The following is a 139,274-nucleotide window of genomic DNA, read 5'->3' as shown; positions in this document are numbered from 1 at the left end:
AATGGGAAAAATGCCACAGTTACAGCTCTTCCCTGAAACACCCTGACTCTGACAAGACTTGGTTTGCCTGGCTGGTATAAGGCAGCAGATGGGAATAACCAGGGATATGTGTGTTTGTGGAACAGCCATAAGTCTGGAACAGGAACTGGAGCTCTCCCAGTGATAATAAAAAAGCACCCATAGCTTTTCGGAGGGGGGAGGGTATTTTGCTGCTGTTCAGGTGTTTGTGGCATGCTTCAGGTTAGAATTCCTCAGCTCTGCTCTAGCTCCCTGTGTGCTGATGGGAGAAGGCTGGTGGCTGCAGTAAGCAGTGACTCAGATCCCAGAAATTCCCACTCTGCCTTACAGTAATCTATCAAATCGCTCCCCAGGGATCGGTTTTGTGGGGAATAAAGCTGAGCTCCTCACACCTGCATGGCATGTCTGAAAGCTGTGGTGGGGTGGGCTTCTCTGCTTGCTCTGAACCTGGGGGTTGACCTTTTAAAACAAAGGCTAAGGAATGGATGATTTACTTGAGGTTTTTAAAAGATTCCAAGATGCTATTTAATGTAACTTAAACCACAGTAAAGTTGGGAACGAAGATTTTAACCCAGAATTTGAAGGGTTGATTTGAATTGTGACAGTGGCTCACAGCAGCTCGAGGAGAGCCACCTGCCCCATGTGCTTACTGGTTCTGCTCTTGGCGTGAGTTACTCCTGCCATGGTTTGCCTGGGACAGCCAATTGAGGGTTTGTGATGAAACTGCAGCATCCTGTTCGTCCTACGGCTGCTCTTTGGCACCTCAGCAAACACATTTGGGCTTTTGAAGGGATTCCAGAAGTCATTTTTCCCTATGGGGACGTCCATGGATGCCACTGACAGCGTGTTGTGGTGATGTGCCTGCTGTGCAGAGCTGGGCAGGGGGACATGGGGTGTCTGGCTGAGAACAGCAGTTTGGGGGGGGATAGAGCACAGATATTCCCCATAGCAGTAGTGCTGTGTTCATACCCATCTGCCTGGCTACCCCTGGAGGAGGTGTCACTCTCTGGTCATGAATGTAAGACCATCAGTGGCTCACATCTGTGTGTGCTGGGGTCCTTGTACACTGAGAACCCTTCTGCATGTAGGACTTACATACCCATACTCAACTACTCCGGAGCCGAGGTGAGGAGGTCACGGCCGGGGTCAGAGTTGGTAGGATAAAACCCTTCCCAGGGTTGCAGCAGGGGTAGGAAGTTGCTCCTTAGGTCTGCAAAAACCTTTCCACGTGTCCTACGGTCGTTCTGTCACGGTGGAGTGAAGGTTTGGCTGGTAGGCTGGCAGCAGAGGGAGCTGGTACTCCGTGCAGCTGCGGGGGAGCATCCCCTGGCCTGCCTTCCCTCGGGATCCGGCAGCCTGCAAACCAGATCCGTCCCTTTCACAGTGAAAAAATAAGGGGGTTTCTTGGGAAGGGTGAAGAGGGTCCAGAAACACCTCACAGCTTCACAGTCTGTGGGGATGCTGAGTGTTTAGAGCCGTCCTCTTCAGTGTCTTTGGCACTGTGCTGCTCTTTGAGGTGCGAGTCTTCCTCAGCATTTGGAGGAAGGAGCTGCTTTGGTCTTGTGTCTGCTGGAGCGAGCAGCTCGTAGCACGTACTTTGGGCCCCTCGCTCCAAGAAGGACCTGGAGGTCTTGGAGCATGTCCAGAGAAGGGCAACCAGGCTGGGGAAGGGGCTGGAGGGCAGATCCTCTGAGGAGCAGCTGAGGGAGCTGGGGGTGTTGAGCCTGGAGAAGAGGAGGCTGAGGGAAGACCTTCTCCCCACCTCCCCTGCCCTGCCAGGAGGGTGCAGAGAGGTGGGCGATGGTCTCCTCAGCCCGGGGACAGGAGATGGGACGAGGGGGAATGGGCTGAAGCTGCCCCAGGGCAGGGTCAGCTCAGCTGGGAGGGAAAAGTTCTTCCCTGGCAGAGTTGTGGGGCTGTGGCACAGGCTGCCCAGGGAGGGGGCTGAGTCCCCAGCCCTGGGTGTGTTTAACAGCCGGGGAGATGAGGTCCTGAGAGATCTGGGTCAGCACAGGACAGGGATGGTTGGACTCGATGATGTTAAAGGTCCTTAGCAGCATTGTAAACAGGGAAGGTCCCCCTTTGTCTGAAGGACTGGAGCCATGTCCATTGATGCCCAAGTGGTGCCATGCACAGAGAAGCACCAGCTTCCCTCTGTGGTGCCTGTGCAGCCCCTGGGTTTTATTTTAGCTACTGCATAAGTGCTCACTCCAGAGAGGGTAGTTCTCTTTGATTTTACAAAGTAAACAACCCCAGGTGAGTTGGAGAATAAAAGCTTTGCTATGCTTGCATTTTTCCACTTTAAAAGGCTGACAGAAAAGCTTTGTTTGGAGATATTTAGAGCAATAAACATTTATTGCAGCATCCCTGTGGTCCCTTCCAACCCAGAGCATTCAGTGACTCCACACTGCCTCCTTAGTCCTGCAGGTACTTCACCTTGGTTTCTCTTTTCTGCAGCACAGCGATGCCAGGAGCCCAGCAGAAGGTAGCAGATGGACCGTGAGAGCTCGGAGCTGTGGTGTGGGTACTTCCCAGTGCAGCCACAGCCCCTAAGGAATGGACCTGAAATGAGAACAGTCCAGCCAGGAGTAAGTCCATCCATATGGTGGTGTTTGCTGTCAGGGGCTGTTTGCTCTGGTGACAGTTCAGAGCTTGGATTGAGGATCTCTCTGGAGAATGAGGGTTACATCTGGGGGGTGTCGAGATGCATGAGTGGGGACTTGGCCACAATACAGTCTGTGATACATCCTAAAGGTACAGAAAACTAGTTCTGATGCCCTGGGCAAGTGAAATTTGTAGTTCTCATGTTCTGTGAGGCGGGAGGATGTTCCTATGCTGTTACATAATGCAAAGCCCCAATGTGTGGTGCAGAGCTGCACGAAGGAGCTGCTGCCTTCCTGTGCTGGCATTCTAACAGGTGTCAGTGTCACTGGCTTCTGGTGGCTTCTGATGGCTTCTGACCTTCCTTGTTTCTTTTGGGCTGAGCATCGCTGTGACCTGCAATGGGTCTGCAGTCCAGCAGCGTTTGCTGGTCCCTGTTGTGAAGGTGGTGTTGTCCCTTCTCAGAAAACTCTGCTGTTTTATTGTTGTTTCTGACTATTCCCTCACTTTCTGACCTGAAAAGGGGCGTCAGATCCCCCAGACGAGGGGTGAGTTGCTGTGTGCCCTTTGATACAGGACGTGTAGGCTGCAAGAGATGGGACATGAGCTAAACGTTTCATTTGCAATGAGAGCAGACAGTGAAGTGAAGGTGCATTAGACCTCACTGCAGCCTTCCCATCCCTGAAGGGAGCAGAGGAACAGGAGGGGAATCAGCTTGTTCAAGGGCAGAGACTGGCAGGACAAGGGGGATGGAGTGAAGCTGGAGGAGGGAAGGGTTAGAGGAGATCTTAGGGGGAAGTTCTTTGCAGAGAGAGTGGTGAGGGGCTGGAAGGGGCTGCCCAGAGAGGGGGTGGGTGCCCCGTCCCTGGGGGTGTTGAAGGCCAGGTTGGCTGGGGCCCTGGGCAACCTTGTGTATCTCCAGGCCTGGAGGTTGGTGTCCCTGCCTGTGGCAGGGGGTTGGAGCTCAGTGATCCTTGGGGTCCCTTCCAACCCAGACCAGTCTGGGATTCTGTGATTCTATGATAGTTTTTCTATAGAAGCCTTCAAATGGGCTGCACACACTCTGTCCTTTCAACCCTCCAGTTATTTGGCTGTACATAACATAGCCACATAACCCTTTCTCACACCCGTAAGGTACATTTTTAAGTGAATGAAAACAAAGCTCCCAGGAATTGGCTTTTTCATATAGCAGTGAAAAGCCCATGGCCAGATTCTGCTGCCATAAAAGCTTTGTGCAGGGGCTTGTACGCAGATCTCATTAAGGACCTTTGAAATGCAAGTGTCCTGTACGGGGTTTGTGCTCCTTCACACCGTGAGGACGGGTGTAGGGGAATGTCACAGGCGTCTGCTGAGCCCTGGAGACAGAATCTAACTCCAAAGAGCCGTTTGCTTAAGTACAGCAGACAGTTTTGCTCTAAGGAATTTACTCAGCTTCATTACTGATATAGGTGACCTGAATTCACCTCCTGAGACATTAACTGTCACCCTAGACTGGCACATCTGTACCATTGCAAAATGATTTATAACATATTAAGGCATATCACTTAATCTTGCTAGAGGAGGTAGGGGAAGTGGCAGGAGCAGGATTTCGTGCCAGTGACCTGTTCACTGGACTGAAGCAGACACTTAAACTCACATCATTCAGATCACCACTGATGTGATGCTTCTCTTCTCTGTCCCATCCCACTCAAATACCCTTTCAGCCTGGGTGTACTTGTGTGGAAATCACAGACCGTCGGGAGCTGGAAGGGGCCTCCAGAGCCCATGGGGTCCAACCCCCTGCCAGAGCAGGGTCCCTAGGACAGGGCAGGGCTGGAATCTCTCCAGAGAAGGAGACTCCACACCCCCTGGGCAGCCTGTCCCAGGGCTCCCTCACCAGGAAGAAGTTCTTTCCCACATTGGGGCGGAACTTCCCGGGCTCCAACTTGAGGCCATCGGCCCTTGTCCAGCTTCAGCCGCTTCCTACGCAGCGCTCGTCCTTGAGATTTGGGCACCAGCTTGAGGAGTTGGTGGCATTTGCGTGTGGACAAAGCAGGAGGCAGAAGGACCCAGGTGTCCCCACGGTTTGCTGGGCAGCTGGGTGACAGCACCAGAGGAGGCAGGGCACATATTCCAGCTCTGTTGTCCAGGTGCTGGCAGCTGCCCCCAGCAGGTTTACTGGGCCCAGTTAGACCCAAACAGGGGAGGCTGACTTACCATTCCTGGTCTTGGGAGTTGTCTTTGTGCCGCAGAGAGAAAAACCTGATGCGCTGGGCTCGGCGTTGGATTTGCTGTGGGAATTTGCTTTGGCTAATGCAGTTTTTAAGACCTGTTGGTTCATTCAGAGGTCAAGGAACATTTATGTAAGAGAAGTCTTCAGTAACATTCCTTTAACTTGGCAAGTTGGAAGAGCTGAGTGCCAGCTTTTCTCCTCTTTTGGCCTTTTCATGACCAGAGTGTCCATACTCTATAATAAAGTAGGTTAAAATGATGACATTAGGGTGCACTGGGCAGCAGACAGTGTGATCAGAAGCTCCCAGGCAGCCTGGAAAAGAAGTCGCCTTTCCTTTCCCTAGGGAGCAGTGTGCTGCTTTTGTTTAGTGTTGTGGCCAGTCCAAGTCCCATCAGGATTTCCATCGGCAGGTGGAACTTTACCTGACTGCCCTGTCCCTTGCTGTTGCTTTCCCAAACCAGTGCAGAGAAAGAGGTCAGGAGGGAGGACGGTGGGTTGGTACCTGAGGCAGAAGATGCCTCTAAGGACAACAACTCCTGAAAGAGGCTGGAGCAGCCACAGCCATCTGTGCTCCGCAGCACAGGATTGCTGTGGGACCTCCAGCTGGCATGTCTCATCAAGTCCATGTTGAGTTTTCACTCCTCTGGGCCAGTGCTGACGCTTCCCAAGCTGGCAGTGAGTCTGCTGTCAAATCTCTTCTGACAAGCTCGCTAGGACTCCGTGCTTCGTTATCCCTGGTGGTTACCGTGCTGGTGCTGGGCAGCCCTGCATCCTGGCTGCATTCCCTCTTTTTACTTGGCTGTCGTTTTCTTCTGTGTGTTGTTCCTCTTACCTGGAGGAGTTCTAACAACTGGGGTTGTCTGAGGAAAAAAAAAAACCAAGAAATAGAGAGAGGGAAGACAGGTGTTGTGTTTCTGTGTGAGAGAAGCCCTGGGTGGTGGGAAAAGTTGTAAAGCTCTGAAAAAAATCTGCATTGACCTTGAAACATGTTGGGCCTTTTTTATGGTGTTACAGCTCTTGCAGCTATACCTGTGGTGAATTAATCTCCTCGTTAGCTATGCCTGACTGCTCAGGAGGACGCATCATCCAGTTGGGTGAACATTCAGACCTTCTTTTTATGCAGAGAGATGTCACCAGTTTTAATAGCGCATCCCAGGGGGTGGCTAAACCGTCTGGCTGCTGAGCAAGATGCGGTTTGGCCTAAGGTTTGGAAGCTGTAGTGTGCAAAGCAGATCCTGGCACCTGTAACTGTGCTGTCCTGTGCTCTCAGCTCCTTTTGCAGGTCTGAGGAGCCTTCCCAGTCCCTTGGTCCCAGACCTGCTGGCGGCTGCTTGTGCCTGCTGGTTCTGACCCTGATGCACAGACACGGCAGCGGATCTTCTCCCATCTCTGGACTGGGCACTGGGGAGGCTGCACCTCAAGTGCTGGGCCCAGTTCTGGGCCCCTCACTCCAAGAAGGACCTGGAGGTGCTGGAGCGTGTCCAGAGAAGGGCAACCAGGCTGGGGAAGGGGCTGGAGGGCAAATCCTCTGAGGAGCAGCTGAGGGAGCTGGGGGTGTTCAGCCTGGAGAAGGGGAGGCTGAGGGGAGACCTTCTCCCCACCTCCACTGCCCTGCCAGGAGGGTGCAGAGAGGTGGGTGATGGTCTCTTCAGCCAGGGGACAGGAGATGGGACGAGGGGGAATGGGCTCAAGCTGCCCCAGGGCAGGGTCAGCTCAGCTGGGAGGGCAAAGTTCTTCCCTGGCAGAGTTGTGGGGCTGTGGCACAGGCTGCCCAGGAAGGGGGCTGATTCCCCAGCCCTGGGTGTGTTTAACAGCCAGGGAGATGAGGTACTGAGAGATCTGGGTCAGCACAGGACAGGGATGGTTGGACTCCATGGGCTTAAAGGGCTTTTCCAGCCTGGTGATCTGTGATTCTGTCAGTAGCTGTGAAACACAATAAACCCAGAAACGAGACCCTGGGTTTTAAGTTTTGTCTCTGTGCTTGTCAAACAGCAGTGTGGAGTGGTGTACTGAAAGCTTGGGAGCTTTTGGGAAGGTTCTAGTTTGTCAAATGCTGCTCAGAGGACTTATTTGGGAGGACAGTGTAGAGTCGCATCCTGCAGTAATTCCTGCCCTGGCTCAGAGTCCTTGAACCTCCCATCTGAGGTTTGAGGGAACCAAAGGTGATGAACAGCTGAGTGGCTGCAGTGGAAGTGGGTGATATGATAGCCAAAGAGCTAACTGGGTATCTGAAACAACCTGGGATGCAGATCAGAGGGAGGATTATTCTCCCCACTCTGGGGACCTGGTGTGATTGCTGGAGCTGCTTCTCGCTGCTCGTGCCAAAGGCAGCAGATGATTTTTAATGGCCACATCTACTTAAGATTGTTATTTTATGTCTAATCCAATAAAGGATGGGATGAACGCTGCTCTGCTTCAGAAAAACACAACAGGCATGGTAAATGCTTCCAAAACTAACAAGTTTTTCCAAAAAAATCTGTGTTCTGGGGAGTAGTGGACTCAAGCTCCTCAAAACTTGCATAACGTGACCGTTACTGGTTTCACTAGTGTTTCTTGTGCTGGCTCTAGTTGTAAAACACAGATCATGGCCTCAAGTTGGAGCCCAGGAAGTTCCACCACAATCTGGGGAAGAATTTCTTCCTGGTGAGGGTGAGGGAGCCCTGGGCCAGGCTGCCCAGGGGGTGTGGAGTCTCCTTCTCTGGAGAGATTCCAGCCCTGACCTGTCCTAGGGACCCTGCTTTGGCAGGGGGTTGGACCCCATGGGCTCTGGAGGGCACTTCCCACCCCTACAAGTCTGTGATTTTGTGAAACCAGAAAGTTTCACTTGTGGACAACTGTAAGTAAAGCCAATGCAGCAAAGAGTGTGAGACCTGAGAAAGGTGGTGTAGGTGCTACTTCCACTTTTCATCCATGTAGGCAATAGCTAGGCTGCTGCTTTGGAGCTGCTCTTGGCTTCCTGTTGGTACTGGGTCTTTCCTGGTTTTCTGAACTCTGCAGAGCTTAGCCAACAGACTGCCCAAAGCCCTGGGATGCTCTCCAGAAGCCCAGAGCTGTTCAGAAAGCATCACGTTGTGAAGGGGTTTACGGGCTTTGGTCTGAAGAACCCGTATTAATGACGTCATCATGTGTAAGCAGTGTTGTGACAGTTTATGTGACTGGGCTGAATGTGATGAATTCACAGAGCTGGAATTCACTTCCAAGAGGGATGCTCCTGGAGTGGTTTTTACTACAGAATTGCACTAGTGTTCCCAGTCCTAGAGAGAGCCTGGGTTCTGCCTGGCACACGTGGTGTTAATGAAAGCATTTGTGTTTCCCAGAATCTGTGGGTGTGAAGGAGTCTCTGCTCTGCAATGCCATCTGGGTTTGCCAGGCACGCGTGGGCAGAGGCTTCTCCATGTCCTCAGGGCTGGCCAGCTTGCTGATTGAGAGCCCAGGGTATCATTCCCATCCCCAGCTGACAGCCAGCGTCCTCAAACCACAAGAATCAAACAAACAATGGGATTTGTTTGGTAAGAAAGATCTTTCCTAACCCTGAGAGATGTCATTTGTTTTCTTCAGGGATTCTTGGGGAGGGAGGAGGGTTCCACCGCTTCGAGTGTGGTCTCAAGGGAACACAGGAGCATTTGTCTTTTGTCTGGGAAGCAGGAGGGCTGGCGAGTTCTGTTGGTTGGGACAGCTTTATGGACTCCAATGGGTGGCTTTCACAAGTTGGTAGGTGAGATGTTCCTGCCTAGCTGAGGGTCACTGTGTCCATACTGTCCATAAGGTGTGAGACTAGCAGGCAGCACCCGTCGGGAAGGTGCACCAAGGCCATCGGTCTTCAGCTGGTGCCTAGAGACACTGACTAGTGCTGGGGTGTAGGAACCTGGTGTGACTTCATCTCTGCATCTTCTGGAATGACGTTCTGCTTGTCCTGTGCTCACCTAGCACATGGGCTAAAAGTTAATGTGGTGCCTTTCCCACCACTCCATATGTTTCTGTGACCCAGAGCTGCTGGGACGCTTCCCAGACTGCCAGGGTATCAGGGAAGTTTGGGGTTATGTGACAGGTTTGGAGTATTTCCCAAGAATTTTTATGGAAACACATTTTCCAAACCCTGGCAGGGCTCAAGGCTGGGTCAGATGGGGCTGTGGGCACCCTGGGCTAGTGGAGGGTGTCCCTGCCCATGGCAGGGGTGGCACTGGGGGAGCCTGGAGGTCCCTTCCCACCCACACCAGTCTGGGGTTCTAGGAAATACAATAGAAGTAAGCAGATGTCTCTTGTGGTAAGTAAAAGAAAACAGCTTTCCCAGGAGCAAATGTAGTTGGAAAGCCTGTGTCTCATTTTGTACAACATTAAAGGCCAACGTTATTAGGCCAGAGTGGAACCAGAGTGCTGCTGAGCTGTTGCTGTAGCACAGTTCACAGAACACCTCGTGTGGAACTCTCATTTCAGGTGGACAGCCACAAAGAACCTCAGCAGCTGAGAGCAAACTGAAAGTGTTAGTGTTTGACTTCAGTTTTATCCTTTAAAACCTTCTAATCGCTCCTTCCAGTTGTCTAAAAGTCATGGAGCGTAAAGGAAACAGGTAAAACCTAGCAATCACTTCAGTGATGTGATGCCCAAAAGAGTCAACCTTACAGGAGCTTTTCCTGTCTTAAAAGTGTGGAATTGGAAGTTTAAAGCCATTTGTGTTACCTGTTAGGGAACCAGGGCTGGGGGTGATTGATTCCCTTAGCAGCCAGCACAGAGGAGCGCTCCTGAGGCTGTCACAGACTCACAGACTTGTAGGTGTTGGAAGGGCCCTCCAGAGCCCATGGGGTCCAACCCCCTGCCAAAGCAGGGTCCCTAGGACAGGTCAGGGCTGGAATCTCTCCAGAGAAGGAGACTCCACACCCCCTGGGCAGCCTGGCCCAGGGCTCCCTCACCCTCACCAGGAAGAAGTTCTTCCCCACATTGGGGTGGAACTTCCTGGGCTCCAACTTGAGGCCATCGGCCCTTGTCCTGTCCCCACAGACCATACTGTTGGGTGGATGGTTTTGGTTTCTACCAGGGGAACTCATCCCATCCAGTCTCATTGTAGACAGTTAAGCTGTTAACATTTCCACTGCTGTAGCAGGCAGTTAGTAGAGTGTTAGGACTGAGAAGTTGTGCAGAGTCTGAAGATCTTCCAATCTCAAGTCCTTTAAAGCGATGGTAAAACACGGCAAACAGACCTTCAGGAGGTATAGAGAACTCTTTGATGAGGCATGCTCTCTGTCTGATAAAGAAATTCAAAATTTAGAGGTAGCCATAAAACCTTTAGAAAATAAAAAGGAAGAAAAGACTGTCACTGGTGCCTGCTGTGGACCCAGTGGGTTTTGGCTGTGTACAAGTTCTTTCAAAGAAACATTTGGAAAAGGTCTCTGCAACATTTTTATTGTGTTTTTCTCCATCAGTTTCACTGCCAGAATAATTGACTGCGGGCTGAATGCTGGCACTCTCGTTCCCTTCAAGCTTTGACATGAGCATCTCCTTGGAGAAAAAAACAGGCAACTTTTATCTGTGAGACGATCCAGGCTCTTTATTTGGAGCAGAATGGCAGCGACAGCCACGTGCTGCAACCCCAGGATGTTTCCAAAGGCTTCGGGCCATGGCCTCCAGAATCCTCCAGCTTCGCCATGGCAGGCAGAGATGGCCATTCCCTGGTTAAGTGGTGGTGATCAGGGAGGGTGGCAGAGGACATCCACACTCAGAGGTGCCCCAGAAGCTACTCAGTGTAGTAACCCCACTCTAGTACCCGTGGTTCCAGCAGCTGGCAATTTGGATGCTCCAAACCCAGGCACAAGTTGGGATTTCTCTTGGGCTTTGGTGGGGTTTTTAAGGACAGAAGGGTTGCATTAGTAGAACACATGATTGTCCATCTGGCCTAATATCCCAGTTCAGGATGCTTTAAAGCAAGGTGTTAATCATCCTTTCCTCAATATACTGTTAATTATCTCACACTGCAGCCACGGTGGGGCCGGTGCAGAGGGATTTCATTCTCATCCCAGCTGGTGATGAGCTTATACCTTGATGGTAGGGCTTGATAGCCCCAGCAGGGCTTATACAGGCTAACAGCAGTTGGTAGTTATTCCTTTGCATAATGGCAATTGTATTTATGCTTTGCAGGCAGCGACCAGACGAGGTGGAATGTCACAACTACTCCAGCAGCTTTTTTTAATTCACTAACTAATTGGTCTCAGTAGTCTTACTCAGTCCTCTGCAAGTCCTGTAAATTTGCTTAAACCACCCTGAAGTGATCCTCTCGCCTACCGGTACGATCTGGATCTCTTCATCCATTATGCCTAACGAGATTGACCCCAATCCCCCCACACATGACATGCAGGCCTCCATCTGTACAAATTTCAGTTCTTAGAAGCCTGTGGTCTTCAGACTCTGCCCAGCTCTCAGGTGTTTGTGGGTAATGTGAGCAGGCACCAGGGGCACCAGCCCTTCTGCTGCTTGTGGGCTCAGTTCAGGCAGGGCAAAGAAAAGTGGTGATGGCCCTTTGTTGGTCGACAAGGAGTCTGGGTGGGGTTTTGGGAGGTGCCTTCCATTGGTCCAGGAGAGTTGTTTGTAGCTGGGATTAAATATTTTGGATGTCACAGCTGGGAGTTCTTTACCAAGGTCTGAATCTCCCCTCTCATTTCCTCCTGTCTCTCAGGCTCCTTCCAAGCTGGTTGCAGCAGCAGCTATGACCAGATTTGTACCTTAATTAGCCTAATTTTGTGTGCCCTATCCCTTCTTGAATACTGAAATGACGTTCTGCTCCCAGTTGTCTGTTCAGATCAGTAGCAGGATGCTTGGGGATGGAGTTTCCTTGTGCTAGGATGTGACCAGTCAGAGTTTGGGCCTGGACAAGGCCTGCTGTTGGGTGCTAGCATTGCCCTGAGTATGTGAGAGACAAACGAGGTGAATACATTGTTCCATACCACTAGCAGCTCCCACTTTGGGCTCACCTTAGGTCTTGGGGACCAAAAGAAAGGGCTGTGGGTGCTGGCTGCATCTTGTGTGTCACAGGAAGGCTGCATAAAGGAGGTTGGAGATGTGAGAGGGAAACCTGGCTGCCCACGCCCAGGAAACACGGGCCAGCAGAGATGTGTGGCTGCTAGCCAGCCCTGTGCCCTCCTGCCTTGGGAGTAGGTCAGTGTGACAGCTGCACGCCTGCCCTGAAGGGACTTCATTGTGTGGCACACGGGGCCCTGACTTTTCCTTCCAGCAAGGAAGCTGGCTGTGGGAGTGCTGGGAAAGCAGAGACAGGGCAGCTGCTGAGAAGAATGAGATGCCAGAGTCATGGCACGCACCCTCCAGGCTCATGGGAAGTGCAAGGCAAAAGGTGTTTGCTTAAACCACACTGAGATGATGAAGAGACTGAAACTGTGCATGGTTCTTAGTTTACTTTAGGGGTTTTTTAAGTTGGCATTGGTAAGGACGTGTGAATATCGGTGTTGACAGTTGTCATGTCTGACCTGCGGTCAGTGGCTTCTTCAGGTGTCCGCGTTGAGTTCCTTCTACATACACAGTAACCCCTCCAGTCTTGCCTGTCTGATTCTGCATCATGTGTTCCTTTCTGACCTGGAAATGGTTGCAAGGGGACCTGGCTGGAATTACTGTCAACATTGACAGACTCTTCTGGCAGGCCTTGGTTGGCTTTCTGATAGAAAAAACCCATCACCATTTCTCAGCCTGCTCATTCCTCGCGTTAGCTTTCACGTAGGGCGAGCTTGGCCCCAGGAAGCTGATCCACACCATAACAGGATCTCCCATGGGGCCTGAGTCCCTGTGATCTTCTTTTCTTCCTGTGCTTCTGGGGAAAGGAGTGTTCAGCAGGAGCTGCCAGGTCCCTTGTCATTTGTCCCATGGCTGTATGGAGACACCTCTAACACCGCATGCAGCCGCCCGGGTAGGAGGCGATGGGCACGTTGGCCTTGGGTATTCCACCTGCTCTGCTGCACGTGGGTAACAAGCTCCATGGCTGCTGCTGTCCTTGCCAGCATGATGCCAGTGAAATCACATAACCTTAAGTGTTGGGCACTCTGAAAATGTGAAATGCCCCATTTCTAAATCCATTAAACTCAAAACAGGGCCCAGTGTTGTTTGTACCCAGTTTGTACCTGTCTGTTTCAGTCCTTTCACTTCTGTCTTTTCAAACAACATGGGAGGCCTTCAATTTTCAGTGTCAGAACCAGAGATGGGATGAAATGTAAACTCTTTGCCTTTTTCCAGCCTGAGTCGCACTCTCAGACTGTGAAGAAGTCTCTGTTCTACCAGGGCCCTGGTAACAGTTGCCAAAGTTTGACTGGATGGACCAAATTTCATTTTTGCAGCTATTATCAGACTGAAAAACAATCCTGCTGTATGCCAAGCCTGGCCCTCGCTCCCATTGCTACTAGGATTGGCAAACATGCCAGGAATCTCATGTTCTGACTCCATTCCAGCGTTCCCTGGTGACTGGGTTAGTTCTTAGAAAAGTATGTTCCGTCTGCAGCGAGCCGCTGGCCATGGCCACTTCCACCCTGAGAGGTCCCCACTTACATTCCCAACCCTGTGTACCCGATCGCATCCCCATGGTGGGGGAGGGAGGAGGTGACATGGGGTGTTTCCCCCTGTGCCACCGCTTCTGCAGAGGTGACACCACGCAGCACTGCCATAGGGGAAGTAGAACTGTGGCAGGTGAAGGTGGAGGAGGCTGAGGATGAGCTCTCCCTCCCCTCCCTCTTTGAGAAGCGTGAGATGTTCTTTGGCAGGTAAAGGTGATGAAGACTGCTGTTTCATCTCATGGGATGAGGTCCTAGGGCCCCTGCTTTGACAGGGGTTTGGACTCGATGGGCTCTGGAGGTCCCTTCCAACCCCTACGATTCTGTGAGTCTGTGATCTCCATGTCGCATTCAGGGAGTGCTTGCAGCCCGCTGCCGTGTGCTGCTGACAAGGACCCACTCAGGAACATGAGAAGCTGTTTCCAGCCAGGGGCATTTTAACACGTGTTTAATGGTTTCCATTAATCCATCAGTATTTGGGCTCTTTTGCTGCTGGGGAGTTTTTGCTCTATGCACCTTGGGCAGAACAGAACTGGGGTGCACGGACACTAAACCATACCCAGAAGACATGAGATGTTTAGGTGACTTCATGAAGAGCCAGGTTTGTCAGGCTGGGTTTTAGTTCCATTACAGGCACCTGCCTCCTCCCCAGCAGTGACACAGAGCATCCCTCTACGTTAAGAGGCAGAGTCACCTGCCTGGAGCATTACAGTCAGCCCAGACATCTCTGGGAGAAAAGCAGGGCTGCTCTGCAGTTTCTGTTCTTCTTAATCCAAGTGCTCTGGGTTTGTGGGGTCAAAAGCGTTTGGGCTGCCTGCAATGAGCAGGTAACTTGTAATTAAGGAGAGAGATGGATGCAGATACCAGTGGAATGAAAGCACTGCCCCAACAGTTCTGATGTGGGTGGTGAGAACCCTTCACAGCCCCAGTGAAACTGGTGAAATGCTGCAGGGAAAATCCTTTCCCTTGTGCTCTTGGGCTGTGTCAGCAATCAGAGGGGTCACTATGATATAATACCCTAACATAATAAACTGACTTATTAAACCAGGATTAAAGATACCCTGGCTTGAAGACAAAAGCATCCTGCCCTGGTTTCTGATCATCAGACAGTTGCAGGACTTGAGGATTAATCCTCAATGTCATATTTTGCTGCTGTTCTTTGATGGCTGCAAATATCTCTGTGTTTTTAAAAAAAAAGCAGGAACAAAAGAGATGTCAGATATCCCAGCCTGTTCCAGGGAGGGCTGCCAAGTCTCCAGAAGACTCAACTTAGTAACTGAAACTGTTGAAATCATAAAGTTTTATAGAATTTTCGTCGCATCGTGCTTTGATCCTGAGGTGCTTCACAGGAGACGTTGCACACAGGATGTCCTACGCTTTCCAGGCTTTGTCCGCCAGGTTTGCATGAGTAATGGTGACTTTTGGGGCAGCGGCCGCTCTCGGGGCCCAGAGGCTCACCCCAGCCCTTCGCTCTGCGGCTCGGGCCTCTGCTGGAGCCCTTGTGCCTTCCCCCGCGGCCGTGCCTTCCCCCGCACCCAGCACCAGGGAGATCACACAGACTCACAGAGTCGTAGGGGTGGGAAGGGCCCTCCAGAGCCCATTGGGTCCAACCCCCTGCCAAAGCAGGGTCCCTAGGACAGGTCAGGGCTGGAATCTCTCCAGACAAGGAGACTCCACACCCCCTGGGCAGCCTGTCCCAGGGCTCCCTCACCCTCACCAGGAAGAAGTTCTTCCCCACATTGGGGTGGAACTTCCCGGGCTCCAACTTGAGGCCATCGGCCCTTGTCCTGTCCCCACAGACCCTGAGAAGAGGCTGCCCATGTCCCCCTGTGTGCCACCCTTCAGCTATTGATCCCCATTGATCAGATCCCCTCTCAGGCTGCTTCTCTCCAGGCTGAACAGCCCCAGCTCACTCAGCCTTTCCTCGCAGGGGAGATGCTCCAGGCCCTTCATCCCCTTCGTAGCCTTCGCTGGACTCTCTCCAGGAGACCCCTGGCTGTTTTGTCCCAGGGAGCCCAGCACTGGACACAACACTCCAGGTGGGGCCTGAGCAGGGCAGAGCAGAGGGGGAAGATCCCCTCCTTCGGCCTGCTGGCAGTGCAGTGACTCAGATCTGAGGAGTGTTACTGGGATCCACTTAGTCCAGCATACCTGAAGCTGGAAGCAGAGCCACCGGTCAGGCTGTACCACACTCTGCTGCGCCGCGTCCAACCTGCACACACGCTGCTCTCGGTCCAGGCCGTGGTGTCATTCCTGTGCCGCTGTCGGTGCAGTCAGGTGGGCTCTGCAGCCATGGCACACCATAGGCCGAGCACCTGGAGCAAGGGGGGCTCGTGTACTCCTGTCTGTCCTGGAAGTGTGGGCCGCCTTCCCTCTGGAGTCAGGAAAAGTGGACAGACTCCTCTTGGGTTTTTTTACAGTGGAAAAGCATGAAATCACAGCCCCACTGGCCGGAGCTGTTATTCCTCTAACAGTTAAACCTCCATTATGTTTTACTGTTTGCTCCATGCCATTTTTATGTGCTCCAGCTTTATGTGTTTTGCAGTTAACTGTTTGAAAGGAGAAGTGATTTACCAGGACTGTGCCTTCCTCCCCTCTCCCTCGGTGCTGCTCTGGTTGCTGTGCTGACATTGGGTTCATATTGCACGTGGGCATGCTGGAAAACCTGTCTGAAGCTTTACTGCCTCAGGGGTTAGGAGAAACCCCTGAAGAACCCCAGCCCCCTGTATGTTGTGCTCACTCCTCCATACCAGCGGGTAGAGCCATAGTTGGAAGTACTGAATCACAGCATCATAGGGGTTGGAAAGGACCTTAAGAGATCTTTGGGTCCAACCCCCTCCCAAAACAGGTTCCTGGTTGGATTCAGAGACTGGTTACTGAAAGCAGTGTCTCATCACTCTGTTACCATTCAGGAACGCCCCAGGCATGGTGTTTGCTTTTTCAATTAGTCATTTTTATGTGTTCCTTGGAAAAACTAAAGCAAAAGAGAAGAGCTGATAGTTGTCACTCTTTGAAATGAACGGCAGCCTTTCTGCTAACTTAATTAGCCTTGGCCTGTGCCCCCTGTCTTCTTCCTCAGAAGGAGTTGCCTTAATCACATTTGCTGTGGTGTAACTGGAAGCTGAGTCTGGTTTAGTCCTGAGCTGAGGGGGCAGTTGTTCCCAGAGAAACCCTGGGAGCAGGTGGGTGCGATCTGGGTGCTGTGGACATGGGCTCTGATAACCCATGGGAAGGTGATTCCACGCAGAGGGAAGACTTTCCTTGTGAGGGTGTCCGTCAAGGTCTTCAGGAGAGCTTGGGGGAGGGACGTGGGCTGAGTAACACACTGGTGCCAGACCAGAAATCATGACTAGACACATGCCACCACAGTCAATCCAGTGACTGACCCCTTCTTACCTAACAAGTACTCCACAGGGGGTATTTTGTGTATCTAAAAGGGTTCTGAAAACCATGGTGGAAACTTGCCTTGACTTGGTTCTCCCTGCAAAGCTTGTTTTACTTGCACAGAGCCTGGCTCTGGGCTCTCCAAGTGAAGTCGTACCGGCATCACACAGACAGGCCCAGCAGTTGGGGATTAGATCTGTGCTATTGAGATTCTAGTTTGGGATTGCCCTGAAGCCTGTGTTCTCAGGGGTTTCATAGTGTTCCCTGGTTGAAAGGGGGATGTGGTGCCCCTCACGTGCAGACTGATAGTCCCATGAGAAGGTAAACAGAAGGTGTTTGATTAGAGCCTGCTCCATACCTTCCAATAATCACGATAGGGAGTCCTGGAGATCCAGGGGCTGTCGATGAGCAGCACACCCTGAGCAGCAGCGACTCGGGCTGCGTTGGGAGAAGCATCGGCAGCGGGATGTGGTGGGTGACCCTCCCCAGCCTAGGTTGAAATGTCAGGTTGTTTTGAAGCATCGCCTGTGCAGTATGTAGGTCAGCGCTGCAGGGACGCGCTGGCTCCGCAGAGGTGCTGGGAATGATGAATTTCCCTGGACAGGGTGCTTGGGGTGGTTGGTTTCAGCATGCTCCAGTAAAGCTGCATATTCTCACTCCCCTTGGGCTCAGGTTTCAGAGTGTCTGCCCAGAGGGGAAATTTACCCTGGCAGCTGCTGAAAGGGAACTCTTACAGGTTGGCACCGCTTTGTGCCTTCAGAAAATGAAATTGGTTTTCGCTGCGTTTCGCATGGCTTTTCAAGGATGGTTTATTTACAGTTCCTTCCATGCTCCTGACCAGCTCCATCAGCTGGAGCTGGTATATGTGAGCAGCTGAGTGGGTGCCAGGCACCCTGTAAGACCTGCATCAGCCAGAAGCAAGCAATAGCAGTGTGCTGTCTTATGAGCTGAGGGCTCACATCTCTCCAGGCAGCCAGCCTGACCCCTGGCCTCCAGCGCCCTGTCACTTAAGAGACACTTCTGGAATTATTAGTCCAATTAACACTGTGGAATTTGTTACTTGTAGCTGTACCTGTTCAGGTAGATTTTATCACCGCCTCCACTGACTTGACAGGAGGGTGCAGAGAGGTGGGCGATGGTCTCTTCAGCCAGGGGACAGGAGATGGGATGAGGGGGAATGGGCTCAAGCTGCCCCAGGGCAGGGTCAGCTCAGCTGGGAGGGAAAAGTTCTTCCCTGGCAGAGTTGTGGGGCTGTGGCCCAGGCTGCCCAGGGAGGGGGCTGAGTCCCCACCCCAGGTGTGTTTAACAGACGGGGAGATAGGGTGCTCAGGGACATGGGTTAGTAGAGGACAGGGACGGTTGGACTCCATGGGCTTAAAGGGCTTTTCCAACCTTAGGATTCTGTGACTCTGTGCAGTCCATGGGAATGGGGTTGGGAAGCTCGGCTCAGGACTCTGCAGCCAGAGGATGTGTCATGTTAAATCTGACCAGAGAAGCACTGCTTAGCTGTGTCAGGGCTTGAAGAGTTTTTCAGTCATTAGCTCTTCATACGATGCCCATCCGAGCCCAAGGCTGTATTGCCAAGCGAGATGTCCTTCTTATGGTGAGGGGTCCAGAACTGGGCCCAGCACTCGAGGTGCAGCCTCCCCAGTGTCCAGTCCAGGAGCACAATCCCCTCCCTATTGGCCACGCTGGCTCTGACACAAGCCAGGATGCCCTTGGCCTTCTTGGCCACCCGGGCACACTGCTGGCTCGGGTTCAGTTCCTTGGGAAACGCTCTTCCTCTGCTGCCTGCGCCCTCTCCAGCCTGCCTGGGCAGCCCAGCACAGCCCAGCACAGCACAGCCATCCTGCTCTCTGCTCAGGCAAAGGCCATCTGACGCTCCCAAACCCCACTGAAATGTTCTGCCTCATCTCCCCTCCCTGGGCAGAGCCGGCTGCTCACCGGGGCACAGTTAAACTCTGGGGGAGGTACTCCTGTGCAGCACAGTGTCCTGAACCACATCACGTCCTGGACTGCTGGCAGCAAGACACTCCCACTCCTCACCCCATGTATCCTCCTCGGCTCTCCCCACCTGCAGGCATGGGAATGATTTCATTGCCAGGCGCCACAGGGCCACAGCGGGAGGGCCACTGGTTTGATGGGCAATGGTTATGCTGCAGCTTCCCAACAGGATGGCTAATCAGGCTCGCAGGCTCCAGCAGTGACCCCATGTAAGGCACCTGCCTTGTTTGTCTGGTATAATTCCGTCCGTGCGAAGGCATCCACACAGCCAGTCCCATACACCAAGGGATTGGCTGGTTCTGACGAGCCCCCCAAAACAAACCACGGGCAAACACCCACACCCGAGCTCTGTCCTGCACAGTTCTGCACAGGCAGGTCCCAGACTGTGCTTTTTTCCATGACTCCTGCAAAAGAGGTCAACATGACAACGCAGCTGTTCTTGAGCATACAGACAGGAGGGGAATCAACTTTTTAAAAGGGTAGACACTGGCAGGACAAGGGGGATGGAGTGAAGCTGGAGGAGGGAAGGGTTAGAGGAGATCTTAGGGGGAAGTTGTTTGCAGAGAGAGTGGTGAGGGGCTGGAAGGGGCTGCCCAGAATGGGGACTGGGTGCCCCGTCCCTGGGGGTGTTCAAGGCCAGGTTGGCTGGGGCCCTGGGCAACCTTGTGTAGCTCCAGGCCTGGAGGTTGGTGTCCCTGCCTGTGGCAGGGGGTTGGAGCTCTGTGCTCCTTGGGGTCCCTCCCAACCCAGACCAGTCTGGGATTCTGGGATTCTATGATCTGGGCTCCTCCAAAACCCAGCAGCAACCACAGAAGTCCTGCAACAAAGACTCCAAGAATTCTTTTTGCTGTGAAAATATGAATTAGTCCTCTTTGCTGGCCGGGCAGGACAGTGCATTTCAACACAGCAGCTAGAACTGTACTGTACCTTCGGAAAAAACTCGCAGTTCCACAGAGCGACTGGCCAGCTCCTTTCATCTCTGACCCAGAAGGCACAACTCCACGCCGGGGCAGCTTCCAGAAGAAACTGCAGAAGTGATAAATCAGTCCATCAGGATTCCAGGAAAACACATTTTACCCAGTAAACAGCACCTTCAGCGAGCTGTCTTCTCAATTCCAAAGCTGTACTCAGAAGATACGTAACACATACAAGCTACGCCTGCACGTACTGGGAGAAGCACTTGGGGAACTGGCAAAATCATGCTAGAAAATAAGGTTGATGTAAAGATTGAGCAATGTTAAACTATCTTCACAGGGAATGCATGCAGTGTCTCCTCTGTGTGTAACCCCTCCACCTGCACCCCCCTTGGGAGCTTGATACCTTTGATGGTGTAAGGAGGAATAGAGGGAATCCAGTCCTAGTGTTCAGGTGTCTTGGGAGTGCAACAGGAACACATCCCCTTGGAATGTTGTCAGGCAGAGAAGGACCTGGGGGTGTTGGGTGACTGAACATGAGCCAGCAGTGTGCCAGGGCATCCTGGCTTGTGTTAGAGCCAGCGTGGCCAGCAGGTCAGGGGAGGGGATTGTGCCCCTGGGCTGGGCACTGGGGAGGCTGCACCTCAAGTGCTGGGTCCAGTTCTGGGCCCCTCAATCCAAGAAGGACCTGGAGGTCTTGGAGCATGTCCAGAGAAGGGCAACCAGGTTGGGGAAGGGGCTGGAGGGCAAATCTGATGTGATTCTGTAATTCGAAGGGAGGGTCAAGTGCTGGGGGGACGGTTGCAGGTACGAACCCCAAACCACAGACCAATGTGTGCAAAAGGGATGGAGCAGCAGCATCTCTGCAGCAGCACTTTTTGAATACAGAATCCCAGACTCACCAGGTTGGAAAAGCCCTTTAAGCCCATGGAGTCCAACCGTCCCTGTCCTGTGCTGACCCAGATCTCGCAGTACCTCATCTCCCCGGCTGTTAAACACACCCAGGGCTGGGGACTCAGCCCCCTCCCTGGGCAGCCTGTGCCACAGCCCCACAGCTCTGCCAGGGAAGAACTTTTCCCTCCCAGCTGAGCTGACCCTGCCCTGGGGCAGCTTGAGGCCATTCCCCCTCATCCTATCAGATACAGTCCTGCCATCCCCACAGAGCACTAACAGTTAACTCCTGGGCTCTGGGACGGTGCGTTGCTGCTTTCTGCCAAGCGTTCTTGTCACTAAAGAACCTCTCCTGGCCCAGCCAGTAACATTTTTCCAACATATAAATATCTCTACTTTCATAAAAGCAAAGCACCCCTTAAACACATCAGCTGCACATTGGAGCTGCTGGAAAATACAAATTCCTCTTTCAAAGGCCCATAGTTTCTTTAATAATTAGCATTTTAGTCCAGGTACTTTATTCAGTGACACAAACAGTCTTTGCCGTGGAGTTTTCGTCCCGTGAGCGTACTGTTAATTGGTTTAATTGCAGGTCCTGAGGCCTGTCTGAGTGTGTGCCCATCTAGGAGGGCTGTGCAGTGGTTCGGCAGCACAGCATGGCTCCCTGCTTTCCCCAGCGCTCTAATCCCACCCTGGATGCCTTGTTCTCCTCTCCTCCTCTCTGGTTAGCTGCAGAAGATCTAGGTCTTAAATGTTATCCCTTCAGCTTCCAGATTAAAAACCATCTCACAGCCAAATCCTGTGCAACAACCCTTCATCTAACCAGGTGACCATCCCAATCCCAATGTTCTTCCTACACAGGCAGCAGGACAGCAGCCAAGGAAGCTTTGCTTCCGCAGGGAAAGGAAGAGCCCAGCACAGGGAAGAGGTTATAAGCTGAAGAGGTTATAAGCTGTGTGTAAAGAGCTCCCTCAGCTCACCCTGTTTCTCGCTTCGCTTTGTAGATGATCCAACTTCTGCTGACCAGCCATCGCTTCATCTGAGCGTGAGGAGGGGGATGGAGGGCGTTTGGTGCGGCCAGTTGATACTCTGCAGAGCACATACAGTATGTGTAGGACTGGAATTCAGTGTAGAGTTCCCAAATGATTGCTTCTGACCCGGTAGAATCCTATTTTATGGGGGAACGAGGTAATATTTGCTGTTAAGTAGGGTTTTATCAGCCCTGCCTTCAAAGGATTGGCATTCTGCTGATAGGTCTCTGATTTATTTTCAGCTTGTCCAGTGTGTTTCTGGCAGAAGCAGCTTTTCAGGGCTGAGATAAACGCTGGGGTCCTGAAGCATGGCTTGGAAGCCAAGGGATGGCAACGGGAAACAGTGCTGGTAAATAGTTGAGTTGTGTGTGGGTTTTGTCACCGCTCAGATCACACCCAAATCCAGGCACAGTGTGATTTCAGAGCCCAACTTTGAAAAGTCTGCATATGCTTTTAAAATTCCAGATTTCAGCTGAAACTCAAACTATTAAAGCAGTTATAAAATAACCCGTGCTGGAGAGCTTTCCAGCCAGGCTGAAATGCAACCAGGACTGGAATTTTCATTTGAAAACTGTGATCTTGCAGAACTGCTTTCTGTATTTCCAGGCTGGGAAAGTCTGGATGCTCGGAGATGAGGAACTCGGGTCCGTGTCTTCCTTGCAGCACTTGTGGGGACTCACAAATTGGACTTGTGGGGACTCACTCAGGCTGCAGATGAGTCTCCTTTGTTGAGGGGCAGGTACAGAGGTGGAGTTTGTGGTGTTAGATAGTGATTTGATGGGTAAGGAATTGGCTGGATGGTCGCAACCAGAGGGTTGCTGGATGGTCACAGAATCACAGATTCATAGGGGTTGGAAGGGACCTCCAGAGCCCATAGGGTCCCACACCCTGCCAAAACAGGGTCCCTAGGACAGGTCACACAGGTCAGAATTATCAGGAGACCAAGCACGGCCATGAGCACAGTGACACTATCCCAGGAGGAACATGGGGATGAAAACCCCATTTACGAATGTGGGTCAGAGACACTCAGAGAGCTGGAGCAGCTCCCCTACGGAGAGAGGCTGAGGGAGCTGGGCTGGTTCAGCCTGGAGAAGAGAAGGCTGTGGGGGGACCTCATTGCAGCCTTCCCATCCCTGAAGGGAGCAGAGGAACAGGAGGGGAATCAGCTTGTTCAAGGGCAGAGACTGGCAGCATAAGGGGGATGGAGTGAAGCTGAAGGAGGGAAGGGTTAGAGGAGATCTTAGGGGGAAGTTGTTTGCAGAGAGAGTGGTGAGGGGCTGGAAGGGGCTGCCCAGAGAGGGGGTGGGTGCCCCATGTCTGGGGGTGTTTAAGGCCAGGTTGGCTGGGGCCCTGGGCAACCTTGTGTAGCTCCAGGCCTGGAGGTTGTTGTCCCTGGCTGTGGCAGGGGGTTGGAGCTCTGTGCTCCTTGGGGTCCCTCCCAACCCAGACCATTCTGTGATTCTGTATGCAAATTCAGTACCCTACTGCAGATGTTAATGCCGGTTTAGATGTACCACTAGTGTGTACACACATTTTGAGAGTGTCTCCGTGCCTGTTTCTGGAATGGCAAAGGAGAGGAGACCTGGAGAATCTTCCCTTGGCAATGTCTGTCTCTGTCTGTTAGTAACTGGTGTTTGAGAGGCTTCGGCCAGGTAGGTGTTGGGGACCACGGCAGAGCCTACCCTAAAAGTGTGAGAGCAGCAGGTCCGGTCTCTGGTGCTCTGGCCGGGGCAAGTGGATGAGCTGTAAGGCTGAGAACTGCAGGTATTGCTCCTTAGGAACGTTTGCTCAGCTAATTGACTTAATTTGCCGATGGTTATCTTTCAATTAGAGCTGCAGCCCTTTGCATGATTGCTTCAAGCTGTATTTTTTTTTCCTGCACAGACTCTTAAATCCCAGGAGAATCCCTTTAAACATCTGTTCTGGCTGTGATGGGTGGCTGCTTGCTTAGCCATGGTTCCTGTACTGGGCACTGGGGAGGCTGCACCTCAAGTGCTGGGCCCAATTCTGGGCCCTTGACTCCAAGAAGGACCTGGAGGTGCTGGAGCGTGTCCAGAGAAGGGCAACCAGACTGGGGAAGGGGCTGGAGGGCAAATCCTCTGAGGAGCAGCTGAGGGAGCTGGGGGTGTTGAGCCTGGAGAAGAGGAGGCTGAGGGGAGACCTTCTCCCCACCTCCACTGCCCTGCCAGGAGGGTGCAGAGAGGTGGGCGATGGTCTCTTCAGCCAGGGGACAGGAGATGGGATGAGGGGGAATGGGCTCAAGCTGCCCCAGGGCAGGGTCAGCTCAGCTGGGAGGGAAAAATTCTTCCCTGAAAAAGTGTGGCACAGGCTGCCCAAGGAGGGGGCTGAGTCCCCAGCCCTGGGTGTGTTTAACAGCCGGGGAGATGAGGTACTGAGAGATCTGGGTCAGCACAGGACAGGGATGGTTGGACTCCATGGGCTTAAAGGGCTTTTCCACCCTGGTGACTCTGGGATTCTGAGATTCCTGTATCCACTCAGTGCCCTGTTCCAAACACGAGCAGTTACCTGCAGCCCATAAGCACAGCAGTGCAGCCATTCCAGGTTCCGACCTGGGATTCGGGGCTTGTTTTCCCAGGAGATTTTATAATCCATCAAAGTCTCAATTGGAAAAGTTCAGAATGCACATACCAGTACTGAACTTCCCAGAACAGTCGTGTTCCAGGTGTGACAGTAGCCTGCAAGACGGAGCATATTGAATATGTCCTGTCCATGTGGGATACCCGGTAAGTTAAGAAACTAATAGGTAAGCAAAGGGCATGGTGCTGGTCTGGCCAGGTTCACAGCTGTAAGTGCACAGTGCTCCTGGAAATTCCTACTGGTGGTTCCAGCAGATGTAACTAAGGGAGGGAGTTTCACAGAGTCAGAGTTGTAGGGGTGGGAAGGGACCTCCCAGAGCCCATGGGGTCCAACCCCCTGCCAAAGCAGGGTCCCTAGGACAGGTCAGGGATGGAATCTCTCCAGAGAAGGAGACTCCACACACCCCTTTGCAGCCTAGGGAAGGAGCCTGCTTGGTCCTGTGGAGCCATGGGCTCATCCTCTGCAGAGCCACAGCGACGTCCTGGAGACCTGTGTCGCTGCAGGGACAGCTCCAGGAGTTTGTCACCCTCTTCTCTGCAGCAGGGAGTTTGAGAAAGGAGGGAACCCACCATGCAGGAGAGCTCGGTTTGAAGATGAACATCCTGGTTTATCCTCAGACCCTCTCAGTAGGGCATTAAACATGAAGGAGGGGCCATGACATATGGGCCCCGTTTCCCTTTGCAGAGCGTATTTCAGAATTAATTGTGCTGACAGAGTTTTATGAAGAGCAGCTCCAGACTTCTCTTCTTGGCACGTGTGTCAGCGCTGGCTGCTGTCTCCCACATGAACATGTTTTTCTGGTTTCAGTATTTGGGGCTTGGCTCACAAGCTTACTGTACCCATGCTGGGGAGAGAGGGTGCAGAATTACCTATGTTCCTTAACTAGGCTTAAAACACTTGTGGAAATCAAGAGCTTCTTACTGTGCTGTGCCTGGGAGCTGGGAGGGGGGAATGGCAGCAGGATGAGATAAGGAGAGAATCACACAACCACAGACTGGTCTGGGTTGGGAGTGACCCCAAGGAGCACAGAGCTCCAACCCCCTGCCACAGCCAGGGACAACAACCTCCAGGCCTGGAGCTACACAAGGCTGCCCAGGGCCCCAGCCAACCTGGCCTTGAACACCCCCAGACACAGGGCACCCACCCCCTCTCTGGGCAGCCCCTTCCAGCCCCTCACCACTCTCTCTGCAAACAACTTCCCCCTAAGATCTCCTCTAACCCTTCCCTCCTCCAGCTTCACTCCATCCCCCTTATGCTGCCAGTCTCTGCCCTTGAACAAGCTGATTCCCCTCCTGTTCCTCTGCTCCCTTCAGGGATGGGAAGGCTGCAATGAGGTCCCCCCACAGCCTTCTCTTCTCCAGGCTGAACCAGCCCAGCTCCCTCAGCCTCTCTCCGTAGGGGAGGGAGAGGTGGGAGCAGAGCCTGGAGCAGCCGGCCGAGGAGGCTGTCGGGGATCCAGCGGGCTGAGGTCTCGTCTGTGGAGAATTCCAGCGTGGTTTAGTCTAGACTAAACATTTTTGGATGCACTGAGTCTATCCCTCTTGCTCCTCTGCCAGGGACTAATTGGAGCTGATGATCACCTACCCATGCGAACTGTGAATTCCATTTGGAAGGGGCTTTTTTTTTTTTTCTTCTCTTTTTCTCTTTTTTTTTTTTTTTTCTTTTTTAGAAGCTTTTTACAGGTTTTGGCAGGGGGACGTTTTTGGCTCTGAAATGACAGAAATTTTTTCAGCCCAGAGCCAGGTAGCAATGTTAATATTCTCCAGATTCCTTCGTTGGGAAGCGATGCCAACTACAAACAAACAAGAACCCACCCCTCTTTCCAATCTGGTTAACCAGATTTACTTTCTATTCCTTTCTTTTCCGACTTAAACCAGCTCTTCCCTCCAGGCTGTGGAATAGGGAACACATTCTTTCACTCTGGCTTGGATAGGCATTCCTTAGCTGTGTCTCCCACAGGATCTGCATGTGGTGGTAGAACGATACGGGTGGGATGCCCAGGGCGCTCTGGGCACGTTTGACATCTCACTGTTGCTGAGTCTGTGTTTCTCCTTCCTTTTTTGCTTTATGTTGAGGGATCCTGACTGCTTTTGCTTCCTCCTGGAGCTCTCAGCATCTGTTCTTGGCAGCTTGAGCAAAAGGAAGGGGATAACATCACGTAATATAAGGACTTTTAAGAATTACTGTGGGTTTTTCTTTCAGATTTGAGGAGGAGGCTGGAAGCATTGTCTTTTTTCCTCACTCCATCTTCAGCCTTGTCAGGGGAGGGGTAGGGAGACAGAAGGGCGGTAGGGAGACTGAGAGGAGAGGGATAGGGAGACTGGAGAGGTGTAGGGAGACACCTTAAGGGCAGGTATTTTATTGGTCCAAAGGGTCTTTTGGAGAAGAGGTATCAAGAGGCATTGGAGGTTTTGGGGTGGTTCTGTGGCCGTTTACATAATGCCAGGTCAGAAAGGGTGTGGTTTTGTGGCAGCCATGAGGATTTCTGCCCTGCAGTCTTATACCATGGTGTGCACTTCCAAATGGTTTCTCAATGGAAACCAGCTCCAGCAGTGGCAGTGAGGGAGCTGAGGAGCTGGTGGAACGTGAGGAAGGCTACTTACTGCACAGCGACCTTCAGGCTGCTGCCTCCAGAGATGGCATTTGCATACCATACAAACCCATAGTTACATGTCCATGACTATTCACAGCTCTCTGGGTAAGGGAGCCTTGCTCTGACCCAGATGAGATGAAAAGTTGCTGGGAAATGTTCTATTCTTGGCATGTTTGGGCTTTTTTGTCCATTTACCTTCTCTTCCCTGCTGTGGGACCTGCAGAGTGGTCCTCTAATGCCACCAGACACGTGCAGAGGAAGCTGCTCGCTGCTTTTCAGGGAGTTTCCATATGCTTTGTCTTAACTGGGAACGAGCTTTCAGGAGCAGTTGTAGCAAGACTCCAAATCACAGGGAGCTGCAACTCCCAACACCTTGTATTCCTCTGGCTGCAGGAGGAGCCTCCAGAAACCTTGACATCTTCCAAGCTTCCTTCTTCAAGAATTCCAAGGGAAACTTTTGGAGCCATCCAGCTCTTGGAGGGAAATCTTCTCCTGGAGGGTAGAGTAACAAGTTAACAGAGAGGATCCTTCAAGTATACTTGGCACTGGGGATGCCATCCTAACAGCTGGTGTCTCTTGAAGGGACTGAATCAAATGATGTATGGAAACCTGAGAAGGAGCAAAGGTGCAGATGAACATCACAGTGTCCCATGGTTGCTGTGTTTCGCTGCTGCCATGTAGCTGAAATACCATCATCTTCAGTGACAGAGCTCTCCGAGGCTGGCAATGGTGGCGCCTTTGGGAAAGACAAGTCTGTTTGTGATGGAGTACATACTTGATGAACTATAAATCTCTCTACCTCATGCCCAACCATTTTAGATCCAATCTCTTTCCAGCTTATATTGTTCAAATCATTATAATAGGCTGGGGTCAGAGTTTGGACAATGCGTTCCCAGCCCTCGGGTTGATTCGCTGGCTCTGGGACCAGAGCACAGCATCAGACTACCCAAAGAGGTTCCCCATCGACTCTCTGCTTTGGCTGGTTTTGGCTGTGCTGCTCCTTCCTACTGCAGCCTCATCCCTGTAGCCCTGTGTTTCTCCTTTATCCAACTCACCTTGTTTGCTGACGCTTTGCTTTCCAAGCCAAAACATCCATGTAAAACGCAGAGTCCTCATCTTGGGCTGTGTTCCTCAGAGTGAACCTCTGCCCAGCTCCAAGCAGCAATCCACAGTTAAAGCAGGAACAGAGAGGCAGTGTGCACAGCAAGGGAGGAACCCAGCCTTTGTTAGGATAGGCAGTGAAAGTGTGCTCAAGTGTGGCTTTTAGTGAGAGTTTTGTGTTTGAGTGTTGTGTCCAGTGCTGGGCTCCCTGGGATAAAAAAAGCCAGGGATCTCCTGGAGATCCTCCAGCAGAGGCTACAAAGGGGATGAGGTGCGCTCGTACCCGGCCCTGTCTGCCAGCTCACTCCCTTTCCTTCCTCCCTCCTCTTCAGTGCACGGGATTGGCACCTGCTGCTGCTTCTGCTTTGGCTAAAAGCTGCCTACAAGCTGAGCCGAGATTTTGGCTTCTGAGCCTGGCAGCATGCTTCACCCTGAGCTACGGGCCGGCACTGCCATCGTCTGAGCATGACACACTCCAGGGAGCGGGGCTTCCTGCGCCTGGGCTTTGGAGATGCTGCAGCACAGAGCAAAGGCTCTTCCCAGGTCACTGCCTGTTTTCCTGCTGCCTGGCAGCTGGGAGGGCATTCTCCATAGGTGCTCACCCTGGTTTTCAGTCGTCCCTGGCTGGTGGCTGCTGGCAGAGGTGAGGGACTGGTTGTCCGGACGTGTGGCCTGATGTGCTCGTCTGTTCTTGTGTTGCTGAAGGTTTACCTGACATCTCTGTGTCTGTGTGTTGAATCGTATCGCTGTCCCCTTGTCAGGGGATGGGATTTTGTGTTTCTTTTCCATGAGGCCTCTCAGCAGGCGTGAAGGAGGGTAAGAAGAGACAGCTTTGCAGAGAGCTCTGCTCTGCCTAGGAGCCTGCAGCAGATCTCGCTCTCCATGAGCCTCGTACCTGCCCCAAGCCCCCAGGGTGACAGAAGTTGTGTTTGATGGAGGTATGAAAGCAGAAGGGCAGTGATGAAGGAAGAGGTTGATCTTCTAAAAAGCTGCTTCCCCATTTCCTTGGTTGAAATGCTGTAGGAACAGCGAAGTCCTGGGCTTTAAACCCATCCAGTCCTTGCTTATGACACACCTCAGTACTGCTCGGTCCTTGTTCCATTTAGTCTCTTTAGTCTGTGGTAGCTTCCCCTCTTAAGAAGTACCCAAGTTAGTGTTTCCTCTTGCAGAACCCTCCTTCTGCTTGTCTCAGTAGCAGCAGCCAGCAGCTCTGCTGAATGGATTTCCCCCCAGGGTTTGTATGGGTCAGGAGGTTAGCTTACTCCTGCCTGTTGATTCAGAGTGCTCCCAAAGAAATCCTCTGTGTTCTGACTTGGGAAGGATGGTACAGGCAGGAAGCCCGAGTCACCCATTAATCCCCAGGCAGAGTCCTCTGGGGGCAGCTGCAGTGAAAGCTCCCACACGCTGCTCTGGAGATAACCCAGCTGTGACGTGGTGAGGCGACCCTAGGGAAGGTCAGAAGCTCACCTCTCGTTTTCATCTAAGCTTCTGGATTTTCAGGAGGGTTTGGAGCCATCCCTCATGGCTGTGTGGCTGGAGCCTCACCGTGAGAGTGGAGAAGTGGAGTCCAGAGAGGCAAGGCTCTGTCTGCTCAGCGGTGCTGCGCTCTCATCTCATGTTAGCCTTGTTTTGGTGTAAATATTTAAGGGCCATGACCCCACAGGAGAGCAGCAAGTGGCATCGGGCTTTTCACTTAAGCTGCTTTGCAGAGACAAAGCACCAGGTTTAGTTCTGCTGGAAATGGAAGTGATTTGGAGGCATCCCAGCAAATTCAAAGCCGGGAGGCAGTGCTTGTTTTGGCAGTACTTGGAACGATGTGTGTACAGGGTGTAAGAGGTGGGAGCTCGTGGCTGGGGTTTTCAGGATGCCAGACGAGGAGCGGCTGAGGGAGCTGGGGGTGTTGAGCCTGGAGAAGAGGAGGCTGAGGGGAGACCTTCTCCCCACCTCCACTGCCCTGCCAGGAGAGTGCAGAGAGGTGGGTGATGGTCTCTTCAGCCAGGGGACAGGAAATGGGACGAGGAGGAATGGGCTCAAGCTGTGGCCATTCAGGAACCTCCAGAAACACGGCGACAGTTGATTTCTGTCCCAGCACCGCATGCCAGTTACAGTTTGCTTATAATGGAGCTTATTTTTAGGATGGTTTATGGGTATTTGTGTGTTCATTCCTTCTGAGGAGTCAGGGTGGTTTTAATGACGTTTGAGCTGGCATCGTTTTGCAATTAACCAGCTTAGAATAGGAGCGGTTTTATGGGATGGATCCGTGATGTGAGGCTGTCACAAGCCTCTTCCCATCACTTCTTATTTTTCAGAACCCATTTTACAGCTGTAATTTCCATGTCTCTCATTTTTCTCTCCAGTCCCCTATGTCCCATGGTCAAATCTTGACCATAAATCTTATGCTGCTTCGTTAAAAATAATGCCTCTGCTATATTTCTTCATTTAATGACCTGCTAGATTAATAGCATCTTTAAAACAATTAAACATGGTTGTGTGGTTTAATAGTCCCAGTTTTAAGGCACGTTGAAGGAGAAGCTACAGCCGTTTCCATTTATAGAGTGCTTGTGTTTCACATGCTGCCTTGGCAGCTCTTGTCCGACACCTGGGTGCTGCAGTCCCTGTCTTACACCGCTGCCGGACGCGCACCGGAAAGGTAACATCCCAAAAATGGGATGAGGCATTACTACAGGAGGCATTGGGTGGTAAATGAGGCTTGAAGTGTTAAAACGTGGCATCTCGGCAAAGCAAAGGCTTTGGCAGCCTTGAGCTGGTGTGAGAGGGGAGCTGGTCTTTCAGGTTGTCACAGCGATGCGTGATGCCTGCGTGAGGGCAGCGACAAGGTCTGGGGCCACTGGTGTCACTCTGGTGCCCTGCGATGCCATGGAAGAGATGCTTGGCCACAGCATTGGGTCCCCAGTCACCCCCAACGTTGGGCTCTCCCATGTCCAGGCTCTGGGTGCTTTGGCAGAAGTGTCACCTCAGACATAGGGAGGGTCTTTGCATGTCACCGCCTTCTGGTGTGTGCCCGTGGTGGCTGCTACAGTGGAGCTCTGCTCTGCAAACTGGCCTTGGTGTTACAAGATGGGGGCAGGGTGAGTTTTAGGAGGTGTGGGTGCCCTTTGCAGCTGTACCCCGTGCCAAGGAACGGGTTCAGATTGCCTCAGGTCTAATGATCACGCATCTCTAATGACGCAGAGGAAAAAAAACCCAAGAAATTCTCCTTTTCATTCAGCTGGGGGTTGGGAGGCTGAAACTTGAGCGCATCAGGTAGGTGTACTCTGGTTTCAGGGGAACAGGACCTGGCTCTGCAGTGTCCTTGCCCCGCCGAGCATCCTGCCCCTGGGTTACCTTTAGCTCAGAGCTCGCTTCGTGGAGGAGATCCATCTGTCTGTCCTTAGAGGACGTCAGGCTTGGGTACCAAGGCCAGATATCAGCAGAGCCAGTGCCTGGAGTAAATAACAATATGTGGTTTTAAAGGTAAAGATTAAAAAGGGTGGGATGGGGGGTGGAAAAGAAGGAAAAAGCCAAAATAAGCCCAAGCATTGAATCACAGCCATGCTCTTCAGTCTGTGGGGTGGCAAAGGAGGTGGATTACTCTGTGCCTACCTTATCCAGAGAGCCTTATGCCTCGTCCCACGCCAGCCTGCATTGCGCTCTCCTGAATCCGTGCTCCGTGTCCCGCTGCTGCAGCGCTGCCCTTGAGAACAGGGCAGCATCTGCAGGATGCTGGCAGGATAGTCTTCAGTTTCTCCCATGGGTGTCCCTGCCATCTCACCTAGCCCACACCTTCCTCCCCGCTCACTGGGATACGGCCGATTCGGGAAGGACAAGGTTCATGCTTGCCAAGCTGGGCATCAGATGGATCGCAGGCTGGGAAGGGACGTGGAGTAGATCTGAAACTCAGTAAATTACAATGGGGGAGAAAAACTTGGCTCCTAAAGAGCAGGAAATAGCACTGTGGAACTGAATCAGAATCTATCATTGAATCGGTTATGTCAGACCCAGCATGGCCAGAAGGTCCAGGGCAGGGATTGTGCCCCTGGACTGGGCACTGGGGAGGCTGCACCTCGAGTGCTGGGCCCAGTTCTGGGCCCCTCACTCCAAGAAGGACCTGGAGGTGCTGGAGCGTGTCCAGAGAAGGGCAACCAGGCTGGGGAAGGGGCTGGAGGGCAAATCCTCTGAGGAGCGGCTGAGGGAGCTGGGGGTGTTGAGCCTGGAGAAGAGGAGGCTGAGGGGAGACCTTCTCCCCACCTCCACTGCCCTGCCAGGAGGGTGCAGAGAGGTGGGCGATGGTCTCTTCAGCCAGGGGACAGGAGATGGGACGAGGGGGAATGGGCTCAAGCTGCCCCAGGGCAGGGTCAGCTCAGCTGGGAGGGAAAAGTTCTTGCCTGGCAGAGTTGTGGGGCTGTGGCACAGGCTGGCCAGGGAGGGGGCTGAGTCCCCAGCCCTGGGTGTGTTTAACAGCTGGGGAGATGAGATGCTGAGAGATCTGGGTCAGCACAGGACAGGGACGGTTGGACTCCATGGGCTTAAAGGGCTTTTCCAACCTGGTGACTCTGTGATGCTGTGAAGGTGGCTCCTTCCCACATCCGAATGGGGTGCAATAAGTAAGGTCTGTGGTCATGTACTGGATGTCAGGGAGGGAAGCAGAGCGTGGAGCAGCTGTCCCTCAAGGGGCTGGTACCAGTTTCTGGAGCAGCGCTGCCTTATCATGTACTGCCACTCGCTCTCTTAGTTAACGTGCTGACCCAAGGAAGCTGAGGCTGGTGTCCTGTGTTTGAACAGCTCCAGCTCTGTGGCTTTGCAGACTTCCTGTCCTCACCTTACAGCTAACGGCAACTCCAGAGCCAGCGTCTCATGGGACCTCATCCCCGCTGGCTCTGGCCTTCCCAAGGAGTGGCCCTCGTGGTGTGCTGAGTGGGACAGGCTGCTGCACGCCTTGTAGCAACAGTCACGTACCCAGGTGTTCCCACCTTCAGGAAAAGGTTTGTTTGGTTTGCTGTGTGAGGGGATGTAACGCCGCTCAGGACCCACAGTCTCGGGAACAGCGTGGCTGCTGCGTGGCTTAGAGCCAAGGTTCTGCTGGAAACCAAGGCTGGGGGGCTCATTCTCTTAAACGTTGCTATGAGGCACCTCAGAGACAGGACAAGGGGCGATGGCCTCAAGTTGGAGCCCAGGAAGTTCTGCCCCAATGTGGGGAAGAACTTCTTCCCGGTGAGGGAGCCCTGGGCCAGGCTGCCCAGGGGGTGTGGAGTCTAGGGACCTAGGGACCCTGCTTTGGCAGGGGGTTGGACTCAATGGGCTCTGGAGGGCCCTTCCCACCCCTATGACTCTGTGATTAGGGTTTCATAGAGCCAGTATTTCCTCTTTCACATAGACATGAAGGTTTCTGGCAGAGGTCACCTCCCCAAGCAGCTGGCACAGGTGAGCTGAGTTATCCCAGGTGAACTGAGTTATCCTAGGGGAGCTGAGTTAGCCTGAGCTGTTTTCCACCCCACCTGACATCACTTCCCCATAAAAGGGGCTGTTGGGGAGAGGTAGGGGGCCTCTAGCATAGTCTTAGTGTTGCTGGTGTATCTGGTCAGTTGGTCTTTGTATTGTGCAGCACTCTGTAGTCATGAGGTCAGTAAGGTACTCTGTGTTATCACTAGGTGGGAGTGTAATTGGCTGTTATTGTTCTATGTTCATGGTGCTTTTGTCAGTAACTGTTCTTATCCCAACCCATGGAGGCTCCTTCTCCTCCAGGAGGGACTGAGCGAGCAGCATGTGGTGCTGGTTGTGGCTGAACCATCCCTGGCAGGCAGTTCAGCTTGGTTCTTATAATCTCTTCTAGAAACCTTGGAGTAGCACTGATCCACTTGCTTGTGCTAGACACAGGTGAGTGGGAGCTTGCTTGGGTTGGTGGTGTCACCCCATGTGAGCCCTACACCAGGACAGCATCCTTTTAAATGGGGACCCAGAGTAAGGGGTAATTCTGACTCTGCCAGCATTTGGTCCTCCCTCCGAATGCTGTCCACATGCCAGGATGGAGGAGTGATTTGTGTCACGCTCCTAAACAGTATCTGCCCAGCTGCCTGTTAGCCCCCTGGGGACATCCCTGGTGGTGTCTGTCACCCACTGTGGCTCCACAGCCCAACCGTGCAACATCTTCCAGGCATAGGGAAGGGGCCGAGGAGGCACAGGGCGTGTTCTTGGAGGGTTTGCCCATGGAAGGCCCCACCTGGGTGGGTTTTGGTTTCTGCCCAGGCTTTGGCAGCAGGGGCGTGGTTGTGTGCCGAGCTCCCAACTGGGGGGAGAGAAGTGGCTTCATGACCCGTCTCTGGTACGGTGGGAGCCTGGGGGGCTCTGGTGCTTTTGCTGTGGTGCCTTGGCCTGGTAGGCAACATGGACACTTCGGGGTGCTGGTACAGGCTGGGGAGCTCCTCTCTGGGTCACTGTTGGGGTCCAAAGTGGGTGTCCCTGTGCTGATGGCTGGTGGGAGGAACGCCTGGGGTTTTGTTTGCAGCCAGCATGTGGCTTTTGGGGATTGGGACTGAGCCCCGAGCATCCAGCCGGGGGGTAGGTGATATGACTGCACCTTGCAGTGAAGGCGGGAGGCTTCCCTGCATGCCCCGGTGCTCCGCCCGCCCAGGGGTCAGCTCTCTCCCCCATGGATTAGTCCCCCCCATCCCTGTGAGTCAGCCCCCTCCATTGGGTCATCACACCCCTGCTGGGTCTAGCTCCACCCCCCTTCCCTATGGGTCAGACCCTCCCATCCCGTGGGTCAGCCCCCTCTCTCCCCGCCTCCACCCACCCCCACACCCCCCCCCCCCCCCCCCCCAGCCCCTGGGTCAGTCCCCTCCCCCGGTGGGTCCAGTTCCCCCACCATGGGTCGGCCAGCCCCCCGCCCCTTCCCGGGCCAGCCCCCTCCTCCGGCAGCAGCAGCCTGGGGCCGGGCCGGGCCGTGCCGGGGGTGGCGGCCCCTGACGTCGCCGTGCCGGGCCGAGCCGAAGGCGGAGCCGCGGCCGGGGGCCGGTGCGGCTTTATTAGCGGCGCAGGTCGCGATGCGCGGCGCAGGCAGGGCGCAGCGAGCAACAGGAGGCGGCGAGTCACCGCCCCGCCGCCGCCCGCGCCCAGCCCGCCCGGCTGCCGCCGGCCCCGGGGCGCCGGAGCTAGCGGGGGACGGCCCCGGGGGTGGAGGGGAGCAGCCGCCGGCGGAGGCAGGAGCCGAAGGCGCGGAGGCGGGCGGAGCGCGGCCGGGGCCGGGAGCGTGCGGTGTGGCCGGGCGGCGGTGGCCGGGCGGCCGGCTCGGGATGGTGCTCCTGCCCCTCTGGGTAGCGGCAGCCGCGCTCCTGGGGGTCCGCGCTGCGGCCAGCCGGCAGGTGAGCACCGGCGGGGTGGTCTCTGCCCCTGGGGCCGGAAGCCCGTTCCCCTCCTGCCCCCTGCCCTGCTTCCTGTGGGGAGGCAGCCCGGGGTCCTCCTGCCCCAGGATCCCTCTGCCCCGGGGTTCCCCTGCGCTCCCCCCGGGGTCCCTCTGCTCGCGGGGTTCCCTTGCCCTGCCCCTCCGGGCTCCCCCTGCCCCTGGAGTGCCCCTGCCTGACTCCGGGATCCCTCTGGTCCCGGGGTCCCTCTGCCCCGGCATCACCCTGCCCTGCTCCGGGGTCCCTCTGCCCTGCCCCGGGAAGCAGCCGGAGCTGTGCCCCCCGCCCCCCTAGCTCTCCCCGGGCGCTCGGCCGGAGGGCAGCCTGCGGGGCTGCGGATGGGCTTTGACAGCTGCTCGGGAGCGCAGCCCTTAGCCCCGGTCCCGCACTCCGAGCAGCCTTTTCCGGGCGCGGAGCCCGACACCGCGGCAGCCGGAGCGGTCTGTCCCGGTGCCGCTGAGCTGGTGCTGCCTCGGGCCGGCCCCGCTTGTCCCCGGGATGCCCGGTGTCCCTATTCCCAGGATGCCCAGCCCGCTCCCTCGGCACGCCATACCTCCCACCCACCCTGACCCCCTGCTCAGCCCTTCTGCAAACCTTATGGCCTCCCTTTGGCCATGGAACTTATTCCTTGGCACCACGTCACCCTGCACAGAACAAGCCATTGAGGATTTCTTAGCAGCTCTGTTTGTGTTGAGCTCGCTGCGGACTCGGTTGTTGGGAAGAGCCTTGTGTTCTGCTCGGGAAAGGTGCCATCCCTGGAAGTCCAGTCGTAAAACCTGGTGCATTACAGCCCCAGGGATGTCTCAGCCTCCTCCAAGCGCTCGGCTGTCATGCCTTGAATAGTAATCACACTAACAACTTTGTGCATGTGTTTCTGTTCTCCTCCACAGGCTGGTAAAGAACGGCAGATCCAAATAGGTAAGTCCTTTGAACTGCTGTTGGAGTGGGAATACAAGGAGTAAGCTCAGTGAACTGGCTGATTTTCAGGGATAATGATCCGTGTGCTGGCAAGCGTTCCCCCTGTGCCCCTTGCTGTGGTGTGGCATGACTAGAATTTGCATGCCCTCTTGTTACATGGCTGTGCATCCTGCTCCGGGCTGTGCTTCCCTCCTTTAATCCAAGAAAAGTTAAAGATCACCGTGTGCATGGCAAATCTGCCCTGGGCTGGCTGTGTTGTTCTTGGATGCATGTTTCTGAGTTAATGCCTTACTCCCTCAAGCTCAGGCAAGGGGGCCTTCCCACATCCTCCTTCTGTGTGGAAGTGCTCACATGTTTTAGTCAGACATAAACTGGCTGGATGCTAAGGCCTCTTGGGATTCGGTCAGTGGCACGGCATACGGTGGTACGCTTGCGCTGCAGCAAGGCTGGCGTGTGCGATGAACGAGGGTGGGAGGAGCTTGTTGATGCCCCCAGGATGCTTCACCTTGGGCCCAAACCAGCCCTGACCCTTTCCCAAGAAGCTTTGTGTATTTAAGTGCCCAAAGATCTGTGTTTGCTGTAATGGGTAACTTAGTGCGTGGTAACTTAGTAAGGGATGGAAGAGGTTGTGCAAAGTTGCAGCCGGAAGCTGGTGCTGCCTCTCCTGTGGTGTTGGTGGGAAGGTTTGGCACCTCACTCACCCCTGAGCTTGTGCAACGGGGGACAGAGCCCTTTGGTGCTGAGTGTGGGTGCCTGCACTCTGGAGGGTGATCCAGAGCTTTCCAGTGAGGGGGATGGCAGCAGTGGGATCTGACCCCGGGGAAATTCTGTTCCCAGTTGCCAGTAGACCTCCAGTTCTGAGGTTTCGGTAAAGGTTTTGATCTGAGGGGTTTGTTTGGGAAAGAATTCCAAGTATTTCTGTAAATTTTGGAGTTCTTGTCACAGTTTCAGTTCTGGCACTGTGTTCTCCTGTGCTTAGCTTGATTTTCACCATGATCATGGGAAGTGGGACAGCGAGGTACATTTAAACTGGCAGGCAGCCTTTCTTTCCAGCGGTATGCTGAGCCTGTGTCTTATTTCTAGCTGTTTCCATAAGAAATGGGTTCTGCTTGAATTTCGGAAACCATAAGCTGTACAGGAATGCGTCCTTTAAATTACACAGTACATCAGACAAAATTCCTTCCTCTGGAAAATAACTCTTTGCTCTTTTTCCCCCCTTTAACTTTTCCCTTCCTCTCCCAGTCCCAGCATCGATGCCATCGGGAATGCTGGAGGTGCACGAGAGGGAGGTGGAGGGTGACTCGTGTCCCTGGGAGTAGAGGGTGTCTTGAAAGCAGGAATAGCCAGATGACCCTTGCGGCCCTCAGGGTTTGTCCTGCGCTTTGGGTTTTGCAGCTGTTGATATTTAAAGTAACGTTTGATCCCATGTAAATTCTGATTGGGAGTTACGGGTTCCTCAGCTCAGAGCCTCAGTGAGGACATAAAACCCCCCGCGTTAGGATCGCATCCCGATGGGCGGGCTACTTGTAAGTCCCTGGTCAGCATCCCCTTGCACCAGGGTTTGTTCTGGCTTGGCCCTGGGCTGGCTGCTCTCAGGAGCTGGTCTCTCCTTGCAGCCTGGAGAGTCACTTAGGACACATTAAACTGTGTAGGATCTGATTTTTTTTTTTTTTTAAAGCATCAGCGTGGGATGTGTGGCAGAGATAGGGAGGAGCTCAGGGCTAATGAACTGCGTTAATGAACGATGTGCTGCAGATGCCTGGGAGACATCATCCCTCCCGAAACTGCGAGTCTGGAGGCGCCAGCACACGGGTGATGCTGTGTGTCCTCTCCTTCTCTGGAGAGATTCCAGCCCCATCTGGATGCCGACCTGTGCACCCTGTCCCAGGGACCCTGCTTTGGCAGGGGGTTGGACTCCATGGGCTCTGGAGGTCCCTTCCAACCCCTGTGATTCTGTGATTCCTCCCACCCAGCAGAGCTCATTGCTGCTCAGCGATTCCTCCAGAGGAAACCCTCGAGTTTTCTTCTTTCAAAAGAAAATTCAGATGTTTGTCCTGCAAATCAGCTGTGCTGAGCTGCCCCTCAACCTGGGAAAAACATCTTCACCCCCAGTTCCGTGCAAGAAGCTCTCGAGTCATCTGCGTTCCTGGGACAAGTGAGAAATGAAGGAATGAGGATGCTTGAGAGGTGTTGCCCTCTGTCCCTGCAGCCCCTGGCTTTGCTTGTTCAAGCACAGAACCTGGCACTGGGTCGGACTGCACAGCTCCATCCCTGGTGGGGTGTGGACCCTTTTCTTGTTTCTCTGGGTGTTTCTGCCACCTAAAGGCAGCTGAATCCAGAGCGAGTGGTGGCTCTGAAGAGGTCAGGGATGCTGAGGGAGAGGGACCAAAGCTGCTGCTTCACTTCTGGAATCTGCTGACTGCAGGAAATGGTGACAGTGAAGCCCCTTCTTGGGTTGTCTGGTCGGCAGTGCAGCATCTCCTTCCTGTGTGACAGGACTGGGAATGCTCTGTGCTCCTCTGTGGCTCCTGGGGGACAGGAATCTCCCATAACATGGGACAGCCATTCGATGGAAAAGCCATCCCCTTTATTCCTGCAGCAGTGGGTAATTGCTGTTTTCTCCAGCACTTCCCCTGCAGAGCTGGGTGTGTGACATCCAGCAACCTGATTGTGTCCCAGCTCAGGATCCCAGTCAGAAGGTGCAGATGCAGTGATGCCTTAGCTTCATCCTTCTGCCAGGATAACTGAGCTCTCCCACCCTGCAAGCCACAGTCAGATGCATTCCTTGAGAGAGGGGGGGATGCTCTGGGAGCTGTCGGCAGCTCACCTGTCATCCCATTGCAGCAGGATGTGACTTATTGTGCAGCCTGATGCTGTGGCAGCTTGGATGGGGTGTTGTCAGGAGTTCCCATGCATTGTCTCCTTGTGTGGTGCCCAGCATCATCCCTGCTGAAGAGGTTTGCTCTTCCTAAATGAAATATGAGTTATCATTGTGCTGAGGCAGGTGTGGTTCCTGCACGGAGCAATCCATCTGCATCTCGTGGCTGTGGCTTTGAAAACCTTGGGGAAGGAACAGATGCTGCCAGTGCTTTCTCTCAGCAAGGTCTCAGGTCACGGGCATTGTTGGAGGAGCTGCCATCATGGAAAAAGGAATTTGGTCTCAAAGTGGGTCCTCTGGCTGCAGCGCAGAGGGCTGGGATCAGGAGAGCCCTGCTGCCAGCAGCCATGTAACACCACGTGAGGTTCACATCATCTTTAAAAGCAGAAAAACAAGTAATATCTTCAAACATGGGTTGGTTTCAACATAGAAATGATTTAAACTTTCAGAAAAGCCTCCTTTTCCACTGGCTGCACTGATCTCAGTTGAGGCCATGCTTTGGAAAGCTTCTTCCCTGAGTGGGTGGAGTAGCCCTGGGACAGGCAGCCCAGGGGTTGTGGAGTCTCCTTGTCTGGAGAGATTTCAGCCCTGACTTGTCCTAGGGACCCTGCTTTGGCAAGGGGTTGGACCCCATGGGCTCTGGAGGGCCCTTCCAACCCCTACAGCTCTGATTCCATGAGATGTGGAGGTATTTGGAATCCTGCTGCGGACAACCGCAGGAACAGGTTTTGTTCATCACATTTCATATAGCCTCACGCCTAAAAAAACTAATAATAACTCTTCCAGATTGGGGGGGATGGAGGGGAAAAAACAAACCAACTTGAGGACCATTGAACCTCTGTTGGCCCCAGTCGTTGGGCGGTGTGAAGCCATCTGCTGCAAGCTGGCAGTGTTAATTCTTCAGGTCCCTCTGTTTCAGGGGAGAAAAGGACCAGCCCTCTCCAAAAGCATTCTCCAGCTGGGTACATTTTGGCATGCAATGAAAGAAAGTTCATTCTCAAGTGCTTCCTTTCAGCTTCTGCATCGTGCAGCCGGGGCAGCAGCTTCGAGCTGGACTGAGGGGGGGAAAGGAAAGAAAATCAAAGACAATTTAAGTGCTTTATTTTTTTTTCCTGGGTCCAGGATTCTTCTCTGCCTGCTGCTGTAAGCTTTGAATCAGCACAATGGGTCAGCTCTGAAATTTCAGCGTCGGAAAGGGAACGCTGGCGGCTGGAATAGCATTTCCACAGCCCTCATGGGTTATGGAAGAAGGGTAACATGAGTCAGTGGAGGAGTTCGGATGTCTCAGCGCTCGGTCACGTCACATTTAATTTTAATTGCCTTTGAACAAAAGGCATTTCCTCTTCTAGCTCAGCATTTGGAGTCTCTGGAAAAAGCTTTTTGCTGACTCAAAAGCTTGAGAGTTCTTCTTTTCCGCCCTTGGTTGCTCCCTTCTGTGGCTAGCTGGCCGTCCTGGTTATTAGCAAAACCACTTTCCCCCCTCCCTGTGAGTAGAGGTCTGGGAGTACTGCAGCAAGGTGTGCCAAGCGCTGTCTCGGCTGTGTGGTGAGCACAGGATTTATCCCCAGACTGTGGTCTCTGGCACTGGAGCAGCAAAGAAAAACCCCACGGAGCATCCTGGGGATGTAGGAGGTGAAATGTCTGCCTGTGGGTGGAATCTCAACACTGGGGAGCGTGGGGATCGCTGTTCCTACTTTGACCCACTTTGGATGTGCAGCCCGGCAGCTCAGCTTCCTCTGCCTCTAATAATGAAGATGAGTTTAGAGTTTTAACTCGGTCCCTGCGCTACGGAGAGAGATGAGCAGCCACCACTCAGAATTCCCAGTGTTTTAGGTGGGAATTGTCCTAAGGTTAATGGCCTAATTAGGATGCCAGATTTAGAATCGGATCCCGGAGGCATGTGGTAAAGTAGGTTGGGTTGGCAGCTATGGAAAAGCGTGGGGCAAGTGCTGGGAGGGGGGTGCAGGTGCATCTCCCATCCATGGTCCTGGCAGTGCAGAGTAACCTGCCCCTTGCCTGGGGTGGGATGCTGGTCAGCTGGGAATGACAGTTATAGCACAAGTGTTTAGATGTCCGTGTACATCCTACTAGTGCCACATGTGGGTTTGTGCCCAACCCCTCGGTAACTGGTGTAAAACTGAAGAAAACCCAGTTGCAGGAAGCCACGTGGAAGGTTTTCCTGCTGAAGGGATTCCTTGGAATGCGTGGGTGTCCTACAGCAGCAGCACCCGGTACCAGGAGAGAGGAGCCAGCTCCTGAGCTGTTCTCTGTGAGCTCTCTGTTAAGTGGGATTCTCCCTGGGAATGGGCAAGACTGAGCTCATTTAATTAAGTCCATTTCTCTGAGGAATTATCAGAGAACCTTTGGAGCTGCACAATCAGAGAGTTTTAAATGGAAAGTGTTGGTAATACACCATTGCTGTGACTTCAGCCAGGAAGAGAAGAGCTAGGGAATAACTATTTCTCTGCTAGCTGTCTTTTAACTCTGGTGTGGTATCACCCGTGGTAAGACTTAACCCAGTTCTTAGTGGTGGTTTGACCCATGGCTTGACCTGGCCTGGGAATGCGTCTCCTTTTCCTCTGACCGGATGCAAATGGGACGTGGAATATCCTGATTACTTCCAGATTACAAAGGTCTCACAGAACAGATAAACTTGGGTGATTTACTTGTTTCCTGGTGGCGAGAAGCGCCTTCCAGGCAAGGGGAACCAGTGTGTCCTGGTGCAGGGCCGGGGCTGTGGCACGGGGCAGCAGGAAGAGCACTCTCTGAGCCAAGGAGAGAGGGAGAAATGACTCCCCAGGGCCCTTGGTGGTATTTTTCAGGATACAGAGAGGGGCTTTTTGGGGAATGTTGAGTCAAGTTGAGCTTTGGCAAGTTCAGACCCAGTTGGCAGGTTTCATCAGATAATGGTGCTGGTAATTAGACAGGAATCCTGAGCTGGCTGCTGGGAACCACACAAAACCACGATCAGCAGATGGGGTTTTCTTTGCCCTTCCCTTTTTTCTACTGTGGCTTTGCTTGGCCAGCGTCTCTTGCTAGAGCCAGTTACCCTTGGGTAACTTCTGCCTTCAGCCTCATCTGGCTGCACTGTGATGAATGGGTATGCAGGGATGCTGGGGCACCGGTTAGGAATGCTCGGGCACCAGTTAGGGATGCTGCAGCCATGGCATGGCCTTGGGAGCACAGTTCATGTTTTGGACACATGCCATTGAACTGCTGCAGCTTGACCTGAGGAGCTCTGCAGAGTGTGTGTGTTGCTGTGAAGCATGGGATTCAAGTACAAGAGCATGAAGCTCTGTGCTGGGTTGTTTGGTAGTCATCTTCTCTGTTGGTTTTGAGCTCTGTTACTCAAGTTACACGAAGAGGAAGGGCAGGAACAAGGTGCTGTGTAGGGGGATTTGCTAGAGGAGATCCAGAGAAGAAGTTACCCCTTTCCCCGCTGCTGATATCGATTAATTTATCAGTGGTCAGTGATACCTCCAGATTCTCCTCTGTTCCCATTTCCTAAGACAGCAGAATTGTGGTTATACCCCAGCACAGCACTTTGTTTGCCCAGCCTTAATGGAGGTCTCAACACGGGAGCAAGCGATGCAGTTCCAGGGGCACTGAGGAGATGAGTTGAGTCCCCTTGTATGCCAAGGCATCACTGCCTCTTCTGTAGCTGCTGTGCAAACCTAAGCCCCAGGAAGCTCCCTGGATGGATGTAAATGAGCATGTTGGGGGTTTCTCTGAGAGCTTTATTAAAATAGAGCCATGCCAGACCTGCTTCCTGGAAACTCTGGCATGTGGAGGGTATTTTACGTGCACTTAACATGTATCCCAGCACCTGTGGGGTGTGTTGACCTGAGGTGTGTGACTGGGCACGGCTTCTTGTGTTTGTCTGCCTTGGCATGATTCCTGCATGCCACCCTCAGGCTGCAGCAGCCTTCGCCTCGTGTTGTCCCTGATAGGTCCTACCTTGCTCGGCGCAATGGCGTGGCAAATGCTTTTCCTCTCCTTTCCCACATGTCCTAACCGTGTCCGTGTCACAACAGCCTGAAGCATTTTTATAAGAACACTTACAAGAGGAGCATTAGGAGAATAAAGGGCACCCAAGTGAGGATTTATAAGCCAGGAGACGGGCCCTGTGTTTGCCTGTGTCAGGCTGGTGTGCTCATACCCCGACCCACGGCCTAGCAGACAAGGGGAGCAGCGTTGGTGTGGGAAGTGGCACTGTCCCTGGGGTGGCTTCGCAGGGAGGGGTTTAGAGCAGCTCTGCTGGGAATCCCAGATGAGGTGCTTGGGGCAGGGAGAGGGGAGGCTGAGGGCTCTTGACACAAAAATGGCGTCCGGCCTGCACGGGCAGGAGTGTCCCAAGCCAGTGGCAGCTGGGGAGCTCCGACTGAACGCAGGCCAGGGCTTGTTACCGCCTCCCCCCATTGGGAAGCAGGCTCCTGCTTGGCTCTTGTTCTAATCTGGGTTTGGTTTTGGGTATTTTCTCTTGGCAGAATTAGGCAAAAGCAGACCGAGACCGTATGGGTTGGTGATCCCCATTAGTACCGATGCAGACGGAAGCTACATCTCCAACATCCTCTCTGCAAGCCACCAGAGGCGATCCACACGGGAGGTCTCCCAAAGCCCCAGACAGCTCTACTTTAACGTCACAGCCTTTGGAAGGGAATTCCACCTCCGGCTGAAACCCAACGCTCGCTTGGTGGCTCCTGAGGCCGTGGTGGAGTGGTACGAAGACTCTGAGGAAACTGGGAACAATGCCAGTAACGCCAGTCAGCCTCCACCTACTCTGGAGAGACTATGGAAAAGAGAGCCACTATGGACCAACTGCGCCTACGTGGGGGACGTAACGGACATCCCTGGAGCTTCTGTGGCTATTAGCAATTGCGACGGTCTGGTAAGGCTTATTTACCGGCGTTAAGGCCTGGTGGTGTACCGCTCGGCATGCGGCTCTTGGTGCTTGTAATTCCACGTAGCTAACCATGCCATTTGAAGAACTTTGTCTCTTAAGTCCTGTTGGAAGTGCCTCTGTGCGTATGGGTGTGTGCAGCCCTCCTGCTTTAAGCTGGGGTAACTGCTCTGGGTGTGCAGCCCTCCTGCTTTAAGCTGGGGTAACTGCTCTGAGTGTGCAGCCCTCCTGCTTTAACCTGGGAGGACTGCTCTGGGTGTGGTGAGCCTGGTCCCTAACAGCACTGGTGTGGGGGAGGAATCCGACCTGTGCTTGGGTGCTTGTCCTTTTGTGCTGTTATAAATGGGAAAAGGAACGATAAGAGACATTTTGAGGCTTAAAAACTGATATTTTGGGGAGTGAATGTAGAATTTGGCGTCCAAATCATCGCTGTGTACTTCTGGAATAGCAAAATCACTGTTAGCCCTGTGGCCTGAGAATAGCAGCAGATTTAAGCTTTAAAGGGTTTATTTCTAAAACAAGCGTGCTTTCTGTTTCCCTACACACAGTTCTGCTCCATCAGAAGGTATCACCCGTGAGCGGAGTGGTTCACAGCTGTGAATGGTTCGTTCCCAAAAGGGGCCTGTTGCTAGGTTAGTTGAAAGCATGTGGTATTTCTCCGTGGCTTCCACAGACACGGGCCTGGCTTGGCACACAGATCCTGTATTGAAGGGCCAGGAATATGTTGAGTATGGGTGTGCCATTCATTAATCCAGTCGTGCACTGACAAGAGCTAACAATCCTTCCCTTGTGCTCTCGAAGGAGCAGGAGCGGTGGTAGAACACGACTGTGACATCCAGGAGGATTAATGTCCTGGTTTCTCTGCTGCCATTCAGGAGAGGAATCGTAGGAATGAGGCAGTGACAAGCCTTCTGCTTGGCGAGAGGGTCCCTCTTCCCATCACGTGCTGCGTGTTGATGGTGTGAATCCATTTATGCTAGGAACCCCCTGACTCTGTGGGGTGCCCTGTGAGGGATGGCACTGACATCCCAAACTCCTGGCTCAGAGCATAGGGCTGCACACAGTTGAAATCCCTTGAGAAAAGAAGCCCGAGAGGGGATCTGATAAATGGTTATCAATAGCTGAAGGGTGGCACACAGGGGGACATGGGCAGCCTCTTCTCAGGGTCTGTGGGGACAGGACAAGGGCCGATGGCTTCAAGTTGGAGCCCGGGAAGTTCCCCCCCAGTCTGGGGAAGAACTTCTTCCCGGTGAGGGAGCCCTGGGACAGGCTGCCCAGGAGGTGTGAAGTCTCCTTGTCTGGAGAGATTCCAGCCCTGACCCTGCTTTGGCAGGGATTTGGACCCCATGGGCTCTGAGGGTCCCTTCTCACCCCTACGACTCTGTGATTCCGTGACTTTCCACGTGGAAAGGGAGGAAATGCTGCTGGGGTTTCCCTCTGGCCAGCTGCAGTCGGTCGGATGTGTTTTGGAGGCTTGCTGGGGTTCAGGAGAATCCTTTGGCAGCATCCTGCCTTTGCAGCTGCCTGGACAGAGGCAGCTTTGGCTGTAGCTCTGAGGATGAGCGAGACCCTCGGGTTGAGAGCTGTGCTTCAGCAGTAATCCTGAGGGAAGGTCTTGTGTGGAGTGGGACAGCGCTCAAAGGCAATAAATTGGATTAAATGGAATTAGATGGAGTGTGGCAGCTTCAGTGGAGATTGCCATGTGGCTGGCAAGCTGCTCAGGCTGCGTGCTCAGTGAACCGAAGTGACGTCATCGTTGGATTCACAGCCCTCCCCACGTGTGAGACAGCAGCAGATGCTCAAGGGGTGAATAAGGGGCGATTCCTTGGTTGTGGGGCTTGTCACCACTCTTCTCCCATAGCACCCTCGGGGCTTGCCATGGTTTTAGGGCCCTGAGTAGGAGAAGATGAGCCTTTTGTTGGAGGAGCGGGTTGGTGTGCCTGAATTGCTCCCCTTGGTTCATCTCCAACCAAGCTCCTTGTGCCCACCATTGGCAGGGTGGGGAGGTGGCAGTGAACCTAAGAACAGCTCCCATCTTGAAAAAAACCCCCTCCTTGATCTCTTCTCCTTGCTCCCTTCACCTACCCGTTGTAAGTTTTGTGGAGCTCGAAGCACGTGAGTGTGAAATAAACAATCCTGAGGATGGATGGGATTTCAGGGGTGGTTCTTCTTCCCTCCCACCAGCTCCCAGGTAAGCAACAGGAACTTGGAGCTGGCATTTCTGGCTCCTCTGTTGCTGTAGTACACCTCTCACAACCAAGTTGGAGTATCTGATCCTATGTGTATCCTAAAGGTGTGAGGAGTGAGATAATAGTGCTGAACAGAAACCAGAACAAGAGTAAGAAGTCCTATGGCTGGGTGTGCATTGGAAAGACTTATTTTCAACTTCAGAGGAATTTGGCTGCTCTCCCAGCTTGGTTCTTACCTTTGGGGACACCATGCTGGGCATCACTGTGGCAGACATTCACTCAATGTATAGTGAGTGAATGTATATTTTATGTATTTACATATTTTATAGCTTATAGGAGAAGTTTGATATTGTAAGTACCAGAAAAAGAGGAACTGGCTTGGTGTGAGGGAGTGAAATACATCCCAGGTTTGATTTTGGAGGTTGTTAATTGTGGCTTGTAAGAGCTCTTTGATAGCAAGGTGAAGCTGTGCTTGGTGCTGGTGCATCTTTCCTGGGTGCTACAGAGTTCTGTGCTGTTTGGGGTTTGCTCCCAGTGCTGGGTGTGTGGCAACAAGGGATATAAGGGCACTAAATTTTGATTCCTTAATTGTAAATATACAGAATAATTGGTATTTGCACCAGTAAAGTGAGATTTTCCCTGTGGTCTGGCCATGAGTCTGAACTTCCATTTCAAACCCATAATAAGCCAACACCCTTGAACCAGCTTATGTATCCACTCTTGCAGTGGAAGTCACCTGTGTGCCCTCAGTTTTGCCAGTTCCTCCCTTCAGACCTGCTCAGCATCCCTGGAAAGCAGCCCTGGCTGCTGGAAACCCAAGGCACGTGTGTGCACTGCCCGTAGCCAGGGAAGGCGCTGCGGGTGGGAACTGCCCCTTGGCTCCCTGCCCCTGGGCTCCACGCCTGGTTTCGGACAGCTGGTCCTTCCACAGGTTTGGGTTGGGTGTTCCTGCTCTTGTTTGGTCAGCGTAGGAGTGTTCATTGTCAGGGTATTCGGAGGGTTTACCAGATGTTTGCTGGACTCGGGGTGGAAGTTGTACCTGAGTTCTGGCTGTGGATCAGAACCACCCCATGGAGCTCAGGGAGCAGGTGGAGAGGTCCTGCCCTGGCTCACGTGGCAGAATTTAACCTCTTGGCTGCTGGTCCCCTCTGCCTGCTCCAGGGCTGGCCTTAGGAGAGCTGGCTCTGCAGGGATGGTTCAGACGGTGCTGTCCTGCTGTGGAAACGTTGATCCAGCACTGGGAAGGAAGAGTGATCTGTGACTCTGTGATTCTGGGGGCTGATGAACAGCACTAGTTTGTCCTAGTGCAGTGCCGATGTTCATCAGGGGAACATAGCACCATCCTGGGGCTCCAGAAGCTGAAGCCTGGGATCTGCCACCTGAAAAGCTCTCGGTAGCTTTGATCTGCAGCTGGCAGCATCGCAGTTTCCCAGGGAGCAGCCTAGATTTCAGTCCTTGGTTTTCCTTTATTCAGCTGTGGTTTGTGCTGGGAGTTCCACATGTGGGCATGACAGGGTGGGCTGGAGTATTACGGATGCATCTGTGTGTTGGTAGTGACGGGACTTCCTCAATGGATGGGACTTACTCAGTGGAGTAAGCTCTCTAGGAGCTGGTGATGTTTCCCTCAGAGTATTGGAGTAGCATTTTGAAAACAAACACTTGAACTGCTGCTGAGCATCTGGTGATGGCATGTGGGCAACTCTTAATTTGGTTAATTCTGGTGTCCTAAAGAAGAATGCTACTGGGGACCTGCTGTTGAGCAGGGCTGCTGTGGGATGCTGATTGGGGCATCTCAGCCTCGAGGTGCAATGGCAGCGAGCATGTTGTGCTTGCATATCTCAGTACCTCATCTCCCCTGCTGTTAAACACACCCAGGGCTGGGGACTCAGCCCCCTCCCTGGGCAGCCTGTGCCACAGCCCCACAACTCTGCCAGGGAAGAACTTTTCCCTCCCAGCTGAGCTGCCCCTGCCCTGGGGAAGCTTGAGCCCATTCCCCCTCGTCCCATCTCCTGTCCCCTGGCTGAAGAGACCATCGCCCACCTCTCTGCACCCTCCTGGCAGGGCAGTGGAGGTGGGGAGAAGGTCTCCCCTCAGCCTCCTCTTCTCCAGGCTCAACAGCCCCAGCTCCCTCAGCTGCTTCTCAGAGGATTTGCCCTCCAGCCCCTTCCCCAGCCTGGTTGCCCTTCTCTGGACATGCTCCAGGACCTCCAGGTCCTTCTTGGAGTGAGGGGCCCAGAACTGGACCCAGCAGTCAAGGTGCAGCCTCACCAGTGCCAGTACAGGGGCACTCCTTCGTACTTGCATCTCCTCCTCCCCTCCTGCCCTGTGCAGACAACTTGCACCTTCCCCCAGAAAACCTCCCTTTTCTCCCAGAGCTCATCAGAACACAGCTCTGCCACAGCCACACCTGCTGTGGGTCGATGCATGGATCGCTCAGAGAGCCTTACTGGAAGCTGATGTGAGCGGGGAGAAGGGCTGAGGCCGTGCCAAGTCCCAGCTCAGCTCTTGCCTCTCTCTGCCCAGTCCCTGGGGTGCCTCAGCCCATTGCCAAAGTACAATTAAACCCAAGTGATGAAATTCAATATTAGGGGGAAGTTCTTTGCAGAGAAAGTGGTGAGGGGCTGGAAGGGGCTGCCCAGAGATGGGGTGGGTGCCCCGTGTCTGGGGGTGTTCAGGGCCAGGTTGGATGGGGCCCTGGGCAACCTGGAGATTGGTGTCCCTGCCTGTGGCAGGGAGTTGGAGCTCTGTGATCCTCGGTGTTCCTCCCAACCCAGATCATTCTATGATTCTGTGAGAAATCTCTCTTCTAGAGGTGCAGAGAGAATCTCTTAGCCTTAGCAGATTGCTGGGGAAACCTGGGCTTTATACCAACTTCTGGCCACCTCCTGAAGGATTGGGGAGCGGGGACACTTCCATGCTGTGCACTTACTTCATGTGCAAAGTAGGTAGTAGTAAAAAGGCTTGTGCTCAGAGTTTCCACTTGGTTGTTGTGTGCTTGACGTTTTCAAAGCCGATCAAACGGCTCAGTCCTCCTCTGAAATGATGATTTTCCGATGGCTGCAGCTCCCTCCTGCCCCGTTCCAGGGACTGCGTGGTCCTAGGAAAAACTGAATCCATGTACAGTAGCGCTGCGATGGCCTGAACGTAGAGTGGCCCAAGCCAGGAGGAGCCACACAAATCTCTCTCCTAGCACGGAAATATGCCATCAGGTTGGGGAATAGGTTTTCCAAATGGAAAAAGATGTCGTGTGTTTTTGAAGTGGAGCGCAGTGGAGAGAGGCCTGATGGTCCTGCTGACCTGATGAAATCCCTCCTGTGAGAGCTGCGGGGAGGGGATGGGACAGCCCCGAGTGCTGCTCCTTCCCTCTGCCCACGCTGCCCAGAGCTCTGCATGGGGAAGAACTCAAAGTGTGGCCCAATCTGGTTAAATAAATAACAGAGGTGAAGCACATTGTGCATCCCCTGCACCACGTGTGGTCCCCATCTGCCTGATGGAGGGTACCAAGGAGCAGCTCCTGCCATGGCAGCAACTGAGGGGCCAGCGGCAGCATCAGCAGAGGCATCACATGTCTCCTGGCCCTTGGTCTGCAGATTGGGACTGGGGAAAATCCCTTCTGCGAAAAGGGATCCTGCACAAGCTTGGGAGATTTGTTTCCTCCTCTTCCTCCTCTCTGGCAGCCTTAACCAGGCATGATGCTCAGGAGAAGACAAGAGCAAGAGCCAGATCTGTCAGCGGGCTCGAGATGGGTATTTGAAGCCTGTCATTGGAGTGACTCAGTTTCCCCCTTGTTGCTTTGCTGACAGTGATTCCCTGTGTAAACCTTGGGCTTGTGACTCAGACTCGCAGAGTCGTAGGGGTGGGAAGGGACCCCCAGAGCCCATGGGCTACAATCCCCTGCCAAAGCAGGGTCCCTAGGACAGGTCAGGGCTGGAATCTCTCCAGACAAGGAGACTCCACACCCCCTGGGCAGCCTGGCCCAGGGCTCCCTCACCCTCACCGGGAAGAAGTTCTTCCCCAGACGGGGGGGAAACTTCCTGGGCTCCAACTTGAGGCCATCGGCCCTTGTCCTGTCCCCACAGACCCTGACAAGAGGCTGCCCATGTCCCCCTGTGTGCCACCCTTCAGCTATTGATCCCCAATGATCAGATCCCCTCTCAGGCTGCTTCTCTCCAGGCTGAACAGCCCCAGCTCACTCAGCCTTTCCTCGCAGGGGAGATGCTCCAGGCCCTTCATCCCCTTCGTAGCCTCCGCTGGACTCTCTCCAGGAGACCCCTGGCTGTTTTGTCCCAGGGAGCCCAGCACTGGACACAACACTCCAGGTGGGGCCTGACCAGGGCAGAGCAGAGGAAGGACGAAGCTGTTGTGTCCATGATTCCCCATATCCCATGCAGGTGTGTGGGGCAGCTCCATGGGCACAAGCATCTGAGAGAGAAAAAGAACCCAACCTGTTTGGTCCTAGAGAGTGGTGCAGCAGTTCAGCTTGGAACTAGCCCTGAGTAGGGCTTTTTTTGGAGTATTTTAAAATATTTCTTCCACGTGGTGTGTTTTGAGGAAAGGAAGTCTGGTGAAGTTCTAGGGTTTGTGTTTTTTTTAAATTTAGTGGTTGGGGTTTTTTTTAAAGCTTCTTTAAAGTTTTATTTTAAGCCCCTGAGTCCCTGCCTGTGTCTTAAAGAGCAGAATGCAGCTGTTCTTCCCCTCTCTCTTCCCTTACTCTTCCTTTTGCCCCTGGAGTAGCTGGTGGAGGTGGTTGAGCGGTGAAAGGGATGCTTGTTTGTGGCCACGAGCATGTGAAAATAAACATCCCTCGTGCATGGGGCTGGGCAGGGCTGGGTTTGTGCCCACAGCAGACCTGTGGGTTTGCAGCCCTCCTCAAGCCAGCCCTAACAGGAAACAGAGCCTGCTGGGCTGCTCCTTCATCCGTGTGTCAGTAGTACACCTATAGTAGTGTCTCTGTAGTATGGCTGCTCTGCAGAGGAAATAGAAAAGAGCTAGCTACCCTGTTTGTGTCTGATCCACAAGAGCCTTATCTATTCCTCCTGCCCCCAGAATAGCACCGAGTCAGCCCTTCCCCGGCCACACAGAGCCCATGAGGAGCAGGAGCTGGTCCCTGCCGCAGGCACTGGTGGGTGTGATGGGGTTGGCACTGCTAGCACTGGCTTTGGAGTCACATAGGTGTCAGTCCCACAGCTCCCCAGTACTGGTGGCCTCATCCCAGCATGAGCTTTTCTTTAATTAACTGGTGTCATGGCTAGCATCCCAGTGGAGTTCAGTGCTCCGTTCAGCAGGGTTCGTGCTGTGAGCATCCCTGTGTAGTAAAGAAACTGCTGGTGTTTGGGATTTGGGAGCATGTGGCCGACAGGAGACTTGGGCTGCTCCACAGGCTGGAAGAAGGGCCCTCAAGCTTTCAGGTGTAACCCCCTGGGCAGGCTCCCAGCAGTCAATCTGCAGTCACCCCATGGCAAGAGCAGTGGTGGAGGAGGATGAGTCCTGCCCTTGCTGATGCCACACCACCACCACCCTTTCAAGACAGAGAGCAGGACTTCACCCAATGTCATTGGGCTGAGGAATGAGCTCCAGAAGCAAAGCAGCTGTGGAAGGACACTACCCTGGCAGCATGCTGCCTCCCAGCCCTCCTGTTCTCCCTCTCTGGAGCTTATTCCTCCAGTCCGGGGTGACACTCGGCGTGTCGGTGGGATGGTAACAGTGTGCCTTTCTGACACTCAGCGTTTGGGGTTGTCCTTCACCCCCAGCTCCCTCAGGAGATGGGCTGGGCAGCGGTGCCTGTGATGGAGTGCTTTGTAGGGATGGTGGTGTACGTCCAGGTGTTTCCACCCTTGTTTGCTGGGCAGCATTTCCCTCTCAGGAGTCCCTTGGGCAGGTGGAGCCTCATGGAATGAAATAGGTTGGGGTGAAGAAGGGAACTGTTTCCAGCTCTTCTAGCTCCCCACGTGGTTGTTTTGTGGTGGTGGTGGTGGACCTCTGCCCAGTCCAACCATCCCTCCTGGGTCTGTGCCCTTTGAGAGCAGGCGTTGGTTTATCCCTGAGTGGCTGGGGAAGGCTCTTACTGCTCTGATGCCTTCAAGAGGGGGTCCGGAAGGGATCTGGTCTGAGTGGGGTGCTTCCCTCTGCACGAGGGGCTGGGCAGTAGCAGTTAGAAGAGAAGAGATTAGAAGCTTATCTCTGACTAAGGAGACTGCTGGAAGATGGGTGGTGGGGCCTGGGGAGGAGGATAAGGGAAACAGACAGGAAAAAGCAGCTCTGACTGCCCAGGGTTTCCTTCACTGCGTCTGCCGGCTTCGCCTTCACAGCTGTGCTCCTGCCTTTGTGTCTGATGTGGGGGGTTATAAAATCCACTGAAGGTGTAAGAAACATCCCCTAAAACATTTTGAGGGAACTGCCCAGCCCTGCCTCTGCTGTGGCCAACTTCATGAGAACTGAAAGCCTTCGGCCCCCTCAGAGGGGCACGGCCCTGTTTGGCAGGCACAGCTCCAGTCAGCAAACACTCAGGGAGGAGCATGTGCCTTTCTCATGTCTGAGAGGGACACCCAGTGTCAGCTGCCCCCCAGCAGTCCCTTTACGGGGGGCACAGGAATGCTTCTTCTCCATCCTCAGTGGGAGGACAGGCTCTGCTCGCAGGATGGCTGGCTGGCTGGCAGTCTGGCTTACCCCCCCCAGGCTATTTCTGTTCCCAGTGATCCAGCCCCCTCTGCCCCTGGCAGCTTCATCCCTTCCCAAAAGGTGGAGGTGGTTGGGCTTTGTCTGGGACAGGCCCATAGGAGCGTTCAGAGACACTCTGTGGTGGCTGAGTGTTTTGAGGGAGCTGCTCTCTGCAAAGAACTTCCCCCTGAGATCTCTAACCCCTCCCTCCTCCAGCTTCACTCCATCCCCCTTGTCCTGCCAGTCTCTGCCCTTGAACAAGCTGATTCCCCTCCTGTTCCTCTGCTCCCTTCAGGGATGGGAAGGCTGCAATGAGGTCCCCCCACAGCCTTCTCTTCTCCAGGCTGAACCAGCCCAGCTCCCTCAGCCTCTCTCCGTAGGGGAGCTGCTCCAGCCCTCTGAGCATCTCCGTGGCTCCTCTGACCCCTCTCCAACAGCCCCACATCTCTCTTGCACTGGGAGCCCCAGCTCTGGACACAGGACTCCAGCTGGGGCCTCACAGGGCAGAGCAGAGAGGGACAATCCCCTCCCTGTCCCTGCTGGTCAACCCTCTTCTGATGGAGCCCAGGATCCCGTCACCCTTCTGAGCTGCAGGAGCACACTGCTGGCTCGTGTGAAGCTTCTTATCCACCAGAAGATAAGCCTGTGCTTGCAGAGGCAGGGAGCAGTGGGGGAGCGTGTCCCAGGCTGCCCTGTGCGCTGGTGGATGCTGGATGCTCTCAGAGAGGTGGCTGGGGACTGGGTGCTGCTCTGGGTGTCTGGTTTGTAGCTTTGGCCCTGTGCTCTCACTGAGCAGCACTTCTGAGCCTGGGTGACAAAGAATTTCCTTTCTGGAGCTGTGCTTCCTGTGACCAAAGCAGCATACGCTGCTCTGCTTTCTGTGGGGTTCCTGGAGGCTCCCAGCTAACGTTGTTAAATAGCCTGAGCTTATTAAAATCATGCAGCACAGCCCCATTTTATAGTGCCAGTAATAAACCCCAGGTTGTGTCGGTTCTGGGGACCCTTGATAACACCCATGGCGCATGAATTGGGCTCTCATTCACCTTCTGCTTCACATATCACACGTGGGGAAGCGTGTGTCTCTGCAGGAGAAGGTAAATAGACCCTGAAACAGTCAATGTTCTCCAGGTTTAATCCTCGTCTCCTCGCTCAAAGTTCTTATTGACGGCGGAGCCGGGGCTGGGGCTGAGCCTGGGCTCTGCAGGGCAGGGGGACAGAAGCCATATTCAGTACTGCTGGGTTTGATCTGCCCTCTGGATTCAGCACTCCACTTGTAGCTGGAATTTGACCTCAGAGCCGCACGCTCTGAGGTTTGCAAAGGGGCAAGGAGCAGGACTGGGCAGAAAATACAGAGCAGGGACGGTGGGGAAACAGGGAAGGGCAGAAGGCAGACACGAGAGGGGATTGTCTCATGGGGGAACTCTTCATCTCTGTACCCATCTTAGCTTTTTCAGAGGGTCACGCTGCAGCCGCAGACACCACTCACCCAGGGGCTCTGCAAGAGGGTCAGCTCCACATCCTGACCTCAGGGTTGGTGGGGAGCTTCTTGCAATGATGGATGAAGCCCTGGCTCTGGGGTTCCTGTAAGTGGGGTGAAATTCTGGCTTTCCCTTGGAATTTAAACCGATACTTAGTTTTCACGGGCTGCTTCTTGGACTTGGCTTGGGCTTCCCTTGTTAAAAGCAGCAGTTGAGACAGCAGTAGCTGAACTTTCTGGCCTCATAGAAATCACACAAGTCCCTGAGCACCACATCTATACATCTCTTAAATGGGTCAGTCTCCCTAGCGCTGAATGCTGTTTCTGGTGATGTGCTTTTGGGTACCACAGCATCCCTTAATGCAGGAATTGGTGTTAGGTGCCATCTGAAATGCTTGTAATCGGTGACAATGCTGCAATGTCACCCCTGCTTGTTGGGTACCAGCAGCAGGTAGATAACCAAAGCTTTTCAGGCATGGTGCCACTGACATCGGGCGTGCCCTTCTCCATCCTCCAGGTCATGAGCTATTGGTATTTTGGGGTTATTTGCTTAGTCTTGGTGTATCTGACCTTGGCAGTGCTACAGGCTTGGGAGAGACTGGCTGGAAAAGGACCTGGGGGTGCTGGGTGACTGAACACGAGCCAGCAGTGTGCCCAGGTGGCCAAGAAGGCCAAGGGCATCCTGGCTTGTGTCAGAGCCAGCGTGGCCAGCAGGTCCAGGGCAGGGATTGTGCCCCTGGACTGGGCACTGGGGAGGCTGCACCTCGAGTGCTGGGTCCAGTTCTGGGCCCATCACTCCAAGAAGGACATGGAGGTCCTGGAGCATGTCCAGAGAAGGGCAACCAGGCTGGGGAAGGGGCTGGAGAGCAAATCCTCTGAGGAGCGGCTGAGGGAGCTGGGGGTGTTGAGGCTGGAGAAGAGGAGGCTGAGGGGAGACCTTCTCCCCACCTCCACTGCCCTGCCAGGAGGGTGCAGAGAGGTGGGCGATGGTCTCTTCAGCCAGGGGACAGGAGATGGGACAAGGGGGAATGGGCTGAAGCTGCCCCAGGGCAGGGTCAGCTCAGCTGGGAGGGAAAAGTTCTTCCCTGGCAGAGTTGTGGGGCTGTGGCACAGGCTGCCCAGGGAGGGGGCTGAGTCCCCAGCCCTGGGTGTGTTTAACAGCCGGGGAGATGAGGTACTGAGAGATCTGGGTCAGCACAGGACAGGGACGGCTGGACTCCATGGGCTCAAAGGGCTTTTCCAACCTGTGGATTCTGTGATTCACCACCCAGAGTTACCGGTGCAGAGCTGCTGTACTTGCCACAGCAGCAAGACTTGGACTGGGTAAATCTTTGAGCAGAGAGATGCTGGACTGGGAGGTGCTTGACTGTGCTGAGCGTGTTCCACACATACTTCTCAGGTTTTAATAGCTGATAGTTTGGAGCCACGATTCCTCCTTTAAGGACAAAGCCCTCTGCGTGCCAGCTTTGCGCCGCAGGCTGCCGTTCAAAGGAGCCTGGGTAGGTTTTCCAAGAACAAAAAAGAGATCCGTTTTTCCACATAAACCCCACGTTTGTTTTTGCTTTTCACTTCCCTGTAACCCTGAAGGAGTTCCATTGATTTTTCTTAGCTTTTCTGAAAGGGGGGGGGAGGGTAAAGAAACCCCACATGTGGATGAGAACCAAGCGTGAGAAGTTTCAGCATCAAGGAGTTTTCCTGTGTACGCTGATGGAGGAGGCTTGAACCCCTCTGTTTCGGTACTGTGCAGTGACCAGGTAATGAGTTGCATTTTTCTTTTCTTCTGCACAAATTCAGCAGGGCTTTGGTTGGTTCCTCACCCCTTTAGAGCAGTGTCAATCCATGTCCTGAGAGGGCTGCCATTCCCTGGAGCTGCAAGCAGGAACAGTGGGGAGGGATCCTGCTCCCACCCCAGATACAGATTTGAGCAAGGAGCAGTTTGAACTTTTAAGTACTGTGTGTTTTAAATGCAGTTGCACATTACACCACCTCATATCTATTATCCAGCCTGGAGTCCTGTTTCTTTGGGGGTCTTATGATGAGGTTCTCACCACCAGCCCAGGGCTCCTCGATGGCACTGGGCAGTCAGGCCTGGAGGGATGTCTGTCTCTGCCTCAGCTCCTGTTCCTGCTGTGGTTTATGTTCCTTGTGGCACTGGGTGCTGGTTAAAGCTCCACTTTTTGAAGACAGATGTGAAAGACACTGCGTGTTTCCCATCCATCACAGACTTGTAGGGGTTGGAAGGGACCTCCAGAGCCCATCAAGTCCAGCCCCCTGCCTTAGCAGGGTCCCTAGGACAGAATAGTTCCTTAGGTCAGACCATTTAATTCTCTCTTAATTTCTTTCATCTTTTACTGTGTTAATGGACCATTCAGAGATCATGTTCCCTTCCTCACATCCTTAGTTAGGACTTTGCTCCTCCAAACAGCCAGTTGTGTGTGGCTGTGGAGTAGATTCCTTCTCGCTGGCTGTGCTAGATGTGTTTGAAGCAAAGAGCCTGCCTGTGTGTAAGATGAGTTCGTTAGCCATGGGAAGGACTTGCCTCAGTTAAGGAGACCAGGGTTTGTCTCTGCTCAGCTTGCTCTTTGGTATTTTAGCTTCTCACTCCTCAATTGCGTCTGCATTTGGAAGAGGATATTAAGCATCCCTATGTTTTCATCCTGTTTCTGATCCCCCATCCTGGAATTCAGTGAACAAATAATGGGGTTTTGCTTTGTAGCAGCAGCAGATCTTTTTTTCTTTGGTATGTTTTAAGAATCCAGCATTGGATGATCAGTCCCAAACCAATCCCGGGTGGATGATCAGCCTGGCTGTGACGCCCACATGGTGCACACTGGATGAGTGCTTTGTTCGGTTCAAAACTGGTTTTAATGGTTTTAAATAAAAGCTCTCTCACTAATTTAATGAGAAAGGTCCTAAGGCTGCTTTGTAGCCTTCAAGAACCAGGGCTGAACTGGTCAGGGAGCTCGTGCTTTGGTTCTGAAGCGCATCACCAGGAGTCCTGCCACAGATAAAGCGGGTGATGTGACATGGATTTGCTGTCACCTTCCAAAGAGGAGGAACGAGCTGTTGGATTCCTGCCCTTCTAGAAATAACTCCAAGGGTGTCGTGCCGAGGGAGATGGCAAGCGTGCATGTTTTACCTCAGTGCCCAGAGCCCTGGATGCTCAGAGGGTCCCTGGGGACTGGGGCCATCGTAGGGGAGAGCAAGTCCCATCTGCAAACCTCCTCTCCTCTCCATAGGCACCCAGCAACTGTATCGATAACATCTGCTGCTCCAAGCGCGCCGAGTGCTGCCACATTACTTCTTTCCAGCATTCTTCTCCCGCGTAGTGTTCTTCCCAGTGCCAAGTATGTCGAGGCCATAAATACTTTAACACGCAGAAGATGTGTGGCAGGAGAAGTATGTCCTCTTGGACGGCTTTCCTCCTTCCCTGCTAGCCCTGTGAGACGGACCTCGGCAGGGGCCGGGCTCCCCCCGCCTCGTGTTGGAGAAGTGGGGGAATTTGGCCTGGTCCCTTGGGGGGAATTGGCGCAGTCCCTTGGGGGGGATTTGCCCTGGTCCCTCGAGGGGATCTGGTGTGGTCCCTTGGGGGGAATTGGCCTGGTCCCTCAAGGGGATTTGGCCTGTTCCCTTGAGGGGATCTGGTGTGGTCCCTTGGGGGGAATTAGCCTGGTCCCTCAGGGGGATTTGGCCTGGTCCCTCGAGGGGATCTGGTGTGGTCCCTTGGGGGGAATTAGCCTGGTCCCTTGGGGGGATTTGGTGCGGTCCCTTGGGGGGAATTGGCCTGGTCCCTCGGGGATCTGGTGTGGTCCCTTGGGGGGATTTGGCCTGGTCCCTTGGGGGGATTTGCCCTGGTCCCTCGAGGGGATCTGGTGTGGTCACTTGGTGGGAGTTGGCCTGGTCCCTCAGGGGGATTTGGCCTGGTCCCTTGGGGAGATTTGGCCTGGTCCCTCGAGGGGATCTGGTGTGGTCCCTCAGGGGGAATTAGCCTGGTCCCTTGGGGAGGATTTAGTGTGGTCCCTGGGGTAACCTTTCCACGTGGCCATCACACCTTGGCCACAGTTTGTTTCACTTGGAAGATGTAGCTGCTTTTATCAGGTCAGCGCTGCACGTTATACACAGCGTGGTGATCAATAATGCACATCCATGGGTCTAAATTAATCAGAAGTGTCATAAATAGAAGACAACATGTGAGACTTGGTGGCCTTCGCTGTATTTTGGTAAATCGTTACATACATTAACCTGTGGAAGTCAGGCCATAGGTATCCTGTGGCAGAAATAGGGAAGGAGAAGGAAGTAGGTGAGCGTTGCCAATACCTCGGATGCACTGGGAGCTGATGGGGAGCTCTCACCTCGTTTGCTGGATGTGTTTGGTATAGGGGGAACGGGATTTACTTGTGCTTGACTCCATGAGGTTTGATAAAAGCAAGGGGGGAGCCTTGGCGATGGGAAGGAATAACTGCTTGTATCAGCACAGGCTGGTGTGAGCTGTTGGAGAGGAGCTCTGTGGAGAAGGACCTGGGGGTCCTGGTAGGTGACAGGTTGGCCAGGAGCCAGTGGTGTGCCCCAGGGGCTGAGAGAGCCAGTGGGATCCTGGGGTGCATCAAGAGGAGTGTGACTAGCAGGTCGAAGGAGGGGATCCTCCCCCTCTGCTCTGCCCTGGTCAGGCCCCACCTGGAGTGTTGTGTCCAGTGCTGGGCTCCCTGGGACAAAACAGCCAGGGGTCTCCTGGAGAGAGTCCAGCTGAGGCTACGAAGGGGATGAAGGGCCTGGAGCATCTCCCCTGCGAGGAAAGGCTGAGTGAGCTGGGGCTGTTCAGCCTGGAGAGAAGCAGCCTGAGAGGGGATCTGATCAATGGGGATCAATAGCTGAAGGGTGGCACACAGGGGGACATGGGCAGCCTCTTCTCAGGGTCTGTGGGGACAGGACAAGGGCCGATGGCCTCAAGTTGGAGCACAGGGAGTTCCACCCCAATGTGGGGAAGAACTTCTTCCCAGTGAGGGTGAGGGAGCCCTGGGACAGGCTGCCCAGGGGGTGTGGAGTCTCCTTGTCTGGAGAGATTCCAGCCCTGACCTGTCCTAGGGACCCTGCTTTGGCAGGGGTTTGGATCCATGGGCTCTGGAGGTCCCTTCCAACCCCTACAGCTCTGTGATTCTGTGCTCAATCTGCTGAAGTTGCTGAGCTGAGCTGTGGGACCTGTGCTGTGAGGGCATCACACGGCTGGTTGAGCTGATCACTTTTCTTTGGTACAGAGCATTAACCTCGTGGCTGCTGACCTTAAAAGGATGGTTTGGGAAGCTAGAAAAGGAGAGTCTTGATGGGCCAAATCTTCCATCAAGTGGGAAGATGTATCACTGTGGTCAGAGAAATGTCTCTAGGTATACAGATACAGGTTTTTTAGCCCCAGCAAGGGATGGACGTGCTCTGATGGGAGGGTGATACATGTGTACCCATGCTGGCTCAACACAGGGAGCTGCAGACTGTGCAGATGTGCTCCTGTTGGTCAGCTCCATTTAGGTCAGGCTGTACACTGACTCTTTTTGCATCACTGTGGTGTGGTGTGATGTGATCTCTCCTGTTCCCTGTGGGTGTCAGACAGTGGCTGCACAGGTCCCTGAGTCGCAGCTCTTCCAGCAAGGTGATGGCTTGCTGTGCAATCACAAGATGGTTTGGGTTGGAAAAGTCCTTTTAAGATCATCAAGTCCAGCTGTTAACCTAGCACTGGCTGCCAAGTCCACCACAAAAGCCTTTTTTTGTTCCTTTATCTCCATAAGCCTCTCAAAACTGTGATGCTCCCCAGCCTGTCCCTGTGCTGGGGTGTTTGGGTCCCTATCCCTGAGCGAGGGGTACATGCAGGGTGCTACTCCACTCGGGCTCCCCATCAACTTGTCCACCTGATCCTTGAGACCCCTTTACAGCAGAAGGAAGGCACCATCTGCATCCCATGAGGCAGTTTGTTCGGTTCTCCTTTCTCAGTCAGAAGATCTGTGCTTGGTGCACAGAAGAATTCTGGAGATGATGCTCCAGTTCATAGTCAGGAACTTGAAGAGCATCATTGTGGGTCAAACTCTGTAACTTCAGAAGTTTCTAGAATGTTTTTGAAGAAGAAAGCTGGAGAGTTGTCTGATCCTTGACAAAATATGGATCCCCTGTGGCCCGGGAAATGATCTCCACCCCGTGAGCTGAAGCCCGGAGCTACACTTGTAGGAGACTTCCCCTCAATTCCCTGCCTCTGTTTTGGGGGAGGCAGGGAAGGGAAATGTGCTGCAGGCAAAGCATCCTTCTTTGCTTCTCTTTTTCTCCCAATAAATCAAGCAGTGTTCCCTGTGGCTCCAGCGAGCTCGAAAAAAGCCAGCAGCAGGTAGCTGTGACGCAGGTTTTGCACAGTCACCGCGCCGAACACACCTTAAGCTAACAGAGAGGGTGAAAGCTAGCAGTGTTTTGGGGCTGAATCTGTGTTTTTAGACGAGGCAGCACCTCTTTTTTTTTTAATATATATATATATATATATAAAAGCATGTTTATATCGACTGCTTAAGAAGTTTAGACTGGAGGGCTGTCTCCAGAAACTGCCCCCCCTCCCCTTTCGCCGAGTCCCATATGTTTGTCTTGGCAGGGTGCGGTGTCTGCTGGGCTGGTGCCGGGATATTAAATTGAGGGAACACAGAGCTCTTGGTGCTTTTCAATAGGGCTTCTATTTAGGTAGTGGCAGGAGAGAGCTGTCAGCAACCTGTGATTGTCCAGCGGGAGAGAAGGGAGAGAAGGAAGCGGGGTGCAGGGAGAGCCCTTGGAAGCGCTTCCCAAGTTCATCCGTGGCACGGTGGGAAGACAGCCTGGCCTGGGAGGTACTGGTTTCACTGCTGAGGCCTTTCACTGCGGTTCTGGCTCAGGGGGTGGTGGTGGTAGGTGAAATGAATGATGGTGTTAGCCAAAACCACTCGGATCAGTGTGAGTGGCTTTCTTGTTTGAACTTGCCACATGTGGAGGACCTTCCATGAGATGTTCTTGTGAGCTGAGTGAGCAATTGGTGACCCCAAGTGAGAACAGATTCAGGTATCCCAATTCAGGCACCATACCCTTTCTGCATTTCGTTTTTAGGGTACAAGTGGTGTTTGATTCCTTTAGTGGCTGTGTTGGAACCCAGGGCACTGGGAGTCCTTCTTGGGTGCCCTTAGAAAACACTAGTGGAAGGTGAAGCCTTGGCCTATGCTTCTGCAGTATATAGCACCATAGGAGAAGGATGCTCGTCCTCTCCCAGGTCACACAAAGCCCTCTTCTGCCTCTGCCACGTGCTCTGGAGACTGGAAGGGAAAAATCCAAGCCGAGATTTGGAGACACCTCCAGAGGAGGGGACTAATTCCTTTGGGCTTTGCAAGCTTGGACAATATGTCACCACTGACTTGATCCTTTTATCTGGCTGGCTGGTGCGTGTATCCTGCTTCTCTGCCTCTCCTCAGGAACGAGCATGTCTGCGGGCTTGGTGGCCTACTCGGCTGCCCCGGCTTCCGAGCAGATGGCAGTTGCCCCAGGCATGGCAGGAGGGCTTGTACGTAGCGTTGAGTGACGGGCAGGAGCCTCAGAGGTCCTGTCTTGTGTCGCACGAAGCAAGGTAAGAGACCCCTCCTCCATCTTTAAGGACACTGGAGGAAGCCCTTTGTGAGCAGTCTGTTGTAGTGGTCGTACACACTGGTGGAAGGGTGACATGTGTCATTTCACAGACCTCAGTATGCACAGGCCTGACATGCCATGCCTGGGGAGTCATCATCCGCTTGCTTACACTCGGAGGACACTCACAGGCTCTGGACTCTTGCTGTACCCTTCCTTGCAGGCACACCTGATCATGGTGCTTGCCCACACCAGTTGTCATCATTGCACTTAGATCTTCCTCCCCTGAGCTCGTCCATGATCCTCTGGAGCATGGTCTCTCCCGTGGAGCAGGGGGCTGCCTCTGTCAGGCAGTTTTCCCCTTTCCCACTGGATTCCTAGCTGTCTGCACCGTGGACAGTGACTGTGCCACACTTGGACGTGTCCCCAGCCCACACGTGCTCTGGGGAGGGCTCCGACCTTCTCATCTCTGCTTCCCTCCTAGGTGTCATCCAGTGGCATCCCCCACTTTTGTCACCCCACATGTGCAGCTCTGTGCTGCTGAAGGGCCCCAGGTTGGAACTTGTCCTAGGGGGAAGGTGACTTTGGCCTCCTCACTTCCCAATACTTACTGCTGATGGTTTTCTTGCTCGTTCCTTACTACAGGCTGTTAGTGCAGCCCCACACCACACAGCCAGCCTCCTGCTGCTTGCTAATCTGCTGCTTGTACTACTGACAGCCTCCTCCATCGAGAGATGCATGTCAAACCTTGACATGATATTAAATTTCCATTCTATTAAGCCTTTAATCTCCCTGGTTTCCAATCTTCTGGTAAGGATGCGGGACATGCTGTTCCTGAATCACTCTGTGGGACAGAAGGACGTGTGTGTGTCCGAAGCCGGGCGGGAGGCGCCTGTAATACAAATGCAGACTCTTGTGCAGAGGGATGTAGCAAAGCTCTATCGATCACGCATCGCTCGTCGTGCTGCCTAATCAGTTGTCGGCTGGATGGCCGATTTAAGATCATGGAGTCCAACCATCCCTGTCCTGTGCTGACCCACAGCCCCGTGGGGCTGGGAGCAGCCATGTCTCAGCGCGCAGAGGTCTCAGTGTTGTATTTTGGTGGTGTCTGAAGCAGCCTTCCATCCTCAGTTCTCCCCCACTCTGAGCTGGCTTAAGAGAAGTCGCTGCTAATTAATGCCCAGAGTGTTAAAAAAACTATTTCTTTGTAGCACAAGGGCACTAAGGACAGTTTGAAAATGTGATTTGTATTATTACCTTCTCAGCAGTAGATGAGTTTTGTGTGAGAAGAGCGCAGGGTTTCAAAGCACAGATGCCAGCTGAGATACAGGGCTGTGAAGCTGACCACTCTGGGGCAGTGCAATGCTCGAACCATGCCAGTCAGCAGCTCTGATATTTGGGGTGCACCACATCTAGTCATCATGGGAGAGTAAGGAGGTAAAAAACAGACCTTGGGGTAGAGGTGGGCAGTGGAGACCAGCATTTACTGACCACCTTACATTGAGGTGGCAGCCGGGATCGGGGAACCCTCTGGTTTAATTTGTAAAGTAAATGTGCTTGTGACTTTAACAGTGCACATGCCAATTAGGCTGGTGGCAAGCCTTAGCCACACCGGGCTTGGGGATGGGCGTAGCGTGACCGCTGCCTGGCTGCTGCACCCCCCTCGCTGTCAGGTATCAGAGGGTGGCCTTTTCACAGCACTCCAGGGGGCTGGGTGGCTCGCCTGCATTGCAAACCGCCCCGAACCCGGGCGGCTGACTTCCTAAAATAGTCGTGCAAATCCCACCCATGACGTTTAGTCTCATTCGGAAAGGAAACGTGCCCGTGCTTGCCGGGCCCCCCAGCTCCACACTGCATGCTCTGAAGGAGCAGCTCTTTCCTCTCTCCCAGCTCACACCCCACACACATTCATACAGAGTCACGTTCTCCCTGGAGCGCTGTTGGGTTTGGCTCAGTCAGAGGTTCCTTGGTTTAACCTGCCCTCAGGGGTTGTTTCCTCAAGGCGTCACATTGTACCAGAGTCCCTTGTCTGAGCCTTTCTGCATTTGCAGAGTGGGGAAAAAAAAAAACCTCAGCTGCTTTTCCAGGCTTTGTCAGTGGGTTTCCCAGTAAGGATTGCCCCATGGGCTGTCCCCAGGGAGCGCTCCGCTGTGGGCTTCCTCATGCCAGCCTGGGTTTGGCTGTGCTCCCGGTGACCTTTTGGTGCCAACTGAGGCAGGACTTGCTCCTGCCCTGGTTTAATGGGCCGGAAAGGTTTTCCCTGGGTTTGCTAGGCATCCTTAGTTCTGCACAGGGGGCATGGAATGAGCTGCTGGAATGAAAAGTGTTCATTGTCAGGAGTTGCCTAGCGGCAGCTGTAAAGGTTTGGGCAGCGAGGGGGGTCTGCCCCATGTTGGCCCTCAGGGATATGGGGATTTGCTGGCCTTTAAAAAGAGAAGGTCTGTGGGCAAGCAGAGAAGTGAATCCACTTCCCCAGCCTCAGCCAGGGCTGTGAGGGGCTGCAGATGGGTGGGTTTTCCGGCTCCTTTTCGCCTTTGGCAGGTGTGTGTGTGCCCCTTCTCCCATCTGAAGAGGAACGGGGACAGTTGTGGATAGACTCAGTGGACGCACACAGGTTTCCAACCGCATCCTTCAGCTGGTGGAAATGTTGAATGTCCTTAATTTAAGAGGAAAAGCAGTAAAATTAATGGCATTCCAAGCTTTCAGACTCTTGCCTTCCTGTATTGCTCCATAAATGTGCTTTTGTGGAAAAAAACCCTTTCCACTACATACTTCTTTCTTGAAAGTCGCCCTGTCTCCAAGCGAGCCTTTCGAAGGACAAGCTCCACACACCTTGCTGTGCTGGGAGGAGAATCCTGGGTCGGTGGGGAAAGCTTACAGCCAGGATTTACTCCCAGAAGCATTACCTGCTTGTGGCCATCTTTCTCCATTCCTTTGGGAAATCTCAAGTTGCTTTTTGGGGGAGTTTTTTTAGGGGAAAAAAACCCATCAGAACGGGAAGCAAGCTGGATTCTGCATCCCTGCTTGCCTGTAGGCGCTTAAAATGGAGCACAGCTGTCCCTGGTGATTCTGAGTCTCCTCTCCTAATAAAAGGAGAAGAAATTCTGCCTTAGAAGAAATCGCCTGCTGCTGTTTACAGCGTGTGTTGTAAAACAATGCTGCAGTGATTTTACTTTTTAACTCTTCTGGTTTTAGCTTTTAGCTCCTGGAGTGAGTCTGGAGAAGGGCAGCCAGGCTGGGGAAGGGGCTGGAGGGCAAATGCTCTGAGGAGCAGCTGAGGGAGCTGGGGGTGTTGAGCCTGGAGAAGAGGAGGCTGAGGGGAGACCTTCTCCCCACCTCCACTGCCCTGCCAGGAGGGTGCAGAGAGGTGGGCGATGGTCTCTTCAGCCAGGGCACAGGAGATGGGACGAGGGGCAGTGGCCTCAAACTGCCCCAGGGCAGGGTCAGCTCAGCTGGGAGGGAAAAGTTCTTCCCTGGCAGAGTTGTGGGGCTGTGGCACAGGCTGCCCAGGAGGGGACTGAGTCCCCAGCCCTGGGTGTGTTTAACAGCCGGGGAGATGAGGTACTGAGAGATCTGGGTCAGCACAGGACAGGGACAGTTGGACTCCATGGGCTTAAAGGGCTTTTCCACCCTAGTGAGTCTGGTGTCAGGCAGAGCCTGATGGTGTTTGTGGTGCTCAGGGTGAAGCAAAGCAAGGGCAGGTATCTCAGAAGTGGGGGCAAATTAGTTATCCAGAAGCACATGTAACAGATTCAGCATCCACACAGGGGATAGAAGATCACAGCCATGGGTGAAGCCAAATAGAAAGCAGCTGAGATGTGGGGGAGGGATTTGTCCAGCATCACATTTGGCCAGTTGACCATGGAACCGGGATTGCCCCGTCTCCACTGTAATTCTTCAGGGCTGGGGGAACACTGTTCTTCCAGGAAACACCTCGCTGCACGTGGCGAGTGGTCCGTGCGCGTGGTTGTGCAGCGTGGATGTGAAATTCAAATCTCTGCGGCGCCCAGAGAGGTTGCAGGTCACACTGGTGTTCAGATCTGGGCTCTGGCACTGGGTTTGCAGGAGGATGTTTCTGTCCAGGAGCCTCGTGTCAGTGGGGACCAGCTGAAAGCCCTTCAGCTCCGTTTGCAAACTGTGTGGACAAATCCTGTCCCACTTGTTCAGGATGATGGGCAGGAACCCCTCTGCGCCAGTCAGTCCCACTGAAATCGGTGAAGTTAGCTGATACCATGGAGACCACACAGAGGCAGAGACAGACCTTATGTCTGTGTAAATCATCACCTGTAAAAGCTGGTTTAGGAGACACCAAAAAAATAGGTGGGTATGAGCTCCAGTGGGACCCAGTTAGGACCCAGCAGGGGAAAGGGACAGGGCCTGATCCTGGGAGTGATGCTGGCTGTCCAGGTGGTCATGGTGCTTGGCTGGGGCTGCTCTGCTCAGCCAGGTGTGTTTGCTGGGAAGGCTTATCCTGAATAACCCATGCCTGTTGTCCCAGCAGTCAGGCTTGGTGATTATTGGTGGGGTTTGGTGGTTATTGGTGGATTTTGGTGGTTATTGGTGGTTATTGGCATCATTTGGTTTCCCTTGCAAAGTGTGTGATGAGCTCAGGTAAAAGTGGGTGAAATGGGGCATTTGCTTTGGGCACCATTCTTGTTAATGAGTAATTAGACTCTTATAATCACAGCAGTTTTGTCCTATGTTAATACAGCTGGGCCATGGGAGCCTGGGAGGTTTTGGAGGCTTCTGAGGAGCAGACAATGAGTTGTGGCTTCAGGGGGGTGGAATGTGTTAGGTCTGCCCAAGGGTTTTATGGAGAGCTGTGAAAATGGAAACTGTGCCTGCTGCCTGGAGATTATTCTCCAGTTCCTCCCCCAGCCAGGCACACCCATCCTCAAAAACCTCAGTGTGGCTTTTTCTTTGTGGATTGAACAAGAAGGAAAAGCATACACATCAGAGCTGGGGAGCGAAGCCAAGCTGCTGGGCTGCTTTCACCTCACAGGCACCAGCTGCTCAGAGAACGGGGTATTTAGCCAGCAGTGTGCTCTTGCAGCTCGGAAGGCCAGTGGGATCCTGGGCTCCATCAGAAGAGGGTTGACCAGCAGGGACAGGGAGGGGATTGTCCCTCTCTGCTCTGCCCTGTGAGGCCCCAGCTGGAGTCCTGTGTCCAGAGCTGGGGCCCCCAGTGCAAGAGAGATGTGGGGCTGTTGGAGAGGGGGCAGAGGAGCCACGGAGATGCTCAGAGGGCTGGAGCAGCTCCCCTACGGAGAGAGGCTGAGGGAGCTGGGCTGGTTCAGCCTGGAGAAGAGAAGGCTGTGGGGGGACCTCACTGCAGCCTTCCCATCCCTCAAGGGAGCAGAGGTACAGGAGGGGAATCAGCTTGTTCAAGGGCAGAGACTGGCAGGACAAGGGGGCTGGAGTGAAGCTGGAGGAGGGAAGGGTTAGAGGAGATCTTAGGGGGAAGTTGTTTGCAGAGAGAGTGGTGAGGGGCTGGAAGGGGCTGCCCAGAGAGGGGGTGGGTGCCCCATATCTGAGGGGGTGTGTTCAAGGCCAGGTTGGCTGGGGCCCTGGGCGACCTTGTGTAGCTCCAGGCCTGGAGGTTGGTGTCCCTTGCCTGTGGCAGGGGGTCGGAGCTCTGTGATCCTTGGGATCCCTTCCAACCCCTGCCATTCTATGATTCCACATCCATTTCTTCCCTATGTGATGTCTTGCTTTCGCTGCCTGGGCTGGAAGAAGCTTGGTCTTGCTGCCCTTAGATATGAGCAGGATTTTAAGTGGCCGTTTCCTGGAGTGTGTTCCCAGATTTCCTTCACCTTACTCACCATGATTTATTTTATGAGTGCCAGGGAAGATATGTTTTCCTGTTGAGCCTAAGTCTCTCTACAGGAGTGATTTACTCTGGGAGTTTAATTGCAATTGCCCCAATGAATCTGCCTGGTGTGCAGAGCAGCTTGTACGGGTGGAAGATGTAAAGAGAAAGGGGCCTGAGGAATTGTCCATAGCCACATTGTTACAGGGAGGAGCAGCGGGTGTTCATCAAATTAGGCTTCTGCTGGTTGTGAAGAAGGAAAACAAGGGGTTCAGGACATGCATGGGTCAGGGTGCAGGGTGAGCACTCAGCGTGCCAGCTTTGGCTGCAGCATAGCTGTGTGTGGAACAGAAATGGTCAACTCCTACATGGCTGTGGTCATAGGAGTGTGTTTGAAGGCGTAACCAGAGAATCGTAGGGGTGGGAAGGGCCCTCCAGAGCCCATGAGGTCCAACCCCCTGCCAAAGCAGGGTCCCTAGGACAGGTCAGGGCTGGAATCTCTCCAGAGAAGGAGACTCTACACCCCCTGGGCAGCCTGTCCCAGGGCTCCCTCACCCTCACCAGGAAAAAGTTCTTCCCCACATTGGGGTGGAACTTCCCAGGCTCCAACTTGAGGCCATCGGCCCTTGTCCTGTCCCCACAGACCCTGACAAGAGGCTGCCCATGTACCCCTGGGTGCCACCCTTCAGCTGTTGATCCCCATTGATCAGATCCCCTCTCAGGCTGCTTCTCTCCAGGCTGAACAGCCCCAGCTCACTCAGCCTTTCCTCGCAGGGAAGATGCTCCAGGCCCTTCATCCCCTTCGCAGCCTCCGCTGGACTCTCTCCAGGAGACCCCTGGCTGTTTTGTCCCAGGGAGCCCAGCACTGGACACAACACTCCATGGTATTTGCTTTTCAGTCGTGGGGCCAGGTCTCTGTGCTCTCAAATGACATGTTGGCATGTTTTCTCTCTTCCTCTCCAGGCTGGAATGATAAGGACCGATAAGGATGAATACTTCATTGAGCCTTTGGAAAGAGGAAAGCAGATGGAAGAGGAAAAGGGAAGAGTCCACATGGTGTACAGGCGCTCAGCAGTAGTGCAGCATCCCGCTGAAGTGCTCCCCGATGTGCACACTGAAGGTATGGTATGCCCATGGTTTACAGACCTGCTCAGGGTGCCTCTAGCCTGCTGTAGCTTTTCAGTGACACTGTTTTGGCTGAGCTGTTTGAAAAGAAAGCGATTAAATGTTTGCTGAACACGCTGTCGGTCGTACCCACGGTATCTCTGCCAAGAGCAGCACGTGTCTGCGTTCATTCTGGACAGCAGAGCTGGGACACGAAGTGTTCTCATCACAAAGTGTTGTGAAACCCTTGTGTGTTCCTTCCCTGGCCTTAGGGCAGAGTTTATACTTTGTTTAGGTGGAAAAAAGCCTGAGCTCTACCTCAGTTGGGAAAATGTCCTGGGCCTTGAGATGTTAATAGAAATACTGATACGGTTGAATGTTCTGGGTGTTCGTTAAGGCTCGCCTGTCCATACAGCTTCTGCTTCAAGTTTGGGTCCCATTTCTTCCTGAGTATTAGCTAAATTGTGTTAAGGACTGATAAAGTTTTCCTATTACTACTGGTTGCAGCTGATGGAGTTTGAAGGCAGTTGTCTTGATGGGATACATTTTGACATACCCAAGGATTCCTCTCCATCTTGAGGACATTTATTCTGTAGTTTAATCCATTTGCTTGTATGTTTCCCCCCCTTCAACATCATACCAACCCTTACAAGCCAGCACACTGCATAGTGAAGGCTGAGGTTTCTGACAGCATGGGCTGAGGATGAAAGAACGCTCCGTTCCCCCTCAGCACCCTGCCTTTCCTTTTAGCATCTCTCAGCTTCTCAAATCCCTGTTTGTACGCTGTGTTCACATGGGTTTGGAACTCGAAAGGGCTTGAGAAGAACAAAAACAGCTACATGCAATGCACAGAACTAGAGCTGGATGGAAATAATAAACAGAGAGGAATTGAGCAGCCCCTCATTGCCAGTCCTCACAGGCTGGAGTGCTTCAGAGTCCCTGAAAAGGCAGGTGGGAACCAACAGCCATTTCAAATAGGGTCCTGTTTGAATCTTCATAGAATCACAGAATCCCAGACTGGTCTGGGTTGGAAGGGACCCCAAGGAGCACAGAGCTCCAACCCCCTGCCACAGGCAGGGACACCAACCTCCAGGCCTGGAGCTACACAAGGTTGCCCAGGGCCCCAGCCAACCTGGCCTTGAACACCCCCAGACACGAGGCACCCACCCCCTCTCTGGGCAGCCCCTTCCAGCCCCTCACCACTCTCTGAGTCTTTCAGAAGCTGAGCCCATGCTGCCGGCTGCGGGCTGGCACAGCAGTGCCAGCAGGCTCGGGCACTAGCAGCAGTCTGAAGCATGCAGGCTCCCCCACCCTCCTTGTCTCCAAACTTTGCTTCTGGTACCCCAACAAGGTCATTCAGCTCTAGCTCAGGCATCTCTGCTGGGTGACTGAGTGAAGGGTGCTGACTGACTCAGCGGTTGCGGCAGCAGGCTCGGCATGGACAGTGCTTTGCCAGCGAACGCTGGCAGACTCGGGGCACCATTAGACACAGCATCTGCTTGACAGCAGACCTTCTGGGTGTGCTCCAGTGAACACAGCACCTCCTCCCTCCACAAACTCCCTTTGTGCTCACAGCCTTACTTTGTAGGAGCTTTGGATCTGTGGAAGCCTCAGCACGTTTCAGGTAGCTGCGCCGTGGGGAAGGTTTGCAGGAGCATCAGTAGCTGATCATCCAGGGTTATCTAAATCACAGTTTGTAATGGATGAAGATCAGGGAGACAATAGCCAGCTAAATGATGAGTCCTACCTCAGAATCTTAGAGTGGCACTTGGGATTTGGGCACTCCTTTGAGGGTTTTAATGTCTTCAGCATCTTCCCGGGTTCTTCTGTCCAAGGGAGCACTGAGGGGCAGCACCCACCTTTTTGTAACGTAGTTGGAATGTCACATGTCTGTAGCTGATTTCTTGTTAAGATGTTGAGACCAAAAGGCATCTTTCTTGTAGGTGCTTTATTCCATCCTTTGGCATGGGGATCCATTCCTGTGCTGCTGGGTGTTGTTGTTTTAGTGTTTGTCTGGAAGAAACCTGTAACAGAGAACCAGAAGGGTAGAGGTGATACCTCGAGGGCATTCAGGGAGAGAGGAGCATCGTGAACACAACCAGAACTCAGTCAAACATGGGCAAAGGGAATGTGCTACACCTCAAGTGCTGGGTCCAGTTCTGGGCCCAGTTCTGGGACCCTCACTCCAAGAAGGACCTGGAGGTGCTGGAGCGTGTCCAGAGAAGGGCAACCAGGCTGGGGAAGGGGCTGGAGGGCAGATCCTCTGAGGAGCAGCTGAGGGAGCTGGGGGTGTTGAGCCTGGAGAAGAGGAGGCTGAGGGGAGACCTTCTCCCCACCTCCACTGCCCTGCCAGGAGGGTGTAGAGAGGTGGGCGATGGTCTCTTCAGCCCGGGGACAGGAGATGGGAGGAGGGGGAATGGGCTCAAGCTGCCCCAGGGCAGGGTCAGCTCAGCTGGGAGGGAAAAGTTCTTCCCTGGCAGAGTTGTGGGGCTGTGGCCCAGGCTGCCCAGGGAGGGGGCTGAGTCCCCAGCCCTGGGTGTGTTTAACAGCCGGGGAGATGAGGTACTGAGAGATCTGGGTCAGCACAGGACAGGGACGGTTGGACTCCGTGGGCTTAAAGGGCTTTTCCAACCTGTGGATTCTGTGAGCTCTGTTCCTGTAATATCATTCCTTCCTAAAAATGTGTATTTTGGGTAAAACCCTATCTAACATGAAAGAACAGCCCCTGAAGATTAGAAAACGTTGCCTGTGGTTTTTGGCTGTGTAATCAGGCCCTGTCCTGGTTTTACTCATCACTTGGGTCACTTGCTGCTCTGTAAGGTCATTTCCAACATCCGGCAAGCGGCGCTTGCGCGTCCGTATCTGTGCCCCTTGAGCTAAAGCAAACATGTAACTCTTATCCAAGTTTGTCTTTGCAGAAGGTTTTTAACCTCCTTTCGAGTGCACATGATAAACAGAAACATTCCTCTTGGCTGTTGCCTTGCCAAACAGCTTGATGTGCTGGACACACAGCTGCTCCTTCCAGCTCCTTTTCGGTTTGAAAGCAGCTGGAGAACTTCTCCATGTCCCACGTGTAGGGACGGTGGCCGATCCTGGCACAGGTAACACCACTGTGGCTGCAGAGGTTGCAGCTACGGTCGGTGTCTGGCACAGTCTCCTTAGAGGGCTTCTGAAATGCTTTAGATGAGTTTTCTTCTGGAGGGGGAGCTCCATCGCTCTTGAGGTTTAAGGCAAGTCTGAAGGTCTCCACTTGCCATAGCACTGTGAAAACTGGGAGTCCTTCCCATCTTTCCTACCCTTTAAAGACACAAGGTAGGTGAAGGCTGGTTCCTTCTCAGGTGCAGCAATGCCTTCTCTTTCAGGCACCTTTCATTAGCGTTGATTAGGTCCAGTTGCTGATGCTCCAAGTTGGGTGAAGCCTCATCTCTGCCGTGCTGTTGTCCCTGTGATAGGCAGTGGGAGGTAGCCTTGTTAGGTGCTTCCTCCTTGGCTCAGGTTAGGCACAACAAAGGAGTAAGTTACGTTGCCTTCATCCCGATGTCTTCAAAGTACTTTTTAAGACCCAGGTACAATGAAGGTTAAATCAAACTGCTGAAGCTCATAGGGCTTGGCAAAATGTTTGGCCCAAGTGATGGATCAACGTCGCAGCCCTTCCAACTAAATAAAGGGCAAGCGTTACTCGTGCTTGCAGGGAACCTCTGCTACTTTTGACAGTTTAAAGCTTTTCCCTGCCTTTGGGTGCAGGAAATAGGACTGGCTGTTGTGGGGTTGGCAGCAGTGGAGCAGTCTGCTGCATTTAGATGCATGGAAACCTTTCTCCATCCTGCCTGCCCCTGCTCCCTGCCCCACATGCCCAGGCTGGAGGTAGAAATACAGAGTACAGTCTGCTGGCACTTTACAGGTCCATCCATGTATCTGGCTGATGTAGACAGGAATCCAGGTGACAGATGACTCAAGAAAGAGGACATTAAGATTAAAAAGTACTTCAAGTTGCCGTTGTTAGTGAAGCTAGTATGAAAACTGGGAAGCCTTGTGTAAACGCAACGGAATAGGACATGCTGCGTTGTGTCCTTGCTATGAGAAGCTGGTTTTGTAAGGTACTGTTGGGGTGAAAGCTTCTGGCTCTACAGAAGGAGGTTTTGGTCTGACAGGACAGCAGGTTTTCCTGTGGAATTTGGGAACATTTGGGAATTTGTTGGAGGTTTTTCAAACAGTTGGGCAGAATTGGCAGTGGAGTTTGATAGAACCTGAGGGTTGCAGCAGCCTCTGGCCATCCATTAATGCAGCAGCATAAGGGCAGAGCTCCTGGTGTGAGCTGTGGTGTGTGTCCATGTTGAATCCACCAAATGGTTGTTGTTAGACTGAAATGAGTGAGCTGCTCACAGAGTAACCCTGTTGTGAAGAGTTACTCCTTGAGCATCACCTGGGGCCGGTGCTGCATGGTTAAGGCTGCTGATGCGAAGCTGGTTCTGAAAACCTTTGAGGTCTTCGTGGTACTGTAGGAGCCATATGAAAAGCTCTGGGACTTGATACCCCTGATAACACAGGGAGTGGCCATTTGCAGGGTATCAGCAAGCATGTGCTGAGCCACAGCATCTGAGTGCTCCTGAGGGACACTCATCTGGGGAGTGGAGGCTGCTGGGCAAGTGTTACAGACTCACAGGGGTTCAAAGGGCCCTCCAGAACCCACGGGGTCCAAGCCCCTGCCAAAGCAGGGTCCCTAGGACAGGTCAGGGCTGGAATCTCTCCAGAGAAGGAGACTCCACACCCCCTGGGCAACCTGGCCCAGGCCTCCCTCACCAGGAAAAAGTTCTTCCCCAGATTGGGGCAGAACTTCCTGGGCTCCAACTTGAGGCCATCAGCCCTTGTCCTGTCCCCACAGACCCTGACAAGAGGCTGCCCATGTCCCCCTGTGTGCCACCCTTCAGCTATTGATCCCCATTGATCAGATCCCCTCTCAGGCTGCTTCTCTCCAGGCTGAACAGCCCCAGCTCACTCAGCCTTTCCTCGCAGGGGAGATGCTCCAGGCCCTTCATCCCCTTCGTAGCCTCCGCTGGACTCTCTCCAGGAGACCCCTGGCTGTTTTGTCCCAGGGAGCCCAGAACTGGACACAACATTCCAGGTGGGGCCTGACCAGGGCAGAGCAGAGGGGGAGGATCCCCTCTTTTGATGTGGAGCCCACGCTCATTTTGATGCCCCCAGGATCCCATTGAGTGTTGGTGCCCCATAAGAAGGGGGTAGCCTGGCTGCTGAGGCTTTTTGTTGTAAAGACACTGAAAGGTTGTTGTGAACCATCTGGGTTGAGCATCTGGTTCAGCACAGTCTGGGAATCCTGTCACAGGGCAGGATGGCCTCTGGAGTTCTTCATCCACATGTGATTGTCTCCCAATGGCTTTTTCCTATCGAGTTGCCCCGGGATGACTTTTCCCAAGCTCAACTTCCCCAGCAATTTCAGTCTCCATCCTGAAGACACGGAACAGCTGTGCTTCTCATTGTGGTTGAGCACTGCAGGTTCTCCACTCATGTGAGGAGCGGTATTCCCTGATAACAGCTGTTAGAGGGGAAGTGCTTTTCCTTAAGGGCAGTAAGAGACAGGGATCAAAAATCGATGTTGGGGTGCGGGTGCTGGGGCACCAAGAGTGAAGGGGTGATGTGGATGGAGCTGAACAAAGCTAGAAGAATGTCTTAGGCTGTTGTGTTAAAAGAGCTTTTAAGTATTTAAGTTGTCAGCAACAAAACCAGCTTTTCCCTTGGGACCAGAAAGAAATGCTCCCCAGGCAAGGCTGGGCTGAAGGGGTTTGCAAGGATACTGATGATATCATTCTGCCTGGATGGGATGAAAAGAACCTGGTCTCCTTTGTTAATGAGCTAACAAACATCAGGAGATGTATGGTCATTAACCTTATGCCTTGAAAGCCTTCAGCAACCAGCAGAAGCAGGCACAGAAGTGTGGATTCAGAACCAGGAGGTTCTCTTTGGACATTCGGCCAGGTCAGGCTCTGGAGTGTGGTGAAATTAAATCCAAACTGTGTTCCTCAGGAATGGGAAAGGCTGAGCCAAGTCTCCAGTCGGTGAGAACCCGGCCAAGGCAGGGTTTGGGTCGTACTCTGCTAGAGCAGATCACAGCATCACAGAGCTGTAGGGGTTGGAAGGGACCTCCAGACCCCATCAGGTCCAACCCCCTGCCCAAGCAGGGTCCCTAGGACAGGCCAGGGCTGGAATCTCTCCAGAGAAGGAGACTCCACACCCCCTGGGCAGCCTGGCCCAGGGCTCCCTCACCCTCACCGGGAAGAAGTTCTTCCCCAGATCAGGGTGGAACTTCCTGGGCTCCAAAAGCTCACCCAGAGTTGGATTTATCTTTCCTCCCATTCCTTCATTGGTTATTTCTTTCCATGCTCCTTCTTTTCATGTGGCATAACAAGGACGCCCAGCCCTACGCCTGGTTGTTACACCGCACAGTAAGGTACTCAGGGTTTTCTCCTCATCTCCCCCTTCATTCCCATGGTGGTATTTCAGTGTTTGTTTTAAGGACGACCTCTTCACCCCGAGGGCACTGGAGATTAAAGCAGTTGTGTAATTACTTCCGAGCAATGGGAAACAAGGAGCAGGAGCCTTTATCTTCCCCCTTCCTTTCAGGATTTTCATTTTCCCTAAAGACCCAGAGTGTTTGTGTGGCCGATGGGGTTGCCATGGCGCTGGGCTCCAGTGTCTTTGTCCCAGGTGGGAAACATGTAGGAGGAAGAAATGATTTGGGAATTGTTCCTGGTTGCCTGGGAATGAAACCCTGGGCTAGAAGGTAGAGGAATAGGAAGACTATTACCCGCTCTGGAGAGCTCCCTCCGCACTTCCCAGGGCACATTAGGGTTCCTTAGAGACGTAGTCATGCCAGGAGGTGCCTGAACTCTCTCAGCAGCTTTTCTCATGACCTGTGTTCAGATGGAGGGTGCTGCATGGGGCACCAGGAATGGCGGGACGGGTGGGACTCATTTCCATGGAGACCCTATGCTGGGCGCTGTGACATCCTGTCAGGATAAGGCAGTCCTCCATGCCTTGCTTTGGTGGCAGCAGCCTGTGTGTGTACTCCCCTAAAGACATCCCACCTCTTCATCCACAGCTGCCAGAGCTTTGGCTTTTAAATCAGCCACCTTCTGTAAAATTGGGGGTTAATAGAGTTTGTTGGGGTTCCTGACTGAGTGAGGGCTTGCAGGGCTGGGGGGGTCTGTTTTGTTTCAGGTAGCAGTTTGCTTAATCAAGCATGTCCAGAGAAGGGCAACCAGGCTGGGGAAGGGGCTGGAGGGCAAATCCTCTGAGGAGCAGCTGAGGGAGCTGGGGGTGTTGAGCCTGGAGAAGAGGAGGCTGAGGGGAGACCTTCTCCCCACCTCCACTGCCCTGCCAGGAGGGTGCAGAGAGGTGGGCGATGGTCTCTTCAGCCAGGGAACAGAAGATGGGAGGAGGGGGAATGGCCTCAAGCTGCCCCAGGGCAGGGTCAGCTCAGCTGGGAGGGAAAAGTTCTTCCCTGGCAGAGTTGTGGGGCTGTGGCACAGGCTGCCCAGGGAGGGGGCTGAGTCCCCAGCCCTGGGTGTGTTTAACAGCCGGGGAGATGAGGTACTGAGAGATCTGGGTCAGCACAGGACAGGGATGGTTGGACTCCAGGAGCTTAAAGGGCTTTTCCAACCTGGTGATGCTGTGATTCTTTCTGTGAAAGGTAGTCAGCAAAGGGCTTCTCCAGCGGGAGCAGCACGGCGTGGCACAGAGGAAAGGGACATTTGGGCGTGGGTGTATTTACAGGGCATGGGAAAAAAGAGAAGGGATGAAGGAGAAGTGGGAGGACAAGTAATGAGAAAGCGATGGAGCTGTGGCAGTGGTAGCAGATGAGTAATATCTTTGAGTGCAGTGGAATTACAGCCCTCTCTGAGGGCTGGTGTGTCTGCACTGGAGACAGAGGTGTGCTGTCAGCTTGGTTAGGCACAACCTGAACTAGATTTACCCTCCCATGCTCACGTATCGGTATCTGTCAGTATTGCTGTGGAATCAACCAATTCCCCCACAATACAACCAGGGAGCGGGTGCTGTAATGTGTACTGTGGGGTGGTGCAGAGCCAGCGCTGTGTTGGTCTCAAACCAAATGCACACTGGTGACCATGGCCCGGGCCACGTCCCCTCCCTGTGCTGAGGACCAGCCCGTGGTTGGGCTTAGATCCCTTTCTGTGCCCTCAGAGTTCATGGCTGGCCTTGGCTCGCTCCTTCTCGAGTGGAGCTTGGGATTCATGTTGTGTTTTAACAGTGTCTTTGGTTAGTAGTTCCTGTCTCTCCTCTTCTTTTCATGATCCCTGTCACCAGCGACGTACAGGGAGCCTAGACAGCTGGGATGGAGCTGACTTTGCAAAGTGGTTTTCCTCCCAGTTCAAGTCAACCCTGTGTCATGTATTTAGAATCATAGAATGGAATCAATAGAACGGTTTTGGTTGGAAAAGACCTTCAAGATCATTGAGTCCCCCCATCTGTCCAGCCCTACCAGGCCCAACACCAGACCATGTCCCCAAGTACAACATCTGATCCTCTTTTAACCCCCCCAGGGATGGTGCCTCACCCCCCTCCCTGGGCAGCCTGGGCCAGGATCTGACAGCCCTTCCATACAGACATTTCTCCTGATGTCCAACCCAACCTTCCCCTGGTGCAGCTTTGGGCTGTTTCCACCAATGTGCTGGGTGGTTGTTCAGCGACTGGTTGCCAGAGCCCCATGGTGAACAAGCTCATGACATTTGCTTTTAAGAAAGAAACTAGAGCAGGAATGGATCACCAGGAGCTAGAAAGTGACTGCTGCAGCCTGTGTGTGCCGGGGAGGTTGTGCTTCCCTCCCGCCGATGGGAGCAGGGACATCCAGCTGTTTAAGTCGTCTTTGACTCCTGGCAATAACAAAGGAAAATTGTTCTTAAATAAAACCAAGGAGAAAGGGCTTGGATCCAGCCACAGGCATCCAATGCCAGAGTAGTAAAACACACCAAAATCTGTATGAAGGGAAAATTGCACCAAAAAATGGAGAATGATTGGTACATAGAGCTCCCTGCCATGCCAGGGCTTCTGCAGCCCCCAGTAAAACCACTCTATGCCCCCCAGTTACACTGGGGGATGATAATGTTCAACAAATAGTGGTGATAACAGACAGCAGAGGTCTTGGAATAGTCTCTGGGCAGCTGTGTCTGCGTGAAGGGAGCCTGTTCCACTGACAGATGATAGTCTTGAAGTGCTCTCCAAAGAGGTGATGGCACGCCAAGGTAAGGACCAGCCCATTCAGTGTCCTGTGTAACGGTGGTGTGTCTGAGGAGCATCACTGGACTCTGACAGATAAGGGGATGTTAAACCCTGCACATGGCATGTCCATTGTGGCAGATGTGCTGTGTCTTCTTTGCCCCTGTACTGGGCACTGGTGAGGCTGCACCTTGAGTGCTGAGTCCAGTTCTGGGCCCCTCACTCCAAGAAGGACCTGGAGGTGCTGGAGCGTGTCCAGAGAAGGGCAACCAGGCTGGGGAAGGGGCTGGAGGGCAAATCCTCTGAGGAGCAGCTGAGGGAGCTGGGGGTGTTGAGCCTGGAGAAGAGGAGGCTGAGGGGAGACCTTCTCCCCACCTCCACTGCCCTGCCAGGAGGGTGCAGAGAGGTGGACGATGGTCTCTTCAACCAGGGGACAGGAGAGGGGACGAGGGGAAATGGGCTCAAGCTGCCCCAGGGCAGGGTCAGCTCAGCTGGGAGGGAAAAGTGCTTCCCTGGCAGAGCTGTGGGGCTGTGGCACAGGCTGCCCAGGGAGGGGGCTGAGTCCCCAGCCCTGGGTGTGTTTAACAGCCGGGGAGATGAGGTACTGAGAGATGTGGGTCAGCACAGGACAGGGACGGTTGGACTCCCTGGGCTTAAAGGGCTTTTCCAACCTGGTGAGTCTGGGATTCTGTGATTCTCCCTCGCTGTCGGTTGGTGGGACATGTCAGCTCTGAGTAGCCACCTCCCTGGAGATGGTGCTTTCCAGAGCAGGCTGATTCCCAAGGCGAGACCCATAGTGTCAGCTGAACATTCAGGGAGAGGTGGGAGGCGAGGAGGAGCTTCGAAAGGATAATGCTAATGTAGGTAAACAAACAGTACCTGAAGTGCTGGGCAGCCTGGGAGCGTGGTAGCAGATGTGTAGCAGCTCATGTTTACCACTGTATTCAACAAGAAGGATGCACAGGAGATGGTTAGAAATGCCCTGAAGTCATCTGGGAGAGGTAGTGACTGGAGCAGAGTGGTGGTACCCAGCAGTGGGATGGTTCCTGCTGCGGGCTCCAGCAGCCACCGGCCCTGCCCCAGCCCCTCTGGCTCAGGGCAGAGGAAAAGGCACTAATCAGAATCAGGAGAGCTGCCTTATTGAGATTAAGGGATGCCAGGTGGAGGTCAGGAACACCAGGAAGTTAATCCTCCCCCAGCTTGAGGGGGCTGATGGTTGCTTATGGGTTGTACATGCACATTGTGCAAGTGGAGCACTGGAGCGGGACACTGGAATGGGACATTGGAACGGGACACTGGAATGGGATACTAGGAAAGCACCCAGAGACTCACAGTAAGAAACAAAGACTTTCTTAGCAGTCTCTCTTAATTGACTCTCTTAACCTGTGTCTTTGGTGGGAAAGTGAATTACAGGGTCACAGTTTGTACCATAACACAAAATGGTCATTTTCATACCCTGTGGCCGTTGCTGGATTTTCTTCCCCTGAATTTTACATGGTTTTGGCATTTTTCCCACGTTGTGAGACATCTGGTTCTGATGGTTTGGCTGCTGGGTGTATTTTTAGTAAGACTGCAGAAGTGCAGAAACAGGTAAGAACCCAAACTGAGGGGGAGCTGGATAGCTTAATTCACAGGATCACAGATTCACCAGGGTGGAAAAGCCCTTTAAGCCCATCGAGTCCAACTGTCCCTGTCCTGTGCTGACCCAGATCTCTCAGTACCTCATCTAATTTGGTTTATATTGTTGAAAATTCCTGGGTATGGTGTGGTCCTCCCTGGCTTATGATAGAGAAGAAGGAAAATTGATCTTGTGTACGTGGAGTGAGCAATGTGGATGATCGTGGGTGGTACAGGCTCTTGGTGGTGCGTGTCCCCTGCAAGGGTCACAGAATCACAGGGGTTGGAAGGGACCTCTAGAGCCCATTGGGTCCATCCCCCTGCCAAAGCAGGGTCCCTAGGACAGGTCACACAGGTCGGCATCCAGACGGGGCTGGAATCTCTCCAGAGAAGGAGACTTCACACCCCCTGGGCAGCCTGTCCCAGGGCTCCCTCACCCTTACTGAGAGGGTCCCGTGGGGTTTCCACACAAAGACCCTTGCAGGGCTCCTGTATTGCACTGAGACATCCCAAGAGTTCCCCACATGCTTCTGTTGGTCCAGCGAAAGTGCTGTACAGATGGTCAGCAAGAGTCAACTTCTTTGCCTTAGGTGGGACAAGGTGGAGCAGGTGGAGCTGGTAGGAACCCCCATGGAAATGACTAATGTGAGAACATCATCCTCGTGGTAAACTCTGCTTCCAAAGGGCTGAGCTTCCTCAGAGCCCTTTCTGGGTTAGAGCAGCACGTAAATCCTTCCTTCCCAATCGCAGTAGTAAGGCACCGCATTGTAACAGCCTGACCCAGCTGTTGTTTGCTCTGAAAACAGCAGGGGTTTTATGCCAAAACGCCTTGCCTAATAATTCTTTGGAGCATTCTAAATAAGATGGCCAAGATGGTTGGGATTCTGGAGGTTATTAAAAGCCACACGAGTCTGAGTCTGCAGTTTGGGCTGAGGTGCTCTCAAAGGGCAGCTGGCTGCTCCCACCATGGTGACAGGGAGAGCCTGACCTTGGGGAAACCTGGGTGTAGCAGCTGCTGAGTGTCCTGTGGTTTGGGAAGAAAACCCAGGGAGGGATGAAGAGCTCTGATGGCTCCTACCTTCAGGAGTAGCCAAGGAAAGCTTTTTGTTGGTGTGTCTTCCCTTGTGGGATGATTGGCAGCACCTTTTCTGAAGCATTCCCTGGAAAAGTCTGAGGATGTGTGTGTGTGGAGGAGAGGTGTGAGTAACAGCCCGGTGCCTCCCTGCTCCCTCCTTTGGAGTCATAACGTTCTGCTTGGAGCAAGCAGGAGAGGTTGGGAGTGACGTGCCATCGTGCCAGAGAGCAGAGTGTTAAGTGACACCTGAGATTCAAAGTGCAAAGTCCTGCCCTTGGGTTGGGACAGTCCTGGCTGCCAGCACAGGCTGAGGTGATGTGAGGGAGAGCAGCCCTGCAGGAAAGGGCTTGGGGACATGAGCCACCAATGCACATCTGCAGCCCAGGAGCCCAACCCCATCCTGGGCTGCATCCCCAGAAGCGTGGCCAGCAGATGCAGAGAGGGGATTCTGCCCCTCTGCTTTGCTATGGGGAGACCTCACCTGCAGTGCTGGATCCAGCTCTGGAGCCCTCAGCACAAGAAGGAATATCTCCAGAGAAGGAGATACCTGCTTTAGGCTCCTGTTCCTGCTCACTGAAGGTCAGCTTGCCACATTTCTGGGAAGTTCCACTGGTTCCTCCAGAGCAAGAGCAGTTTGAAGCATTTCTGATGCTTGAATTTGACCTGTGGCAAGAGCTGGTTTGACATCCCTGAAAATACCTTCGAGTGGCAGGGGAATTGGTTATGCTCTGCAACTTATGAATGAAAACCGGTGGCTGTCAGGGCAGATTATGTAACCAGCAGCATCATGGATTTGGGGGGTTTCTGGCAAAAGCCCTGCATTTCTTTTTTAAGGTCTGTGGCAGTGGCAGAATCCCAGTTCACAAAATAACCTGTTACTTCTATGGTTTGAAACACTCAGCTTCACTCATTGTCTTAAACCCTACCAGCCCTCAGACCTGCTCCCCACCCCACAGCGGGGGCTCAGCTCAGGCTCCCCCTAGCCAGCTGAGTGTTCCTTTTAGTGAATTATTGGAGACATTTGGGTCTGCACTCTGGTATTTCAACGGTATTTCTCAACTTGCTTTCACTGGGCTGACCCATGATTTATTTCAAGTCCCTTTTCTTAATCAGCTTGCAGAGTTCTCCCTGCCAAGAATAACTAACGATGTATTTTCACTGCTTCCAGCGCTTGGAAGGGTCCGAGTGTCTGATGCCCAGAACACTTGATGGAGAAGGAAAAAAAGACACCTTCCTTTAGTTAAGGGTTGGGAGGTGAGATAAGTCAATTAAAAGGATCTGCTGTTTGAGCGAGGAGCGGTTCAGTTCACCTAATGCCGTGCGACATTCCGGAGGCTGATTAACCGCAGACTTAATTGGACAAAGGCTGATGGAGTTCTGGCCTCTGTGGATCTGCTGCGTTGGCTTTTTTCTGTCAAACAGGCTTTTTTAGGCTCTCTGGCCAGACAGGCTCAGTGCTCAGCGTTGTTTTTTCACATCTGAAGTTTGTCAGGCTGCTTGGAAAAATAGGACAATGAAAGACATCTGGGCATCCCATCCACTCTCTGTGTGGAAACATCTGCATGGGTATTAGGAACCTCTTAGTAGCCCTGTGGTGAGCAGATGCTCTCTCTTTCCGTCTCCAGGCTAATTTATAATTACTAGTAGTGAAAGAAATGCAACAGGCTCTAAAACCCAGCTATTCTTGACCAGGCATTTTAATAACCGCATGCTTAGGGTGCTGTAAGTTTTGTTCCTGTGTAAAGAACACTAAATGATGACTAAGTGATTCTGTGTGACTCTGAACCTGTGGGGTGGGGAAGCAATGGAGAAAAGCCAGCTGTGTCTCCTTGGGGTTACTCCTTGTCTGTAGGGTTTAAGAAGTGAAGAGCAGGTTGATTTGCAGCTGTTGGTCAGATGTAATGCTCCTTGGAAACCTGAGTGCTGGGCCTCAAACTGCCCTTCCTCTGTTTTTAAAGCCTAAAGAAATCAGTGGTAATGGAGAAAAATCCCTGCTCTGCCTTTCACAGAATCACAGTGTCATAGGGGTGGGAAGGGCCCTCCAGAGCCCATCGAGTCCAACCCCCTGCCAAAGCAGTCCCTAGGACAGGTCACACAGGTCGGTGTCCAGACAGGGCTGGAATCTCTCCAGAGAAGGAGGCTCAACAACCTTCCCTCGCTCCGTACGGGAGAGCTGTTGACTTATGGCAGCTACAGGTTGTTTGTGGTTACCTGATGCAGGTTGGCTCGAGCTGTGGCACGGGCTCCACATGCTGCAACCTGGAGTGACAGGAGCTCTTGGGTTTGGTGATGGGTCTGTGACAGCAGCTGGGAGCCGACATAAGGGATGACATAAGGGGGCCTTCTGCCTCTGTTTGCACCATAGGTCAGAGAGCTGTGAAGTTTTACCCCGTTGGTGTAAATCACAGGGACCTTTGGGCCCTCGTGTCCCTTGTGTCACCAGAGCATCCTGCACCAGTCACCGTCGATGCCATCAGCTCCTTGCCTGTGGTCAGACTGGAGCGGCCAGCACAGGTGGGACTGGAGCAGCTACTGCCCACTCTGGGATTCAGTGGTCCTGGGTGCCTGCTGCTGTGTCAGGGGGGTGAGAGAGAGCAGGAGAAGTGGGATTTTACCCAGTGACCTGTCTATAGATGTAAAAATGAAGAGCACCTGCTGGGTGACTGGGAGGTCTGGTGGCCTCAGCAGTGCTGAGGGTTCAGGGGCATTCTCCTTGGGCCAGAAGTGTTTGCCTCTTCCTCCAGAGATGCCTCTTCCTCCAGAGATGGGGCTGACCTTTCCTTTCCTCTTTCTACACACGGTAAGTGAAGGAGTCTCCTGACCTCTTTTGAACTGCTGCTAAGGTAAATGACAGGGCTGTGGTGCTGGGGAAACTGAGGCAGAAGCTCCCCAGAGGGACAGAGGGCTGGGTGGCTGGAAAGAGAGGCAGCTGTTTTACTGGGCCGATTGCTCCCTCCACAAGGAAAAGGCTTCTCTACTTGCCCCCTTAGCAAGTCTGTCCTCTTCTTGGGCTCTTGCATGTCTTAACAAAGGAAACTCCACTCTCCTCTTCCCTTGGAAGAGCAGAGTTGGACAGCAGGAGCTGCCATGAAGCCTTGTAGTCCCTGGGGACAGATTAAGCTGCTCTCAGCACTTTCTCTGAGAGTTTCTTGGGGATGAGTGTAACATTTACAGCTTTGGGGGGAGGGATTTTCCAAGACATAGCAAATCCCTGCCCCACCTAGAAGTGGGTAAGCTGATGCCAGGGTTAGGAAGAGACAGCCAGAGGCTGAGCTTAAAGCCAATGGCAGGACAAGGGGGATGGAGTGAAGCTGGAGGAGGGAAGGGTTAGAGGAGATCTTAGGGGAAAGTTCTTTGCAGAGAGAGTGGTGAGGGGCTGGAAGGGGCTGCCCAGAGAGGGGGTGGGTGCCCCGTGTCTGGGGGTGTTCAAGGCCAGGTTGGCTGGGGCCCTGGGCAACCTTGTGTAGCTCCAGGCCTGGAGGTTGGTGTCCCTGCCTGTGGCAGGGGTTTGGAGCTCTGTGCTCCTTGGGGTCCCTCCCAACCCAGACCAGTCTGGGATTCTGTGATTCTATGATTCTAATCTTCCCCATCCCGAGCCCCTCCTCTGTCAGCTGCCATGGCAAGACCTCACTTGGGGATTTATTACCTGCTTTTCACTTCCAAAGCAGAGTGATCACTTTGCTCCAGTTGGGTCAGCAAAGCCTTTTGCTGTCCCACTTCCTCAGGCTCGTGCAGCTGGGCGCGTTGCGGCACCGCAGCCCCTTCTTGCTCTGCAGCACTGGAGGAGAAGGGCTCCGCTCGGATTTTTGCCATTATCTTGGCTGGTATCATGCTACATGGGCTGTTTGGACATAGCTTGGGATGGGGGACATTTGTTGCTCTTGGAGCTCTGACTTCCAGCTCCTTCATGGAGAACAAAAAAAGGCAGGAAGCTGAGTTCAGCAGCACCAAGTTCATAGTTGGAGCTTTTCCTTTCTGTTTCTGCCAGGGGAATTTGGGGAAATGGCTGGAATTCCGAGGGGCTCGTTATCTGGGACTAACACTGTGATGCTTTTTTTGGAAATGGGGATTATTTGCTGTCCTGCTGCTCCTACGCCTCTGCTGGGTCAGTCGCTTCTCTTGCCTCATCGTTTCAAACAGCTTTTCCTCCAGGTTTGATCGCTACTCTTACGTTACTCCGGCTGCCATCCTCCTCTGGGGACCTGGCCAGCTTAACCACACTGTCAACTCTGAATCCAGAGTAGGGATAAAATCACCTTTGTGCTAACTGAACAGAGTTGAAGTCTGCAATTTTGGGATGAAATTAGATGAAATCTTTAAAAAACAGGAGCAGGAATTCGTGTGGGCCCGGCTGTCAGCCACACTCTTTTATGTGAGGTGTTTCTCCACATCAAGTACTCCAGTTTCATGTCAGAAAACTGGTGTCCTGTAACTTAAAATGTAAGTTTTGCTTAAAATCATTAAATTTCCCACTTATGTTTATGAGTGTGCTTAACAGATGGGGAGACTGTGTCCAGTGCTGGGCTCCCTGGGACAAAACAGCCAGGGGTCTCCTGGAGAGAGTCCAGCGGAGGCTGCGAAGGGGATGAAGGGCCTGGAGCATCTCCCCTGTGAGGAAAGGCTGAGTGAGCTGGGGCTGTTCAGCCTGGAGAGAAGCAGCCTGAGAGGGGATCTGATCAATGGGGATCAACAGCTGAAGGGTGGCACACAGGGGACATGGGCAGCCTCTTCTCCGGGTCTGTGGGGACAGGACAAGGGCCGATGGCCTCAAGTTGGAGCCTGAGAAGTTCCACTCCAATGTGGGGAAGAACTTCTTCCCGGTGAGGGTGAGGGAGCCCTGGGCCAGGCTGCCCAGGGGGTGTGGAGTCTCCTTCTGTGGAGAGATTCCAGCCCTGACCTGTCCTAGGGACCCTGCTTTGGCAGGGGCTTGGACCCCATGGGCTCTGGAGGTCCCTTCCACCCCTGTGATTCTGTGACTGTTCTGGGGAGACCTCACCTGCAGTGCTGGGTCCAGCTCAGCACAAGAAGGGTGTGGACCACTTGGAGCAGGTCCAGAGGAGGCTACAGAAATGATCCAGGGGCTGGAGCAGCTCTGCAGTGAAGCCTGGCTGAGAGAGGTGGGCGGGTTTAGCCTGGAGAAGAAAAGACTCCGGGGAGAGTTCTGAGTGCCTTCTAGTCCCTGGAGGGACCTACAGGAAAACTGGGAAAGAACTGTTCCCGAGGGCATGGATTGATAGGATGAGGGCAATGGTTTAAACTAGGGCAGGGCAGGGTTAGGTGAGACCTGAGGAAGGAGTTCTTCCCTCTGAGGGTGGTGAGCCACTGGCCCAGGGTGCCCAGAGAGGTGGTGGAGGCCCCATCCCTGGAGACATTCAAGGTCAGGCTTGATGAGGCTCTGAGGAACCTGCTCTAGTGAAGTTGTCCCTGCTCACTGCAGGGTGGGACTGGATGGCCTTGGAAGGTCCTTTCCCACCTCATGCAGTCTGGGAATCTGTTGTGGTGCTGATCACAGCACAAATATTGAGAACCCTTGCACTGCTGGGGACGTACAGAAGTCCCTCCTCAGCCCAGCCCAAGCTCCGTGCCAGGCTGAGCGGGCTGCCTGCTGGGCAGGGTTCCTCTTTTAGCCAGACACGCCTCCCTGCCCCAGTAATCCCGTATCCAAGGGAGCCGTGCTCCATCCCCATGGCCAGTGCAGTCGGCTCTGCCGGCACTGGGAGGCTTAAGGCAGATCAAGGGGCCAGCAGAGCGTAATTGCTGGTGACAGTAGGGATCGAGCTGCCCAGTAAAGATCCTGGCTGCAGCTGGGATCATCTGGGAGTAGGGATGAGCATGGGCTGTGCCATGCTCCTGCAATGGTACCAGGTGCCACGTGTGGGGAACCAGCTCCCTTCACAGCACTGGAAGCGAAGCAGCCATATGGAAACACAGCTCTCCCTTTGTCCAGGCGACACCAACAGCCATCGTGGTACTGAGGGACAGGCAGAGCAGAGGCTGGAGGAGCCACGCTGAGGAGAGAACATCGTATGTAAGGGCAAAGGGCAAGGGAAGCCTGGGCCAAGAGTTCTGTGAAGCTTTTGTCACTGAGAATCGGTTCGTTTGCTTCTTTCCACTTTTCCTCTTTCCCCTCCCTGCATGTCGTTCATCTCCTTACAAATGCAGCTTCCTGTCTTTATTTCCTGGGAGGGATTTTTGCTCCTGTTGCTGACTTCTGTCTCGTTTTTTTCCTCTCCCCCCACTTTTGGGGTGAGGGGAGAGAGCAGCTGCACAGTGCTCAGCTGCCAGCTGGGGCACACCCTCCCAAATCCTCTGAGGATTGGCTGAGGGAGCTGGGGGTATTCAGCCTGGAGAAGGGGAGGCTGAGGGGAGACCTTCACTGCCCTGCCAGGAGGGTGCAGAGAGGTGGGCGATGGTCTCTTCAGCCAGGGGACAGGAGATGGGACGAGGGGGAATGGGCTCAAGCTGCCCCAGGGCAGGGTCAGCTCAGCTGGGAGGGAAAAGTTCTTCCCTGGCAGAGTTGTGGGGCTGTGGCACAGGCTGCCCAGGGAGGGGGCTGAGTCCCCAGCCCTGGGTGTGTTTAACAGCCGGGGAGATGAGGTACTGAGAGATCTGGGTCAGCACAGGACAGGGATGGTTGGACTTGATGAGCTTAAAGGGCTTTTGCAACCTGGTGATTTGGTGATGCTGTGATTCTGTGGCTCTGTGATGCCTTCTTCCTTGATGAATCCGGGGATGTCAATACTCAGGTGGATGTAGTGATGCATGAAGATGTGAGTTCTTCTAGGGGTATTAGTGCTGAGTTCTGCTGTTTCTGGAGAGTATCTGATTTGGGAGTCGCATGCTTTGCCCCCGTACTGGCTGGGAACATGGGCACCCACGGGCTGATGCTCAGAGCTGTAGCAGCACGGGGAACCCTCGTGTGCCGACATGCTCCATCCCAGCAGAGCAGCTGTCCAGGAGCACAGGACAAACCACTGATGACTTTCTTCGTCCTACCTGCCAACTGGACAGCAGAGCCACTGCAGATGCCTTTGTCCCTGGTTCTGGGCATTGATAGAGCCAATGGTTTTGAACATGGGACTTTTTCCCTGGTGGGTTTTCACCTCTCGTTACCATTGTGTGTAAAGGGCCGGCTTGGTGACCAATCCTGGCGTAACCTCCCGGCTCTGGGCTGCGCTGGTTTGCACTGGAGGGGCAGTGATGAAGCCATTTGTCTGCAGTCATGGCATGAGCTCATGTCATGCTGATAGGCTGATGTTTAACTGAACAGCTTAGTGCTGTGTAAGCGAAGGAGGAACGGCTGTGCTTGTTTAGGTGTGTGTAATACATGACCCACGAGCTTCTGCTGCGTAGCTGGTGCTTGCACGTACCCACCAGTGTAAGATAGTGGTCAGGTCTCTTGAAGAGCCAGACCCCAATATTCAGGTCTCCCTGCTCAGGGTCATCATCATCATAATTTCCTGATAGAATGTTCTCATGGTACAGGACAAACCCTCAGTTTATTACTGACCAGGGGCCTAAATGCAGCACGCTCGCTGATCAGTGGAGAGAAACAGATCTCCTTATCACTCAGTGGCTGATGGATGGTATCCTAGTTGGTGGTAGAGAGTCCCAGAGTGGGCAATGACCATTGCTCTCTGTATGCCCCTCTTGCCCATCTCCATGTTCAACTCTTGTTCTCCAAACTTGCTTTTCCAACCTTGTCATTCTGTAATATATATATATCTCCAAGAATATATATATATATATTTATCCAAGAAAAGCTAACTAGGTGACCTGATAATAGTTTATTAGTAATTGAGACTTTTGATAGTGGTCTTGTGGGGTTTTTTTAATTAACAATTATAAATATCAGAACTAATAGCTAAAAATCGGAGTGACAACTTGAAAATAGAGTGCATCTTTTGGATTATCAAGACAGTAAAAAATAACTTTTATATATATATATATCTCCTTATGGCCCCTGGCACAAAGGGAAGCCATGCTGAGCAAGGCACGCGGCGCTGATCCGACTGCGGGCTGACTTGGCTGGTGTGGCCCGCGAAGCCAGGCAGTTGTCACCTGGCCGTGGGCAATGCCTTGCTGCAGCTAAAGCCCAGCTAAAAATAAGGTCAAGAGCAGATGAGCCAGGGCAAGGCCACACTAAGCCAGCACAGAGCTGTGATGGGTATTAGCGGTGCCGTGGCAAGGTGCCCATGTGTTCTGCAGGCTCTATGGGTGGTTGGTAGGAGTTGCTCCTCCTTGTTGCAGCAGGGGATGTGGAGAGCATCCCTCCTGTGCTCTGAGGCTTCTCGCTGTCAAAGCAGGACCCAGCAGGCCTCCAGCAAAGACTGGCAGTGTGTTCAAGGTGAGCTCAGTTTGGTCCTGAGACTCACTCATCATCTCAGCCACTAGACCCGGGGGACATCAGCGACTGCTGGTTGAAGTTCCCCTGCCCTGTGGCACCTTCTGCCCATCTTCTTGGGACCCTGTTGAGCACCTTGTGTGTGTCTTTGGGTATTTCTTGGGGCAGAGCAGTCACAGCCCCTTCTTCTTAAAGCTACAAAACCTATAGGAGGAGTTCCCAGCACGTGTAACCACCGAAACAGTTTAGCTCACGTGGGGACTATGGAAGGGAAGTCTTTAGAGGGGTGATCCCTTTAGAGGAACAATCCCATCAGTGTGCTTTGGTGTCCAGGTGACATGGGCCTCATTCTCTTCTGAAAACAAGCCCTGTCCTTCAAAGTTGGTGTCCCTCTAACGTGTGCCTCCTGCTTGCTGCCCATCAGCCAGACCTACTCTGGCTCCAGATGTTCAAGGCTGTAAATGTATTGGGTAACCTGGACATCCCATTACTTATGATGGTGCAGTGCTGGTAACACCACTCACCCAGGGTGGGTTCTGAGCTGGTTCTCCTCTTGCAAGTCTTAGAACCTTAGAACCAGTGATGTTTCCACTGCTTACATCCTCCTAAGACCCAGAGCACAGCAAGGTCAGAGACCAGTCGAAAAGCAAATCAGCCGAAGGCAGCGCTGGTGCCAGGGGAACTGTCACCGTGCCGAGTGTGAGCTGGCACTGGCATGCTTGTCCTCCCCAGCATTGGGAACCCTGGGATGGAGCGGTGTTGCTCTCGTGCTCTTTGTGTGACCAGTTTCTGCTCCTGGGATGGAAGGAGAGCGGTTAGTAGCTGCCCAAGTTCAGGCGTGTTTAATTACAGCTTCCTAATTGCCTGGAAGTTCCAGGCTTGTTCTGAGTGTGCTGCTGCCTGGGCCGGATAACCAGGAATGAAGGGCCTGGAGCATCTCCCCTGCGAGGAAAGGCTGAGTGAGCTGGGGCTGTTCAGCCTGGAGAGAAGCAGCCTGAGAGGGGATCTGATCAATGGGGATCAATAGCTGAAGGGTGGCACACAGGGGGACATGGGCAGCCTCTTCTCCGGGTCTGTGGGGACAGGACAGGGGCCGATGGCCTCAAGTTGGAGCCCAGGAAGTTCCACCCCAATCTGGGGAAGAACTTCTTCCTGGTGAGGGTGAGGGAGCCCTTGGACAGACTGCCCAGGGGGTGTGGAGTCTCCTTCTGTGGAGAGATTCCAGCCCTGACTTGTCCTAGGGACCCTGCTTTGGCAGGGGGTTGGACCTCATGGGCTCTGGAGGTCCCTTCCAACCCCAGTGACTCTGTGGATCTGTGACAAGGGTGAATGCTTAGCTTCATGGGACTTCTCTTTCTTGTGATTTGAAGGACCTAATAAATCAAAGCACACAAGTTTCAGCACACCCCAGAACCTAATGAGAACATCCTGTCATAATATTATCCACTCGCCGGCCTGGGTGGTTTCTCTTGCGATTGCTGATCCCTCCTACCAGCAGCGCCACAAAATATTCCCATGTAATCAGTACCCGGGGAAAGAGGTTGGAAGTCAGCTGGAGCTGTTTGGAGCTAGTGTTTGACCTACATGATCCTTGTGTCCTTCCCTGGCTTTTCAAAACCCAGGCTTAAAATAAGGCTCAGCAGGGAATAAACCCGGAGCCCTCGCAGGCCTGTTGGGGTGTGGATGCTGAGTTTTGTTATCACGAAGCATCCTGCTGTGTTTCCCATCCTGACTTCTGTGTCAGGAGCTCTGCAGAAGCCAACAGGGATCCTCATGTTCCTGCTGAAGTGTGGGAGCCAGCTGCCCAAACATCTGGCTGCCTGCTTCCGGGAGCTTCTGTTGCTGCATCTGAGGGGCTGGGTCTTAAGAGGCATCAGCACCTCGGCTTCTTCTGTGATGTAGCATAGGACAGGAATGGTTGGACTTGATGATCTTAGAGGGCTTTTCCAACCTTGGGATCCTGTGATTCTCCTTGGAGGAGAGCTGGTAAGGAGCAAACCACGCTGGCAGCAGAGCGAGTCATGGAGCTGTCGGGAATCCCTGGCAGGACTTGAAACTGTTCTGGAGCTGCCTGGGCTGCACACAAAGGAGAGGTGAGTTTGTGTATGGCCAGCTGCTGAGGGCCTTTGGCAGGCTGGTCTGTGTGGAGCATGGATAACATCTGGGTAACGTCATGTTCCTCAGCTTTCAGAGGCTTGAGGCTGCAGAAGAGCTTTCTCCTGACAGCGGTTCTGTCTCTTGAGGACTGGGCTGCTCAGGAGAGCGAGGAGGACCACAGTGTTAGGGACAGGGTTACGGTGGTGACTCAGAAACCTTCAACATCAGACTCTGAAAGAATCACAGACTCACAAAATTGTAGGGGTTGGAAGGGACCTTGAGAGATCATCAGGTCCAACCCCCAAAAGAGGTGGCAATCAGAACTTGGAACAGGGGGATTTCTGGGAGATGCTGGGGGAAATGGGGAGACAGGAGGCAGGCTTCCCGGGGCTGCAGCAGGGCTCTGCTTTTGGAGCACACCCAGCTGGGTTCCCAGAGAGGCTCTGTAGATACACCCATGCTTGAGAAGAAACCTCCCAGCCGATTCCAGCAGTGTGGATTCAGGTCCCCAGAGGTGGCACAAGGTGAGGTGAGCAGCTGGGGCTTTCAACAGAACACAATGACAGCACATGGAGAGATTTCCTTCTGCAGGCACAAAGCTGCTCCTGCCTTTTCCCCACAGAGGAGCTCCAGATGTTCTTTGCTCTCCCCTTTTTCCCTGGACAATGCTAGGCAGGCTCTGATGTGTGCCAGGGGAAAAGAGTGGGGGGAAACCACACGTGTGCATGAGGTGCTGGATGTTTTGTACCCATAGTCATCTCCCTTGGCGAAGGAGCACAGGCTCACCTGGCAGGTAAGAGCCCTGTATGAAGGGGGCAGGTGACCAGCAGAATAAAAAAGGAAGAGATAATGAACTGACTAATTCCAGAATGAGATTAGGAAGGATCAGCCTGTCTAGTGCAGATCTGCAGACAAACAGAAGGGTTTCCTCTGCGCATAACAGAGAGTATTGCCATGGGGCGATGGCTGCCCCCGCCGTGGTGGTTCACTGTGCCCTCCCTGCTGCTGAGCAGGCTTTGTAGATTAATGTGCAGAGAGCCTTTGTCTTCAGGTGATTAATTTAAGTCACTCCATTCAGCAAAAGCCTCGCTAGGATCAGTTCCTGCTCACGAGAAGGGGGTGGGTTCTTTGGTTTGTGTCACAGTGACTTAAAGCTGGAGGAGGGAAGGGTTAGAGGAGATCTTAGGGGGAAGTTCTTTGCAGAGAGAGTGGTGAGGGGCTGGAAGGGGCTGCCCAGAGAGGGGGTGGGTGCCCTGTGTCTGGGGGTGTTCAAGGCCAGGTTGGCTGGGGCCCTGGGCAACCTTGTGTAGCTCCAGGCCTGGAGGTTGGTGTCCCTGCCTGTGGCAGGGGGTTGGAGCACTGTGATCCCTGGGGTCCCTCCCAACCCAGACCAGTCTGGGGTTCTATGATTTGATGATTCTATGACTTGCTCTGTAGGAGAGATTAATGAGGAGGATTGCTTTCTGCGTCACCCCCAGTACCAGTGTGAGGTCGGGGTGCCCACAGGCACTCCCATGGCGTTCACCTCACACATCTGCCTCCCCCCAAACTGTTCTTCTGGAAACCACCCACGTGTTCCACCGCTGGCAGATGGGACACTCCCTGCTGCTCCGTAGAGCGATACCAGCTTCAGGCACCTCAGGTTTCCCTGAGCCCTGGATTAACACACGGAATTCCTGATGTGTCTTCCTTTGAATGCCACATGGCCTTAGGTTAAACAATGAGGTTCAAGAGGGCCAAGGGCAGAGTCCTTCACATGGGACACAACATGGGTGACTGCAGGCTGAACAGGAGCCACCAGTGTGCCCAGGTGGCCAAGAAGGCCCACGGCATCCTGGCTTGTGTCAGAGCCAGCATGGCCAGCAGGTTTGGGGCAGCATGGGAGAAAGGAGAGGGACATTCTGGGTTGGCAAGGGAAGGATTTGGCCTAAATCTCCTTAAGGATCAATGTTCCACTTGAAAGAACCACCAACCATGTAACGAATGATGGAACCACATCACTGACTGGTTGAGTGGCTTCTTTCATTGGGTATCCAGTAATCCCCCCACACCCGGGACCATCTCGTCGGAGTTCCTGGCCTGTTTTATCCGAAGAAGAGGTGACTGTGCAGGTGAGGACGTCCTGCAGGAGGATGTTTCTGAAGCAAAGCAGTGCAGATGCTTATGTCTGACTGTCTCTTACAGGGTCTCTCCTTGGCGGGCTCGGAGACCTGGGTTCCCTGTATGGCCACGTAGAGCAGCAGCTGAACGAGACCCTGAGGCGCCGCAGGCACGCTGGAGATGATGACTACAACATCGAGGTGCTGCTGGGCGTGGACGACTCCGTTGTCCGATTCCATGGCAAGGAACACGTTCAAAACTACCTCCTCACCCTCATGAACATCGTGAGTACCACCCATAGCACTCCAGCCCTTGTTTTGGAAGGTGAAAGGCTTCTGTGAAGAAACTGGGAGACTGTGCCTGGTACCACTCCAGATCTGCTGCTGATGGTTCTCTCTCTTCTCAAGATGTCCCTTTAATTGATCTTTGTTGCAGTAGTGTTCTAGGGCATGTTCTAGGGGCGTTCCAGGAATTTGGAAATGCTTGGGAAACAGTGGGGGAAACGTCAGCTTGGTGCATTTCAAACAATGCTGAGCTTCTTGTGGCACAGCTTGGATGGCAAACTGGGGTAAAGGACAGACACACAAAGCACAGGAGTGTCCTGAGCATTTAACAACTCTTGGGAAGAGAGCAAACCTCCTGGTTGAGTCTGTTCCTTCGCTGTGCTGGCAGCATCTGTATTCATAGAGAAGCTGCAGCGGAGATTCTCTGTGTCCAGTTATGGGCTACTGTGTCCAGTTATGGGCCCCTCACCAAAAGAAGGACGTGGAGGTCCTGGAGCATGTCCAAAGAAGGGCAGCCAGGCTGGGGAAGGGGCTGGAGAGCAAATCCTCTGAGAAGCGGCTGAGGCAGCTGGGGGTGTTCAGCTTGGAGAAGAGGAGGCTGAGGGGAGACCTTCTCCCCACCTCCACTGCCCTGCCAGGAGGATGCAGAGAGGTGGGCGATGGTCTCTTCAGCTAGGGGACAGGAGATGGGACGAGGGAGAATGGCCTCAAGCTGCCTCAGGGCAGGGTCAGCTCAGCTGGCAGGGAAAAGTTCTTCCCTGGCAGAGTTGTGGGGCTGTGGCACAGGCTGGCCAGGGAGGGGGCTGAGTCCCCAGCCCTGGGTGTGTTTAACAGCCGGGGAGATGAGGTCCTGAGAGATCTGGGTCAGCACAGGACAGGGACGGTTGGACTCCCTGGGCTTAAAGGGCTTTTCCAACTTTGTGATTCTGTGTCCCAGTCACAGCCAGCCCTTCCAGTCCAGCAGCTGCACGCTGAAGGGACCAGCTACACCAGCAGCCCAGGGACACCATGATAATGGAGGAGGCTTTGCTAGGCCAGCAGTTGGTCCCCTGCCGAGTCAGTGGGGACCTCAGCCCCCCTCAGCAGCGTGCACATTGTCTCAGGTATCAGCAGTGGGGTTCTCTTTCTAATCTTTCCTTTCTTACCTCAGGTGAATGAAATCTACCACGACGAATCCCTGGGCGTTCACATCAACGTCGTGCTGGTCCGGATGATCATGTTGGGTTACGCAAAGGTAAGAAGCTTCCAAACCCTCTGCTTCCATCATCTTTCTGGCTGCCATCCCTGAGAATCCCACAAAGGGCTCTGGGAACAGGCTCCTACCTAACAGCTAGTTCCCAAGCACTGCTTTCCCTGCTCAGTTTGTGCCCTCGTACCTGAGCCTGGCCATGTGTGTCCCTTTTGGGTCATGGTGGCCTTTTGAGAATGTGTTTACAGGGCCATCTTAGGCTTGCAGCCTGAATTCTTGCCCTTGCAAGTTCTTGAAAAATCACACCAGTTTAGCAGAAGCAATCATCTTGGTAGTCCATCACATGTTGTCCATCCCCCGAGCAGCCCGTTAGTGTAACCATCCCCCTTTCTCATTTTGGGTGCTCTCCTTGGGGCACAGCATGTTCCTCTGTGTTTTACCCTGAGCGGTACTTGTCCTGCTCCATTGATCTTGCTGGTTAAACACACTTGGAGACCTTTGAAAGAAATCCTCTTGGAATTATTGAGGACAAGAGGAAAGCACCCCAATGTCACAGAAGAAATGGCAATGGCCTTGTTCAATCCTAACACCCGGCTGGGGGTTCCTCCTGCATGCTGCAGGCTGTTCTTGTCATCAAGGGTGTCAATGCTCCTTAAACTTCAAAAAAAGCCCCCAAAGCTGTCTGGTTACACATGCATGGTCACTATGAACATGCATGTTTAATCATAGGAAGGAAGGATGTCATGCCTTAGAGTGGGAGGGTATGAGGAGGAGAGACATGGGCACCCAGCTGGTGCTCCAAGAAAATCAAAACTTGTCTGGATTTCCTGCCTTGGGGAGCTCCTGGCTCTGATGTGTTGCTCTTTCAGTCCATTAGCTTGATCGAACGGGGGAACCCCTCGAGAAGCTTGGAGAACGTTTGCCACTGGGCCTATCAGCAGCAGAAGTCAGACCCCAATCACTCTGAGCACCACGATCATGCCATCTTCTTAACCAGGCAAGATTTTGGGCCCGCTGGTATGCAAGGTAATGCAGCTGACCTGGAGCAAAACACTCTGGATTGGGTGTTTCTGCCAGAAAAAGAGGAAAAACTGAAAATTGCATTGTTCTGTGACCCTGAGGCAACAAGGGACATAGGCCTTGACTCAGGAAATCCTTAGGCAAGTGTTGGGTTTTAAAGATGTACTGAAACCTGGTCCAGGTGGGGATGGTGTGTGTGCTCCTGGTAGTGTCCAGCAGCTGGTTGTGGCTTCAGGGAGTTCCCATATGGGACTGCCCACATGCTGGGCAGAGAAGGGCCTTCCTCCCTTTCCTCCTCACACTCTGCAGCAGCAGGCAGGCCTTGCCAGGGCCGTCCTTGCTGCTCGTACCCAACTGCAGCAGATTAAGTTGCTTACCTGTCACTCAGCATTGGTGAGGCCACACCTCAAGTGCTGGGTCCAGTTCTGGGCCCCTGACTCTGAGAAGGACCTGGAGGTGCTGGAGCGTGTCCAGAGAAGGGCAACCAGGCTGGGGAAGGGGCTGGAGGGCAAATCCTCTGAGGAGCAGCTGAGGGAGCTGGGGGTGTTCAGCCAGAAGCAGAGGCTGAGAGGTACGATGACGGTACTAGCACGAAAATAGCCCAGCCTGTGGCTTTGCCTTTTGGTGGAACAGGAATCTTGGGTGGTTTTGGTGCTCAGAGTGCCTCAGAGACCCAACACAGCTGCCTGTGCATGCAGTCCCGCTGTGTCGGGGACATGTACTCTGTTTGGCAGTAATTGCAAAGCCAGAGAAAAAACTGAGTCACAAGACAGTGCCCCTGGGTTCTGCACGGGGGGAGTTTACTGAGGGGGGTGGGTCTTGTTTAAAATAGATGTAAAGGGTAGGGGAATTGGACGTGTTGGACACAGGGGGACATGGGCAGCCTCTTCTCAGGGTCTGTGGGGACAGGACAAGGGCCAATGGCCTCAAGTTGGAGCACAGGGAGTTCCACCCCAATCTGGGGAAGAACTTCTTCCCGGTGAGGGTGACGGAGCCCTGGGACAGGCTGCCCAGGGGGTGTGGAGTCTCCTTCTCTAGAGAGATTCCAGCCCTGACCTGTCCTAGGGACCCTGCTTTGGCAGGGGCTTGGACCCCATGGGCTCTGGAGGGCCCTTCCCACCCCTACAAGTCTTTGATTCTGTGATTTCTCTCCACAGGCTACGCTCCTGTCACTGGCATGTGTCACCCAGTCCGAAGCTGCACCCTCAACCACGAGGATGGGTTTTCATCAGCTTTTGTTGTTGCTCATGAAACCGGCCACGTGTAAGTGGAACCTGCACAGTTACACTGCCAATACAGAACCTCACCTCCTGCTCGCTGCCAGGGGTTCAGTCCTAACAGCTCCCTGAGAGCTGCCCTGGTTCCTGTTCCATCCTCTGGGGTTGCATCTGTTGGGGAAGGAAGGAAGATATAAGTAGGAAAGGGGAAAAGAAATGGGGAAGGAAAGGAAAAGGGAAATGAGAAAGGAAAGGGGAAATGGAAAAGGAAATGGGGAAGGAACGGAAAGGGGAAATGGGGAAGGGAAGGAAAGGAAAGGGGAATGGGGAAATGGGAAAGAGGGAAGGTGAAAGAAAAAGGTAAATGGGAAGGGAAAGGGGGAAGGGGAAAGGAAGGGGGGAAGGGGAAATGAAAGGGGGAAGGGGAAAGGAAAGGAGAAAGGGAGAAAGAAAGGGGGAAGGGGAAAGGAAAGGAGAAAGGGAGAAAGAAAGGAGAAAGGGGGAAAGAAAGGAGAAAGGGGGGAAGAAAGGAGAAAGGTGAAAAGAAAGGGGAAATGGGAAAGGAATGGGGGAAGGGAAAGGGGGAAGATATTTCCTCTAGGTCTAGGAAGAGGTCAGTATGAAACCGGGAGGGTGCAGGCAGTGGTGACAGTAGCTTGTCAAGCATCCTGAACTTCTTTCTTCTCATGGACTGAAAGTGCCAGTTGGTTGGTTTTGGCACCTCTTCCAGAAACACGAAGCTGGGAGCAGCTGCTTAGGCCAAGCTCAAGCACCAGGGATCTGAGTGCTGCCTCCCTGCAGTCACTGGGAGGAGTTATCCCAGCTGGAGATGAGCGGGGCACTAAGCTGTACCAGGCTGCACATGGAGATGTGACCATGGTAGTAGCTCTTTGGAGACACAACGCAGAACTTCTCTCTGCTCTGTGGGCAATAAGTGCTCTTCATAAATGGGTGCCCAGGCAGTAGCAGTTCTCCCTAACGAGCAGAGTTGTTGTTTTCCTTTATCTGAAGCATAAGGAGTCATCTCATTTATCCATTCCTGGTCATGACAAAGAGTTTTCAGAGAGTCCTTGCGTTGGGGCATCGGAGGAGATCAGTTTGAAGACAGGGGATAGCTCTGGAGCATGGAGGATGATTTCATTTTGCATGAATATCTTTTCTTTTCAGCTCTTTCACCAGCAGAAGGGCAGATGCTGCCTGGCTCTGACAGTGACTCTTTGTTACAGGCTGGGGATGGAGCATGATGGGCAAGGGAACAGATGTGGGGATGAGACGGCGATGGGCAGCGTTATGGCTCCCTTGGTGCAGGCCGCCTTCCATCGCTACCACTGGTCCAGGTGCAGCGGCCAGGAGCTGAAGAGATACATCCAGTAAGGACCAGTCCGCGTGCGGCGGTGGCAGCTTTACTGTGGGAGGGGAGAGGAGGGGAGAGGAGAGGAGGTATGAGTGTCACAGTGGGACCCTCAACTGCGGAAGCCCTTCCCAGTGGTACAGCGGTCTCGGAGGTCCTGAGGAGTGGGAGCCTGGGGGTGGCCTGCTCTGCTTCCCAACAGCATTGAGCCTTCCTCAGAGGCATCCTGGTAGGCTGCTCCATGCCTCTGTGACCGGCTGTAACCCAGGGAATGTCGCTTCCTCACACAGGGCTGTGCTTGAAGCTGTTGCATCCTCGGAGCCAAGGGGGCAGGAGTCTCTCTGGCTGGTTTTCTGTCAGGGAGCAGGTGTTTTACCAAGGTCTTTGGTTTCCCTGGGAGTTCTGCTGTGAAAGCAGCAGGGTGAAGCCCGAAACTCCAAAAAGGAACTAGCAAAAGTTGTGGGAGAGAAGGGGGATGAAGGCACCTGTAAGGAGCAGAGGAGAGCAGCTCTCTGTACCTCCCTCCATCTATGTGCCTCTTCATCCCCTTGTTCCTCAGGCTCCCTTTTCCATGTCAAAGAGCTGGATTTGCTGGTCAGAACTGGGTGAGAAATTCAGGAACTGTCCCACATCCCCTGCATAGGAATCCCTGTTCATGACATAAAGCCTAAAACAGTAATTAATTGAGATGTAGAGCTCCCAAGTGAGATATCCCAGCACTGGAGCAGCAGTCCAGGAGCATCACTACTCCAGACTCTGATGTCTTAACAGGAATGGGAAAAAAAGCAAGCCCTATTCCTGCCCTTTGGAGAGGCAGGGCTTCATCCCCACGATTGCAGTTGGTGTCAGGTACGGGGGGGCACTTCTCAGCCTGCCTCCTGTCTGAAAGCTCCATGAAGTCCATGGAAGGACTCCCTCTGACTGCAGCAGGCTCCAGGTCAGCCTTACGTTAGGAACCATCCTCTGGCTCGAAGTCTGTTTAGATGTTGTCCTTCAGCACCGAGAGCAGAGGAGTGTTTGTTTTCTACCTCTGGCAACAGAAAACTCAAGTGCTAATTTAAAGCTGTGTTACTGGGATGGAGAAAGGCTGGAGATGCCTCCCCATGGTCCCTGGAAAACACAGGGCATTCCAATAGGACCTTCCCACCCAGTGCTCAGTCACGTTCCTGTGTGGTAGGACTGGGGCAAGCAGAAGCTGCATAAGCCAGACATCCAACAGGTTGGAGGGAAGGAGTACAGCCATACAGAGAATGAGTCCTTTGACCTTGCTGAGCCAGAGAAAAACCCTATCAAATCTCATTGCATCATGCAAATAATTAGAGGGCTGGAGCAGCTCCCCTATGGAGAGAGGCTGAGGGAGCTGGGCTGGTTCAGCCTGGAGAAGAGAAGTCTGTGGGGGGACCTCATTGCAGCCTCCCCATCCCTGAAGGGAGCAGAGGAACAGGAGGGGAATCAGCTTGTTCAAGGGCAGAGACTGGCAGGACAAGGGGGATGGAGTGAAGCTGGAGGAGGGAAGGGTTAGAGGAGATCTCAGGGGGAAGTTCTGTGCAGAGAGAGTAGTGAGGGGCTGGAAGGGGCTGCCCAGAGAGGGGGTGGGTGCCCCGTCCCTGGGGGTGTTGAAGGCCAGGTTGGCTGGGGCCCTGGGCAACCTTGTGTAGCTCCAGGCCTGGAGGTTGGTGCCCCTGCCTGTGGCAGGGGTTTGGAGCTCTGTGCTCCTTGGGGTCCCTCCCAACCCAGACCAGTCTGGGATTCGATGATTCTCATTATCTTTTTTCCCTGTCTCTCTTCCAACAGCTCCTATGACTGTCTTCTTGACGACCCTTTTGAGCACGACTGGCCCAAGCTCCCTGAGCTGCCAGGCATCAATTACTCCATGGACGAGCAGTGCCGCTTCGATTTCGGCGTCGGCTACAAGATGTGCACAGCGGTACGGCCCTGGCAGCCATCTCTGTCAGTGGGGGGCCTTAGGAACAAGCTGCAGTAGCTCACTTGCTCTAATTGGAGAGCAATTAAACGGAGCTGTAATGAGGAGAGAGAGGTTTATGAGTGAAACCCGGTCATCCAGGTCATTTGATTTAAGGGTCAAGGGGTGGTGGCCTGGTCCTCATGACGCTGGCTTGTGGTAGTGATCCTACAACGGGAGGAAGAAGGGGAAAACCTCCTTTTCCTCCCAGCTGTGGGGTCTCCCCCTTTCGTCCTCTCACCAGCACAAGACACAGGGACACAGGGAACAAGCACTGCTGTCTCCTTTCTGAGGATACCCTGCCCTCTCCTTTCTATACGCCCTGTACTCACTGGTGGCCATGGGGGTGAGATGAGTTAGGGCCATGGAGATGATCAGAGGTCTGGAGCAGCTCCCCTACGGAGAGAGGCTGAGGGAGCTGGGCTGGTTCAGCCTGGAGAAGAGAAGGCTGTGGGGGGACCTCATTGCAGCCTTCCCATCCCCGAAGGGAGCAGAGGAACAGGAGGGGAATCAGCTTGTTCAAGGGTAGAGACTGGCAGGACAAGGAGGCTGGAGTGAAGCTGGAGGAGGGAAGGGTTAGAGGAGATCTTAGGGGGGAGTTCTTTGCAGAGAGAGTGGTGAGGGGCTGGAAGGGGCTGCCCAGAGAGGGGGTGGGTGCCCCGTGTCTGGGGGTGTTCAAGGCCAGGTTGGCTGGGGCCCTGGGCAACCTTGTGTAGCTCCAGGCCTGGAGGTTGGTGTCCCTGCCAGTGGTAGGGGGTTGGAGCTCTGTGATCCCTGGGGTCCCTTCCAACCCAGACCAGTCTGAGGTTCTATGAGTTCACCAGATGGGTCGAATCCACACTGGACAGTGGTAATAACATAATGCTGCCTTTCATCTCATGTTCTGCATTTCAGTTCCGAACCTTTGACCCCTGCAAGCAGCTGTGGTGCAGCCATCCGGACAACCCCTATTTCTGTAAGACCAAGAAGGGACCCCCGCTTGACGGGACAGAGTGCGCCCCTGGGAAAGTGAGTTTGGGGTTGAGGGGCACAGGGGGAAGCAGGGAATTGCTCAGCCTTCCCTGGGCGGAGGGAGGGAGCTATGCTTTCCCTCCACGAACCACACAAGGTTTGCCATGGTACCCAGAAAGCCCCCACTGAGGTGTGACCCCTTCTCAGCCTCTTCCCTGGCCTTTCTGTTATGTTTCATGGACTCAAGTCTCATCTGCAAAGTGCCAGGAAGTATCTTCAGGACTCCGTGGCTGGTGGTGATGCTGTTACTGGTTCTGCTTCTTAGCACTTGTGGTCCAGACATCCCACCGCTTTCTGCTTGTGTGGCCTTGAGATCAGCCCTTTCTCCCTTTTACTGTCCCCAGTGGGGTGTCCTGCTGTTAACTCGGTTTTAACTATAAAATTATACTCAAATAAGTGTTAGTTTAGCAAATCCTGTGTGTTCTGAGATAGAGAAGAGCCACTCACACCATCTGAGCATGCCCAGGGCAGCAGCAGAGCAGCCCACTGCCCTGCACCCAGACCCTCTGCATTAGTGGGGTACAGGACCAGCATGAGGAGGGGAATAAAAGGTGGAGGTGGGGGGGGAGCATCCAATCCTCATTCAGGGATCAGGCTGCTTTGGGGGATCAGGTACTTTTGGGCCCAGAGCACATGGATCCCTCACCCTTTGGTCCTGGGAAGGTCTCTGCCCACCCTTTGTCCTCTATGAGATGTCCCTTCTCAGCCCTGTGGGCTCACTTTTTCTGCAATTACCCCAACTTCTCCTGCAGTTACCCCAACTTTTCCCATAGTTACCCCAACTTTACCTCCAGTTACCCCAACTCTTCCCACAGTAACCCCAACTTTTCCCAGTTACCCCAACTTTTCCTGCAGTTACCCCAATTTTTCCCCCAGTTACCCCTCTGGGCTGGGTGCTGTTTCTGCTCTCACCCCTCTTCCCTGCCTGGTTTCCCAGTGGTGCTACAAAGGTCACTGCATGTGGAAGAATGTGAACCAGCTGAAGCAGGACGGCAACTGGGGCCCCTGGACAAAATTCGGCTCCTGCTCACGGACCTGCGGGACTGGAGTTCGCTTTCGAACCCGCCAGTGCAACAACCCCATGTAGGTCCTGTGGGCAACTGGGAGGCGTTACCGGTGACGGTGGAAATGGGACTGGAGATAGGGCTTTTGTGGGGAGCCAGCATCCTGTTTGGAGAATCCCAGGAATTTCCAGGGGAAAGCCAGGCTGTGGGAAACCATCCCAGGGATTTAGCTGATGTGTAAGAAAGCAAAGAGGATCTAGTGTGTGAGCTCAGGAAGCAGCGGGATGCACTTAGATAACCTCAAACTGTAAATTGTCCATCAGCAGCACACGTGTGCACGTGCTGCCTCTGCATTTTGGCACGTGCCTTGGGCAGCCCAAAGTGGTGCCACCAGCATGGGCCTGTGTGGTGTGCCCCACTCTCTCCATTCCCATCACTTAACACCCCATACTGCAAAACTGTCTCTTAGAGTGTAAAATTCCATCTAAGATAGGGGACAAACAAGCCCCTGGAGTTCATCTCCAGCAGGTTTAGTATCTCCTGCCTTGTCCTCTCTTCCCAGGCCTGTTAACGGAGGCGAAGACTGTGCTGGGGTGAACTTTGAGTTCCAGCTTTGCAATACAGAGGAGTGCCCGAAGCACTTTGAGGACTTCAGAGCGCAGCAGTGTCAGCACCGCAACTCCCACTTCGAGTTCCAGAGCAGCAAACACCACTGGCTGCCCTACGAGCACCCCGACCGTGAGTCCTGCTCTTTGCCTTCACCACAGGTCACTCCCAGCACCTCCCCCAGCCGGTGAGGCTCTTGTTCCTCCTTTCCTTTCCCAGAAGGAAAGAAGAGGGGATGTGTGAGACAGAATCCCAGACTCACCAGGTTGGAAAAGCCCTTTAAGCCCATGGAGTCCAACCGTCCCTGTCCTGTGCTGACCCCCATCTCTCAGTACCTCATCTCCCCGGCTGTTAAACACACCCAGGGCTGGGGACTCAGCCCCCTCCCTGGGCAGCCTGTGCCACAGCCCCACAACTCTGCCAGGGAAGAACTTTTCCCTCCCAGCTGAGCTGACCCTGCCCTGGGGCAGCTTGAGCCCATTCCCCCTCGTCCCATCTCCTGTCCCCTGGCTGAAGAGACCATCGCCCACCTCTCTGCACCCTCCTGGCAGGGCAGTGGAGGTGGGGAGAAGGTCTCCCCTCAGCCTCCTCTTCTCCAGGCTGAACACTTCCATCTCCCTCAGCTGCTCCTCAGAGGATTTGCCCTCCAGCCCCTTCCCCAGCCTGGTTGCCCTTCTCTGGACTCGCTGAAGGATCTCCATGTCCTTCTTATGGTGGGGAGCCCAGAACTGGACACAGTACTTAAGGTGTGGATGAGATGGCTGTTGCATCCCCAAACCAGCAGGCTTCCCCCCACTCCCCCTCCTCTTAGGGACAATGTGGTGCAGCCGGGAGCCCGAGGCCCCTGCCATGTGTTGGTGGGTGCCCATGGCGTTCAGGGCTCTGTGCTGCCAAGCTCCAGCACTCAGCTCTCAGGTCTAAGTGTGGAAAGCTGCCGGCTTCCTCAGGAAAAGCTCTTCCCAGCCCTTCCCCCAGACAGCTGTATGACCTGTGAGCAAAGGGTCAGCGCTCGATGGCAACTGCTCAAAGCAGTAACAGTGGTTTCCTGTCAGTTTTCTACACAAAAAGCCCTTCTGGGTGTTTTCCCACTCTTTTATAGGTGCAGCTGCTGGGGCCTGATCCTCTCAGTCCTTGGTACTGATACCAATCCAACCCGGGCATTACCTTGAGTGACAAGGGTGGTTTCGAGCACAGAGAGATTCCCACTTGGCTGCAGGGTGTTGGGAGCTGCTGCTGGTTCTTCATAGGAGTTGGACTTGATGATCCCTATGGGTCCCTTCCAACTCAGGATATTCTGGGATTCTTGGTGTCTCCTGTGATACCCTGTGTGCAGGGGGCTGAGACAGCAGCTGGGACATAAGTGTTCAGCTGCTGTTTTCCAAAAACCAGAAGGATAAAGGGAGTGAGAGACCTGAATCCTCTGTGTGTTTTCTGCCTCTCTGTGGTTTTGTAAAACCCCCTTGGGCTGAGAGTGAAAGCTGCTGAGAGCCCAATCCACGGAGCCTCTTTGGAAAGGAACCCATGTCTCTGAGAATCACAGAGCTGTAGGGTTTGGAAGGGCCCTCCAGAGCCCATGGGGTCCAAGCCCCTGCCAAAGCAGGGTCCCTAGGACAGGTCAGGGCTGGAATCTCTCCACAGAAGGAGACTCCACACCCCCTGGGCAGCCTGGCCCAGGGCTCCCTCACCCTCACTGGGAAGAAGTTCTTCCCCAGATTGGGGTAGAACTTCCCGGGCTCCAACTTGAGGCCACCAGCCCCTGTCCTGTCCCCACAGACCCTGAGAAGAGGCTGCCCATGTCCCCCTGTGTCCCACCCTTCAGCTATTGATCCCCATTGATCAGATCCCCTCTCAGGCTGCTTCTCTGAAGCCTGAACAGCCTTGAGAATAAAAGAGATCAGTATTCCCAGAATTCCCATTAAAGAGACCATAATTCCCAGGAAAGCAATATCAGTTGGGTTTCCTTTCCCCCACTACTGTTGATAAAGGTCCTGTCACTCTGTCAGACGCTCTTCACCCCTTCCATGGGGTATTTTCCTGAAGCCCATCTGAACCACCCTTTATTTCTGCAGTCTCTTCTCTTTCCTTGCCACGCAGCTAACAAGAGGTGTCACCTCTACTGCCAATCCAAGGAAACCGGAGACGTCGCCTACATGAAGCAGCTGGCGCACGACGGGACTCGCTGCTCCTACAAAGATCCCTACAGCATCTGCGTCCGCGGGGAGTGCGTGGTGAGTCCCAGCTTCCTGGGGCTGCTCTCCAGCCCGAGCCAGAAGGCCATCCACCAGCTCTCTCAGCAGCACAGAGACAAGACTCCACATGTCTCCCTGCATGAAATCTTTGCCTTGAGCTGTTCCTCATAAGATTTGGGGTCAATCGGAGCGCCGGCACGGATGCTGGAGTGGAAACACCCAACCTCTTTTCAGCTGAGCCTTTTGCTGAGCCTTTTTTGCACTTAGTTTTGAGTATGGTAAAGAATCCTGTGGTATTTTTCTTCCTTTCCCACCCTTCTTGAAGGGTGGTGAATGTAAAGCAAGGATCCTGTGCTGGTTTTCCCAGAAAAACCACTACAGCACCGGATTTCTGAGTAATTTGCATTTCAGTATAATAGATGGGTGTTGGGTGGTAATTCCCAGCAGCAAAGTCACACTGGGGTCCCAGTGCAGCTAAAACTGGCAAGGGGTGACAAAGCCATCCCTTGGGTTTAATTCTTTGTCCTTTTTCTTACCCTTCCTCCCACAGAAAGTAGGGTGCGACAAGGAAATCGGCTCCAACAAGGTGGAAGATAAGTGTGGTGTCTGCGGCGGGGATAACTCCCACTGCCGAACCGTGAAGGGGACCTTCACCCGCACCCCCAAAAAACTCGGTAGGAACAGCATTTCCACCCCTCTGGCTGTGGTTTCTGTTGTCCATGGCTTTTCCTTCGTGCTTGCTGCTTCTGTGGAATGCAGCCTGTGCCAGGGAGCAGAGCACAGGGAGCAGAGCTCTATGCAGGGAGCAGGGCACAGGGACCAGATCTCTATGCCAGGGAGGAGAGTACAGGGAGCAGAGCTCTATGCCAGGGAGTAGGGCACAGGGAGCAGAGCTTTATGCCAGGGAGCAGGGCACAGGGAGCAGAGCTCTATGCAGGGAGCAGGGCACAGGGAGCAGAGCTCTATGCAGGGAGCAGGGCACAGGGAGCAGAGCTCTATGCAGGGAGCAGGGCACAGGGAGCAGAGCTCTGTGCTGGGGAGCAGGGCACAGGGAGCAGAGCTCTATGCAGGGAGCAAGGCACAGGGAGCAGAGCTCTATGCAGGGAGCAGGGCACAGGGACCAGAGCTCTGTGCTGGGGAGCAGGGCACAGGGAGCAGAGCTCTATGCAGGGAGCAGGGCACAGGGAGCAGAGCTCTGTGCTGGGGAGCAGGGCATAGGGAGCAGAGCTCTATGCCAGGGAGCAGGGCAAAAGGAGCAGAGCTCTGCGCTGGGGAGCAGGGTGTAGGTTGTAACCTCACAGGTGACAAGGATTCAGTCCCTGAGGAAGGAAGGATGCCCTGCTAAAGCCCAGCTCTTCTTGCTGAAGCAGAGGGCTGAAGGAGACCCTGTTTCTCTCCTGTTAAAGATCAGGCTCCTCACCTGGGTTTCCTCCTGACACCAAGGTCAGGGCATGGGTGGGAGTGTGGATTTCCATGCATGTAAATGGGCATGTGAATCCTCCTGTGGAACTGGGGGGTGATGATGCTTCCTCACAAATTCCAGTGCTTTATTCAAGTAAACAAATGAAGGATAAACACAGGTGAATCCTGAACTGAAGGTGGAAATGTTTGGTCAGGAATCCCAGCCTCACCAGGTTGGAAAAGCCCTCTAAGCCCATGGTGTCCAACCGTCCCTGTCCTGTGCTGACCCAGATCTCTCAGTACCCCATCTCCCCGGCTGTTAAACACACCCAGGGCTGGGGACTCAGCCCCCTCCCTGGGCAGCCTGTGCCACAGCCCCACAACTCTGCCAGGAAAGAACTCTTCCCTCCCAGCTGAGCTGACCCTGCCCTGGGGCAGCTTGAGCCCATTCCCTCACTTCTCCAGGCCTTGCCGTGGTGTGACTGAAATCCAGCGGAGCAGCAGCCTGGTTAAACCTTCCCTGCTGCTCTTTGGGATATTTTGCAGCCCATTTCATCTCAGTAAGGACTCAGGCTCTCCTCAGACTTCTTCAGAGATCTCTGTTTCATCAGTTATTGTTGAGCTGGGGCACAATTCCCGTGTACAATTTGCTTGAGGATATTTTGTATTTTACACTTTTCCTGCATTGCTTATTTTTAACCTCCCCACCAGTCCCAGGAAGCATCTCCTGTCTGATAGGGAGTGGGAATTTTGGGAATACCTGCCTGTTAAAGCTGAGTGGTTTGGGAGAGGCAGGGTGCAGGTAATGGGAATATCTGCACTCGCAGAGTAGGGCTGAAGGCTGCCAAAGATTTGGGCAGTGAGGAGACAAAGATGGGTAAATAAAGTGGGGAAAATACTCAGCCAAACATGCTTAGTGATTTTTACAGTAACTTTTCCAATTGGAATAGTTTACTGGTCATAATCTTCAGACTGGAGCGGAGAGCCTGTGTGAAAGGGATGCTCCCCTGGGCACGGAGCAACACAAGACCCCTTCAGACGTGGGGAGTGAGGGGCTTGAGGCTGTGACGTGGGGCTTGGATAGAAACTCAAGTGTTCCTGGAGCTGGCAGCCACCTCGCTGTTCCTAAAACTTTAGCTTAAAAAGGTCCTTTAAAAAAATTAGCAGAACTAATTCCTAATTAAGGCTGCTTGAGAGCATTTCTGATGTTTCCACTAAGAGAAAGATTGGAAATCAGGGGCAGGGAGGATATCCATGTCACAGCTTTGGTTCTTGCCCAGTAGGAGCTTTCTCTGATGAGCCTGGTTCCTGCTGCCCCTAACGCTGGTTCGCAGCTCCAAGCCCACAGTCTTTGCCCAGGCTTTGCTGTCCTCCCTGGGAGATGCACAGGGCCAACGAGGGGCCAGAAAGACACTTGATGTGCTGCTGACCCCAGGAGCGCATTGTGGCTCAGGATTTCTGCCACCAGGAACCACAGATGGGGTGATGGCATGAGACAGAGTGTCTGTCTGGGAAGCACGACCGTTCATTAACAGCTGGTGGGGCTGCTCATACCCAGATGTATCTGGAAGGGATAGAAGGGCTTATGAAATGTCAGTTGTTTTGCAGTGACTTGGGCAATCTGGTCGTTAAAAAGACTAATTGACCTCTTCCAACAGGGAAACCCTTAAGCAAGAGGTGCCAAAAAGAACTCAAGTTTCTGGAAAATGAAATCTGCAAGTATCCCACTTAAAAAAAACCACCTCCCTGGCTCTTACTGGGCTGACTTTCATTGGCTGCCGGAGCTCGCTAGATGTGTCTGGTCACCCTTTGAAACCCATTTGAACCCAGCACATAACTGGTGCTTTAAACTCGTGACGACCATCTGGCTGAGGAAGGTAGCTGATAAAACCCTGGGACCTGGCTCCTGTAGCACTAATTCCAGGCCTTCTGTTTAAGGGAGGGCAAGAGGAGCGTTTACACTGCCCAAAGGAGCTCGCAATGTTTCCCTCTCTGAAACCAAGGAGGCTAAAAATACTCTGGGTAAGTCTGAAGAGCTTGCAGGAAGAGGGGCATCCATGGCAAGCCTGGAGTTGGTGCTGCAGTTCTCCTCTCCATCCGGCAGATAACAGCAAATCAAGCCAAAGCTTTGTGTTTCCTATGCTCCAGAGGCGACTGGTGAGAGGATTGGCACGGGCTGTTTGCACAGTCGCTCCCCAGCCTGGTCCCCAGTTCTGCAGGCTCAGAGCAATGCTTTGAATTTGCAGGCAGACTGCTGGTGCCTTCGTTAGCGCCAGAGTCCCCAGGATGACACAGAATTGCTCCCACACCACATGTCTTGTGTCAGCAATGAGCAAATGATGGGGGTCTTGTCACCTCAGCAGGGTTTCTGGAGCAGGGCTGGGTTCCAGCCTTGGAGCTGGGAAGGGCGATGGGATCCTGGGCTCCATCAGCAGAGGGGTGGCAGCAGGGACAGGGAGGGGATTGTCCCTCTCTGCTCTGCCCTGTGAGGCCCCAGCTGGAGTCCTGTGTCCAGAGCTGGGGCCCCCAGTGCAAGAGAGATATGGGGCTGTTGGAGAGGAGTCAGAGGAGCCATGGAGATGATCAGAGGGGCTGGAGCAGCTCCCCTACAGAGAGAGGCTGAGGGAGCTGGGCTGGTTCAGCCTGGAGAAGAGAAGGCTGTGGGGGACCCTCATTGCAGCCTTCCCATCCCTGAAGGGAGCAGAGGAACAGGAGGGGAATCAGCTTGTTCAAGGGCAGAGACTGGCAGGACAAGGGGGATGGAGTGAAGATGGAGGGAAGGGTTAGAGGAGATCTTAGGAGGAAGTTGTTTGCAGAGAGAGTGGTGAGGGGCTGGAAGGGGCTGCCCAGAGAGGGGGTGGGTGCCCCGTGTCTGGGGGTGTTGAAGGCCAGGTTGGCTGGGGCCCTGGGCAGCCTTGTGTAGCTCCAGGCCTGGAGGTTGGTGTCCCTGCCTGTGGCAGGGGTTTGGAGCTCTGTGCTCCTTGGGGTCCCTTCCAACCCATGCCATTCTGTGATTCCTCAGGACTGCATTGCCAAGGACAGGACAGAAAGAACTTAGCTGCTAAAAAAAGGGATCTACAGGGAATTATTGTAATTAGACCTGCAGTTGTTAAAGAGAAAACACTAGAAATGTGCAGAAGCTGTGCACTCATCATGATGCTCTTGTTGAAAACACTACTAGCAGTACCTGCTGGCAGGTCCCCGGGAGGAACTGCAGTCTTCCTAATGACAGTACTTAGTGCTGCACTAATTACCTGTGGTTTGGAGGGACGAATCATGGGGATGTAAAATAAGAATAATTTTCTTTGGCAACAGTTTTCTGATCCCTGCAGTAGAGAGTTGAATTCAGGCCCAGTGACTCCAGCAGCAGCAATTTAATTGATATGTTTCAGGTTCCCAGCTGTAAATAGCTTGGGCTATGCCTCTGCCGACACACAGCGGCAACGGCGTCTGCGCTGCACCCACCTTGCCTTGGCCCTCTCAGAAGCCAGCAGACATGCCTGAGGCATTGACACCAAATGGGACAGCCAGTAAACTCCAATTTAACAGCTTGGCTGAGGAGTGACTAGGAAAAAAACACGAGGAGGACTTGTTTTCCCCCTCACCTGCCAAGGAGCATAGGAAACCTGGCTTTGCCTGGATTGTTAATCCATACGGCCTGTGGCTCTGTAGCTAGTCAAGGGACAAATAGATTTGTAAGCTGTTTCTCTTCTCTCCCCAAAGAGAAGCAGCACAGGAGGTCCTGTCAAACCCCTTACAAACTATTTGCTCACATTTCCTTCTGCTGCTGCTCGGCTGAGGATGGATGCCCTCTCCTGCAAGTGGAAGCTGGATCACGTAGCGCGCTCCTAACCATGGCTATTCCTTTTTCTTTCCACCTCCTCTCTCCCCATTGACCGCCACACATGCCAAAGGGTACCTTAAGATGTTTGACATCCCTCCTGGTGCTCGACATGTGTTTATCCAAGAAGACGAGGCTTCTCCTCACTTTCTTGGTAAGTGTTTCTCTCCTGGGGTCTGGCTTTGCGGCATGCTGAGAAGCACGGGGCACCCACGCAGAAGAGCCTGAGAAATAGCCAAAACCAAGCATTTGGGTAAATGAGGTCCCAATTCCCTGTGAAGGACAGAGTCCTACAGCAGAACCTCAGTAAACAAACCTTGACTTCTCATTGGACCTTCCTCAAAATGTTAAACCCATCCCAACTTGCAGGCCTCCTAAGGAGAGGTTGTCATTGCATGCCTTTCAATGGGTGCTGCTGGGGTGAAACGCTCTATGAATCAAATTCAGGGTCTTTAATTAATTGCCCCAATTAGCTGTGGATCGTATGGAAGAGCTGTTTCACTGGAAAGAAGATTGGAGAACTTGTGATGTGTTTATAGTCCATTTCATTGCAGGTTTTTCTCACATGGGACAGTTCATTCTGTTGCCCATCAGTTTGTATCTCGCTGCTTTCTGCTTCCTAACACTTAAGGGATTTGGGGATCATGGGAGAGGAGGGGAGGAGATCTTCATGGATTTTAGCTGCCTTTTAATCAGCTCCTCACAGGCCAAAGCAGCGCCTGAGGTATGGACCCTTTGGGGAGAGTTGGAATAGAAAAGAAAGGGGGGAAATAAAAGACACTGACAGTCCAACAGCTGAAACAAAGGGGGAAACTTGGGGGGGTTTAAGTCCAGGATTTTCCTTTTGGACCAAGTGTAGCCTGATAGCAACTTCCAGAGAAGCACAGCTCTGCTTTGGTAGCTACTCACTGAGTACCACAGAGCTCAGGAGGCGTGTGGAGGTTTCTGCACAGTTTTTTTTGCTGTGGTTTATGGCACAGAAGAGAATCCCAGCCTCACCAGGTTGGAAAAGCCCTTTAAGCCCATGGAGTCCAACCATTCCTGTCCTGTGCTGACCCAGATCTCTCAGTACCTCATCTCCCCGGCTGTTAAACACACCCAGGGCTGGGGACTCAGCCCCCTCCCTGGGCAGCCTGTGCCACAGCCCCACAACTCTGCCAGGGAAGAACTTTTCCCTCACATCTAACTAGAAAAAGTGAGTCTGTCTTTCAGACTCCTAACGTGTTGGCTTCCAGTTGGTAACACCAGTGACCCCACACCGTGTGACTCGTTCGGTGTGGTGCAGGGACCCAAAACCAGGTAGTTTCCCAGGGGCTCAAACACCTTTTGGTTCTTTGCCTGTGGATTTTAGCATCTGGTCCATATGTATGTACGCAGAAGGAACTGAAACACAAGATGGAAAAGTTGCTGTTTCCATTATCTGAGGAAAATAAGAGGTGTCTGTCAGGCTGGTGAGCGCTCCCAGTAATGCTGGGGTTGGCCTTACACAGATAAGGTGGTGCTGAGGGTTTGCCCCAAGTTCCTTGGGAAGGAGCTAGAATGGGAGAGGTGCTCATGATGTAGGCATAGGCTTTGGTCTGGTCTAGGTCCCTGAGTGGATAAGGAGGTGCAGAATTGAAGTAAATATGTGAAGGCATCTTGGCATCACACCAGAATGTGGAGGCTGCCCGAGCTGGAGCACTCTCTGGTGTGTTGGGTTTTTTGTGAAAGACCTTCTAGAATTCTCCAGTTGCTTTGCCTGTGCACCCACCCCGATTGCCGAGGCCCTGACGGGAGGCATGGCTGGCACTGTTTCCAATCCTTCCAGCAATTAAGAACCAGGCTACAGGACACTATATCCTCAATGGGAAAGGGGAGGAGGCCAGATCCCGATCCTTCATCGACCTGGGCGTGGAGTGGGAGTACAGCATCGAGGACGACATAGAAACTCTGCACACTGATGGGCCCCTGCACGACGCGGTGGTGGTGCTGGTAGGTTACAGGTCGAGCAGGGGGATGGTGGTGGGTTTGTCTCCTGTAAAAACACACAGCCAGCATGGGGCTTGTGTGAATAAACACCGCTGGGTAACCCCTCCCTGAAAGACACACACCATCGAGATGGGTGATAGCCCAAAGCCCGTTTCTCCTTAGCTGTTACCTGGTCTTGTGAGCTGCTGCCTGTTCTTGCAGCGGTGAGATGTCAATCAGAAGCCCATTATTGCTTTGTGGGACATCAGTAGGACGTTCCCAGTGGCCCAAGAAAGGACAGTGCATGTCAAACCATGTCTGAAACCAACCTGGCTCTTTAGCCAAGTGAATGATGTGGCCACGCCATCCCAGAGGGTGGTGGCCTCAAAATGCACCTTGGGTGAAGTGGATCTGTGTTGGTCTGATGTTAGCTCTAACTGAAGGCAAAACCCAGTATTTCCTCCAGTGAGTTAACTACCATTTCCCCAAATCATAGGGGTGAGAAGGGACCTCCAGAGTCCAAAGCAGGACCCTAGGACAGGTCGCATAGGTCGGTGTCCAGACGGGGCTGGAATATCTCCAGAGAATGAGTCTCCACACCCCCTGGGCAGCCTGTCCCAGGGCTCCCTCACCCTTACTATGAAAAGACACCGACCTCAGAGCCAGCCTTCAGTTTCCTTACTTTGCAAAGGAGTAAATAATAGCTCTGCTTTATGACTGCTGTTTGCATCTGGTTATTGATAGATCATTCCTCGGGAGAATGACACGCGGTCCAGCCTGACATACAAATACATCATTCATGAGGATTCAGTGCCAACCATCAACAGCAACAACGTCCTACAAGAAGAAGTAGATACTTTTGAGTGGGCGTTGAAGAGTTGGTCACAGTGCTCCAAGCCCTGTGGTGGAGGTAAACAGCTGACATAGCACCTGAGGGATTGTCAGAAGTGGAAGAGCATAAGTTGGGGGGAGAAGTGAAAGCTTTAGAGATCCTGGCCTTCCTTTTATTTCTCTTTTAAAAGTGGCTTGTTATTTTGGGTGTCCAAGCTTAAAATATTCTTAAGTGCCTGATTATTCAAAAGCCTGGGAAGAAGTCCAGTTTAAGTGTTTAAATTCAGTTCCCAAAGCCACTTTCATAGGAAAATAGAATGTGTAAAGTTGGAAGGGACCTTCAGAGGTCACCTAGTCCAACCCCTAGTAAAGATATTAAACAGCACCAGTCCCAGCACAGACCCCTGAGGAACATGGCTTGTCACCGTCTTCCATCTGGACTTGGAGCCATTGACCACCACCCTCGATGTGACCACTCAGCCCATTCCTTATCCACTGAACAGCCCACCCATCTAATCCATATCTCTCCAGCTTAGAGAGAAGGCTGTTGGGGGAGATCATGTCAGAGGCCATGCAGAAATCCAGCTCTGCCCTTGTCCATGGATGGAGTCACCCCATTGTAGAAAGCTACTGCATTGGCCAGGCAGGGCTTGCCCGTAGTAAAGCCATGCTGGCTGTCAGGAATCAGCTCCCTGCTCTCCATGTGCCTCAGCAGAGCTGCTGGGAGGATCTGTCCCATCATCTTCCCAGGCACAGAGGTGAGGCTAACGGGGCAGCAGTTCCCAAGGCAGTTCCCAGTTGGAAATGGCCGTGATGTTTCCTCTTTGCAAGCTCAGACTCAGAGTGCTGGTGTGACTTAGGGGTTGTGCTTTGCTCTTATGCAACGAGTGGGGCGAGCTGATGACAAACTGCAACTCCGAGGTGCAGCAGTCGAGCTGGTGACATCATTGTGGCAGCGAAACCACTGCCATGGGACTTGGGTTGATTCTCAGGGCAGCTGGTGGAGGTAACTTCTCCCCTCTCCATAACACAGAGCGTAGACTAAGGTGGTGTAACCATCCCTTCTGGCCTTAAGAGCCTATCTCAGTGCTGTGTTAGAGCATCCGTGGGGTTCAGTGCCCAGCAGCCAGTTGTGAGCAAGTTTAAATACTGGGAACCAGGGGTTAAAACTCTCTTCCAACCAAAACTCGTGCCAGGGACTTGCTTTTCCTGATTTTCCTTCTGAAACATTCCCAGGGTTCCAGTACACCAAATACGGGTGCCGCAGGAAGAGCGATAACAAAATGGTCCATCGCAGCTTCTGTGAAGCCAGCAAGAAGCCCAAGCCCATCCGGAGGATGTGCAACCTTCAGGAGTGCACGCAGCCCCTGTGAGTGTGCCTCCTGTCTCCATATACGCGATAGCTCCGCCTGGTGGGCACGGAAGTTAACCCAAGCCACGTCTGGGAGGGTGCTGACAGCTTGCTAGGCCCAAGTTCCTGCGCTGTGGTTGGGTTCTGCCTGTGTAGGAGGGGTGGTAGATCCGGCAGAGCGGTTCCATCACAGAGCTGGTGCATGCCAAGCACTGCCTGGCCCCAGGATGGAGAATGGGTGGAAGTGGTGATGGAGTGTTCCTCCTCTTTTCCTCCCCAGCTGGGCAGCAGATGAGTGGGAATACTGCACAAAAACCTGTGGGAACTCAGGCTACCAGATCCGGACTGTGCGATGCATCCAGCCCCTCCACGACGGCGCAAACCGCTCTGTCCACTTCAAGTACTGTAGCGGAGATCGGCCCGAGAGCCGCCGGCCCTGCAACCGAGTACCCTGCCCTGCGCCCTGGAAGGCTGGGCCCTGGTCTGAGGTAGGCAGGCTTCAGTCACGAGTAGGCAGCGTGCCTTTGCTCACATCTCATGTGTCCAAAGTCACAGCTGGGAAAGCTCTGGGCTGTAATGGAGAGTTTTCCCAAGCCTGTGAGGCTGCAGCAGAATCCCAGCATCCCAAGGTTGGAAAAGCCCTTTAAGCCCATGGAGTCCAAACTGTCCCTGTCCTGTGCTGACCCAGATCTCTCAGTACCTCATCTCCCCGGCTGTTAAACACACCCAGGGCTGGGGACTCAGCCCCCTCCCTGGGCAGCCTGTGCCACAGCCCCACAACTCTGCCAGGGAAGAACTTTTCCCTCCCAGCTGAGCTGACCCTGCCCTGGGGCAGCTTGAGCCCATTCCCCCTCGTCCCATCTCCTGTCCCCTGGCTGAAGAGACCATCGCCCACCTCTCTGCACCCTCCTGGCAGGGCAGTGGAGGTGGGGAGAAGGTCTCCCCTCAGCCTCCCCTTCTCCAGGCTGAACACCCTCAGCTCCCTCAGCCGCTCCTCAGAGGATTTGCCCTCCAGCCCCTTCCCCACACTGGTTGCCCTTCTCTGGACACGCTCCAGCACCTCCAGGTCCTTCATATGGTGGGGAGCCCAGAACTGGATCCAGCACTCAAGGTGCAGCCTCCTCACTGCCCAGTCCCAGGGGCATAATCCCCTTCCCAGATCTACTGACCACACGATTTTTCATACAAGCCAGGATGCCATTGGCTTTCTTGGCCACCTGGGCAGGTGACGACGTCCAGCTTTGTGGACTCCTCTAGCTCTTCCAGAAGCTGGCAAGGGAAATAGTCACACATCAGATACATGATACAGCCAAACTAATGTTGAATTTTTCCTTGTTTGTCTCCAAGTTGTCCCTTCCCTGCTTCCACAGGCAGCATAACAGTTTCCCCAGCTTGGCTGGTTTGGAATCAGAGAGCTGCTACTTCCTTACAGGGACTCAGGACCAAGCAGCTGACATGGTAAACGCCAAGTGTTCTCTGCCCTCTGTGTTCTCTTTATGTTACATAGTCAAGATGAAGTATCAGCCATGGGAAGAATAACTAGCAAGATTCATTACACGCTCTAAAAATGAATTTAACTGTACAGGAGGCAGGAGAACATCTCCCTGCTCTGCACATTCCCCCTAGCCTGACCCCAACGCCAACCTTGGGCTGCTTTAGAGCTGGGAGATCTTGGTGGGTGTGGAAGCTGAACATCCTTGTGCCTGTTCCACAGTGCTCTGTGACCTGCGGGGAGGGGACGGAGACCCGGCAGATCGTGTGCCGCGCTGGCGACCGGTGCGACGGAGACAAGCCGGAGTCAGTGAGGGTGTGTAAACTCGCTCCCTGTAACGGTAAGAGAACACCCTAAAACCACAGGGGTAGAGGAGGGGAACGCTTCCTCACCAGGTAGCACGGTGATGGGCAGAGATGCTGGACGTGGGATTTCATCCTGGAGTGATGAAGCCTGCAGGGAAAAACCACAGACCTGTGTTCAGTGGTCAGTGGAAGCTGAACTGCTGTGACTTTCCTGTGTTAAACCATGGGAACACAGATGGTGTTAGGTGGGAAGGGACCTTCAGAGGCCATCTCAAACTATGGGAAGAGTTTTCATCCTGCGCTTCAAGCGCCACCTCAGCAGCCCCGTGCTTTAAGCATCACAGAATCCCAAGGCTGGAAAATACCTTTAAGATCATGGAGTCCAACTGTTCCTGTCCTATGCTGACCCATATCCCTATCACTTGGGCTTTTCTTGACCAGCTGCTGTCAAATGGCACCTTTCAGAACCGAGCTGGTCACAATCTTTATGTTTTCTTGGCATGAGATAGGACTGAGTCTCTCTGGCCATAAGTGACCCTCAGAGCCAAGCACTGCTCAGCCCTGGGCCCCACTGATGTGGGGTGTAAGCCATAGCTGGCCTCCTACAGCCCTTCAGAGCTGGAGTAGAGGCCAACCGCTCCATACTTGCTGTGGCTTCCATGTTCTGGGTGTTTGATACACACCCCTGGCAAAGGAAGGGTTTCACGTGCAGGGAGGTACATCACCTAACAAGAGAGGGCTCAGAAACACAGCACCACAGCTATTAAAACAGCGTTAATGAGTGGCCTTGGTGCTGCAGAGCTCTAGCACGTGGTGAGCTTTGGGGAAGCACTCTGAAACAACATCCAGCTGAGTCCCTGAGAGCTTTGAGAAAGCCATGGGGTGCCCCACGCTCGCTCCTCAGCCTCCTCACATCCAGCTCCAACCTGTCAGACTCAGCCATCAGTCTTGGTTTGGGGGAACACAGCCAAAATCTCAGTACTTACGTAGAGAAGGTCTCTGGGCCTGGTCACACTTTGCGTCACTTTGAAGCCTGCGGAGCCTCGGTCGCTGCATGGGCACCAGGCCTGTGGGCTTGGGGGTGGCAGAGGAGTGACCCCTGTGTGCAGGGTTGGTGGGTGCAGTGGTCAGTGGTCATGGACATTGGCTGTAGGTGGGATTTCCTCTCCGCTGTGCAGCCTATGAGCGCTCCTCTTCCCTTGCACATGCATCTGGGTACAGGGGGAGAGCTGCCAGTGCTTGTGCTGTACGTCTGGGCAGAGCCAAGGCTCATAGCATGGAAAAATGAGGACACCTCCCATAGATATGTGACTTAAGCTGTCCCATGGCTCTGGGGTGAGACAGGAGTGGGAGGCAGGGCTTTATCTGGCAGGTACATAGCAATAATTTGAGCAGCAGATGCGTTTCTGTGGTTGTGTCGGGCTCACAGACTCACAGAGTGGTGGGGGTTGGAGAGACCTCTGGAGATCCCCCAGTCCCACCCCTGCCAGAGCAGGGTCCCCTCCAGCTGGCTGCACAGGACAGTGCCCAGGATCACGGGGCTGGGATGTCTCCAGAGATGGAGACTCCCCAACCTCTCTAGGCAGCCTGGCCCAGGGCTCTCCAGCAAAGAAGTTCCTCCTCAGGGTTAGATGGGACTTCCTCTGCTCCAGTTTGTGTCCACGGCCCCTTGTCCTGTCCCTGGGCACCACTGAACACAGACTGACCTGTCCTCCTGAGCCCACCCCTCAAGGGTTTCTCAGCACTGAGAAGATCCCCCTCAGGCTTCTCTTCTCCAGGCTCAACAGACCCAAGTCCCTCAGACTCTCTGCCAGAGAGATGTTCTGGTCCCCTCAGCATCTCCACAGCCCTTTGCTGTCCCCTCTTCAGGAGCTCCCTGTACTTTCTGACCTGGGGAGCTCAGCACCACACACACTATTCCCAGTGAAGCCTCCCCAGCGCAGAGGGCCAGGAGAACCCCAAGATTTTGTGGTACAGGGACAAAAAGATGAGCTCCACCCAAGAACCTGTACAGAGGAGACCCTTGGGAAGCCTTTCAATGAACTCTGCCCGCTTTGCGACACATGGCACAGAGGGAAGAGGGAAGCACGTGCTGTTTGACATCCCAAAACACCAGCTTCCCCAGCAGCTGCACTCAGTCAGCGATGCCCCTGGTGATGCCTCCTCAGTGCCGAAAGCTGAGGGGAAAAACTTGACCCTTAGATTCCAGTAGCTTCATCTTCTAACACTTGCCTAAGGGAGCCGATACGCTGTCTTGTGTCTTCTACTCTTTAGTTCCCCTGAAGCAAGTGCTGAGCTGTGAGAAGGAGGAGTTTTACCGCCAGCAGCAGCGGAAGGATGCGAGCGCTTCCACGCCGCGTAGGAAATGGGTCACTAGGGTGTGCAGAGCTAACCTAAAAAGTAAAAAAAAGGGACTATGTGAGTATGCAGCTCCCAGACTGCACCTACGGCACCTCCTGCGAGTAGATAAGCACAGAACCAAATCTTTGCACCATCACCTGAGTGGGGAAATCGAAACCCTCACGAACCAGGATCCCAACAGTTACCAGGGAGGGAAAAGGGCTGAGTAAGAGAAGGGCAAAAATAAACCAAAGAGCTTGGTGCTCTGTTTTTCTTGGTTCATCACGTTAGGTGATGCTGTTTCACATCCTGACGGAAGTCCCAGTGGTGTAACCAGCCAGCTCCCACAATTTTCCAGCTCAGATGTTGCATTCCCACAGAGGTGGAAGCGTTCTGCAGATGGTGCAAAGATTTGCGTGTCCAGTATGAGCTTCTTCTAGTCTAGATGGATTCTAAATGTGACCCTTGAGCTTCCCGTGCTGAGTTCCTGCTGGAAATAGCCTCACAGTGCCTTCCTGGGGTGCGTGTGTTCCCAGCAACGCTGTGGATTTAATGTGAGGTTTGCTGAGAGCTGACAAACATGTGGCCAAGGAAGCCCTTGGCTTGGGAGCGAGGAAAATCCTCGTCATTCCCTATTTAGGAAGAATCCCAACCCCCACAGAGGTCCCCATGTGTCACTTTACTGGGTTTGGTGGGACTGAGCTGATGGATGCTGATGGAGAGGTCGGGCTGCACTTGGCTGCCTCCCGTTGACAGGTGGTGAGGCACCACGTGTGCACAGGGAAGAAAACACCACGATATGGGAAGCTAATTAAATTTCCAGAGGTTAATAAGCGGCATTACGTGCCGTCTGCTGGTCGTGACTGTGTGGACTGTGTAGTTGCTTGCTGTGGGTGGAGGACTGGACATGGAACAGACCTCCTCAGTGGCTTTTCATGGTATAATTTGGCATACAGGTGGTTAAGTGAAGCCCATCGATGCCGTTTCCAGCCAGCCATGAGATCTCAGGAAAGTTCTGCTGGTGGAAACTGCTTGCTGGTGTGTCCCCAAAGTGCTGGAGTGTTCCTGGATGCCCCATGCTGCAGCCCCTCACTGGGTTTATGTCTGGTGCAGGGTTATGTGTTTGTCAGTTCCCAGTCTGACTCCAGGGTGCTGCCGTAGCAACCGATTCAGGAGACTCAAGGGGGAACAAAGATGCCCCAAACATGTTTCTTGAGAGTCCCAGTTGTGGGGCTGAGCCCAGCATGGCAGAGAGACAGGTCAGGCTGGAACACAGCATTGAAGCACGTGGTCTGTGCTGGAGGGTCCCTGTAGCTGTCTGTGGGGAGGGGGTTACTGCATTATGGATGTGTTGAGGTGAAAATGATGAGAAGCTTATGTGGAAAGCGCTGACCCTGACGCAAGGCTGGACAAGGTGGCCTTCCAAGGTGTCCTTCTGCCTTGCTCTGTTGGGTGTTGGTGCTGCCAAGGCATGGGATACGCCAGACTGTGCAGATAAGGAACTGCACCAGCGAGCAGCAGGCTGGGTGAGATAATTAAGGAAGTATTCAATCTCCTCGTTACCAAATCTGCAAATAGTGCAGCTGCTTGCAGATGCCTGGAGCCAGCTTCCCAGCTTCTTCCATGCCTTGGCGTGGCTCTGTTCAGATACTCACCACGAATTTGACAGCTTGTGTGAAACAAGAGTGAAGTGTTAATTGAAACTCACGTTCCTGAACAGAGGACCCTGCACCTCCCTGTACCCAGGGACCTTGTCCCAGAGGGAGTCAGTGTGACAGGCTGCAAAGTGAGGAACAGAAACACTCGACAGTGCCACCTGCTCATGGGTGTTACAGGTGCTCGGTGTTCACCCCAGTCCTGGTGACGCTAAAGCTTCACCTCTGGGCGCCCAACTTAGCTCATTGCTAAAGCCTCTGTTCTCCTTCCAACTCCCTGCTTTGCTCCTTGGCTCTCTGCTGGTTTAGTCCGACGGTGCAGCAGCCGTCCGGTGTGTGCTCAAAGGAGCGATGGCGTTTTGGGGAGCTCTGACAGATCTTTGACCTCTCCAAGATCTTTTCTCTGACTGAAGGGAATGCCACATGCTTCACTTGGAGGTGTCTTACTGACGTGTCTGTGAGCAGCTTTCTGTTGGTTCTCCAGTTACCGTTAGGCGACTGAAAGACTCGGCTTTAGCCAAACACAGCTTGATCCAGCTCTGTCACAGTTTATTTTAGGAGATCTCAGAGGGCATCGTTAGGAGAGATTGCTTGGGGTTTCACTCCTTCAAGGGTTGGGTTCATCGTTTTTCCAGGGGTAGATTGACACTGTTCTCAGGCTGGAAGCAAGGGTGGGTTTTTGGGGTGGGTGGAACTGCACCCAGCCTGCTATGTGGGAGCTCTGGGAGGTTAGCCCTGGGAATTGTTGTGTGTGGCCCTCCGCAAACGTAACTCACCTTCCCACAGCTCTTCACAGCTGGTGTGTGCAGAAGGTAATGTTTTCCAGGTGACCCCCCCATATCTTTGGTTCCCACCAAGGGTTATGTTTCAGGGTGGTGGTGGGTTCTGTCAGGGATGAAGCATCTCAGGCTCTGCCTGTTTGGTGTCGCCCATCATCCATGACATGTGGGCAGATGCTTGTCAGTGCCTGTCGAAACGCTGGCCAGGCCTTTCCGTGCTCTTCACCGGGTTGACAAGGTGTCTCTGTCTTGCAGATGAGCCCTGTATGGGAGACAAGTCCATCTTCTGTCAGATGGAAGTGCTTGCGCGGTACTGCTCCATCCCTGGCTACAACAAGCTGTGCTGTGAGTCCTGCAGCAAGCGCAGCAGCACCCTCCCACCGCCCTTCCTCACCGAAGCCGCCAAAACTGCAGAGGAAACGATGCTTGATGTGCCACGGGCTTTGATGGCACCAACACCTGCAGTGCCCCACCATGCACAGCTCCTGCCCGGGAGAAGCTCTCTGGACAGGCTTCCTTCTGCGGAGGAGGATATGGATACACTCGTCTCCCCATCCAACACCAAGCCCAGAGGTGGTGAGACTGCACAGTGGAGAGCTTCTCAGGCAAGGAAGACTTCTAGGCGGTTGGCTTTGCTACACCAGTCGCCCACCAACAGCAGCAGCCTCAGGCCCCCTAACGCGCTTGGGTTGGCAGTGGCGGGTCCTGTGCTGCCAGCCAGTAACACCACAGCAGCTCCTCCTCCTCCCAGAACCTCACGGAAGAGCGAGAAGCACGTGGAGAAGAGATGGCCCTTGAGGTCCTCCCCAGTGCAGAGATGAGCGCGAATGTCTTGTGGAGGATCGCCCTTGGGAGAGGCTTTGGTTGGCTCTTTGGGTTCCGTTTCCTGACTTCTGGACGCGATGGTGCATGCTGCTCTCCGCGAGCAGGACGCTGCAGGTCATCCACTCGCTGTCCTTGTAAATACAAAGAACAAGAAGTGCTGGTTCACTTTCTAGTCGCTCCCGTCCTCCTCCCGTGCCGCGTTACCTGGCTGGCTGGAGCATGTCGGAGGAAAGCACCAAAGAGTATTCCCCACAGCGAGCAGGAGCTGCTGCGGGCATCGTTGAGCGCTCGTACAGCAGTGCGGCCCTGACCTCAGCGCTCCCCTCGGGGCTTTTTGGTTTGAAACACCCTCACATGTAGAGGATGCCCCACTGCAAGAGGCACCAAATGTTTACACTACACCAAACACTTTGGTGAGGGGACAGTCGACTCCCTGAGACTTGTATCGCTAATTTATCTCGGAACGGATGCTGTACGAGTGGCTGTTGTGTACATACTGTATAGTGCAGAAAACCAGTATTATTATTATTAATTAATATTGTTATTTTTAAGAGCTCCGTGCAGTCAGACAACCGTTTACCTTTGGTGCACCCCGGACACTTGCTAAGGTGCCTGCCATCGCCTTCTGCCTTACTCACGTTCCCAGAGCCGGTCTGTTAACAGCACGGTGATGAAAGGAGGAGTTCTGTTTCATGCGAGCTGACACCAGGAAAGGGGGTTCAGTGGGGGGTTTCTTGGGGGGGTATCAGCGATACAATGCTTTCTTTTGAAATGGGGGAAAGGAAAAAGGAGGAATGGTCAAGCTGAAGGTGTGGGTCTCCTCACAGCCTCTACAGTAGGCTTAGAAACCGCAGCGTAATTCCAGTCACGGGTTGGGAGAAGGAATTTTGGTGCCTGTGAAGCGAGTGCTGAGCCCCACCACCCACACAGAGGAGGAGCAGCGTGTCCCTTACGTGTCCCTTTGCCAATGAGTCAGCCCAGTGTAGGAAACCACGTACGTTCTGTAGGTACCACCACGGCCTGGAGCAGTGTGAGATCCGCTTTCCAGGCCATCCCATTGTTATTTCCAGAGCTGAAACAGACCTACAGAGGTAGAGCAGGCGCTGGGAAGAAACAGCTGTGGCAAGACTTAAAATACCCATCACTTTCTTTTCCTGCTGGAAGCATTCATTTCAAAGGGAGAGAGGTATTTATTGTTCAGCACCTCCAAATCTCCATGACAGCCCCAGGGCACCTGACTGCAATCACCTACTCGTAATTTATGTCCATAACCATCTTCTTCACAGTCCGCTCTCTCCTGCGCATTGCTGTAAAGTACTTGTATATAGGATGGAGGACTAAAGATATTTATTAAAAGTTGATTTCTGGATAGTATTTTATGTACTAAATCTTTACCCTGAGGGCAGTGGTCTGTTCTTTGTGCCAAGATACCATAGAGAGGTGTAATTAGGTACCTGTACATGCTGTGTCATACAGAGAGAACAGAAATCTAAGCAAACTAAACTACTGTAGAGTAATTGTTGTTCTTATTCTTTAAAACAAACAAAACCAACAACAACAACAAGCCTTCTGACAGTTTTTTTATTACTTAATCGAGGCATCTGGAATTTCTAAACCAGTTATTAAAGTTTCATGGGCAATTTTTGCTTCCCCCTAAATAAAACATCCCAGTGATGGAGCCATGGAAAGACCAGTGAATGCGTAACCCCAAAGTGCTCTGAAGGAGATCGGGACCCCAGAGACAGGGGGCTGGGAACACTTGTAGTGACGGTGTGGAGTCCCTGGGAATGAAGGGGTGAAAACAGTTGTCAGAAGAGTTTGAAAGTAAATGAGACCGTATTTGGGTTACTCCTGTTGGGGAAGTGTGGGGTTGCAGCTCACATCTCGCAGCGTGATCCGGCCCACGGAAGTATTGACCCCTCTGGGAAAGTGCTGCTGCCTTTTCGCGAGGCTTTCGATGGTCCGAAGAGTTCAGAAGGTGAGACGGACAATCCGCAAGCCTCAGACAGACAGGGTGTGTTTCTTTCCTTAAAATTCCCCAGAAGTTCCATTCCGTTTCCTCCCTCTCTCCCTCTTTTCCATATACACAGAATGGATGTAGATAATCCTTATCCCCTCTTGGTTTCTTTCCTCCCCAGTGAACTTCTCCTCCTGCCAAGTGCACACTCGTGATCCCATTTGTAGTACTGGGGAGCAAGAATCAATAAACCCTTTACAGTGACAAGTCTCCCCCGGTCTGATTCCCAGGGGGGTCGGGCCTTTTCCCTCCCAGTGTCCATCTCTTGCCAGGTGAGGAAGGGCCGTTCCTCACCGGCTTGGAGGAACCTTGTTTGAATTAAATATTCCATGGACACTTTTTAAATCTTGGGGTTTCAATATTTACCTTTCTGGTTTGGGGCTGGGGGCAACTTGGGGGCTGGGGACAGCTCCTCTTGGTCTCCTGGGCAACGCTGACATTTCCCACGTGGCGGCACATGGTTGGCTGCCCCCTTGCAGCGTCACCCCTCAAGACTATGATGTCATCACGTGTCACACTCACCCCCACTATAAATTGGGGCGTCGCGGCCGTGGGCCTGGCAGAAGCTGACTATCAGCAGGAGCCATGGCCAGACGCCACCGCAGCCGGAGCAGCCCCAGCCGCCAGCGGAGACCCCGCTCCAGGCGCAGGAGTACCCGGAGAAGGCGGAGGCAGAGCCGCAGGCCTAGACGCACAGGTAGGGGACGGAAAGAGGGGCCCGTCCCCAGGCGCCGTGGGACGTCCCTGGGCTGCGGGCGGTGGGCGGCCGAAGGGCGGCCGGGCAGCAGGGAGCGGGGCAGGGGACTCACAGGCTCCCTTTCTCCCCAGGGCACCGCTCCGCCCTACGCCGCCGTGCCCCCAGGAGGAGGATGAGGCGGCGCAGGAGGAGGAGGTCACTGTAAGCGCACCGGCCGCACCCTCCCGCGCAGGACCCTTCCAGCCGTCGAGGCACCTGCGCTGTGGAGGCGGCACGTGGTCCCCAGGAAGCGGGGGCCGCCTGCCCCAGGACAGCACAGCCTGCCAATAAACACAACATGGCTCCCCTATCACTGTGTCTGAGCTGGGGCTGAGGGGCCTGGGCTGCGCTGAGCTGCGCTCTCAGGGAGGAGGGGAGAAGCTTTGCTCTCGGGGAGGGGGTCTTTGGGAGAAACCCGCCACACCGAGCTCTGGCCCGGAGTCAGGAGGGGAGGACAAGGACCAACGTGGTGTCACCACAATGACCACAATGATGATGATGGTGGCAGGGAGCGACCTCCAGGCTGCTGGGGCCTTGAGAGCATCTGCGGAGGCCTTCGGGCCCAGCTCCCACTCTGCCTTAGGCCTGGCCCAGGAGTCCTGGGTCAGGTTTAGGGCTAAGGAGGAGCCCAGACCGCGCTTTGTGGAGTTGGACTGGGTGCAGTGGCTGCATGGGGTGGGGCTGGGATCAGGCTCATTGTTTCGGGTCACCCCCATGAGAGGCAGAGCCTGACCCTAGGTGTGCTGGCTCAGACAGGAGCCCAAGTGTGGCGTGTCAGGGGCTTGAAACCCGGCTCGTGGGGCCAGTCCTGGGGCTGGGAACAGAGACTGGAGTCTCACCCCTGTTATTCGCAGAGGCGAGGGGTCTAATGTTGCAGTTTTGTGTAGCTGGGTGCTGGGAGAGAAGGGGGCAGCTGCAGAGATGGTGCCTGCAAGAAGCAGCCAGAAGCTCTCTGCAGGTCCCAGAGAGTAAACATCGGCCAATTCAAGGCCGGAGTCGCTGCTGCCCAAGGCCGAGCCCATCAGTGATGGTCACAGCACCTCTGGGAATCACAGTGAGGAGAAGAAACTGCAAGCAGCAGCTTTGTGCCCCCAGAGAACGGAGTGAGAAGATGTAGGAAGCTGTGCAGGCACCAAGGGCAGGGAAGAAGGTGGGGCGGGGAAGAATAAGGCACTCTGAGTGTTGGAGAGAGAGATTCCCCTGCAGCCCATGGAGAAGACCGTGGTGGAGCGGGTCAGGTGTTCCCTCGCAGCCCGTGGGTAAGGATGGGGAGCAGAGACATCTACAGCCTGTGGAAAGCCCAACCCATACGGCAGCAGGTTTGCTGGGGACTTGTGACCCTATGGGGCACCAGGCTGGAGCAGTCAGGGCCCGAAGGTCATAACCCCATGGAAGGAGCCGTGCTGAGGCACTGGGTGAGGAGATGCCTCCCGGTAGGGAGTACAAACACTGCAGAAGGTCATGGAGGACTGTCTGCCATGGCGGGGCGGGGGGGGCCACAGCACCACATGTGCACCAGGTGTGTGGGCTGCAGGTGAAAGGAGGGTATCCTCCCCCTCTGCTCTGCCCTGGTCAGGCCCCACCTGGAGTGTTGTGTCCAGTGCTGGGCTCCCTGGGACAAAACAGCCAGGGATCTCCTGGAGAGAGTCCAGCGGAGGCTACAAAGGGGATGAAGGGCCTGGAGCATCTCCCCTGCGAGGAAAGGCTGAGTGAGCTGGGGCTGTTCAGCCTGGAGAGAAGCAGCCTGAGAGGGGATCTGATCAATGGGGATCAATAGCTGAAGGGTGGCACACAGGGGGACATGGGCAGCCTCTTCTCAGGGTCTGTGGGGACAGGACAAGGGCCGTTGGCCTCAAGTTGGAGCCCGGGAAGTTCCACCCCAATGTGGGGAAGAACTTCTTCCTGGTGAGGGAGCCCTGGGACAGGCTGCCCAGGGGGTGTGGAGTCTCCTTCTCTGGAGAGATTCCAGCCCTGACCTGTCCTAGGGACCCTGCTTTTACTGTGTTGAATTAAATGAAGTGATTAAATTTCCACTTCTGTAGTTGGGGCCATCCTTCTGCAGCTGCCTGTGTGACTTTTACGGTTGTTTTTACCTCCTGTTCTGTCTTGACGTTGCGTTGGGGGGGGGGGGGCACATGCACACCCTGGGGAGAGGGACACCCCCTCTTTGAACTGCTGGTAAATGATAGACACCTTTTTCCCCCCTGCAGTTGAGGGTGAGACGTGCTGGGTGCCGCTTTCTTCAGGGAAGTAAAGGTTTCCTATGAAGGCATCCCCACTGTGTATGAATTCCCAGCTCGCTAGGACCAACCTTGCACATTAAGGATGTTCCCTTGTAAGTTATGGGTGCTGGGACAGGAGGAAACGGGCTCCAGTTGTGCCAGGGGAGGGTTAGAGTGGATGTCAGGAAAAACTCCTTCCCGGAGAGGGTTGTCAGGCATTGGACAGGCTGCCCACGGAAGTGGTGGGGTCTCCCTCCCAAAAGCCGGGTAGATGTGGTGCTGAGGAACGTGGGTTAGTGGTGGGTGGCAGGTTGGGGTGGTGGTTGTACTGGGTAGTCTAAAGGGTCCCTTCCAACCAAGACAGTTGATGATTCCGTGATTAGCAAAGAGGGGAGGAGACCTTCTCACCGCCTCCACTGCCCTGCCAGGAGGGTGCAGAGAGGTGGGCGATGGTCTCTTCAGCCAGGGGACAGGAGATGGGACGAGGGGGAATGGGCTCAAGCTGCCCCAGGGCAGGGTCAGCTCAGCTGGGAGGGAAAAGTTCTTCCCTGGCAGAGTTGTGGGGCTGTGGCACAGGCTGCCCAGGGAGGGGGCTGAGTCCCCAGCCCTGGGTGTGTTTAACAGCCGGGGAGATGAGGTACTGAGAGATCTGGGTCAGCACAGGACAGGGATGATTGGACTCCATGGGCTTAAAGGGCTTTTCCAACCTGGTGAGTCTGGGATTCTGGGAACTGGCTGGCTTCAGAGGCAGGAAACAAGGACTTGGGAGCTCCATAACTGCTCCATCATTGGCCTCCTTTCCCCCGTTATCTCTCTCTCTAGATACATACATCCTAACAAGACATACTTAACTGCTTCTCCTGAGGTTGAAACTCTGTACAAACATTGATGCAGTGATGTAGCCTAAGAGACAATTAATGAATGCAGAGACAGAGTGTATCTTGCTTTCAGCTAAAAAGGATTCTGAACTCTTTGTGTGGGAATGTGGGTTTGAGACGCTGGAGAAAACCACCAAGAGCCTGTGCTGAGGGAGAGGAAGACGTCCAGCCTTCATCCCTGAAGCCCCCCAGAAGAGGCCCGAGTGTCGTTTCCCCGTCCCCGCCCTCCTCCCCCTCCCCCTCCCCCCCCCAGCTGAGAAGGAAACCAGCTGACTGAAGCCCCCATCTCCCAGTCCCTGCCCCCCTGTGCTGTGAGCGGGGGAAGAAGGGAGTGAAATCCTGACTAGAGTCTGCAAAGAAGGGAGTGGTGGGGGCAAAGTGTTTTAAGATCTGGTTGCGTTTGGTTTAAGATCAGGTCACGCTCCTGACTCTGGTTTCACTGTCCTTTTTAGTGTAGTGTAATAAATTAGGTAGTTTCTCTCTTCTTCACTTTGTGTTGAGTCTGTTTTGCCCATGTCATTGCTGACAGGATGACCTCTCCCTGTCCTTATTTTAACTCCTGAGCCTCTTAATATATATTTTCTCTCCTGTCCAACTAAGAAGGGGAATAATAGACAGACTTTGGTGGGCTTCTGGCCTCCAGCCAGGGTAAAACCACCACAGGAGATGGCTCCCCGATAGAGAGGACTCACGCAGGGGAAGCTCGTGGATACGACTCTCTCATGGGTGGCACACTTCTCATTACCTGACTCTGCTGTCACTGGGGTGTAGTTGTAGTGGAATATTCCACTAAATATTCCACTGGGGCAGTTTAAATCTTGGGGTTTCAATATCTACCTTGCTGGTTTGGGGCTGGGGGCAACTTGGGGGCTGGGGACAGCTCCTCTTGGTCTCCAGGGCAACGCTGACATTTCCCACGTGGCGGCACATGGTTGGCTGCCCCCTTGCAGCGTCACCCCTCAAGACTATGATGTCATCACGTGTCACACTCACCCCCACTATAAATTGGGGCGTCGCGGCCGTGGGCCTGGCAGAAGCTGACTATCAGCAGGAGCCATGGCCAGACGCCACCGCAGCCGGAGCAGCCCCAGCCGCCAGCGGAGACCCCGCTCCAGGCGCAGGAGTACCCGGAGAAGGCGGAGGCAGAGCCGCAGGCCTAGACGCACAGGTAGGGGACGGAAAGAGGGGCCCGTCCCCAGGCGCCGTGGGACGTCCCTGGGCTGCGGGCGGTGGGCGGCCGAAGGGCGGCCGGGCAGCAGGGAGCGGGGCAGGGGACTCACAGGCTCCCTTTCTCCCCAGGGCACCGCTCCGCCCTACGCCGCCGTGCCCCCAGGAGGAGGATGAGGCGGCGCAGGAGGAGGAGGTCACTGTAAGCGCACCGGCCGCACCCTCCCGCGCAGGACCCTTCCAGCCGTCGAGGCACCTGCGCTGTGGAGGCGGCACGTGGTCCCCAGGAAGCGGGGGCCGCCTGCCCCAGGACAGCACAGCCTGCCAATAAACACAACATGGCTCCCCTATCACTGTGTCTGAGCTGGGGCTGAGGGGCCTGGGCTGCGCTGAGCTGCGCTCTCAGGGAGGAGGGGAGAAGCTTTGCTCTCGGGGAGGGGGTCTTTGGGAGAAACCCGCCACACCGAGCTCTGGCCCGGAGTCAGGAGGGGAGGACAAGGACCAACGTGGTGTCACCACAATGACCACAATGATGATGATGGTGGCAGGGAGCGACCTCCAGGCTGCTGGGGCCTTGAGAGCATCTGCGGAGGCCTTCGGGCCCAGCTCCCACTCTGCCTTAGGCCTGGCCCAGGAGTCCTGGGTCAGGTTTAGGGCTAAGGAGGAGCCCAGACCGCGCTTTGTGGAGTTGGACTGGGTGCAGTGGCTGCATGGGGTGGGGCTGGGATCAGGCTCATTGTTTCGGGTCACCCCCATGAGAGGCAGAGCCTGACCCTAGGTGTGCTGGCTCAGACAGGAGCCCAAGTGTGGCGTGTCAGGGGCTTGAAACCCGGCTCGTGGGGCCAGTCCTGGGGCTGGGAACAGAGACTGGAGTCTCACCCCTGTTATTCGCAGAGGCGAGGGGTCTAATGTTGCAGTTTTGTGTAGCTGGGTGCTGGGAGAGAAGGGGGCAGCTGCAGAGATGGTGCCTGCAAGAAGCAGCCAGAAGCTCTCTGCAGGTCCCAGAGAGTAAACATCGGCCAATTCAAGGCCGGAGTCGCTGCTGCCCAAGGCCGAGCCCATCAGTGATGGTCACAGCACCTCTGGGAATCACAGTGAGGAGAAGAAACTGCAAGCAGCAGCTTTGTGCCCCCAGAGAACGGAGTGAGAAGATGTAGGAAGCTGTGCAGGCACCAAGGGCAGGGAAGAAGGTGGGGCGGGGAAGAATAAGGCACTCTGAGTGTTGGAGAGAGAGATTCCCCTGCAGCCCATGGAGAAGACCGTGGTGGAGCGGGTCAGGTGTTCCCTCGCAGCCCGTGGGTAAGGATGGGGAGCAGAGACATCTACAGCCTGTGGAAAGCCCAACCCATACGGCAGCAGGTTTGCTGGGGACTTGTGACCCTATGGGGCACCAGGCTGGAGCAGTCAGGGCCCGAAGGTCATAACCCCATGGAAGGAGCCGTGCTGAGGCACTGGGTGAGGAGATGCCTCCCGGTAGGGAGTACAAACACTGCAGAAGGTCATGGAGGACTGTCTGCCATGGCGGGGCGGGGGGGGCCACAGCACCACATGTGCACCAGGTGTGTTGGCTGCAGGTGAAAGGAGGGTATCCTCCCCCTCTGCTCTGCCCTGGTCAGGCCCCACCTGGAGTGTTGTGTCCAGTGCTGGGCTCCCTGGGACAAAACAGCCAGGGATCTCCTGGAGAGAGTCCAGCGGAGGCTACAAAGGGGATGAAGGGCCTGGAGCATCTCCCCTGCGAGGAAAGGCTGAGTGAGCTGGGGCTGTTCAGCCTGGAGAGAAGCAGCCTGAGAGGGGATCTGATCAATGGGGATCAATAGCTGAAGGGTGGCACACAGGGGGACATGGGCAGCCTCTTCTCAGGGTCTGTGGGGACAGGACAAGGGCCGTTGGCCTCAAGTTGGAGCCCGGGAAGTTCCACCCCAATGTGGGGAAGAACTTCTTCCTGGTGAGGGAGCCCTGGGACAGGCTGCCCAGGGGGTGTGGAGTCTCCTTCTCTGGAGAGATTCCAGCCCTGACCTGTCCTAGGGACCCTGCTTTTACTGTGTTGAATTAAATGAAGTGATTAAATTTCCACTTCTGTAGTTGGGGCCATCCTTCTGCAGCTGCCTGTGTGACTTTTACGGTTGTTTTTACCTCCTGTTCTGTCTTGACGTTGCGTTGGGGGGGGGGGGGCACATGCACACCCTGGGGAGAGGGACACCCCCTCTTTGAACTGCTGGTAAATGATAGACACCTTTTTCCCCCCTGCAGTTGAGGGTGAGACGTGCTGGGTGCCGCTTTCTTCAGGGAAGTAAAGGTTTCCTATGAAGGCATCCCCACTGTGTATGAATTCCCAGCTCGCTAGGACCGACCTTGCACATTAAGGATGTTCCCTTGTAAGTTATGGGTGCTGGGACAGGAGGAAACGGGCTCCAGTTGTGCCAGGGGAGGGTTAGAGTGGATGTCAGGAAAAACTCCTTCCCGGAGAGGGTTGTCAGGCATTGGACAGGCTGCCCACGGAAGTGGTGGGGTCTCCCTCCCAAAAGCCGGGTAGATGTGGTGCTGAGGAACGTGGGTTAGTGGTGGGTGGCAGGTTGGGGTGGTGGTTGTACTGGGTAGTCTAAAGGGTCCCTTCCAACCAAGACAGTTGATGATTCCGTGATTAGCAAAGAGGGGAGGAGACCTTCTCACCGCCTCCACTGCCCTGCCAGGAGGGTGCAGAGAGGTGGGCGATGGTCTCTTCAGCCAGGGGACAGGAGATGGGACGAGGGGGAATGGGCTCAAGCTGCCCCAGGGCAGGGTCAGCTCAGCTGGGAGGGAAAAGTTCTTCCCTGGCAGAGTTGTGGGGCTGTGGCACAGGCTGCCCAGGGAGGGGGCTGAGTCCCCAGCCCTGGGTGTGTTTAACAGCCGGGGAGATGAGGTACTGAGAGATCTGGGTCAGCACAGGACAGGGATGATTGGACTCCATGGGCTTAAAGGGCTTTTCCAACCTGGTGAGTCTGGGATTCTGGGAACTGGCTGGCTTCAGAGGCAGGAAACAAGGACTTGGGAGCTCCATAACTGCTCCATCATTGGCCTCCTTTCCCCCGTTATCTCTCTCTCTAGATACATACATCCTAACAAGACATACTTAACTGCTTCTCCTGAGGTTGAAACTCTGTACAAACATTGATGCAGTGATGTAGCCTAAGAGACAATTAATGAATGCAGAGACAGAGTGTATCTTGCTTTCAGCTAAAAAGGATTCTGAACTCTTTGTGTGGGAATGTGGGTTTGAGACGCTGGAGAAAACCACCAAGAGCCTGTGCTGAGGGAGAGGAAGACGTCCAGCCTTCATCCCTGAAGCCCCCCAGAAGAGGCCCGAGTGTCGTTTCCCCGTCCCCGCCCTCCTCCCCCTCCCCCTCCCCCCCCCAGCTGAGAAGGAAACCAGCTGACTGAAGCCCCCATCTCCCAGTCCCTGCCCCCCTGTGCTGTGAGCGGGGGAAGAAGGGAGTGAAATCCTGACTAGAGTCTGCAAAGAAGGGAGTGGTGGGGGCAAAGTGTTTTAAGATCTGGTTGCGTTTGGTTTAAGATCAGGTCACGCTCCTGACTCTGGTTTCACTGTCCTTTTTAGTGTAGTGTAATAAATTAGGTAGTTTCTCTCTTCTTCACTTTGTGTTGAGTCTGTTTTGCCCATGTCATTGCTGACAGGATGACCTCTCCCTGTCCTTATTTTAACTCCTGAGCCTCTTAATATATATTTTCTCTCCTGTCCAACTAAGAAGGGGAATAATAGACAGACTTTGGTGGGCTTCTGGCCTCCAGCCAGGGTAAAACCACCACAGGAGATGGCTCCCCGATAGAGAGGACTCACGCAGGGGAAGCTCGTGGATACGACTCTCTCATGGGTGGCACACTTCTCATTACCTGACTCTGCTGTCACTGGGGTGTAGTTGTAGTGGAATATTCCACTAAATATTCCACTGGGGCAGTTTAAATCTTGGGGTTTCAATATCTACCTTGCTGGTTTGGGGCTGGGGGCAACTTGGGGGCTGGGGACAGCTCCTCTTGGTCTCCAGGGCAACGCTGACATTTCCCACGTGGCGGCACATGGTTGGCTGCCCCCTTGCAGCGTCACCCCTCAAGACTATGATGTCATCACGTGTCACACTCACCCCCACTATAAATTGGGGCGTCACGGCCGTGGGCCTGGCAGAAGCTGACTATCAGCCGGAGCCATGGCCAGACGCCACCGCAGCCGGAGCAGCCCCAGCCGCCAGCGGAGACCCCGCTCCAGGCGCAGGAGTACCCGGAGAAGGCGGAGGCAGAGCCGCAGGCCTAGACGCACAGGTAGGGGACGGAAAGAGGGGCCCGTCCCCAGGCGCCGTGGGACGTCCCTGGGCTGCGGGCGGTGGGCGGCCGAAGGGCGGCCGGGCAGCAGGGAGCGGGGCAGGGGACTCACAGGCTCCCTTTCTCCCCAGGGCACCGCTCCGCCCTACGCCGCCGTGCCCCCAGGAGGAGGATGAGGCGGCGCAGGAGGAGGAGGTCACTGTAAGCGCACCGGCCGCACCCTCCCGCGCAGGACCCTTCCAGCCGTCGAGGCACCTGCGCAGTGGAGGCGGCACGTGGTCCCCAGGAAGCGGGGGCCGCCTGCCCCAGGACAGCACAGCCTGCCAATAAACACAACATGGCTCCCCTATCACTGTGTCTGAGCTGGGGCTGAGGGGCCTGGGCTGCGCTGAGCTGCGCTCTCAGGGAGGAGGGGAGAAGCTTTGCTCTCGGGGAGGGGGTCTTTGGGAGAAACCCGCCACACCGAGCTCTGGCCCGGAGTCAGGAGGGGAGGACAAGGACCAACGTGGTGTCACCACAATGACCACAATGATGATGATGGTGGCAGGGAGCGACCTCCAGGCTGCTGGGGCCTTGAGAGCATCTGCGGAGGCCTTCGGGCCCAGCTCCCACTCTGCCTTAGGCCTGGCCCAGGAGTCCTGGGTCAGGTTTAGGGCTAAGGAGGAGCCCAGACCGCGCTTTGTGGAGTTGGACTGGGTGCAGTGGCTGCATGGGGTGGGGCTGGGATCAGGCTCATTGTTTCGGGTCACCCCCATGAGAGGCAGAGCCTGACCCTAGGTGTGCTGGCTCAGACAGGAGCCCAAGTGTGGCGTGTCAGGGGCTTGAAACCCGGCTCGTGGGGCCAGTCCTGGGGCTGGGAACAGAGACTGGAGTCTCACCCCTGTTATTCGCAGAGGCGAGGGGTCTAATGTTGCAGTTTTGTGTAGCTGGGTGCTGGGAGAGAAGGGGGCAGCTGCAGAGATGGTGCCTGCAAGAAGCAGCCAGAAGCTCTCTGCAGGTCCCAGAGAGTAAACATCGGCCAATTCAAGGCCGGAGTCGCTGCTGCCCAAGGCCGAGCCCATCAGTGATGGTCACAGCACCTCTGGGTATCACAGTGAGGAGAAGAAACTGCAAGCAGCAGCTTTGTGCCCCCAGAGAACGGAGTGAGAAGATGTAGGAAGCTGTGCAGGCACCAAGGGCAGGGAAGAAGGTGGGGCGGGGAAGAATAAGGCACTCTGAGTGTTGGAGAGAGAGATTCCCCTGCAGCCCATGGAGAAGACCGTGGTGGAGCGGGTCAGGTGTTCCCTCGCAGCCCGTGGGTAAGGATGGGGAGCAGAGACATCTACAGCCTGTGGAAAGCCCAACCCATACGGCAGCAGGTTTGCTGGGGACTTGTGACCCTATGGGGCACCAGGCTGGAGCAGTCAGGGCCCGAAGGTCATAACCCCATGGAAGGAGCCGTGCTGAGGCACTGGGTGAGGAGATGCCTCCCGGTAGGGAGTACAAACACTGCAGAAGGTCATGGAGGACTGTCTGCCATGGCGGGGCGGGGGGGGCACAGCACCACATGTGCACCAGGTGTGTTGGCTGCAGGTGAAAGGAGGGTATCCTCCCCCTCTGCTCTGCCCTGGTCAGGCCCCACCTGGAGTGTTGTGTCCAGTGCTGGGCTCCCTGGGACAAAACAGCCAGGGATCTCCTGGAGAGAGTCCAGCGGAGGCTACAAAGGGGATGAAGGGCCTGGAGCATCTCCCCTGCGAGGAAAGGCTGAGTGAGCTGGGGCTGTTCAGCCTGGAGAGAAGCAGCCTGAGAGGGGATCTGATCAATGGGGATCAATAGCTGAAGGGTGGCACACAGGGGGACATGGGCAGCCTCTTCTCAGGGTCTGTGGGGACAGGACAAGGGCCGATGGCCTCAAGTTGGAGCCCGGGAAGTTCCACCCCAATGTGGGGAAGAACTTCTTCCTGGTGAGGGAGCCCTGGGACAGGCTGCCCAGGGGGTGTGGAGTCTCCTTCTCTGGAGAGATTCCAGCCCTGACCTGTCCTAGGGACCCTGCTTTTACTGTGTTGAATTAAATGAAGTGATTAAATTTCCACTTCTGTAGTTGGGTCCATCCTTCTGCAGCTGCCTGTGTGACTTTTACGGTTGTTTTTACCTCCTGTTCTGTCTTGACGTTGCGTTGGGGGGGGGGGGGGCACATGCACACCCTGGGGAGAGGGACACCCCCTCTTTGAACTGCTGGTAAATGATAGACACCTTTTTCCCCCCTGCAGTTGAGGGTGAGACGTGCTGGGTGCCGCTTTCTTCAGGGAAGTAAAGGTTTCCTATGAAGGCATCCCCACTGTGTATGAATTCCCAGCTCGCTAGGACCGACCTTGCACATTAAGGATGTTCCCTTGTAAGTTATGGGTGCTGGGACAGGAGGAAACGGGCTCCAGTTGTGCCAGGGGAGGGTTAGAGTGGATGTCAGGAAAAACTCCTTCCCGGAGAGGGTTGTCAGGCATTGGACAGGCTGCCCAGGGAAGTGGTGGGGTCTCCCTCCCAAAAGCCAGGTAGATGTGGTGCTGAGGAACGTGGGTTAGTGGTGGGTGGCAGGTTGGGGTGGTGGTTGGACTGGGTAGTCTAAAGGGTCCCTTCCAACCAAGACAGTTGATGATTCCGTGATTAGCAAAGAGGGGAGGAGACCTTCTCACCGCCTCCACTGCCCTGCCAGGAGGGTGCAGAGAGGTGGGCGATGGTCTCTTCAGCCAGGGGACAGGAGATGGGACGAGGGGGAATGGGCTCAAGCTGCCCCAGGGCAGGGTCAGCTCAGCTGGGAGGGAAAAGTTCTTCCCTGGCAGAGTTGTGGGGCTGTGGCACAGGCTGCCCAGGGAGGGGGCTGAGTCCCCAGCCCTGGGTGTGTTTAACAGCCGGGGAGATGAGGTACTGAGAGATCTGGGTCAGCACAGGACAGGAACGGTTGGAGTCCATGGGCTTAAAGGGCTTTTCCAACCTGGTGAGTCTGGGATTCTGGGAACTGGTTGGCTTCAGAGGCAGGAAACAAGGACTTGGGAGCTCCATAACTGCTCCATCATTGGCCTCCTTTCCCCCGTTATCTCTCTCTCTAGATACATACATCCTAACAAGACATACTTAACTGCTTCTCCTGAGGTTGAAACTCTGTACAAACATTGATGCAGTGATGTAGCCTAAGAGACAATTAATGAATGCAGAGACAGAGTGTATCTTGCTTTCAGCTAAAAAGGATTCTGAACTCTTTGTGTGGGAATGTGGGTTTGAGACGCTGGAGAAAACCACCAAGAGCCTGTGCTGAGGGAGAGGAAGACGTCCAGCCTTCATCCCTGAAGCCCCCCAGAAGAGGCCCGAGTGTCGTTTCCCCGTCCCCGCCCTCCTCCCCCTCCCCCTCCCCCCCCCAGCTGAGAAGGAAACCAGCTGACTGAAGCCCCCATCTCCCAGTCCCTGCCCCCCTGTGCTGTGAGCGGGGGAAGAAGGGAGTGAAATCCTGACTAGAGTCTGCAAAGAAGGGAGTGGTGGGGGCAAAGTGTTTTAAGATCTGGTTGCGTTTGGTTTAAGATCAGGTCACGCTCCTGACTCTGGTTTCACTGTCCTTTTTAGTGTAGTGTAATAAATTAGGTAGTTTCTCTCTTCTTCACTTTGTGTTGAGTCTGTTTTGCCCATGTCATTGCTGACAGGATGATCTCTCCCTGTCCTTATTTTGACTCCTGAGCCTCTTAATATATATTTTCTCTCCTGTCCAACTAAGAAGGGGAATAATAGACAGACTTTGGTGGGCTTCTGGCCTCCAGCCAGGGTAAAACCACCACAGGAGATGGCTCCCCGATAGAGAGGACTCACGCAGGGGAAGCTCGTGGATACGACTCTCTCATGGGTGGCACACTTCTCATTACCTGACTCTGCTGTCACTGGGGTGTAGTTGTAGTGGAATATTCCACTAAATATTCCACTGAGGCAGTTTAAATCTTGGGGTTTCAATATCTACCTTGCTGGTTTGGGGCTGGGGGCAACTTGGGGGCTGGGGACAGCTCCTCTTGGTCTCCAGGGCAACGCTGACATTTCCCACGTGGCGGCACATGGTTGGCTGCCCCCTTGCAGCGTCACCCCTCAAGACTATGATGTCATCACGTGTCACACTCACCCCCACTATAAATTGGGGCGTCGCGGCCGTGGGCCTGGCAGAAGCTGAGTATCAGCCGGAGCCATGGCCAGACGCCACCGCAGCCGGAGCAGCCCCAGCCGCCAGCGGAGACCCCGCTCCAGGCGCAGGAGTACCCGGAGAAGGCGGAGGCAGAGCCGCAGGCCTAGACGCACAGGTAGGGGACGGAAAGAGGGGCCCGTCCCCAGGCGCCGTGGGACGTCCCTGGGCTGCGGGCGGTGGGCGGCCGAAGGGCGGCCGGGCAGCAGGGAGCAGGGCAGGGGACTCACAGGCTCCCTTTCTCCCCAGGGCACCGCTCCGCCCTACGCCGCCGTGCCCCCAGGAGGAGGATGAGGCGGCGCAGGAGGAGGAGGTCACTGTAAGCGCACCGTCCGCACCCTCCCGCGCAGGACCCTTCCAGCCGTCGAGGCACCTGCGCAGTGGAGGCGGCACGTGGTCCCCAGGAAGCGGGGGCCGCCTGCCCCAGGACAGCACAGCCTGCCAATAAACACAACATGGCTCCCCTATCACTGTGTCTGAGCTGGGGCTGAGGGGCCTGGGCTGCGCTGAGCTGCGCTCTCAGGGAGGAGGGGAGAAGCTTTGCTCTCGGGGAGGGGGTCTTTGGGAGAAACCCGCCACACCGAGCTCTGGCCCGGAGTCAGGAGGGGAGGACAAGGACCAACGTGGTGTCACCACAATGACCACAATGATGATGATGGTGGCAGGGAGCGACCTCCAGGCTGCTGGGGCCTTGAGAGCATCTGCGGAGGCCTTCGGGCCCGGCTCCCACTCTGCCTTAGGCCTGGCCCAGGAGTCCTGGGTCAGGTTTAGGCCTACGGAGGAGCCCAGACCGCGCTTTGTGGAGTTGGACTGGGTGCAGTGGCTGCATGGGGTGGGATCAGGCTCATGGTTTCGGGTCACCCCCATGAGAGGCAGAGACTGACCCTACGTGCACTGGCTCGGACAGGAGCCCAAGTGTGGCGTGTCAGGGGCTGGGGACAGCTCCTCTTGGTCTCCTGGGGATAGCTGGCGCTTGGCAAAGGGGCAGTTTTACCCGGTAAAGCGAATGATTAGAGGTCTTGGGGCCGAAACGATCTCAACCTATTCTCAAACTTTCAATGGGTAAGGGGGCCGGCTCGCTGGCGTGGAGCCGCGCCGTGGAATGCGAGCGCTCAGTGGGCCACTTTTGGTAAGCAGAACTGGCGCTGCGGGATGAAACGAGGTGGTGGCACATGGTTGGCTGCCCCCTTGCAGCGTCACCCCTCAAGATTCTGATGTCATCATGTGTCACACTCACCCCCACTATAAATTGGGGCGTCGCGGCCGTGGGGCTGCCAGAAGCTGAGTATCAGCCGGAGCCATGGCCAGGCGCCGCCGCAGCCGGAGCAGCCCCAGCCGCCAGCGGAGACCCCGCTCCAGGCGCAGGAGTACCCGGAGAAGGCGGAGGCAGAGCCGCAGGCCTAGACGCACAGGTAGGGGACGGAAAGAGGGGCCCGTCCCCAGGCGCCGTGGGACGTCCCTGGGCTGCGGGCGGTGGGCGGCCGAAGGGCGGCCGGGCAGCAGGGAGCGGGGCAGGGGACTCACAGGCTCCCTTTCTCCCCAGGGCACCGCTCCGCCCTACGCCGCCGTGCCCCCAGGAGGAGGATGAGGCGGCGCAGGAGGAGGAGGGCACTGTAAGCGCACCGTCCGCACCCTCCCGCGCAGGACCCTTCCAGCCGTCGAGGCACCTGCACAGTGGAGGCGGCACGTGGTCCCCAGGAAGCGGGGGCCGCCTGCCCCAGGACAGCACAGCCTGCCAATAAACACAACATGGCTCCCCTATCACTGTGTCTGAGCTGGGGCTGAGGGGCCTGGGCTGCGCTGAGCTGCGCTCTCAGGGAGGAGGGGAGAAGCTTTGCTCTCGGGGAGGGGGTCTT

The 139,274-nt window shown here is 54.1% G+C and overlaps 1 protein-coding gene across 1 annotated transcript; it reads left to right on the top strand.

The window, feature by feature from the left end:
* Positions 1 to 35,173: 35,173 nt before the first annotated feature.
* ADAMTS3 (ADAM metallopeptidase with thrombospondin type 1 motif 3) lies at positions 35,174 to 122,027 on the top strand (the record flags this gene model as incomplete). The annotated part of the gene is made up of 23 exons (XM_084266961.1): positions 35,174 to 35,242; positions 36,172 to 36,199; positions 43,565 to 43,965; positions 68,678 to 68,834; positions 93,385 to 93,584; positions 94,735 to 94,818; positions 95,643 to 95,799; positions 96,951 to 97,056; positions 98,237 to 98,380; positions 100,156 to 100,288; positions 101,219 to 101,332; positions 102,273 to 102,418; positions 102,902 to 103,077; positions 105,040 to 105,173; positions 105,685 to 105,808; positions 108,194 to 108,250; positions 110,450 to 110,530; positions 112,184 to 112,347; positions 113,068 to 113,233; positions 114,391 to 114,523; positions 114,786 to 114,993; positions 116,220 to 116,337; positions 121,332 to 122,027. The coding sequence occupies 23 exons, from the start codon at positions 35,174 to 35,176 to the stop codon at positions 121,895 to 121,897; spliced, it is 3,666 nt and encodes a 1,221-aa protein (XP_084123087.1). The 3' UTR covers positions 121,898 to 122,027.
* Positions 122,028 to 139,274: the final 17,247 nt, after the last annotated feature.

This window comes from Gallinula chloropus (genome assembly GCF_964237585.1).
Source record: "Gallinula chloropus genome assembly, chromosome: 7".
Lineage (NCBI taxonomy): Eukaryota > Metazoa > Chordata > Aves > Gruiformes > Rallidae > Gallinula > Gallinula chloropus.
The sequence above is the reverse complement of the archived record's forward strand: the minus strand, read 5'-3'. Positions and strand labels throughout refer to the sequence as shown.